The sequence below is a fragment of the Oncorhynchus keta genome, chromosome 7 (assembly GCF_023373465.1).
Source record: "Oncorhynchus keta strain PuntledgeMale-10-30-2019 chromosome 7, Oket_V2, whole genome shotgun sequence".
Classification (NCBI taxonomy): Eukaryota; Metazoa; Chordata; class Actinopteri; order Salmoniformes; family Salmonidae; genus Oncorhynchus; species Oncorhynchus keta.
The window spans coordinates 53,614,301-53,758,479 of NC_068427.1; the positions used below are offsets into that span (position 1 = coordinate 53,614,301).

The 144,179-nt window shown below is 44.3% G+C and overlaps 5 protein-coding genes and 2 long non-coding RNA genes across 62 annotated transcripts; 4 read left to right on the plus strand and 3 right to left on the minus strand.

Moving 5' to 3' along the window:
• The first annotated feature begins 16,503 nt into the window (after positions 1-16,503).
• Positions 16,504-47,780, plus strand: LOC118378542 (fer-1-like protein 6). Its single transcript, XM_052521823.1, has 11 exons — positions 16,504-16,733; positions 24,013-24,104; positions 24,944-25,064; positions 30,826-30,880; positions 31,470-31,601; positions 35,501-35,563; positions 35,686-35,764; positions 35,948-36,104; positions 40,061-40,247; positions 44,275-44,467; positions 47,563-47,780. Exons 1-11 carry the CDS (start codon positions 16,717-16,719, stop codon positions 47,778-47,780), a joined length of 1,314 nt encoding a protein of 437 aa, XP_052377783.1. The 5' UTR covers positions 16,504-16,716.
• Positions 47,745-103,049, plus strand: fer1l6 (fer-1 like family member 6). Of its 3 annotated transcripts, XM_052523163.1 has the most exons (32): positions 47,745-47,892; positions 48,177-48,279; positions 50,456-50,657; positions 50,923-51,043; positions 53,693-53,793; positions 55,791-55,881; positions 56,851-56,970; positions 57,162-57,314; positions 58,644-58,827; positions 59,942-60,066; positions 60,593-60,727; positions 61,118-61,267; positions 61,886-61,993; positions 62,154-62,315; positions 63,760-63,940; positions 65,258-65,394; positions 65,485-65,607; positions 67,319-67,364; positions 68,334-68,378; positions 72,941-73,026; positions 73,373-73,504; positions 73,946-74,083; positions 74,843-74,970; positions 75,438-75,608; positions 75,770-75,924; positions 77,871-78,013; positions 78,242-78,330; positions 85,776-85,874; positions 89,305-89,546; positions 97,402-97,559; positions 101,698-101,798; positions 102,046-103,049. In XM_052523163.1, exons 1-32 carry the CDS (start codon positions 47,869-47,871, stop codon positions 102,224-102,226), a joined length of 4,134 nt encoding a protein of 1,377 aa, XP_052379123.1. In that variant the 5' UTR covers positions 47,745-47,868; the 3' UTR covers positions 102,227-103,049. The 3 variants fall into 3 exon arrangements, with proteins under 3 accessions (XP_052379123.1, XP_052379124.1, XP_052379125.1); XM_052523164.1 differs by lacking the exon at positions 68,334-68,378; XM_052523165.1 differs by lacking the exon at positions 97,402-97,559 and having other exon boundaries at positions 102,046-102,191.
• si:ch211-67e16.4 (uncharacterized) lies at positions 102,814-110,139 on the minus strand. Of its 50 annotated transcripts, none has more exons than XM_052523181.1 (8): positions 109,243-110,139; positions 106,973-107,476; positions 105,761-106,757; positions 105,671-105,730; positions 105,191-105,250; positions 105,011-105,130; positions 104,708-104,980; positions 102,814-104,617 (listed from the first exon to the last, which is right to left on the minus strand). In XM_052523181.1, exons 1-3 carry the CDS (start codon positions 109,841-109,843, stop codon positions 106,141-106,143), a joined length of 1,722 nt encoding a protein of 573 aa, XP_052379141.1. In that variant the 5' UTR covers positions 109,844-110,139; the 3' UTR covers positions 102,814-104,617; positions 104,708-104,980; positions 105,011-105,130; positions 105,191-105,250; positions 105,671-105,730; positions 105,761-106,140. The 50 variants fall into 50 exon arrangements, with proteins under 50 accessions (XP_052379141.1, XP_052379140.1, XP_052379136.1 ...); XM_052523180.1 differs by having other exon boundaries at positions 105,641-105,730; XM_052523176.1 differs by adding an exon at positions 105,491-105,520 and having other exon boundaries at positions 105,011-105,250; positions 105,641-105,730.
• Positions 102,832-104,065, plus strand: LOC127931039 (dynein heavy chain-like; the record flags this gene model as incomplete). Its single annotated transcript, XM_052521824.1, has 1 exon — positions 102,832-104,065. A coding segment is annotated over one exon (1,233 nt), but the record flags the coding sequence as incomplete, so codon positions are not given.
• An 8,598-nt stretch (positions 110,140-118,737) lies between the features above and the next one.
• On the plus strand, positions 118,738-119,525 carry LOC127931221 (uncharacterized). 4 transcript variants are annotated; one of them, XR_008140409.1, is made up of 4 exons: positions 118,741-118,860; positions 118,896-119,070; positions 119,141-119,175; positions 119,211-119,525. It is a non-coding gene; the product is annotated as an uncharacterized LOC127931221 (long non-coding RNA). The 4 variants fall into 4 exon arrangements; XR_008140411.1 differs by having other exon boundaries at positions 118,738-119,070; positions 119,246-119,525; XR_008140410.1 differs by having other exon boundaries at positions 118,738-119,035.
• Positions 119,526-120,663: 1,138 nt separating this feature from the next.
• On the minus strand, positions 120,664-134,650 carry si:ch211-67e16.3 (uncharacterized). 2 transcript variants are annotated; one of them, XM_035765043.2, is made up of 7 exons: positions 134,149-134,650; positions 133,647-133,795; positions 132,464-132,653; positions 130,293-130,441; positions 129,997-130,047; positions 123,767-123,787; positions 120,664-121,209 (listed from the first exon to the last, which is right to left on the minus strand). In XM_035765043.2, exons 1-7 carry the CDS (start codon positions 134,207-134,209, stop codon positions 121,105-121,107), a joined length of 726 nt encoding a protein of 241 aa, XP_035620936.1. In that variant the 5' UTR covers positions 134,210-134,650; the 3' UTR covers positions 120,664-121,104. The 2 variants fall into 2 exon arrangements, with proteins under 2 accessions (XP_035620936.1, XP_035620935.1); XM_035765042.2 differs by having other exon boundaries at positions 130,293-130,444; positions 134,149-134,649.
• On the minus strand, positions 123,799-129,985 carry LOC127931222 (uncharacterized). Its single transcript, XR_008140413.1, has 3 exons — positions 129,148-129,985; positions 128,577-128,876; positions 123,799-128,251 (listed from the first exon to the last, which is right to left on the minus strand). It is a non-coding gene; the product is annotated as an uncharacterized LOC127931222 (long non-coding RNA).
• Positions 134,651-144,179: the final 9,529 nt, after the last annotated feature.

A 144,179-nucleotide genomic window follows, 5' to 3' on the forward strand; every position in this document is an offset into this window, starting at 1 on the left:
TCCACATTTAGCCACCCTGAGACCGGGTCTGGTATCTCCACAATTAGCCACCCTGAGACCGGGTCTGGTATCTCCACATTTAGCCACCCTGAGACCGGGTCTGGTATCTCCAAAATTAACCATCTCTGAGACCGGGTCTGGTATCTCCACAATTAGCCACCCTGAGACCGGGTCTGGTATCTCCATATTTAGCCATCCCTGAGACATGGTCTGGTATATCCATATTTAGCCACCTTGAGACGGGGTCTGGTATCTCCGCATTTAGCCACCCTGAGACCGGGTCTGGTATCTCCACATTTAGCCATCTCTGAGACTGGGTCTAGTATCTCCACATTTAACCACCCTGAGACTGGGTCTGGTATCTCCACATTTAACCACCCTGAGACCGTGTCTGGTATCTCCACATTTAACCACCCTGAGACCGGGTCTGGGATCTCCACATTTAGCTATCTCTGAGACTGGGTCTAGTATCTCCACATTTAACCACCCTGAGACTGGGTCTGGTATCTCCACATTTAACCACCCTGAGACCGCGTCTGGTATCTCCACATTTAACCACCCTGAGACCGGGTCTGGGATCTCCACATTTAGCTATCTCTGAGACCGGGTTTGGTATCTCCACATTTAGCCACCCTGAGACCGGGTCTGGTATCTCCACATTTCGCCATCTCTGAGACCGGGTCTGGTATCTCCACATTTAGCCACCCTGACACCGGGTCTGGTATCTCCACATTTAGCCACCCTGACACCGGGTCTGGTATCTCCACATTTAGCCACCCTGACACCGGGTCTGGTATCTCCACATTTAGCCACATTCTGAGACCGGGTCTGGTATCTCCACATTTAGCCACCCTGACACCGGGTCTGGTATCTCCACATTTAGCCACATTCTGAGACCGGGTCTGGTATCTCCACATTTAGTCGTCCTCTGAGACCGGGTCCGGTATCTCCACATTTAGCCACCCTGACACCGGGTCTGGTATCTCCACATTTAACCACCCTGAGATCGGGTCTGGTATCTCCACATTTAACCACCCTGAGACCGGGTCTGGTATCTCCACATTTAACCACCCTGAGATCGGGTCTGGTATCTCCACATTTAACCACCCTGAGACCGGGTCTGGTATCTCCACATTTAACCACCCTGAGACCGGGTCTGGTATCTCCACATTTAACCACCCTGAGATCGGGTCTGGTATCTCCACATTTAACCACCCTGACACCGGGTCTAGTATCTCCAAAATTAACCATCTCTGAGACCGGGTCTGGTATCTCCACATTTAGCCGTCTCTGCGACTGGATCTGGTAACTCCACATTTAGCCACCCTGAAACCGGGTCTGGTATCTCCACATTTAACCACCCTGAGATCGGGTCTGGTATCTCCACATTTAACCACCCTGACACCGGGTCTAGTATCTCCAAAATTAACCATCTCTGAGACCGGGTCTGGTATCTCCACATTTAGCCGTCTCTGCGACTGGATCTGGTAACTCCACATTTAGCCACCCTGAGACCGGGTTCGGTATCTCCACATTTTGCCGACTCTGAGACCGGGTCTGGTATCTCCACATTTAGCCACCCTGAGACCGGGTCTGGTATCTCCACATTTAGTCGTCTCTGAGACCGGGTCTGGTATCGCCACATTTAGCCACCCTGAGACCGGGTCTGGTATCTCCACATTTAGTCGCCTCTGAGACCGGGTCTGGTATCTCCACATTTAGTCGTCTCTGAGACCGGGTCTGGTATCTCCACAATTAGCCACCTTGAGACGGGGTCTGGTATCTCCACATTTAGCCACCCTGAGACCGGGTTCGGTATCTCCACATTTAGTCGTCTCTGAGACCGGGTCTGGTATCTCCACATTTAGCCACCCTGAGACCGGGTCTGGTATCTCCACATTTAGTTGTCTCTGAGACGGGGTCTGGTATCTCCACATTTAGCCACCCTGAGATACCGGGTCTGGTATCTCCACATTTAGCCACCCTGACACCGGGTCTGATATCTCCGAAATTTAGCCACCCTGAGACCGGGTCTGGTATCTCCACATTTAGCCACCCTGAGACCGGTTCTAGTATCTCCAAAATTAACCATCTCTGAGACCGGGTCTGGTATCTTCACATTTAGCCACACTGAGACTGGGTTTGGTATCTCCACATTTAGCCACCCTGAGACCGGGTTCGGTATCTCCACATTTAGCCACCCTGAGACCGGGTTCGGTATCTCCACATTTAGCCACCCTGAGACCGGGTCTGGTATCTCCACATTTCGCCATCTCTGAGACCGGGTCTGGTATCTCCACATTTAGCCACCCTGACACTGGGTCTGGTATCTCCACATTTAGCCACCCTGACACCGGGTCTGGTATCTCCACATTTAGCCACCCTGACACCGGGTCTGGTATCTCCACATTTAGCCACCCTGACACCGGGTCTGGTATCTCCACATTTAGCCACATTCTGAGACCGGGTCTGGTATCTCCACATTTAGCCACATTCTGAGACCGGGTCTGGTATCTCCACATTTAGCCACCCTGACACCGGGTCTGGTATCTCCACATTTAGCCACATTCTGAGACCGGGTCTGGTATCTCCACATTTAGTCGTCCTCTGAGACCGGGTCCGGTATCTCCACATTTAGCCACCCTGACACCGGGTCTGGTATCTCCACATTTAACCACCCTGAGATCGGGTCTGGTATCTCCACATTTAACCACCCTGAGACCGGGTCTGGTATCTCCACATTTAACCACCCTGAGATCGGGTCTGGTATCTCCACATTTAACCACCCTGAGACCGGGTCTGGTATCTCCACATTTAACCACCCTGAGACCGGGTCTGGTATCTCCACATTTAACCACCCTGAGATCGGGTCTGGTATCTCCACATTTAATCACCCTGAGACCGGGTCTGGTATCTCCACATTTAACCACCCTGAGATCGGGTCTGGTATCTCCACATTTAGCCACCCTGAGACCGGGTCTGGTATCTCCACAATTAGCCACCCTGAGACCGGGTCTGGTATCTCCACATTTAGCCACCCTGAGACCGGGTCTGGTATCTCCAAAATTAACCATCTCTGAGACCGGGTCTGGTATCTCCACAATTAGCCACCCTGAGACCGGGTCTGGTATCTCCATATTTAGCCATCCATTAGACATGGTCTGGTATATCCATATTTAGCCACCTTGAGACGGGGTCTGGTATCTCCGCATTTAGCCACCCTGAGACCGGGTCTGGTATCTCCACATTTAGCCATCTCTGAGACTGGGTCTAGTATCTCCACATTTAACCACCCTGAGACTGGGTCTGGTATCTCCACATTTAACCACCCTGAGACCGTCTGGTATCTCCACATTTAACCACCCTGAGACCGGGTCTGGGATCTCCACATTTAGCTATCTCTGAGACCGGGTCTGGGATCTCCACATTTAGCCACCCTGAGACCGGGTTCGGTATCTCCACATTTTGCCGACTCTGAGACCGGGTCTGGTATCTCCACATTTAGCCACCCTGAGACCGGGTCTGGTATCTCCACATTTAGTCGTCTCTGAGACCGGGTCTGGTATCGCCACATTTAGCCACCCTGAGACCGGGTCTGGTATCTCCACATTTAGCCACCCTGAGACCGGTTCTAGTATCTCCAAAATTAACCATCTCTGAGACCGGGTCTGGTATCTTCACATTTAGCCACACTGAGACTGGGTTTGGTATCTCCACATTTAGCCACCCTGAGACCAGGTTCGGTATCTCCACATTTAGCCACCCTGAGACCGGGTTCGGTATCTCCACATTTAGCCACCCTGAGACCGGGTCTGGTATCTCCACATTTAACCACCCCGAGACCGGGTCTGGTATCTCCACATTTAGCCACCCTGACACTGGGTCTGGTATCTCCACATTTAGCCACCCTGACACCGGGTCTGGTATCTCTCCACATTTAGCCACCCTGAGACCGGGTCTGGTATCTCCACATTTAGCCACCCTGACACCGGGTCTGGTATCTCCACATTTAGCCACATTCTGAGACCGGGTCTGGTATCTCCACATTTAGTCGTCCTCTGAGACCGGGTCCGGTATCTCCACATTTAGCCACCCTGACACCGGGTCTGGTATCTCCACATTTAACCACCCTGAGACCGGGTCTGGTATCTCCACATTTAACCACCCTGAGATCGGGTCTGGTATCTCCACATTTAACCACCCTGAGACCGGGTCTGGTATCTCCACATTTAACCACCCTGAGACCGGGTCTGGTATCTCCACATTTAACCACCCTGAGACCGGGTCTGGTATCTCCACATTTAATCACCCTGAGACCGGGTCTGGTATCTCCACATTTAACCACCCTGAGATCGGGTCTGGTATCTCCACATTTAGCCACCCTGAGACCGGGTCTGGTATCTCCACAATTAGCCACCCTGAGACCGGGTCTGGTATCTCCACATTTAGCCACCCTGAGACCGGGTCTGGTATCTCCAAAATTAACCATCTCTGAGACCGGGTCTGGTATCTCCACAATTAGCCACCCTGAGACCGGGTCTGGTATCTCCATATTTAGCCATCCCTGAGACATGGTCTGGTATATCCATATTTAGCCACCTTGAGACGGGGTCTGGTATCTCCGCATTTAGCCACCCTGAGACCGGGTCTGGTATCTCCACATTTAGCCATCTCTGAGACTGGGTCTAGTATCTCCACATTTAACCACCCTGAGACTGGGTCTGGTATCTCCACATTTAACCACCCTGAGACCGCGTCTAGTATCTCCACATTTAACCACCCTGAGACCGGGTCTGGTATCTCCACATTTAGCCACCCTGAGACCGGGTTCGGTATCTCCACATTTTGCCGACTCTGAGACCGGGTCTGGTATCTCCACATTTAGCCACCCTGAGACCGGGTCTGGTATCTCCACATTTAGTCGTCTCTGAGACCGGGTCTGGTATCGCCACATTTAGCCACCCTGAGACCGGGTCTGGTATCTCCACATTTAGTCGTCTCTGAGACCGGGTCTGGTATCTCCACATTTAGTCGTCTCTGAGACCGGGTCTGGTATCTCCACAATTAGCCACCTTGAGACGGGGTCTGGTATCTCCACATTTAGCCACCCTGAGACCGGGTTCGGTATCTCCACATTTAGTCGTCTCTGAGACCGGGTCTGGTATCTCCACATTTAGCCACCCTGAGACCGGGTCTGGTATCTCCACATTTAGTTGTCTCTGAGACGGGGTCTGGTATCTCCACATTTAGCCACCCTGAGATACCGGGTCTGGTATCTCCACATTTAGCCACCCTGACACCGGGTCTGATATCTCCAAAATTTAGCCACCCTGAGACCGGGTCTGGTATCTCCACATTTAGCCACCCTGAGACCGGTTCTAGTATCTCCAAAATTAACCATCTCTGAGACCGGGTCTGGTATCTTCACATTTAGCCACCCTGAGACTGGGTTTGGTATCTCCACATTTAGCCACCCTGAGACCGGGTTCGGTATCTCCACATTTAGCCACCCTGAGACCGGGTTCGGTATCTCCACATTTAGCCACCCTGAGACCGGGTCTGGTATCTCCACATTTCGCCATCTCTGAGACCGGGTCTGGTATCTCCACATTTAGCCACCCTGACACCGGGTCTGGTATCTCCACATTTAGCCACCCTGACACCGGGTCTGGTATCTCCACATTTAGCCACCCTGAGACCGGGTCTGGTATCTCCACATTTAACCACCCCGAGACCGGGTCTGGTATCTCCACATTTAACCACCCTGACACCGGGTCTGGTATCTCCACATTTAGCCACCCTGACACCGGGTCTGGTATCCCCACATTTAGCCACCCTGACACCGGGTCTGGTATCTCCACATTTAGCCACCCTGACACTGGGTCTGGTATCTCCACATTTAGCCACCCTGACACCGGGTCTGGTATCTCCACATTTAGCCACATTCTGAGACCGGGTCTGGTATCTCCACATTTAACCACCCTGACACCGGGTCTGGTATCTCCACATTTAGCCACCCTGACACCGGGTCTGGTATCTCCACATTTAGCCACATTCTGAGACCGGGTCTGGTATCTCCACATTTAGCCACCCTGACACCGGGTCTGGTATCTCCACATTTAACCATCCCGAGACCGGGTCTGGTATCTCCACATTTAACCACCCTGACACCGGGTCTGGTATCTCCACATTTAGCCACATTCTGAGACCGGGTCTGGTATCTCCACATTTAGCCACCCTGACACCGGGTCTGGTATCTCCACATTTAGCCACATTCTGAGACCGGGTCTGGTATCTCCACATTTAGTCGTCCTCTGAGACCGGGTCCGGTATCTCCACATTTAGCCACCCTGACACCGGGTCTGGTATCTCCACATTTAGCCACCCTGAGACCGGGTCTGGTATCTCCACATTTAACCACCCTGAGATCGGGTCTGGTATCTCCACATTTAACCACCCTGAGACCGGGTCTGGTATCTCCACATTTAGCCACCCTGACACCGGGTCTGGTATCTCCACATTTAGCCACATTCTGAGACCGGGTCTGGTATCTCCACATTTAGTCGTCCTCTGAGACCGGGTCTGGTATCTCCACATTTAACCACCCTGAGATCGGGTCTGGTATCTCCACATTTAACCACCCTGAGACCGGGTCTGGTATCTCCACATTTAACCACCCTGAGATCGGGTCTGGTATCTCCACATTTAACCACCCTGAGACCGGGTCTGGTATCTCCACATTTAACCACCCTGAGATCGGGTCTGGTATCTCCACATTTAACCACCCTGAGATCGGGTCTGGTATCTCCACATTTAACCACCCTGAGACCGGGTCTGGTATCTCCACATTTAACCACCCTGAGATCGGGTCTGGTATCTCCACATTTAACCACCCTGACACCGGGTCTAGTATCTCCAAAATTAACCATCTCTGAGACCGGGTCTGGTATCTCCACATTTAGCCGTCTCTGCGACTGGATCTGGTAACTCCACATTTAGCCACCCTGAAACCGGGTCTGGTATCTCCACATTTAGCTAACCTGAGACCGGGTCTGGTATCTCCACATTTAGCCGTCTCTGAGACTGGATCTGGTAACTCCACATTTAGCCACCCTGAAACCGGGTCTGGTATCTCCATATCTCGCCGTCGCTGTAACACTCAGCAGATCATCAAGCCCAAATCAAACTCTCAATAAAAACAGATGTTTCTTGATTAATTTTATGATTAAGTTTCACATACACAAATACAGTGAAATGCCTTTCTTGAAAACTCTGAACCCAAGAATACAGTAATTTATTAGGGATGTTGACTGTCCTTTAGGTAACCTTCTGTTATTGGTAAAGTCTAAGGCCATATTGTTGTCTTTGCATTAGCTTTGTACTACCTTTCCTAAGTATACTACAACAAATCTCATTGTAGTAGATGTGATGAAGGTTTTGTTATACGTAGATTAATATTCTGTTGAAGCACTGCAGCCTGACAAGGTCTCCGGAGCGTCTGGCTTCTTCTAATCAAGCTAATGTGGTCACTGAATAAAGTCCATGTTTAATCCACGGATGCTTTATGTTTTGTGATGTTGCCACCTGCTGTTCGAAGTGTGCTACTGCAGCTGAGTTCTGGAAGCCAACAAGACAGGCCTCTCAATCCTAGAGCGCCTTGGGAACTATAGCATGAAGGACAGGCCTCTCAATCCTAGAGCACCGAGGGAACTATAGCACGAAGGACAGGCCTCTCAATCCTAGAGCACCGAGGGAACTATAGCACGAAGGACAGGCCTCTCAATCCTAGAGCACCTAGGGAACTATAGCACGAAGGACAGGCCTCTCAATCCTAGGGCACCTAGGGAACTACAGCACGAAGGACAGGCCTCTCAATCCTAGAGCACCTCGGGAACTATAGCACGATGGACAGGCCTCTCAATCCGAGAGCACCTAGGGAACTATAGCACGAAGGACAGGCCTCTCAATCCTAGAGCACCTCGGGAACTATAGCACGAAGGACAGGCCTCTCAATCCTAGAGCACCTCGGGAACTATAGCACGATGGACAGGCCTCTCAATCCTAGAGCACCTCGGGAACTACAGCACGAAGGACAGGCCTCTCAATCCTAGAGCACCTCGGGAACTATAGCACGATGGACAGGCCTCTCAATCCTAGGGCACCTCGGGAACTATAGCACGATGGCCAGGCCTCTCAATCCTAGGGCACCTAGGGAACTATAGCACGATGGACAGGCCTCTCAATCCTAGGGCACCGAGGGAACTATAGCACGATGGCCAGGCCTCTCAATCCTAGGGCACCGAGGGAACTATAGCACGATGGCCAGGCCTCTCAATCCTAGGGCACCGAGGGAACTATAGCACGAAGGACAGGGAGCACCTCGGGAACTATAGCACGATGGCCAGGCCTCTCAATCCTAGGGCACCTAGGGAACTATAGCACGATGGCCAGGCCTCTCAATCCTAGGGCACCGAGGGAACTATAGCACGAAGGACAGGCCTCTCAATCCTAGGGCACCTAGGGAACTATAGCACGATGGACAGGCCTCTCAATCCTAGAGCACCTCGGGAACTATAGCACACCTGCATTGCTTGCTGTTTGGGGTTTTAGGCTGGGTTTCTGTACAGCACTTTGAGATATCAGCTGATGTAAGAAGGGCTATATAAATACATTTGATTTGATTTTGATTTCATGTAAGGTCACAGAGGATATCAGGGGTATATTTTAAGGTCACAGAGGATATCAGGGGTATATTTTAAGGTCAGAGAGGATATCAGGGGTTTAATGTCATGACTGGCCTGTTCCGGTCAGGTTACCGTGGACCACAATCCTACAGAGACCTCTCTCACACTTACCAATGGGGAAGAGATAGAGTGGTAGGGAGGTGGGGGTTTATGACACCTCACGCCATTGTAAATCTTAAAGCAGCAGACAAAATCCCTTTGTCCCCTCGGTGTGGAGGAATGGAATGCATGATGGGCCGATGGAGAACCTACCTCAGAACAGCAACATGCAATAAATGGACTTTGGGACAATGGGTTTAATCAGACAAAATGGTGGTAATGACGATAGATGGGAATGTGAAAATTAATGTTGTTTTTTGTTATGTTATTAAAAGTTAACTGACGAGGTTATAACGAAAACATTGTAACTTGAAGAGTTTTCATCATATGTACCTGACGTTTGCATACTGTGCTTTGTGTGGAAAGTGTCCAGATCAAATAGGATGTTTTTGTAAAGATGAAATGTGAAGTTAGTTGTCTAAATTGGATCAGCGTAAAATGCATACCTTGCATCGTAACTAGGGACGACCAGAGAACCATAAATACGGAAACGCCCCTTCGTGACCCAGGGGTATACAACATATCAAACAAGATGGCCGCCCGCTGCAGCCGAGATCGAGGAGTAGTCTCAACCCCAAAACGCAACACGAGGTTGAAGATGACAAAGGAACCTCTTCATCTATGCTACGGATGAGGAGCTGTGTGGTGGGAGGGTGAATTCAAGCAGGACCACCCGGTTACCACTCTCCAAAATATTGTGTGTCTACACTGCTTTCATTCCCACGCAGGAGCCCTGATCTACACGGCTGACCGTACTCAGGAGCCCTGATCTACACGGCTGACCGTACTCAGAAGACCCCCTTTTCAGAACAAAGGAGAGGTAACAGACCGCTAAGAGGAAGGACACTGACATCTTGTGGACAATCAGAGACTTACACCTGGTAACCAAAGAGGTGCTGACATCAGAGGAGAAGGTGAACTCGGTCCATGAAGAGACACCCCATCAGAGACCTTCCACAAGTAATGACATCATTATATGCTGACCCATAAGAGCGGCAGTTCGGGGCAAGGTGTTAAGGGTTGAACTAGGCATAGTTTACAAATGTATCCAAGTGTGCTTTACTCTTCTGCACTCTCTCTCTCTCTCTGTCTCTCTCTCTCTGTCTCTCTGTCTCTCTGTCTCTCTGTTTCTCTCTCTCTCTATCTCTCTGTCTCTCTGTCTCTCTGTCTCTCTCTCTCTGTCTCTCTGTCTCTGTCTCTGTCTCTCTCTCTCTGTCTCTGTCTCTCTGTCTCTCTGTCTCTGTCTCTCTGTCTCTGTCTCTCTCTCCCTCTCTCTCTGTGTCTCTCTGTCTCTCTCTCTCTCTGCCTCTGTCTCTCTCTCTCTCTCTTTCTCTCTGTCTCTCTGTCTCTCTCTCTCTGCCTCTGTCTCTCTCTCTTCTTTCATTGTAGTTCTCTGTCTCTCTGTCTCTCTCTCTCTGCCTCTCTGTCTCTCTCTGTCTTTGAGTTCATTTGGGGAATCTCTCTCTCTCTGTCTCTCTGTCACTTTTGGGTTAATTCCATGCCAATTGCGTAGCAAGATACTTATACACCAATAATAGCTACAGGCAGGATTATTGTTGATAGGGAGGGGCGTGTGTGTGACTTCCCTTTTTCACCCAGATACTGGTAGGGAGAGAACCAATCCTGTGTTGTATATGAATTTACTGAATGACACGAGCTAGGGGATTTATGTACCAGCCGATGCAAGCATTCTGAGAATAATACTAATTGGGCCCAACGTAGTGTTATTTCTGTCTATCGCTTTCAAGAGCTATTAGACTCGGTCATAACTAGAGCAGAGGACATATGAGCCCACCATTACGGAAATTTGAGTATATATATATTTGTTTGACCGAAGCGAAGTCATTATCTCTCTACAAACCTGTTCCCTTGTTGGAGGGAACTTTCCCTTGTGCTTGGAAGCGGAAATCCTGTACAAGTGAAGCTAAGCATTGCACCAGATGCTAAGCTAACAAAGGATGCTAAGCTAACAAAGGGATGCTAAGCTAACAAAGGGATGCTAAGCTAACAAAGGGATGCTAGGCTAACAAAGGGATGCTAGGCTAACAAAGGGGGAGCAGCCATTTTTGTTTTCCCTTTTGTTCAAAGTGAAATCCCACGCCGGGCGGGAATCCCGTGTGATTTCAGCTTGTGACCTCTGGTTAAGAATCATCAGTAATTGTATTTAAATAATTCAGATTACACGGTATGGTATTCAACAAATCTCAACTGATTGGATACTATTGTCTCCTTCAATTTAATACATTTCCATACTACCTTTCCAGGTCGTTTATTGGGATAATATACAAACTGATTTGTTCCAACCAATGAGACATTGTTAAACTTTTCCCCATTAACTTAAGATACAGTAACGCTTTCAGGTTAATTACAGTTTAATTACCAAATAGCCTATACAGGTTTGATTTATCATTCAAATTGATTAATCAATGAAATCTGTTTTTTTTGCAAGTTTATTAATAGCCCAACTTCCACATTACTGGCCCAGTCTTGATGATTTCATTGACTTTATAAACTGATTGAAATCGTTTTTGCAGCTTCCAACTCAAAACCCAAACTTCACAGAAATTGAAATAACTGATAATCATAATAATGAGCAAGCTATCAGCCCGCTAATAAAGTGAATCCTCGCCCACGGAGAGATTGATCGCTGACCTCAGCAGCAATGCAAATCCTAACTATGCCGAGGGGCTGAAAATGTTTGATTTTGATGCATTAAGTGGGGAAAAAATGCAGAAATTGCAACAGACGCTCTCCAAAATAGACCATCAGGCGCAGACGTTGAGAATATTCTCTCCAGTTTAACCCTAAACTATGCCCACCAGCAGAGATGGACAGTGGTCCAATACCTTAGTGCCCAGCAGAGGCACGAGCAGGAAGCTGTGGAGTTGAAGGGACAGGTGGAGAGAACCAGGAAGCTGGCGATAAAAGCTGAAAAAAGACAAACTGCTGCTAGCCGAGTAACTGCGTTTGAGAACAGATCAATTCAAAGATTTGACTAGCACTTATGACAAAGAGCTCAAACAAACTATTGACCAAGTCCATATTCTACAGGAACAACTCGTTTTAGCCCAAACTAAATACGATGAAGTACACGCAAAACTAGATGAATCTGACGAGCTAGCTAAAAACAGGGGCGAGCAACTCGATGCCCTGCAAACGGTTTTGAATTAAACCACTCAATGCAATAATGTTCTATTCCAAAAGCTAGAGATCAACCAATTTCAAAACAGCAGAACTCCTTGAAGTCGCTGATTTAATGAAGGATGAGAAAGACCAGGTGAGAAAAGTTGGAAAAACGTGACCTATCAGCACTGGATCTCTCGCTCCACACTCTCCCTGCAAACCATGACAGAGAAGTATGAGGCTGAGAGGAGCGAGTGAGACACCTACGTGTCTAAAATAAACACCTTCAAACTCCCAGGTTGTCTGCGATGCGTTAGGTATCATCTGGAGGAACTCCAGAACAGTCAGGCGCTGTCGCCAAGCAACCGTAGCTGAGGGTACGAGGTAATGTAGACGACAGATTTCAGACTCCACCTCTCTTTTAGGGGTCCCTCAGTGTCTTCCTGTTGGTCATTCGGCCCACAGTGACATGGCGCCTCCTCGCCAACACAAACAAAGCTTGGCTTTTCCTCTTGGTCTTTCGGGCCCACAAGACCCCACGGGACGGTGCAGATGCTCCCCGCTCACTCGGCGAGGAACGTCTTGACAAAATCGTAAAAAACGTTGGCCTCTTTGACACCATTCCAGGAAAGCTAACCGACACTGAGACGTTCTTAGCAGACATAGAGGACACCTAGGATGTCTACCGAAATGCTACGAATGCCGACAGGCTTTACCTATTGAAGCGAACATCCAACAGACATCCGCCTTCAAGAGCAACACGTGCAAAACGACTACGCTAAACTCGCCACGGTTTTGAAAATAGAATTCAGTGGTTCTGCGACTCGCAAACACGACAGCTCGTTGGTTAACAATATCAAACAAGCTCGAAATGAACACCCACAAGCCTACTATCATAGGCTTAGTTCAGTTTACTTTGGCATGCTCACTGAAACAGGAATGGAAGACCTATTACCATTCAAACAACTGATTCTGTTAAACATGACTCCCAACTTCATTAACTACTTGGGCTCTACTGTCGACACTCCGAGAGCTTGCGAGCACCACATTTGAAGCACCGAAAGCAAGCCCTAACCCTAACCCTAACTCTAACCCTAACCCTAACCGTAACCCTAACCTAACAGGTTCCATTGAGATCGACTAGGCTGCTACGTCTCTGCACCTAACCCTCACAAAGGGTCAGAACACAAGGGTAACAAAGTGTTCAACAAGATCTAAACGTGAAACAATATTGAAGCTCTGATAAGAGATGCAGCGGAAGAAATTTGAGAAAGAGGATAAGGATAAGTCATCATGACTAGGCGTAAAATTGTTGGAGACCGAGTCCGCCGAAATTCACACCATTCGCGAGGATGTCAACATTTCCATTAACCTTCGCACACACACTCAAATCCCTGTCCAGGGTCCGCTCTTTCTAGACAAAAGCCTACAGGTTTTGTCTAGAAGCCCTCCATTCCTCCAACCCACTCCACTTTGTTGGGGATATGACGAGAAAAACCAACTCGAACAGGTAATACCTTAAAGCACTCTTAGAGGACTGTTTGACCTGTGATGCTCTGATAGATTTGGGTTTTCTCTCATATCTCAAACTGGATGATTTGGGTTAGACTATTTCCCTCATATCTCAAACTGGATGATTTGGGTTAGACTATTTCCCTCATATCTCAAACTGGATGATTTGGGTCAGACTATTGTCCTCATATCTCAAACTGGATGATTTGGGGTAGACTATTGTCCTCATATCTCAAACTGGATGATTTGGGTTAGACTATTTCCCTCATATCTCAAACTGGATGATTTGGGGTAGACTATTTCCCTCATATCTCAAACTGGATGATTTGGGTTAGACTATTTCCCTCATATCTCAAACTGGATGATTTGGGGTAGACTATTTCCCTCATATCTCAAACTGGATGATTTGGGTTAGACTATTTCCCTCATATCTCAAACTGGATGATTTGGGTTAGACTATTTCCCTCATATCTCAAACTGGATGATTTGGGTCAGACTATTTCCCTCATATCTCAAACTGGATGATTTGGGTTAGACTATTTCCCTCATATCTCAAACTGGATGATTTGGGTCAGACTATTTCCCTCATATCTCAAACTGGATGAAATCAATGGGGCAGAAAAAACCGTTGGTTTAAAACGGAACGTTGCGACACTCATCTTCGAGGTTTCACTCAAGCCACCGCGCCCCTAACCAAGCATCTCCTACTTAAACGCAACTTCGAAAGCATGTCACTGATCCACCTTGTGTACGTGACTAGCATTGACACTGAACAAATTATGATTGGGATAGATTTAATTGACCATATGGTACCACTAATGGATTGGAAAAACCAGCCAAGTCTGGTCACAAATAACTATGCCAACTCCGTTGACCTCACCGCATTCTTCCAAGGCTACATAGCGAACATTGTGCAACGGCGTGCGTTCGATGTCAGCATCTGACGCAACCCCGGTGAACTTGGTCATGAGTCCACCATCGGTGGCAAATGACTCGGAACTTAACCGAACATGAGGTATTCCTGTGTGGCTTGGGTGGTTCACCAGCCGGCACTTATCGACCTCCTCCTTTGGCGTGTGCCAAAACGGCACTATGGTTGAGGATGCCATATTGGCTGGCCGGAAAAATCGGTAATCAGTTTGGAAATGTTTAACACAACTTAGAAAACGGCTAACTGCCATCCCCTTGTTCCGAAAAACGTTCGGACTTGCACTGGGAACGACTCCCCAGACGACACTCAACGCTATAGAGGTATGTGCGCTATCAATCCTACATTGGAGCCAAGGAAGTATCTCACTACCTACTGGTTGTCGCAGACCTCCCACATACAGTCTATGTGGGAGCGGACATTTTGGTAAGATTGGGTGTTAAACTCGATACCATACACCAAATTCTTTGGTCTTTGGCGCAGCCAGACCAATACACCTTCGTCTTTCGACCCGGTGCAAATGGCATCCGGGCAGACTATTCCTGAAGCTTGCAAGGTGAGAACTGAGTCCGCCATGGTGATTCTGGCAAGAACCACAAAGGTTTCTGTAAGACTGAACATTGCTCCTGGCTATCGGATGGAAGACACCCCTGCGTTCTACCAACCCTATTCAACTTAGGGATAACGATCAATGGTAAACCGCTGATGGAACTAAATGCTAGATCCACTTACCTCCATGTACAGAATCTGACTCAAGCGGATATTTACCATTCCTCGGCACACTCAGCTAGGAACATTGATTGATTACATATTCCCATGATTGTGAACTTGACTTTCAGAGAAACCCTAATACTAAAACAGGAAGCTTTTCAACATGCTGACACAGAAGGTGTGAAGATGGATCTGAAGATGTTGACACAGAAAGTGTGTGCCAATGAATCTGTAGATGGACAATTGATCTACGTTACAATTGATGAGTCTGTGGTCTCAAAAGGGCTCTCTGACATCAGTGCCGAAATTCGACCACAAAGAAGGCAGACACAGTAATATGTTTTTGTCTTGAAGATACTCTTTTCAAAAAGGTACACAGACCATTATAATTGGAACACAGTGGATACAGATACTCTTTTCAAAAAGCTACACAGACCATTATAATTGGAACACAGTGGATACAGATATCATTCTCCTCCTTACTGGGCTGTTCATCCATCCTAACAAAGATTATCCAACCATAAAGCTGTGGGTTGTTTTTTTGGTATCGAACAGGTTGTGACCTGGGCAAAAAGACAGTGTAGAAGTAATTTCCAGAGGTCATCGATTGTTTCTATGGCAGCTGAATCATTTTGACACCTCGATCTGAATTTGTCAATTTTTCACATTGCTTTGAGAGACACCTGTGCTCCTCTTTGACAAGACCAACCGACCCTCGATGCTATCAATGATCTGAGGAAGGATCTCTTCTCCAAGAGGTCATTCTCGGGGGAGGACCTCTCCACCCCCAACCTAAGCTGCACTGCTGCAACATTCATACCCCGAGCATGTCTACCAAACGAGCATTTGTTCAACAAGTCTAAAACCATCCAATCGGTATCTTCACCAACCGATTTTGGATGTTGCATGTTGTCTTTTATATTTGTGTTTTCAATATGTTTATTAAAATACTACAGACAATAAAGCTACATGTGATCACGTTACCAAAAAACAACCTCTCTGGCCCTCGTGTTAAGATGTCAGATATTCATTGAATGACACCTTTGTGTGCACTATGCAGATGGAGACTGTCAGGTCTGCATGTGAGAGGAGCTCTGTTTACCAAGGAGGTGTGTTCACCGCCAGTTTCTGGATCCTGTTCCCCACATTGTGTAAACATCTTCAGGTGAACTGCTGCCAATTGATATTCTATTGATATATAGAACACATACTGTAAGGCTGGTGATAGTTTCACAATGTCTTCTTGTAAACAACCAGATAGGAATACATTTACTGTAAATGCAAATTACACTTGGGGGGGATTGTTTTAAACAATTGGGAGTTTGAAAGTAAAGCTGTTCCCAGTGATAAAACCAGATCAGATTATGACATTATTCATGGGCAAACAATCATAAAGTCTGGGTCACCTCAAGCTACAGTCTGTCTGTTTTCTGTTCTCAGGAAAGAGCATGGCCCCAGCCAATAAAACTCCAGCTACGAGTCGCTCTCGACGCTGTTCTTCTCGCTCACATCGCCTCGTCTAACAACGATGTCTGTGTGCTTGAACGGTCCAATTCCCGACTGAGAGAGAAACTGCAACCCTTCCTAAAACCCATTCCAATGGAGGCCAAAGCCAAGTAAGTTGTTTGTTTTACCTTCTTCCAAACAAACGTACAACGTACAACGTACATGTATGTGTCAATATGAGGCATAGTTGTACACGTGTTTGTGGTGCAGCTTCCCGGGACACAGATTACATGCTTAGACTTGACCTGGACGAAAAAAATCATGTATGCTCAATGGAGAATCACTATTTAAATGTGCTTTTTTTTTTAGCGCAGGTTTAATCTGGACGCGGGAAACCGGCCCTCTATATAGACAATCCTATGTACATTTTGAAAATATTTACTGAATCTGATTATTTTGTCTACGTGTCAAGATCATTGTTCGACTTTCCAATAAAGAAACTGAATAGAGAAACTCAATAGAGAAACTGAATAGAGAGACTGAATAGAGAGACTGAATAGAGAAACTCAATAGAGAAACTCAATAGAGAAACTGAATAGAGAGACTGAATAGAGAGACTGAATAGAGAAACTCAATAGAGAGACTCAACAGAGAGACTCAATAGAGAGACTCAACAGAGAAACTCAATAGAGAAACTGAATAGAGAGACTGAATAGAGAAACTGAATAGAGAAACTCAATAGAGAGACTCAACAGAGAGACTCAATAGAGAGACTCAACAGAGAAACTCAATAGAGAGACTCACTAGAGAGACTCAATAGAGAAACTGAATAGAGAAACTCAATAGAGAGACTCAACAGAGAAACTCAATAGAGAGACTCAATAGAGAGACTCAATAGAGAAACTCAATAGAGAGACTCAACAGAGAAACTCAATAGAGAGACTCAATAGAGAGACTCAATAGAGAGACTCAACAGAGAAACTCAATAGAGAGACTCACTAGAGAGACTCAATAGAGAGACTCAATAGAGAGACTCAATAGAGAGACTCAATAGAGAGACTCAATAGAGAGACTCAATTGAGAGACTCAACAGAGAGACTCAATAGAGAGACTCAATAGAGAGACTCAATTGAGAGACTCAACAGAGAAACTCAATAGAGAGACTCACTAGAGAGACTCACTAGAGAGACTCAACAGAGAAACTCAATAGAGAGACTCAACAGAGAGACTCAATAGAAACTCAATAGAGAGACTCAACAGAGAAACTCAATAGAGAGACTCAACAGAGAAACTCAATAGAGACTCACTAGAGAGACTCAATAGAGAGACTCAATAGAGAAACTCAATAGAGAGACTCAACAGAGAAACTCAATAGAGACTCACTAGAGAGACTCAAGAGAGACTCAATAGAGAAACTCAATCAACAGAGAAACTCAATAGAAACTCAATAGAGACTCACTAGAGAGAGACTCAATAGAGAAACTCAATAGAGAGACTCAATAGAGAGACTCACTAGAGAGACTCACTAGAGAGACTCAACAGAGAAACTCAATAGAGAGACTCAACAGAGAGACTCAACAGAGAGACGATAAAAGCTATAGGATTCAACACTGTGCCATTGGTTCAGTCATTTACTCTATGTGAACTGGGGAGAGAGGGGCTCAAGTGGGAAAATATCAATATGCAGGGTAATATCAATAAGCAGGATAATTATGCAGCAAGGAAATTCAAACCACTGAAAGTCAAACAAGGGAGGATACAAGAGTGACTGATTGGCTGAGTGGACAGGAGGAACTGGAAGGTGTATTGTGAGACAGAGAGCAGGCAAACACTTTTGTTCAGACAGTGTATCAGAGAGTACTGTTTTAATACAACGTAGTGTTATTGGAAGCATTAGGATAGGAATCGGGATAGTGTGTTAATATCTCAGTTATCAGTGTGCCAGGGACTCCTGGGCATATTGTCCTGTCAAAATGGACAAGGATCCATCAGGTCACAGTGGCAGTCCAGCCACACACAGGTAAGATCTTAAAAATAACAACTTTCAACCTCTGCAAATTGCTATGTTAGTTCGAACAGTGTTTCTCAAATCCCGTTATGGTGTACCCCCAGGGATGTACAGGTTTATTCCATCCCAGTATGGGGTACCCCCAGGGATGTACAGGTTTATTCCAGCCCAGTATGGTGTACCCCCAGGGATGTACAGGTTTATTCCAGCCCAGTATGGTGTACCCCCAGGGATGTATAGGTTTATTCCAGCCCAGTATGGTGTACCCCCAGGGATGTACAGGTTTATTCCAGCCCAGTATGGTGTACCCCCAGGGATGTACAGGTTTATTCCAGCCCAGTACCCCAGGGTACAGGTCCAGCCCAGTATGGTGTCAGGGATGTATAGGTTTATTCCAGCCCAGTATGGGGTACCCCCAGGGATGTATAGGTTTATTCCAGCCCAGTAGTATGTATAGGTTTATTCCAGCCCAGGGTACCCCCAGGGATGTACAGGATTGTATGGTGTAGGGATGTTTATTCCAGCCCAGTATGGGGTACCCCCAGGGATGTACAGGTTTATTCCAGCCCAGTATGGTGTACCCCCAGGGATGTACAGGTTTATTCCAGCCCAGTATGGTGTACCCCAGGGATGTACAGGTTTATTCCAGCCCAGTATGGTGTACCCCCAGGGATGTACAGGTTTATTCCAGCCCAGTATGGGGTCCAGCCCCCCAGGGATGTACAGGTTTATTCCAGCCCAGTATGGGGTGCCCCCAGGGGATGTTTACAGGTTTATTCCAGCCCAGTATGGTGTACCCCAGGGATGTACAGGTTTATTCCAGCCCAGTATGGTGTACCCCCAGGGATGTATAGGTTTATTCCAGCCCAGTATGGGGTACCCCAGGGATGTATAGGTTTATTCCAGCCCAGTATGGGGTACCCCAGGGATGTACAGGTTTATTCCAGCCCAGTATGGGGTACCCCCAGGGATGTACAGGTTTATTCCATGGGGTACCCCCCCAGGTTTATTCCATGGCATGGGGTACCCCAGGGATGTACAGGTTTATTCCAGCCCAGTATGGGGTACCCCCAGGGATGTACAGGTTTATTCCAGCCCAGTATGGGGTACCCCCAGGGATGTACAGGTTTATTCCAGCCCAGTATGGGGTACCCCAGGGATGTACAGGTTTATTCCAGCCCAGTATGGGGTACCCCCAGGGATGTACAGGTTTATTCCAGCCCAGTATGGGGTACCCCCAGGGATGTACAGGTTTATTCCATCCCAGTATGGTGTACCCCAGGGATGTACAGGTTTATTCCAGCCCAGTATGGTGTACCCCCAGGGATGTACAGGTTTATTCCATCCCAGTATGGTGTACCCCCAGGGATGTACAGGTTTATTCCATCCCAGTATGGTGTACCCCCAGGGATGTATAGGTTTATTCCAGCCCAGTATGGTGTACCCCCAGGGATGTACAGGTTTATTCCAGCCCAGTATGGTGTACCCCCAGGGATGTACAGGTTTATTCCAGCCCAGTATGGTGTACCCCCAGGGATGTATAGGTTTATTCCAGCCCAGTATGGGGTACCCCCAGGGATGTATAGGTTTATTCCAGCCCAGTATGGTGTACCCCCAGGGATGTACAGGTTTATTCCAGCCCAGTATGGTGTACCCCCAGGGATGTATAGGTTTATTCCAGCCCAGTATGGTGTACCCCCAGGGATGTATAGGTTTATTCCAGCCCAGTATGGTGTACCCCCAGGGATGTATAGGTTTATTCCATCCCAGTATGGGGTACCCCCAGGGATGTACAGGTTTATTCCATCCCAGTATGGTGTACCCCCAGGGATGTACAGGTTTATTCCAGCCCAGTATGGTGTACCCCCAGGGATGTACAGGTTTATTCCAGCCCAGTATGGGGTACCCCCAGGGATGTATAGGTTTATTCCAGCCCAGTATGGTGTACCCCCAGGGATGTATAGGTTTATTCCATCCCAGTATGGTGTACCCCCAGGGATGTACAGGTTTATTCCATCCCAGTATGGTGTACCCCCAGGGATGTATAGGTTTATTCCATCCCAGCACTAGCACTTTTGATTCGACTACTCAACTCATCATCAAGCCCTTGATTAGTTGAACCAGGTGCGCTATTTAAAAGATCAGGTCCTGATCTTTTGAATCCCTGCTTTTTAAATCTGGCAGCTGATTTCATAGCTGAATGTAACGACTGTTGGTTGGAAGAAGGTGAGGACCAAGGTGCAGCGTGGTACGTGTTCGTCATTTATTAAATAGAACTGAACAATTAATACAAAGTAACAAAAGAACAACTGAAACAGCTCCACTAGGTGCAAAACACACGAAACAGAAAGCAACTACCTGCAAACACAGGTGGGAACAGGCTACCTAAGTGTGTGGTTCTCAATCAGAGACAACGATAGACAGCTGCCTCTGATTGGGAAACATACCAGGCCAAACAGATAGAAATACAAAACATAGAATGCCCACCCCATCTCACGCCCTGATCAAACCAAAATAGAGACGTAAAAAAGGAACTAAGGTCAGGACTTGACACTGAACCACTTTACATCTCTGTTCAATCTAGCCCTGGAATGTAATGAAATTCCAAAGATCTGGATATCGGCATTTGTCCTACCACTTTTAAAAGGGGGGGATCCAACTCTTTTAAATAATTATAGGCCAATCTCAAAGCTGTCACCCCTGGTGAAAATACTTGAAACCCTTGTAAGTGAATAATATAATATAATAATATATGCCATTTAGCAGACGCTTTTATCCAAAGCGACTTACAGTCATGTGTGCATACATTCTACGTATGGGTGGTCCCGGGGATCGAACCCACTACCCTGGCGTTACAAGCGCCATGCTCTACCAACTGAGCTACAGAAGGACCACTGAACAGCCCAATGGCCCCCCAATGGTGGAACAAACTCCCTCACGACGCCAGGACAGCGGAGTCAACCTTCCGGAGACACCTGAAACCCCACCTCTTTAAGGAATACCTAGGATAGGATAAGTAATCCTTCTCACCCCTAAAAGATTTAGATGCACTATTGTAAAGTGGCTGTTCCACTGGATGTCATAGGTGAATGCACCAATTTGTAAGTCGCTCTGGATAAGAGCGTCTGCTAAATGACTTAAATGTAAATGTAAATGTAAGCTAAGAGTTATTTATTTACTAGCTCTATTTTATCAATGTACCAATCGGGCTTCAGGAAGAAGCATAGCACAATTACCACAGCCATTAAGGTTTTAAACGATATCACTGCAGCCATTGACAAAAAAACACCACTGTGTCTCAGTTTTTCTTGATCTCTCTAAGGCTTTTGATACAGTTGATCATGCTATATACTAAGGCAGAGATTGTCGAGTGTAGGTCTTTCGGAGCATGAAGTTGCATGGTTTGCTAACTGTCTGATAGAACTCAGTGCACTCAATTTGATGGGCTTATGTCTGTTAAATTGTCTGTCCTTAATGGTGTGCCCCAAGGCGCTGTACTCGGTCCTCTCTGATTTAGACAAAAATGTCAAAAATGCACAACTTCATTTTTATGCTGATGATAATGTTATCTACTGTTGTGCCTCGTCTCTTACAAAAGCTTTCCAGAACATGCAAACTGCTTTTTCTACTGTTCAACATACCTTATCCTCAATACTGACAAAACTAAACTAATTGTGTTTTCTAATGTAAGAAATAGACCTCTGAACCTTTCGCCTATTACTACCTGTCAGGGCAAGGAGATTGAGGTTGTAACCTCATATAAATATCTTGGAATTTTAATTGATGACAGCCTCTCTTTTAAATTGCATATTCAACAACTTACAAAAGAATTGAAGCTGAAATTGGGATTTTATTTTAGGAATAAGGCCTGTTTTTCTTTTGAAGCCAGAAGGAGGCTAGTATCAGCTACATTTATGCCTTTACTAGACTATGGGGATATTTTATATATGAATGCTTCTGCTCAGTGTTTGAGATCAATTGACACTCTTTATCGTGGCACTTTGAGATTTATTTTAAACTGCAAAACCCTTATTCACCACTGCACTTTGTATACCAGGGTTGGCTGTCCTTCTCTAGTCACTCGTAGGCTCAGTCACTGGTATACTTTTATTTACAAAGACATTTTGGGTTTACTATCTTTTTATTTGTGCATTTTTATTGTTCAGAAATGTGGTGGGTCGTCTCTTCGTTCGCTGGACTTTATCCTGCTAACTGTTCCAAATGTCCGAAACTGAATTTGGTGAAAGGGCTTTTATGTCCTCTGCACCATCGTCTTGGAACACCTTACAAAATACTTTTAAACTGGAAGAACTTCTCCCAATTGGTGTTTTTAAATCACTGATGAAGGATTTTGAGGCTGATTCCCTGACCTGTCAATGTTTCTAATTTGCTGGTTTACACAATTTTTCATGTTGTCTGTCTGTAATCTTTTTGTAATGACTTAGTGCTGCCTATCTTGGCCAGGGCGCTCTTGAAAAAGAGACTTTAATCTCAATGAGCCCTTCTTGGTTAAATAAAGGTTAAATAAATCCAATTAATCAAATTTAGCTGAGTAAAAAATGTTGAGAATCACAGGATTTACAAACATCTTCCTGCTGTATTCCATCCTGTGAATTAGCCTTGTCTTCATGTATTCAGGTAACATCCTCTGTGTATGTGTGTTGGTATGTATTATGTGTGATTAAGGTGTACTGCTGTTCATGAGTGAGAGTGGGAAGGGTTCTAATGTCTAATGTTCTTTACAGGAAGGGGAAGGGTTCTAATGTCTAATGAGGTCTACAGGGAGGGGAAGGGTTCTAATGTCTAATGAGGTCTACAGGAAGGGGAAGGGTTCTAATGTCTAATGTTCTTTACAGGAAGGGGAAGGGTTCTAATGTCTAATGTTCTTTACAGGGAGGGGAAGGGTTCTAATGTCTAATGTTCTTTACAGGAAGGGGAAGGGTTCTAATGTCTAATGTTCTTTACAGGGAGGGGAAGGGTTCTAATGTCTAATGATCTTTACAGGAAGGGGAAGGGTTCTAATGTCTAATGAGGTCTACATGAAGGGGAAGGGTTCTAATGTCTAATGTGGTCTACAGGGAGGGGAAGGGTTCTAATGTCTAATGATCTTTACAGGAAGGGGAAGGGTTCTAATGTCTAATTAGGTCTACAGGAAGGGGAAGGGTTCTAATGTCTAATGTGGTCTACAGGGAGGGGAAGGGGTCTAATGTCTACTGTGGTCTACAGGGAGGGGAAGGGTTCTAATGTCTAATGAGGTCTACAGGGAGGGGAAGGGTTCTAATGTCTAATGTGGTCTACAGGGAGGGGAAGGGTTCTAATGTCTAATGTGGTCTACAGGGAGGGGAAGGGTTCTAATGTCTAATGTGGTCTACAGGGAGGGGAAGGGTTCTAATGTTGTCTACAGGAAGTGTAAGGGGTCTCATGTCTAATGTTTTCTACAGGAAGGGGAAGGGGATGTTCGGGCTGAAAGTGAAGAAGAGGAAGAAGACAGTCACCACATCTGATCTCGTCTTGGCCAATAAAGCAGCTCTAGGTACGGCCTTGAAAACAAACACTCTGTTGTAAACAGTAAGAGCAGATTGTGATTGGAGATATCTGCATACCAAATGGCTCACTATTCCCTATGTAGTGCACTAGTGTCGACCAGGGCCCATAGGGTAGTGCACTAGTTTAGACCGGGGCCCATAGGGTAGTGCACTAGTTTCGACCGGGACCCATAGGGTAGTGCACTAGTGTCGACCGAGGCCCATAGGGTAGTGCACTACTGTCGACCGGGGCCCATAGGGTAGTGCACTAGTGTCGACCAGGGCCCATAGGGTAGTGCACTACTGTCGACCGGGGCCCATAGGGTAGTGCACTAGTTTCGACCGGGGCCCATAGGGTAGTGCACTAGTTTCGACCAGGGCCCATAGGGTAGTGCACTACTGTCGACCGGGGCCCATTGAGGTAGTGCACTACTGTCGACCGGGGCCCGTTGGGGTAGTGCACTAGTGATCAAATAGTCACATCTGCGTACCAAATGGTTCACTATTCCCTACGTCGTGCACTAGTTTCGACCACACAGTCAGCTCCAGCTGATCAAACAGTCGTGTGCTTCTGTATTCATGGAGTATTTGCTGTAGGATTTGCTGTATGTCCTGTCGGCACATGTGATCATGTACCCTCCTGATATTTAAAACATCACGGGTCACTTACTTTTAAACATGCAGTGCCAGTTTACCAGCTACAGATCGAGCTCAGTCTAGTTATTTCAGATTGAACAGGTATGGCCAGAGAATGATGGTCCTCCCCCATCTTATTCTGCTTCCTCTCAATGTTTCGTCCTACTAGGGAATGTTTCCTTGTCAACGTTGTTGTGTCATGCCCTGACAGATGGTGCAGAGCCAGAGGGCAATGCTGAGGTCACTGGCCTGTTAGAAGGACAGTACCCCGACGATGGTCAGCCTGGCCCTTCGGGAACCACACCTGTCAGACAGCTACCCCAGACCAAGAGGTACATCATGTTTTTAATGTATTGTGTGTTGTGTTGTGTTGTGTTGTGTTGTGTTGTGTTGTGTTGTGTTGTATTGTATTGTGTTGTGTTGTGTTGTATTGTGTGTTGTATTGTATTGTGTGTTGTGTGTGTTGTGTTGTGTTGTGTTGTATTGTGTTGTGTTGTATTGTTGTATTGTGTGTTGTATTGTATTGTGTGTTGTATTGTATTGTGTGTTGTGTTGTATTGTGTGTTGTGTTGTATTGTGTTGTGTTGTGTTGTGTTGTGTTGTATTGTGTTATATTGTGTTGTATTGTGTTGTATTGTGTGTTGTATTGTGTTGTATTGTGTGTTGTGTTGTGTTGTACTGTGTTGTATTGTGTGTTGTGTTGTGTTGTGTTGTGTTGTATTGTGTGTTGTATTGTGTGTTGTATTGTGTTGTATTGTGTGTTGTGTTGTGTTGTATTGTGTTGTATTGTGTGTTGTATTGTGTTGTGTTGTGTGTTGTATTGTATTGTGTTGTGTTGTGTTTGTGTTGTATTGTATTGTGTTGTATTGTGTGTTGTGTGTGTTGTATTGTGTTGTGTTGTGTGTTGTATTGTATTGTATTGTGTTGTGTTGTATTGTATTGTGTTGTGTTGTGTGTTGTATTGTATTGTATTGTATTGTGTTGTGTTGTGTGTTGTATTGTGTTGTATTGTGTGTTGTATTGTGTTGTGTTGTGTGTTGTATTGTATTGTGTTGTGTTGTATTGTGTTGTATTGTGTTGTATTGTGTTGTTGTGTTGTATTGTGTTGTATTGTGTTGTATTGTGTTGTATTGTGTGTTGTGTTGTGTTGTGTTGTGTGTTGTGTTGTGTTGTATTGTGTTGTATTGTGTTGTATTGTGTTGTATTGTGTTGTGTTGTATTGTATTGTATTGTGTTGTGTTGTGTGTTGTGTTGTGTTGTTGTGTGTTGTGTTGTGTTGTGTTGTGTTGTGTTGTATTGTGTTGTATTGTTGTTGTGTTGTATTGTGTTGTGTTGTATTGTGTGTTGTGTTGTGTTGTATTGTATTGTATTGTGTTGTATTTGTGTTGTATTGTGTATTGTTGTGTTGTGTTGTGTTGTATTGTGTTGTATTGTGTGTTGTGTTGTGTTGTGTTGTATTGTGTTGTATTGTGTTGTGTTGTGTTGTGTTGTGTTGTGTTGTATTGTGTTGTATTGTGTTGTATTGTGTTGTATTGTGTTGTGTTGTGTTGTATTGTATTGTGTTGTGTTGTGTTGTATTGTGTTGTATTGTGTTGTGTTGTGTTGTGTTGTATTGTGTTGTGTTGTGTTGTATTGTGTTGTATTGTATTGTGTTGTATTGTGTTGTGTTGTGTATTGTGTTGTATTGTGTTGTGTTGTGTTGTGTTGTATTGTGTTGTGTTGTGTGTTGTATTGTGTTGTGTTGTGTTGTGTTGTATTGTGTTGTAATGTGTTGTGTTGTATTGTGTGTTGTGTGTGTTGTGTTGTATTGTATTGTATGTTGTGTTGTATTGTGTGTTGTATTGTGTGTTGTGTTGTATTGTATTGTGTTGTGTTGTATTGTGTGTTGTGTTGTATTGTGTTGTATTGTATTGTGTGTTGTATTGTGTGTTGTGTTGTGTTTATTGTTGTATTGTGTTGTGTTGTATTGTGTTGTAATTGTGTGTGTTGTGTTGTGTTGTATTGTATTGTATTGTATTGTGTTGTATTGTGTTGTGTTTGTGTTTGTATTGTTGTGTTGTGTTGTATTGTGTTGTATTGTGTGTTGTGTTGTGTTGTGTTGTATTGTATTGTATTGTGTTGTTGTATTGTATTTGTGTTGTGTTGTGTTGTGTTGTATTGTATTGTGTTGTATTGTGTTGTATTGTGTGTTGTGTTGTATTGTATTGTATGTTGTGTTGTATTGTGTTGTGTTGTGTGTTGTGTTGTGTTGTGTTTGTATTGTGTTGTGTTGTATTGTGTTGTGTGTTGTGTTGTATTGTGTTGTATTGTGTTGTGTTGTATTGTGTGTTGTGTTGTGTTGTGTTGTATTGTGTTGTGTTGTATTGTGTTGTATTGTGTGTTGTGTTGTATTGTGTTGTGTTGTGTTGTGTTGTGTTGTGTTGTATTGTGTTGTGTTGTATTGTGTGTTGTGTTGTATTGTATTGTGTTGTGTTGTATTGTTGTGTTGTGTTGTGTTGTGTTGTGTTGTGTTGTGTTGTGTTGTATTGTATTGTGTGTTGTGTTGTGTTGTGTTGTATTGTGTGTTGTGTTGTGTTGTGTTGTATTGTGTTGTGTTTGTATTGTGTGTTGTGTTGTGTTGTATTGTGTATTGTGTTGTGTTGTATTGTGTGTTGTGTTGTGTTGTGTTGTATTGTGTTGTATTGTGTGTTGTATTTGTATTGTGTTGTATTTGTGTTGTGTTGTATTGTGTTGTGTTGTATTGTGTTGTATTGTGTTGTGTTGTGTTGTATTGTATTGTATTGTGTTGTGTTGTATTGTATTGTGTTGTGTTGTGTTGTGTTGTGTTGTATTGTGTGTGTGTTGTATTGTGTGTTGTGTTGTATTGTGTTGTGTTGTGTTGTGTTGTGTTGTATTGTGTTGTGTTGTATTGTGTGTGTTGTGTTGTGTTGTGTTGTATTGTGTTGTATTGTGTTGTATTGTATTGTATTGTGTGTGTGTGTGTTGTGTTGTGTTGTGTTGTATTGTATTGTGTGTTGTATTGTGTGTTGTGTTGTGTTGTGTTGTGTTGTGTTGTGTGTTTTGTGTTGTGTTGTGTTGTGTTGTATTGTGTTGTGTTGTGTTGTATTGTGTTGTGTTGTATTGTGTTGTGTTGTGTTGTGTGTTGTATTGTGTGTTGTGTTGTGTTGTGTTGTGTTGTGTTGTATTGTTGTATTGTGTTGTATTGTGTTGTGTTGTATTGTGTTGTGTTGTGTTGTATTGTGTGTTGTGTTGTGTTGTGTTGTGTTGTGTTGTGTTGTATGTGTGTGTTGTGTTGTGTTGTGTTGTATTGTGTTGTATTGTGTTGTTGTGTTGTATTGTGTTTGTGTTGTGTTGTATTGTGTGTTGTGTTGTGTTGTATTGTGTTGTGTTGTATTGTGTGTTGTGTTGTATTGTGTGTTGTGTTGTATTGTGTGTTGTGTTGTGTGTTGTGTTGTGTTGTATTGTGTATTGTGTTGTATTGTGTTGTATTGTGTTGTATGTATTGTGTGTTGTGTTGTGTTGTGTTGTGTTGTGTTGTGTTGTGTTGTATTGTGTGTATTGTGTTGTGTTGTATTGTGTGTTGTGTTGTGTTGTGTTGTTGTATTGTGTGTTGTGTGTGTTGTGTTGTATTGTGTTGTGTTGTATTGTGTTGTTTGTTTGTGTTGTATTGTATTGTGTTGTGTTGTATTGTGTGTGTTGTATTGTGTTGTGTTGTGTGTTGTGTTGTGTTGTGTTGTATTGTGTTGTATTGTGTTGTGTTGTGTTGTGTTGTGTGTGTATTGTGTTGTGTTGTGTTGTGTATTGTGTTGTGTTGTGTTGTATTGTGTGTTGTATTGTGTTATATTGTGTTGTATGTGTGTGTTGTGTTGTGTTGTATTGTGTTGTGTTGTGTTGTGTTGTATTGTATTGTATTGTGTTGTATTGTATTGTGTTGTATTGTGTTGTATTGTGTTGTGTTGTGTTGTATTGTGTTGTATTGTGTTGTGTTGTGTTGTGTTGTATTGTGTTGATTATTGTGTGTTGTATTGTGTTATATTGTGTTGTATTGTATTGTATGTGTTGTATTGTATTGTGTTGTATTGTGTATTGTGTTGTGTTGTATGTGTGTTGTGTTGTTGTGTTGTGTTGTGTTGTTGTGTTGTGTTTGTGTTGTATTGTGTTGTATTGTGTTGTATTGTGTTGTATTGTGTGTTGTGTTGTATTGTATTGTGTTGTATTGTGTTGTATTGTATTGTATTGTATTGTGTTGTGTTGTGTTGTATTGTGTGTATTGTGTTGTGTTGTGTTGTGTTGTGTTGTATTGTATTGTATTTGTGTTATTGTGTTGTATTGTGTTGTGTTGTGTTGTGTTGTATTGTGTTGTTTTGTGTTGTGTTGTGTTGTATTGTGTTGTATTGTGTTGTGTTGTGTTGTGTTGTATTGTATTGTGTTGTGTTGTATTGTGTTGTATTGTGTGTGTGTTGTATTGTGTTGTGTTGTGTTGTATTGTGTTGTGTTATATTGTAATGTGTTGTATTGTGTTGTATTGTATTGTGTTGTGTTGTGTTGTGTTGTATTGTGTTGTATTGTGTTGTATTGTGTTGTATTGTGTTGTGTTATATTGTGTATTGTATTTTGTATTGTGTTGTATTGTGTTGTGTTGTATGTGTTGTATTGTGTTGTATTGTGTTGTGTTATATTGTATGTGTTGTATTGTGTTGTGTTGTGTTGTGTTGTGTTGTGTTGTGTTGTATTGTGTGTTGTGTTGTGTTGTATTGTAATTGTGTTGTATTGTGTTGTATTGTATTGTGTTGTGTTATATTTATTGTATTGTATTGTTGTATTGTGTTGTATTGTATTGTGTTGTGTTGTATTGTGTTGTATTGTGTTGTATTGTGTTGTATTGTATTGTATTGTGTTGTGTTGTATTGTGTTGTATTGTGTTGTGTTGTGTTGTATTGTGTTGTATTGTGTTGTATTGTGTTGTATTGTGTTTAAACAGTGACTACTTCCTGCTGACCTCTTGCGACGTCCCCCTTGAGTCTTTTCCTGGTTAAATAAATGTTAAATAAATACATTAAAGAAACATAAACATTTTAGGCTCTAAGGGGGCGCAAGTGTCAAAGAAACGTTTATTTTTTGCAATTTTGTCGTGTAAAAACTGTCGCACTGGCATTTTCCACCCCTTGTGTGTCCTTAAAAACATACGAAACAAAATGGCAATTTCAGTCGGTGCAACTAGTGATATCCAAGACGGACCAAAAGCTGCTCTTAGCGGTAACGCAATTGGTTATGGCATTGATTTTGCTAGCGGAGGTGCAAACAGGTGCCTTATCGGGTACATTACAATGTTTTATTTAATATCACGAGCAGCCACAAACAGTCAACAGACTTGACCCTTTTTATTCATATTGGACATTATTTTTGTCAAGATTCTGTGAAACGTTTTGGACTCATTGTGGTCGATGCCTATTTTGCATGAAAGGTGTCAGTGATTGTAGGAAACCTGTTTAGGAAAATCAAGTTATTTAAAAATGACAGTTTATTGTTTTTCGTTGTAAAAAAAAGTACTTTTTATGTCTATTTACATAACTGCAGGACTAAAATATCAGCATGTTACCCTTCTAATTTTGTCTCTCTTTACGTTGATTCTTCGCTGGAGATATTTTCAAACATTTGTGAAGCCTTTTAACCAATCAGGTTACCGGAAATTACTAATCTTTCTAATCTGTCTAAAGAGGATATCGCGATGTATGGACGAGCTAACGATATGCCTCGCTCAGGAAAACAAGCTTCTGACGGCTATTTGATTCAACGTGGAGAGTTTTAACATGAGAACAAGAACGACATTTATGGAATGTGTAGTTGACGGAGTTTGGTAAAATGATACAAATCAATAATTTGCATACAGTATAGCCGATTTATTTATTCATTAATTAATTATTTTTATTTATTTCTGATGTATTTGTACATTTTGTGAAAGTATCGAAGATATATTTGCAAAATATCCCAAAATCTGAAAATTGACCGATCAAAATGTTTGCCTGTGGTGCCAGGCCTCGTATAACTTATGCTGTATAACTATAATAATGTCAATTTAATAACTCCACACAGGTCTAAACTAAGACCAAAGATTCTGGACAGTGAGAAAAAGCCAGAGAGTTTCCAGGTAGGTTGACTGGTTCATATTGTATCTGTTACTCCTGTGTTGAGGGAATAGCCCTGATTGGTTCATATTGTATCTGGTACTCCTGTGTTGAGGGAATAGTCCTGATTGGTTCATATTGTATCTGGTACTCCTGTGTTGAGGGAATAGCCCTGATTGGTTCATATTGTATCTGGTACTCCTGTGTTGAGAGAATAGCCCTGATTGGTTCATATTGTATCTGGTACTCCTGTGTTGAGGGAATAGCCCTGATTGGTTCATATTGTATCTGGTACTCCTGTGTTGAGGGAATAGTCCTGATTGGTTCATATTGTATCTGGTACTCCTGTGTTGAGGGAATAGACACTGGATGTTTGGGACACATTGCCATCTAACTTCCAAAACTGCTGTCCTCATATGACGAAATCTGTGTAATCTGTATATTCTTAACTGTACATGTCCTCTCCTATCATGTGTAATTTGTCATGTATCCACCAGGTATATGCTGATAGTATATTATGTGTAGATTCCCCTGTCTATAGTCTGTCTGTCCGTTGCTGGCAAAACCATTTACCTTGGCGGATAAAGGTGACTTTGATTATCTTCCCTCCAGATTGCCATCAACATCACCGAGGCCAAACAGCTGGTGGGGGAGAACATTGACCCTAGTGTAATCATGGAGATCGGAGATGAGAAGAAACAGACCACTGTCAAAGAGGGCACCAACGCCCCTTTCATCAATGAGGTGAACCTTCTCCTCTGAGCCTGGTTCCTCTCTAGGTTTCTTCCTAGGATCCTGCCCTCTAGGGAGTCTTTACCCTCTGAGCCTGGTTCCTCTCTAGGTTTCTTCCTAGGATCCTGCCCTCTAGGGAGTCTGTCTCCTCTGAGCCTGGTTCCTCTCTAGGTTTCTTCCTAGGATCCTGCCCTCTAGGGAGTCTGTCCCCTCTGAGCCTGGTTCCTCTCTAGGTTTCTTCCTAGGATCCTGCCCTCTAGGGAGTCTGTCTCCTCTGAGCCTGGTTCCTCTCTAGGTTTCTTCCTAGGATCCTGCCCTCTAGGGAGTCTGTCCCCTCTGAGCCTGGTTCCTCTCTAGGTTTCTTCCTAGGATCCTGCCCTCTAGGGAGTCTTTCCCCCTGAGCCTGGTTCCTCTCTAGGTTTCTTCCTAGGATCTTGCCCTCTAGGGAGTCTTGAGCCTGGTTCCTCTCTAGGTTTCTTCCTAGGACCTTGACCTCTAGGGAGTCTTGAGCCTGGTTCCTCTCTAGGTTTCTTCCTAGCATCCTGCCCTCTAGGGAGTCTGTCTCCTCTGAGCCTGGTTCCTCTCTAGGTTTCTTCCTAGGATCTTGCCCTCTAGGGAGTCTGTCTCCTCTGAGCCTGGTTCCTCTCTAGGTTTCTTCCTAGGATCCTGCCCTCTAGGGAGTCTTTCCCCCCTGAGCCTGGTTCCTCTCTAGGTTTCTTCCTAGGATCTTGCCCTCTAGGGAGTCTTGAGCCTGGTTCCTCTCTAGGTTTCTTCCTAGGACCTTGACCTCTAGGGAGTCTTGAGCCTGGTTCCTCTCTAGGTTTCTTCCTAGCATCCTGCCCTCTAGGGAGTTGTTCCGAGCCACTGTGCTAATGCTTCTGTATTGCTTGCTGTTTGGGGTTGTACGATGGGTATCTCTATCTGTAAAGCATTACACTGTAACAAGTATTGTAGTTAACTGTAATAACTCATAGTAACTCATAGTGGTAATTGCACTCTGTAATCACAGAGGTATAATAACAAATGCTTGTTTACTAATGGACAAGTTTCTACTAAATTCACCAATTTAGTGTTTAGTTTGTTCTCAGCTGATTCGGTAATAATGGTCAGAATGTTGTAGTCTCTGGTGGCCAGATGCACTGGGTGTCTGAGATTACAACAGTTGGTGGCTCAAAAGGCTCTAATTACCTACCGGCAGTTGAATGCACTCTTCAAAATCTTCACTCAATGTTTTTGCTCGCACTTGCACCTAAACATTTTTTTTACTAAAAAAGGGGTTAAGTTGATTCTATATAATGACTTACTACTCGTTACCAAGTGAAGATACCTACAAAACATAAGATGAGCTTCTACTTTTGTCAACTTTATTGCAACATGTATAAAAAAATACCTTACATTTCAGACAAAATAATAAGGATTTTTATTGTTAGATTTACGATTTAATGAATTAGATTAAACAAACCCTACTCAATAACTTAAAAATCACCAATCTAGTGGTGACTCATATCCGTAGCCTATAGTAAGAGTAGCCTCAAGAGCTGGGATTGTCTTTCTTTATTCCCGTTTTTTACCATTAAATAATAACCATATAACAATATAAAAACCACAAAACTCTGACTCTGTCTTCGCCTGTTTCTTCTTTCTTGTTAATTTACATTTTCCCATCCCGGAGTCTGATTCACTTGTCGTGAATCTGTGGTAGAGAAAAAGAATAGATTACTATTTAGGATTGACACTCTACCTTGCCCCTAGTTATCATCGCCATGACAACTAGTTAAGGCACATAGCTAGCTAGGCCTTGCTAGCTACCAGTTGTTGCGTTATCCATTTAGCATTAATACTGCTTTGTTTTAATACTAATACTCTTAATAACTAATAACTGTTGTTTAATAAAGCACTACTGTGAAAACAAGGTTCAGGGATTACCATCAAGTCCAGCTAACGTTAGCTAGCGTGTAGCGACCGTAGCATATTCTGTCAGCTTTAGCTAGCTTTAGCTAGCTAGCCAAGGTTTAGAAAAATAGGATGCAATCGGAAACGTTAACATTTGTAACAAGCATGGTAGTAAAAATGTGTTACCCCTGTAATTACAGACTGCAACACCTGTAACACCCTTGTAATTACAGACTGTAACACCCCTGTAATTACAGACTGTAACACCTGTAATTACAGACTGTAACACCTGTAACACCCCTGTAATTACAGACTGTAACACCTGTAACACCCCTGTAATTACAGACTGTAACACCCCTGTAATTACAGACTGTAACACCTGTAACACCCCTGTAATTACAGACTGTAACACCCCTGTAATTACAGACTGTAACACCCCTGTAATTACAGACTGTAACACCCCTGTAATTACAGACTGCAACACCTGTAACACCCCTGTAATTACAGACTGCAACACCTGTAACACCCCTGTAATTACAGACTGCAACACCTGTAACACCCCTGTAATTACAGACTGTAACACCCCTGTAATTACAGACTGTAACACCCCTGTAATTACAGACTGTAACACCCCTGTAATTACAGACTGTAACACCCCTGTAATTACAGACTGTAACACCCCTGTAATTACAGACTGTAACACCCCTGTAATTACAGACTGTAACACCCCTGTAATTACAGACTGTAACACCCCTGTAATTACAGACTGTAACACCCCTGTAATTACAGACTGTAACACCCCTGTAATTACAGACTGTAACACCCCTGTAATTACAGACTGCAACACCTGTAACACCCCTGTAATTACAGACTGTAACACCCCTGTAATTACAGACTGTAACACCTGTAATTACAGACTGCAACACCTGTAATTACAGACTGTAACACCTGTAACACCCCTGTAATTACAGACTGTAACACCTGTAATTACAGACTGTAACACCCCTGTAATTACAGACTGCAACACCTGTAATTACAGACTGTAACACCCCTGTAATTACAGACTGTAACACCTGTAATTACAGACTGCAACACCTGTAACACCCCTGTAATTACAGACTGTAACACCTGTAATTACAGACTGTAACACCTGTACACCCCTGTAATTACAGACTGCAACACCCCTGTAATTACAGACTGTAACACCTGTAACACCCCTGTAATTACAGACTGCAACACCTGTAACACCCCTGTAATTACAGACTGTAACACCCCTGTAATTACAGACTGTAACACCTGTAACACCCCTGTAATTACAGACTGTAACACCCCTGTAATTACAGACTGTAACACCTGTAACACCCCTGTAATTACAGACTGTAACACCTGTAACACCCTGTAATTACAGACTGTAACACCCCTGTAATTACAGACTGTAACACCCCTGTAATTACAGACTGTAACACCCCTGTAATTACAGACTGCAACACCTGTAACACCCCTGTAATTACAGACTGCAACACCTGTAACACCCTGTAATTACAGACTGCAACACCTGTAACACCCTGTAATTACAGACTGCAACACCTGTAATTACAGACTGTAACACCTGTAACACCCCTGTAATTACAGACTGTAACACCTGTAATTACAGACTGTAACACCTGTAATTACAGACTGCAACACCTGTAACACCTGTAATTACAGACTGCAACACCTGTATATACCTGTAATTACAGACTGCAACACCTGTAACACCTGTAATTACAGACTGCAACACCTGTATATACCTGTAATTACAGACTGCAATTACCACCAATTACATGTTGTTATTCCAATGTAACTATGAATTATTACAATGTCTGTTACACTGTAATTACATATGTAATTACACTGTAACAAGAACCCTTAAAAATGAAGTGTTGCCAGATGGTTGGTATTGGAATGAGACTAATAATCATTGTCTTTCCTTGTTGCTCAAAGATTTGTAACAATCTTATCTCTGTTTTTTGAAACAGTACTTCGTGTTTGATTATTACGGTCATCAAGAGAGCTTTTTTGACAAAGTCATCAAACTATCAGTAAGCAAATACATCCATCTCATCCATAAAGATATTCAACCATATTTTCAAGAGTCGTGTAAAAAGCAAAAAAATAAAAAATAAAACCTCTTCAATATTTAGTTTGTCTGTTTCTTCTCCAGGTGATGCATACCAAGATCATGAAAGGCTTCTGTGTGGGCTCCTTCAAGATGGATGTGGGAACGGTCTATAGACAACCTGGTAAGAGAACGACATCCCCACATGCTTCAGCCCGGTGCTCCTTCATAACTGACTGGATTGCCGAAAAGCTAACTGAATGCTAATGCTAACTTTCTTGCTGTTTTTCAAATGTGAGTTCTGGAGATGTGCGATTGATTTGTTGTTCCAGCAGCAAATAATAAACTTGAACGTCCCCCGTCTCAGGTCACCAGTTCACCAATAAGTGGGCGGTGCTGACGGACCCGGCAGACATCAGGACCGGGGTCAAAGGTTACCTGAAGTGCGACATCAGCGTGATGGGGAAGGGAGACGCCATACAGCCCTCTCAGAAGACCAGCGATGCTGAGGAGCAGATAGACAAGTAAGACACACACACACTTCTCTCAGAAGACCAGCGATGCTGAGGAGCAGATAGACAAGTAAGACACACACACACTTCTCTCAGAAGACCAGCGATGCTGAGGAGCAGATAGACAAGTAAGACACACACACACTTCTCTCAGAAGACCAGCGATGCTGAGTAACAGACAAGTAAGACACACTCTTGTTTGACCTGCATGCAGACAGGTGTGTTTAAGCAGTAGCATGCAGACAGGTGTGTTTAAGCAGTAGCATGCAGACAGGTGTGTTTAAGCAGTAGCATGCAGACAAGGTGTGTTTAAGCAGTAGCATGCAGACAGGTGTGTTTAAGCAGTAGCATGCAGACAAGGTGTGTTTAAGACCAGTAGCATGCAGACAGGTGTGTTTAAAGTAAGCATGCAGACAAGGTGTGTTTAAGCAGTAGCATGCAGACAGGTGTGTTTATGCTGAGCATGCAGACAGGTGTGTTTACAAGTAGCATGCAGACAAGGTGTGTTTAACAGTAGCATGCAGACAGGTGTGTTTAAGTAGTAGCATGCAGACAAGGTGTGTTTAAGCAGTAGCATGCAGACAGGTGTGTTTAACAGTAGCATGCAGACAAGGTGTGTTTAAGAGTAGCATGCAGACAGGTGTGTTTAACAGTAGCATGCAGACAGGTGTGTTTAAGCCTAGCATGCAGACAGGTGTGTTTAAGCAGTAGCATGCAGACAGGTGTGTTTAAGCAGTAGCATGCAGACAGGTGTGTTTAAGCAGTAGCATGCAGACAGGTGTGTTTAAGCAGTAGCATGCAGACAAGGTGTGTTTAAGCAGTAGCATGCAGACAAGGTGTGTTTAAGCAGTAGCATGCAGACAGGTGTGTTTAAGCAGTAGCATGCAGACAGGTGTGTTTAAGCAGTAGCATGCAGACAAGGTGTGTTTAAGCAGTAGCATGCAGACAAGGTGTGTTTAAGCAGTAGCATGCAGACAGGTGTGTTTAAGCAGTAGCATGCAGACAGGTGTGTTTAAGCAGTAGCATGCAGACAAGGTGTGTTTAAGCAGTAGCATGCAGACAGGTGTGTTTAAGCAGTAGCATGCAGACAGGTGTGTTTAAGCAGTAGCATGCAGACAGGTGTGTTTAAGCAGTAGCATGCAGACAGGTGTGTTTAAGCAGTAGCATGCAGACAAGGTGTGTTTAAGCAGTAGCATGCAGACAAGGTGTGTTTAACCAGTAGCATGCAGACAGGTGTGTTTAAGCAGTAGCATGCAGACAAGGTGTGTTTAACCAGTAGCATGCAGACAGGTGTGTTTAAGCAGTAGCATGCAGACAGGTGTGTTTAAGCAGTAGCATGCAGACAAGGTGTGTTTAAATAGTGGGTCTATGAGCAATCTCACGCGCCGGCAATATAGCAACATAGCATAATATCATTATGGCAGCGTAGCCTAGTGGTTAGAGCGTTGGACTAGTAACCGGAAGGTTGTGAGTTCAAACCCCCGAGCTGACAAGGTACAAATCTGTCGTTCTGCCCCTGAACAGGCAGTTAACCCAATGTTCCTAGGCCGTCATTGAAAATAAGAATATGTTCTTAACTGACTTGTTAAATAAAGGTAAAATTAAAAAATTAAAAAAAATTATGCAGAGACACTCGTTTGGCTCTGTGAGATTAAATTATGAGTAATCCTTATCATCGACAAATAGAAAGTAAGAGGACAAAATGAACACACCGTTTGGCCAGAAGCCTGTTATCATGTAGGAAAGGAGGTTTCTCTGGCATGTTGATGTACAACTGTTTTCAGACCTATTGACTTTGTTACGTTACAGACTTGTTCTTAGATGGATTACAATAAAAAATTAAAAAATAAACATCCTCAGCAGTCTACACACAATACCCCATAATGACATCACAATACCCCATAATGACATCACAATACCCCATAATGACATCACAATACCCCATAATGATGAAGCAAAAACAGTTTTTTTTTTTTGAAAATGTATCAAAAATAACAATTTTTTTTTTTTTTTTTTTTTTTTGATACATTTGCACAATTTAAAAAGAAAAATAAACCTATTGACAGAATTATTCAGCCCCATTGGCTATGAGACTCGAAAATGAGCTCAGGTGCATCCTGTTTCCATTGATCATCCTTGAGATGTTTCTACAACGAGATTGGCGTCCAACTGTGGTAAATTCAATTGATTGGACATGATTTGGAAAGGGACCTGTCTATATAAGGTCATACAGTTGACAGTGCATGTCAGAGCAAAAACCAAGCCATGAAGTCGAAGAAATTGTCTGTAGAGCTCCAAGGCAGGATCATGTCGAGGCACAGATCTGGGGAAGGGTACCAAAACATTTCTGCAGCATTGAAGGTCCCCAAGAACACAGCGGCCTTCGTCATTCTTAAATGGAAGATGTTTGGAACCACCAGGACTCTTCCTAGAGCTGGCCACCCGGCCAAAGTGAGCAATCAAAAGACTAGGAGACTTGTCAGGATCAAGGCAGGGATGAAGAGCGCAAAGTACAGTGAGATCCTTGATGAAAACCTGCTCCAGAGCTTTCAGGACCTCAGACTGGGGCAAAGGTTCACCATCCAACAGGACAACAACCCTAAGCACACAGCCAAGACAACGCAGGACTGGCTTCGGGACAAGTCTCTGAATGTCCTTGATTGGCCCAGTCAGAGCCCGGACTTGAACCCGATCGAACATCTCTGGAGAGACCTGAAAATAGTTGTACAGCAACGCTTCCCATCCCACCTGACAGAGCTTGAGAGGATCTGCAGAGTAGAATGGGAGAAACTCCCCAAATACAGGTGTGCCAAGCTTGTAGCGTCATACCCAAGAAGACTGTAATTGCTGCCAATGGTGCTTCAACAAAGTACTGAGTAAAGGGTCTGAATACTTCTGAATATTTCAGGTTTTAATACATTAGCAAACATATCTAAGAAACTGTTTTTGCTTTGTCATTATGGGGTATTGTGTGTAGATTGATCAGGTAAAAAAAACAATATAATTCATTTTAGAATAAGGCTGTAACGTAACAAACTGGAAAAAATCAAGGGGTCTGAATACTTTCCTTTCACTGTATATGATTTTCATCAAACCCTCAGTCCTCAGCTATCCTCTGGGAATACAATGGACATCTGTCTGTATATGTTTTCATCAAACCCTCAGTCCTCAGCTATCCTCTGGGAATACAATGGACATCTGTCTGTATATGTTTTCATCAAACCCTCAGTCCTCAGCTATCCTCTGGGAATACAATGGACATCTGTCTGTATATGTTTTCATCAAACCCTCAGTCCTCAGCTATCCTCTGGGAATACAATGGACATCTGTCTGTATATGTTTTTACCCAAATTAATTAAATTAAATTCAAGCACAGCAATTAAGTTAAAAAGACAGCAAAAACAGTTCAAGAGGCTAGTCCAGGAGGCTAGTCCAGGTTAGTTCAGGAGGCTAGTTCAGGAGGCTAGTCCAAGAGGCTAGTTCAAGAGGCTAGTCCAGGAGGCTAGTCCAGGTTAGTTCAAGAGGCTAGTTCAGGAGGCTAGTCCAGGAGGCTAGTCCAAGAGGCTAGTTCAAGAGGCTAGTCCAGGAGGCTAGTCCAGGTTAGTTCAAGAGGCTAGTTCAGGAGGCTAGTCCAGGAGGCTAGTCCAAGAGGCTAGTTCAAGAGGCTAGTCCAGGAGGCTAGTCCAGGAGGCTAGTCAGGAGGCCAGTCCAGGAGGCCAGTCCAGGAGGCTAGTCCAGGAGGCTAGTCCAGGAGGCTAGTCCAGGGGGCTAGTCCAGGTTAGTTCAGGAGGCTAGTTCAAGAGGCTAGTTCAAGAGGCTAGTCCAGGAGGCTAGTCCAGGAGGCTAGTCCAGGAGGTTAGTTCAGGAGGCTTGTTCAGGAGGCTAGTCCAGGAGGCTAGTCCAGGAGGCTAGTCCATTCAGATGCCATTCTCTCTCAAAATGTTTTCACCCTCTGACCTTTGACCCAGGAACCTGTTGGTTCCCGAGGGGTTCCCTTCGGAGCGTCCCTGGGCCAGGTTCTATGTGAAGGTGTACAGAGCGGAGGGTCTGCCTCGTAACAACTCCTCCATCATGGCTAACGTCACCAAGGCCTTCATAGGGGACAACACAGCCCTCATAGACCCATACGTGGTGGTGTCCTTCTTCAAACAGATGGTAAGGTTATTGATAAGGAGAAAGTCACACTAGTACATGATTCTACAGTAAGGTTATTGGTAAGGAGACTGACACTAGTACATGATTCTACAGTAAGGTTATTGATAAGGAGACGGACACTAGTACATGATTCTACAGTAAGGTTATTGATAAGGAGACATACACACTAGTACATGATTCTACAGTAAGGTTATTGATAAGGAGACAGACACTAGTACATGATTCTACAGTAAGGTTATTGATAAGGAGACGGACACTAGTACATGATTCTACAGTAAGGTTATTGATAAGGAGACGGACACTAGTACATGATTCTACAGTAAGGTTATTGATAAGGAGACAGACACTAGTACATGATTCTACAGTGAGGTTATTGATAAGGAGACAGACACTAGTACATGATTCTACAGTAAGGTTATTGATAAGGAGACAGACACTAGTACATGATTCTACAGTAAGGTTATTGATAAGGAGACAGACACTAGTACATGATTCTACAGTAAGGTTATTGATAAGGAGACGGACACTAGTACATGATTCTACAGTAAGGTTATTGATAAGGAGGCAGACACTAGTACATGATTCTACAGTAAGGTTATTGATAAGGAGACGGACACTAGTACATGATTCTACAGTGAGGTTATTGATAAGGAGACATACACACTAGTACATGATTCTACAGTAAGGTTATTGATAAGGAGACATACACACTAGTACATGATTTTACAGTAAGGTTATTGATCAGGAGACGGACACTAGTACATGATTCTACAGTAAGGTTATTGATAAGGAGGCAGACACTAGTACATGATTCTACAGTGAGGTTATTGATAAGGAGACATACACACTAGTACATGATTCTACAGTAAGGTTATTGATAAGGAGACATACACACTAGTACATGATTCTACAGTAAGGTTATTGATAAGGAGACATACACACTAGTACATGATTTTACAGTAAGGTTATTGATAAGGAGACGGACACTAGTACATGATTCTACAGTGAGGTTATTGATAAGGAGACGGACACTAGTACATGATTCTACAGTAAGGTTATTGATAAGGAGACATACACACTAGTACATGATTCTACAGTAAGGTTATTGATAAGGAGACATACACACTAGTACATGATTCTACAGTAAGGTTATTGGTAAGGAGACTGACACTAGTACATGATTCTACAGTAAGGTTATTGATAAGGAGACGGACACTAGTACATGATTCTACAGTAAGGTTATTGATAAGGAGACATACACACTAGTACATGATTCTACAGTAAGGTTATTGATAAGGAGACAGACACTAGTACATGATTCTACAGTAAGGTTATTGATAAGGAGACGGACACTAGTACATGATTCTACAGTAAGGTTATTGATAAGGAGACGGACACTAGTACATGATTCTACAGTAAGGTTATTGATAAGGAGACAGACACTAGTACATGATTCTACAGTAAGGTTATTGATAAGGAGACGGACACTAGTACATGATTCTACAGTAAGGTTATTGATAAGGAGACAGACACTAGTACATGATTCTACAGTAAGGTTATTGATAAGGAGACGGACACTAGTACATGATTCTACAGTGAGGTTATTGATAAGGAGACATACACACTAGTACATGATTCTACAGTAAGGTTATTGATAAGGAGACTGACACTAGTACATGATTCTACAGTAAGGTTATTGATAAGGAGACAGACACTAGTACATGATTCTACAGTAAGGTTATTGATAAGGAGGCAGACACTAGTACATGATTCTACAGTGAGGTTATTGATAAGGAGACATACACACTAGTACATGATTCTACAGTAAGGTTATTGATAAGGAGACAAACACACTAGTACATGATTCTACAGTAAGGTTATTGATAAGGAGACATACACACTAGTACATGATTTTACAGTAAGGTTATTGATAAGGAGACGGACACTAGTACATGATTCTACAGTAAGGTTATTGATAAGGAGACGGACACTAGTCCATGATTCTACAGTAAGGTTATTGATAAGGAGACTGACACTAGTCCATGATTCTACAGTAAGGTTATTGATAAGGAGACATACACACTAGTACATGATTCTACAGTAAGGTTATTGATAAGGAGACAGACACTAGTACATGATTCTACAGTAAGGTTATTGATAAGGAGACGGACACTAGTACATGATTCTACAGTAAGGTTATTGATAAGGAGACGGACACTAGTACATGATTCTACAGTAAGGTTATTGATAAGGAGACAGACACTAGTACATGATTCTACAGTAAGGTTATTGATAAGGAGACGGACACTAGTACATGATTCTACAGTAAGGTTATTGATAAGGAGACGGACACTAGTACATGATTCTACAGTAAGGTTATTGATAAGGAGACAGACACTAGTACATGATTCTACAGTAAGGTTATTGATAAGGAGACGGACACTAGTACATGATTCTACAGTAAGGTTATTGATAAGGAGACAGACACTAGTACATGATTCTACAGTAAGGTTATTGATAAGGAGACGGACACTAGTACATGATTCTACAGTGAGGTTATTGATAAGGAGACATACACACTAGTACATGATTCTACAGTAAGGTTATTGATAAGGAGACATACACACTAGTACATGATTCTACAGTAAGGTTATTGATAAGGAGACATACACACTAGTACATGATTCTACAGTAAGGTTATTGATAAGGAGACATACACACTAGTACATGATTTTACAGTAAGGTTATTGATAAGGAGACGGACACTAGTACATGATTCTACAGTAAGGTTATTGATAAGGAGACAGACACTAGTACATGATTCTACAGTGAGGTTATTGATAAGGAGACGGACACTAGTACATGATTCTACAGTGAGGTTATTGATAAGGAGACATACACACTAGTACATGATTCTACAGTAAGGTTATTGATAAGGAGACATACACACTAGTACATGATTCTACAGTAAGGTTATTGATAAGGAGACATACACACTAGTACATGATTTTACAGTAAGGTTATTGATAAGGAGACGGACACTAGTACATGATTCTACAGTGAGGTTATTGATAAGGAGACGGACACTAGTACATGATTCTACAGTAAGGTTATTGATAAGGAGACATACACACTAGTACATGATTCTACAGTAAGGTTATTGATAAGGAGACATACACACTAGTACATGATTCTACAGTAAGGTTATTGATAAGGAGACATACACACTAGTACATGATTTTACAGTAAGGTTATTGATAAGGAGACGGACACTAGTACATGATTCTACAGTGAGGTTATTGATAAGGAGACGGACACTAGTACATGATTCTACAGTAAGGTTATTGATAAGGAGACATACACACTAGTACATGATTCTACAGTAAGGTTATTGATAAGGAGACATACACACTAGTACATGATTCTACAGTAAGGTTATTGATAAGGAGACATACACACTAGTACATGATTCTACAGTAAGGTTATTGATAAGGAGAAGGACACTAGTACATGATTCTACAGTAAGGTTATTGATAAGGAGACATACACACTAGTACATGATTCTACAGTAAGGTTATTGATAAGGAGACATACACACTAGTACATGATTCTACAGTAAGGTTATTGATAAGGAGACATACACACTAGTACATGATTTTACAGTAAGGTTATTGATAAGGAGACGGACACTAGTACATGATTCTACAGTGAGGTTATTGATAAGGAGACGGACACTAGTACATGATTCTACAGTAAGGTTATTGATAAGGAGACATACACACTAGTACATGATTTTACAGTAAGGTTATTGATAAGGAGAAGGACACTAGTACATGATTCTACAGTAAGGTTATTGATAAGGAGACAGACACTAGTACATGATTCTACAGTAAGGTTATTGATAAGGAGACAGACACTAGTACATGATTCTACAGTAAGGTTATTGATAAGGAGACTGACACTAGTACATGATTCTACAGTAAGTCTCTCTCTCTCTCTCTCTCTCTCTCATGTTTTGCTGTTTCAGGGCAGAACGGCCACCCAGAAAAGTACAGCAGACCCTGAGTGGAACGAGCAGATAATATTTACTGAGATGTTCCCTCCTCTGTGTCAGCGGCTGAAGATCCAGGTTTGGGACGAGGGCAGTATGAACGACGTAGCCATAGGAACACACTACATCGACCTGCAGAGGATCTCCAACAAACAGGACGGGGACAAAGGTCAGGAGTCATGACTGACTGTTGACTGACTGACTGACTGACTGACTGACTGTTGAATGACTGACTGACTCCTACTCATTTCAGACTGAATGACTGACTGTTGACTGACTGACTGACTGACTGACTGACTGTTGAATGACTGACTGACTGACTGACTGACTGTTGAATGACTGACTGACTCCTACTCATTTCAGACTGAATGACTGACTGTTGACTGACTGACTGACTGACTGACTGACTGTTGAATGACTGACTGACTCCTACTCATTTCAGACTGAATGACTGACTGTTGAATGACTGACTGACTGACTGACTGTTGACTGACTGACTGACTCCTACTCATTTCAGACTGAATGACTGACTGTTGAATGACTGACTGACTGACTGACTGACTGTTGAATGACTGACTGTTGACTGACTCCTACTCATTTCAGACTGACTGACTGACTGACTGTTGAATGACTGACTGTTGACTGACTCCTACTCATTTCAGACTGACTGACTGACTGTTGACTGACTGACTGACTGTTGAATGACTGACTGACTGTTGACTGACTGACTGAATGATTGATTGACTGACTGACTCCTACTCATTTCAGACTGACTGAATGATTGATTGACTGACTGACTCCTACTCATTTCAGACTGACTGACTGACTGTTGACTGACTGACTGACTGTTGACTGACTGACTGACTGACTGTTGATTGACTGACTGTTGATTGACTGACTGACTCCTACTCATTTCAGACTGACTGACTGACTGTTGACTGACTGACTGACTGACTGTTGATTGACTGACTGTTGATTGACTGACTGACTGTTGACTGACTGACTGACTGTTGACTGACTGACTGACTGTTGACTGACTGACTGACTGTTGACTGACTGACTGAATGATTGATTGACTGACTGACTCCTACTCATTTCAGACTGACTGAATGATTGATTGACTGACTGACTCCTACTCATTTCAGACTGACTGAATGATTGATTGACTGACTGACTCCTACTCATTTCAGACTGACTGACTGACTGTTGAATGACTGACTGACTGACTGACTGACTGTTGAATGACTGACTGTTGACTGACTCCTACTCATTTCAGACTGACTGACTGACTGACTGTTGAATGACTGACTGTTGACTGACTCCTACTCATTTCAGACTGACTGACTGACTGTTGACTGACTGACTGACTGTTGAATGACTGACTGACTGTTGACTGACTGACTGATTGATTGACTGACTGACTCCTACTCATTTCAGACTGACTGAATGATTGATTGACTGACTGACTCCTACTCATTTCAGACTGACTGACTGACTGTTGACTGACTGACTGACTGTTGACTGACTGACTGACTGTTGACTGACTGACTGAATGATTGATTGACTGACTGACTCCTACTCATTTCAGACTGACTGACTGACTGTTGACTGACTGACTGACTGTTGACTGACTGACTGACTGACTGTTGATTGACTGACTGTTGATTGACTGACTGACTCCTACTCATTTCAGACTGACTGACTGACTGTTGACTGACTGACTGACTGTTGACTGACTGACTGACTGTTGACTGACTGACTGAATGATTGATTGACTGACTGACTCCTACTCATTTCAGACTGACTGAATGATTGATTGACTGACTGACTCCTACTCATTTCAGACTGACTGACTGACTGTTGATTGACTGACTGACTGACTGACTGTTGATTGACTGACTGTTGATTGACTGACTGTTGATTGACTGACTGACTGTTGACTGACTGACTGACTGACTGACTGACTGACTGACTGACTGAATGATTGACTGACTGACTGACATCATGCTGTTATTGGAACCCTTTCCCTATATCTAATGCACTACTTTAGATCAGAACCCTTTCCCTATATCTAATGCACTACTTTAGATCAGAACCCTTTCCCTATATCTAATGCACTACTTTAGATCAGAACCCTTTCCCTATATCTAATGCACTACTTTAGATCAGAACCCTTTCCCTATATCTAATGCACTACTTTAGATCAGAACCCTTTCCCTATATCTAATGCACTACTTTAGATCAGAACCCTTTCCCTATATCTAATGCACTACTTTAGATCAGAACCCTTTCCCTATATCTAATGCACTACTTTAGATCAGAACCCTTTCCCTATATCTAATGCACTACTTTAGATCAGAACCCTATTCCCTATATCTAATGCACTACTTTAGATCAGAACCCTTTCCCTATATCTAATGCACTACTTTAGATCAGAACCCTTTCCCTATATCTAATGCACTACTTTAGATCAGAACTCTATTCCCTATATTGTACACTACTTCTGGCCAGAGCCCTATAGAACCCTATTCCCTATATAGTGCACTACTTTATACCAGAACCCTATGGAACTCTATTCCCTATATAGTGCACTACTTTATACCAGAACCCTATGGAACTCTATTCCCTATATAGTGCACTACTTTATACCAGAACCCTATGGAACTCTATTCCCTATATAGTGCACTACTTTATACCAGAACCCTATGGAACTCTATTCCCTATATAGTGCACTACTTTATACCAGAACTCTATTCCCTATATAGTGCACTACTTTATACCAGAACCCTATGGAACTCTATTCCCTATATAGTGCACTACTTTATACCAGAACCCTATGGAACTCTATTCCCTATATAGTGCACTACTTTATACCAGAACCCTATGGAACTCTATTCCCTATATAGTGCACTACTTTATACCAGAACCCTATGGAACTCTATTCCCTATATAGTGCACTACTTTATACCAGAACCCTATGGAACTCTATTCCCTATATAGTGCACTACTTTATACCAGAACCCTATGGAACTCTATTCCCTATATAGTGCACTACTTTATACCAGAACCCTATGGAACTCTATTCCCTATATAGTGCACTACTTCTGGCCAGAGCTTTATGAGGTAGTACCAAAAGTAGTGCCAAAAGTGGAGAACAAGGTGACCTTTTTTTGGGATGTTACCAAACAGTTGTCTAGAGTTCCAGTCTGTCCCCGTATGTTATTATAATGGTCATGTGTAGTAATCTCTACCCTCTGTCTCCAGGCTTCCTCCCTACGTTCGGACCGGCCTGGGTCAACATCTACGGTTCGGCCCGTAACTTCTCTATGGTTGATGACAACCCCGAACTGAACGAGGGGGTCAGGGAAGGGGTGTCGTGGAGGGGCAGGGTGTACCTGGAACTATCTGTAGAGATACTGTCAGGGGGGGGGGGGAGAGTCCAAGCTGTTAGTCAAACCTCTGAAGGACACCAAGGCAGGTAAAGCAACAGGAAAGGACCCTAAGGGGGCAGGAGGAGCAGGAGGAGGAGCAGGGGAGGAGGAGAAAGCCAAGGCCATCGGTGCGGAGGTGATGCCGGTGGAGGCTCCACCTCAGGTGAGGAGAGATACATATGCAGAGTGGGGTAATGATGGAAGCTTTGTTTTGTAATTATCCTGTAAAAACTGTTTGATTGATTACGATCCTCACTCGCTGACGCCATGACTACAGCTAATCTACTTGGAGTTTATACACACACAAAGACATTATAGACAGAACACTCCTACTCATTTCAGACATTATAGACAGAACACTCCTACTCATTTCAGACATTATAGACAGAACACTCCTACTCATTTCAGTGTTGCACCTATTCTGTCCCCGTCTTGTCCCCCCCTCAGCTCATTGACAAGGACAACTTTTTGCTGTTTGGAACGGTATTCGAGGCCACGATGATCGACAGAAAGATCGGAGACAAACCCATTAGCTTTGAGTTGTCTGTTGGTGAGCATTGATAAATCACTGACAGTCCGTCATCTACTCTACTCTATTATACTCTATTATACTCTATTCTACTCTATTCTACCCTATTATACACTACACTACTCTATTATACACTACACTACTCTATTATACACTACTACTCTGTTATACTCTACTCTACTCTATTATACACTATTCTACTCTATTATGCACTACTCTACTCTATTATACTCTATTCTACTCTATTATGCACTACTCTACTCTATTATACTCTATTCTACTCTATTATGCACTACTCTACTCTATTATACCCTACTCTACTCTACTATACACTACTCTACTCTATTATACTCTACTCTATTATACTCTATTCTACTCCATTATACTCTATTCTACTCTATTCTACTCTATTATACACTACTCTACTCTATTATACTCTACTCTACTCTATTATACTCTATTCTACTCTATTATGCACTACTCTACTCTATTATACACTACTCTACTCTATTATACACTATTCTACTCTATTCTACTCTATTATGCACTACTCTACTCTATTATACACTACTCTACTCTATTATTGCTGTGAATTTTATGAATAATGGTTAAACAATGTATACATTTAACTATAACTAAACAAATTGAAATCTACCCTGTTTTACTATATCTGATTTACAATGTTAGTTCATAAGAAAGAGGTTATGTATCATGGATAAGGGGTAATTGGAAAATGATAACCATTGTGTATTTAGGAAGGAATGTGTGTGTGTGTGTCTTAAGTACTCTATTATACACTACTCTGCACTGCTCTACTCTCTACTCTATTGTACACTGTTCTACTATATTATACACTACTCTATTATACACTACTCTAATCTATTATACCCTACTCTACTCTACTATACACTACTCTACTCTATTATACCCTACTCTACTCTACTATACACTACTCTACTCTATTATATTCTACTCCATTATACTCTATTCTACTCTATTATACACTACTCTACTCTATTATACTCTACTCTACTCTATTATACTCTATTCTACTCTATTATGCACTACTCTACTCTATTATACACTACTCTACTCTATTATACACTACTCTACTCTATTATACTCTATTCTACTCTATTCTACTCTATTATGCACTACTCTACTCTATTATACACTACTCTATTATACTCTATTCTACTCTATTATTGTTGTGAATTTTATGAATAATGGTTAAACAATGTATACATTTAACTATAACTAAACAAATTTAAATCTACCCTGTTTTACTATATCTGATTTACAATGTTAGTTCATAAGAAAGAGGTTATGGATCATGGATAAGGGGTAATTGGAAATGATAACCATTGTGTATTTAGGAAGGAATGTGTGTGTGTGTGTCTTAAGTACTCTAGTATACACTACTCTGCACTGCTCTACTCTCTACTCTATTGTACACTGTTCTACTATATTATACACTACTCTACTCTATTATACACTACTCTACTCTATTATACTCTACTCTATTATACACTACTCGACTCTACTCTATTATACTCTACTCTATTATACACTACTCTACTCTATTATACTCTACTATATTCTATTATACTCTACTATATTCTATTATACACTACTCTACTCTATTATACTCTACTATATTCTATTATACACTACTCTACTCTATTATACTCTACTATATTCTATTATACTCTACTATATTCTATTATACACTACTCTACTCTATTATACTCTACTATATTCTATTATACACTACTCTACTCTACTCTCTACTATATTCTATTATACACTACTCTGCACTGCTCTACTCTATTATATCGTATCATATTCTACTCTACTCTATGATATCGTATCATATTCTACTCTACTCTATTATATCGTATCATATTCTATTCTACTCTACTCTATTATATCGTATCATATTCTACTCTACTCTATTATATCGTATCATATTCTACTCTACTCTATTATATCGTATCATATTCTACTCTACTCTATTATATCGTATCATATTCTACTCTACTCTATTATATCGTATCATATTCTACTCTACTCTATTATATCGTATCATATTCTACTCTACTCTATTATATCGTATCATATTCTACTCTACTCTATTATATCGTATCATATTCTACTTTACTCTGTTCTATCCTTGTCTGTCTGTGTGTATGTGAAGGTAACTTTGGGAACGTCCAGGAGGGCTCTCCCCAGGTCAGCGGTAGGAGGAAGGTGGAGAAGCCAGTAGCAGAGAGGGTATGGGATGGTCAAGATCTCGACAGTACCCCCCTGATTGACTCCCAGGACCCCAAACCTGGGCTCTGGCAGTCTCCATGCCAGTCCACCACACCCCCAGAGAAACCCCTCACTGATGGAAACAGGTCCTTGTACCTTGTTGAATTGATCCTGATGTCACACAATGGCAGTTTCGCAGACACGGATGTTAAGTCCTGGACTAGAAAGCTTTTCCGATTAGAAATTCTCCATTAATCATTAGTCCAGGTAGAAGGTTCCAGAAAACTGTGCCTCAATGTCCAGAATTGGACTTTAAAATCTGTGTCTGATAAACCAACCTGTGGAGTCTAAATGCATCAACATCAAAATGATCACTTGCGTAGTAAACTTTGACTCTGTTTCCATCTCCAGGCATTACATGTACCTGCCCATCCAACATCAGAAGCCTTGTGTCCATGTGATGAGCTGCTGGGAGGATCGGACGTACCGTCTTCACAGCTCTAACTTCCTGGAGAACATCGCTGTCATGTTTGTACGTCATCTTTTCTACGTACCATTACATGGTTTGGACACGGTACAACATGGACTCTAGTAATACCATGTAATGGTTTAGACACGGTACAACATGGACTCTAGTAATACCATGTAATGGTTTAGACAGGGTATAAACATGGACTCTAGTAATACCATGTAATGGTTTAGACAGGGTATAAACATGGACTCTAGTAATACCATGTAATGGTTTAGACAGGGTATAAACATGGACTCTAGTAATACCATGTAATGGTTTAGACAGGGTATAAACAACATGGACTCTAGTAATACCATGTAATGGTTTAGACAGGGTACAACATGGACTCTAGTAATACCATGTAATGGTTTAGACAGGGTATAAACATGGACTCTAGTAATACCATGTAATGGTTTAGACAGGGTATAAACATGGACTCTAGTAATACCATGTAATCGTTTAGACAGGGTACACCATGGACTCTAGTAATACCATGTAATGGTTTAGACAGGGTATAAACATGGACTCTAGTAATACCATGTAATGGTTTAGACAGGGTATAAACATGGAATCTAGTAATACCATGTAATGGTTTAGACAGGGTATAAACATGTACTCTAGTAATACCATGTAATGGTTTAGACAGGGTATAAACATGGACTCTAGTAATACCATGTAATGGTTTAGACAGGGTACCACATGGACTCTAGTAATACCATGTAATGGTTTAGACAGGGTATAACATGGACTCTAGTAATACCATGTAATGGTTTAGACAGGGTATAACATGGACTCTAGTAATACCATGTAATGGTTTAGACACGGTACAACATGGACTCTAGTAATACCATGTAATGGTTTAGACAGGGTATAACATGGACTCTAGTAATACCATGTAATGGTTTAGACACGGTACAACATGGACTCTAGTAATACCATGTAATGGTTTAGACAGGGTACAACATGGACTCTAGTAATACCATGTAATGGTTTAGACAGGGTATAACATGGACTCTAGTAATACCATGTAATGGTTTAGACAGGGTATAAACATGGACTCTAGTAATACCATGTAATGGTTTAGACAGGGTACAACATGGACTCTAGTAATACCATGTAATGGTTTAGACAGGGTACAACATGGACTCTAGTAATACCATGTAATGGTTTAGACAGGGTATAAACAACATGGACTCTAGTAATACCATGTAATGGTTTAGACAGGGTACAACATGGACTCTAGTAATACCATGTAATGGTTTAGACAGGGTATAAACATGGACTCTAGTAATACCATGTAATGGCTTAGACAGGGTATAAACATGGACTCTAGTAATACCATGTAATGGCTTAGACAGGGTATAAACATGGACTCTAGTAATACCATGTAATGGTTTAGACAGGGTACCACATGGACTCTAGTAATACCATGTAATGGTTTAGACCGGGTATAACATGGACTCTAGTAATACCATGTAATGGTTTAGACACAGTACAACATGGACTCTAGTAATACAATGTAATGGTTTAGACAGGGTATAACATGGACTCTAGTAATACCATGTAATGGTTTAGACACGGTACAACATGGACTCTAGTAATACCATGTAATGGTTTAGACAGGGTACAACATGGACTCTAGTAATACCATGTAATGGTTTAGACAGGGTATAACATGGACTCTAGTAATACCATGTAATGGTTTAGACAGGGTATAAACATGGACTCTAGTAATACCATGTAATGGTTTAGACAGGGTATAAACATGGACTCTAGTAATACCATGTAATCGTTTAGACAGGGTACCACATGGACTCTAGTAATACCATGTAATGGTTTAGACAGGGTATAAACAACATGGACTCTAGTAATACCATGTAATGGTTTAGACAGGGTACAACATGGACTCTAGTAATACCATGTAATGGTTTAGACAGGGTATAAACATGGACTCTAGTAATACCATGTAATGGTTTAGACAGGGTACCACATGGACTCTAGTAATACCATGTAATGGTTTAGACAGGGTATAAACATGGACTCTAGTAATACCATGTAATCGTTTAGACAGGGTACCACATGGACTCTAGTAATACCATGTAATGGTTTAGACAGGGTATAAACAACATGGACTCTAGTAATACCATGTAATGGTTTAGACAGGGTACAACATGGACTCTAGTAATACCATGTAATGGTTTAGACAGGGTATAAACATGGACTCTAGTAATACCATGTAATGGTTTAGACAGGGTATAAACATGGACTCTAGTAATACCATGTAATGGTTTAGACAGGGTACCACATGGACTCTAGTAATACCATGTAATGGTTTAGACAGGGTATAAACAACATGGACTCTAGTAATACCATGTAATGGTTTAGACAGGGTACCACATGGACTCTAGTAATACCATGTAATGGTTTATACAGGGTATAACATGGACTCTAGTAATACCATGTAATGGTTTAGACACGGTACAACATGGACTCTAGTAATACCATGTAATGGTTTAGACAGGGTACAACATGGACTCTAGTAATACCATGTAATGGTTTAGACAGGGTATAAACATGGACTCTAGTAATACCATTGTAATGGTACGTCACGTGTTTGTACCCTATTTGAGTGGTGATGTCATTGTGGTGATGTCATCATATTCCACACAGGAAGAAGGCGTGGCCAAGACAGATGAACTGAACAAGTTGTCAGATCCAGGAACAGAAGCTCTCATGCGCCGAGTCTTTAAGGAGTTTATCATGGACGCCAGGTTGGTAACCTTAACGACACCATCTAACTGATAATAAAACTGGCAAACCGGTGGGGTGTTGGGTTGAGCGTGCAGAGGTTAACAACACAGAGACCGGAAGGTTCCAGTCCGCAAACACAACTTTCCTAGTCTGCAGAGGTTAACAACACAGAGACCGGAAGGTTCCAGTCCGCAAACACAACTTTCCTAGTCTGCAGAGGTTAACAACACAGAGACCGGAAGGTTCCAGTCAGCAAACACAACTTTCCTAGTCTGTAAAATAAATATAATCACGTAGGTTTGGCTCGGTCCTTCTTCTCAGCTTCGGCTCTGGGTCGGTCTCTCCCTGGTCTCTCCCACAGCGTGCCACAGTGCTCCCTTTTATGTGTCCTTCACAGCTGGTTGGTACTTTCCCCTAGTTACCTCCACAGCTGGTTGGTACTTTCCCCTAGTTACCTCCACGGCTGGTTGGTACTTTCCCCTAGTTTCCTCCACGGTTGGTTGGTACTTTCCCCTAGTTTCCTCCACGGGGAGCTCCGTGTCGGGGTGTCCAGCTCATGTACTCCCAGCAGAGGGAGCCAACGTCACATCACGTACCCCACCTCTATTATCTATTACAGGGGCAGACCTCCTGGGATAACACACAACACTGTTGACCATGGGGTGGAAACTGACAACACTGTTGACCACAGGGTGGAAACTGACAACACTGTTGACCACAGGGTGGAAACTGACAACACTGTTGACCACAGGGTGGAAACTGACAACACTGTTGACCACATGGTGGAAACTGACAACACTGTTGACCACAGGGTGGAAACTGACAACACTGTTGACCACATGGTGGAAACTGACAACACTGTTGACCACATGGTGGAAACTGACAACACTGTTGACCACATGGTGGAAACTGACAACACTGTTGACCACAGGGTGGAAACTGACAACACTGTTGACCACATGGTGGAAACTGACAACACTGTTGACCACATGGTGGAAACTGACAACACTGTTGACCACATGGTGGAAACTGACAACACTGTTGACCACATGGTGGAAACTGACAACACTGTTGACCACATGGTGGAAACTGACAACACTGTTGACCACAGGGTGGAAACTGACAACACTGTTGACCACGGGGTGGAAACTGACAACACTGTTGACCACATGGTGGAAACTGACAACACTGTTGACCACATGGTGGAAACTGACAACACTGTTGACCACATGGTGGAAACTGACAACACTGTTGACCACATGGTGGAAACTGACAACACTGTTGACCACAGGGTGGAAACTGACAACACTGTTGACCACATGGTGGAAACTGACAACACTGTTAACCACATGGTGGAAACTGACAACACTGTTGACCACATGGTGGAAACTGACAACACTGTTGACCACATGGTGGAAACTGACAACACTGTTGACCACAGGGTGGAAACTGACAACACTGTTGACCACAGGGTGGAAACTGACAACACTGTTGACCACAGGGTGGAAACTGACAACACTGTTGACCACAGGGTGGAAACTGACAACACTGTTGACCACAGGGTGGAAACTGACAACACTGTTGACCACAGGGTGGAAACTGACAACACTGTTGACCACAGGGTGGAAACTGACAACACTGTTGACCACATGGTGGAAACTGACAACACTGTTGACCACATGGTGGAAACTGACAACACTGTTGACCACATGGTGGAAACTGACAACACTGTTGACCATATGGTGGAAACTGACAACACTGTTGACCACATGGTGGAAACTGACAACACTGTTGACCACATGGTGGAAACTGACAACACTGTTGACCATATGGTGCATGTGTCCTGGTTACTAACTAGTAACTTAAACGTGTGTGTGTGTGTGTGTGTGTGTGTGTGTGTGTGTGTGTGTGTGTGTGTGTGTGTGTGTGTGTGTGTGTGTGTGTGTGTGTGTGTGTGTGTGTGTGTGTGTGTGTGTGTGTGTGTGTGTGTGTGTGTGCGCTATCCGTTCTGCTGCAGGAGATTCATAGCCTTTACAGAAGGGAAAGTGAGAATGAACCATCTGACCGTGTTGGATAAGAAACGCCTGACCATGTGTAAACAGGAGCTGGTTGGTGCCTCTAGACCCTACCATCTGAGAGACAGTATTGTTAAATTATGGTGGTGGTATTGGTGGATGGTGGTGATGATGGGGGTGGTGGTGGTGGTGATGATGATGATGGTGATGATGGTGGTGGTGGTGATGATGGTGGTGGTGATGATGGTGGTGATGATGATGATGGTGGTGATGGTGGTGATGATGATGGTGGTGATGGTGGTGGTGATGGTGGTGGTGATGATGGTGATGATGGTGGTGATGATGGTGGTGATGATGGTGATGATGGTGGTGGTGATGGTGGTGATGATGGTGGTGATGGTGGTGATGATGATGATGGTGGTGGTGGTGATGATGGTGGTGATGATGATGGTGGTGGTGGTGATGATGGTGGTGATGGTGATGATGGTGGTGATGATGATGATGGTGGTGATGATGGTGGTGATGATGGTGATGATGATGGTGGTGATGATGGTGGTGATGGTGGTGGTGATGGTGGTGGTGGTGATGATGGTGGTGATGGTGGTGATGATGATGGTGGTGATGATGGTGGTGATGATGGTGGTGGTGATGATGGTGGTGATGATGATGGTGGTGATGATGGTGATGGGGGTGGTGGTGGGGATAATGATGGTGGTGGTGATGATGGTGATGATGATGGTGGTGATGATGATGATGGGGGTGGTGGTGGTGATGATGATGGTGGTGATGATGATGATGGTGATGATGATGATGGTGATGGAGATGGTGGTGGTGATGATGATGATGGTGATGGTGGGGATGGTGGTGATGATGATGATGGTGGTGATGGTGGTGGTGATGATGGTGGTGGTGGTGGTGAAGATGAAGGTGATGATGATGATGGTGATGATGGTGGTGATGATGATGATGGTGGTGATGGGGATGATGATGGTGGTGATGGTGGTGATGATGATGATGGTGATGATGATGATGGTGATGAAGGTGATGATGTTCCCCCTACAGGAGAGTATGGTCGGAAAGGCAGAAACCATCTCAGAGGGGAAAAGGAAGGTTCGCAGTGTGAAGGAGATGTTGCAGGAGGCTCTAAAACTCACACAGAAACTGAGATTCCTAGTGGAAGAGGTGTGTGTGTGTGTGTGTGTGTGTGTGTGTGTGTGTGTGTGTGTGTGTGTGTGTGTGTGTGTGTGTGTGTGTGTGTGTGTGTGTGTGTGTGTGTGTGTGTGTGTGTGTACGCACGCACGCGAGTAGCATATTGACAGTGTGTATCCCAGAGATGACACCGAGCTGGTTTCTCTCCTATCTCTCTCTATTAGCCCCAGCATACCATCCCAGATGTGTTTGTGTGGATGCTGAGCAACAACAAGCGTGTGGCTTATGCCCGCATCTCTGCCCGTGACCTGATCTACTCTGCCAGCCCTGAGGAGAGAGGCAAAGACTGTGGCAAGATCCAGACTTTATTCTTGAAGGTAAAGAGACTCACAGCAGTCATGGCTGTTCTTGTTTCCAGCACCTCTCCAATTATTTTTGAGGATGTGCTTAAACTCATTATTTTGGGTTTGGACACACCTACTCAGGGTTTGGACACACCTACTCAGGGTTTGGACACACCTACTCAGGGTTTGGACACACCTACTCAGGGTTTGGACACACCTACTCAGGGTTTGGACACACCTACTCAGGGTTTGGACACACCTACTCAGGGTTTGGACACACCTACTCAGGGTTTGGACACACCTACTCAGGGTTTGGACACACCTACTCGGGGTTTGGACACACCTACTCAGGGTTTGGACACACCTACTCAGGGTTTGGACACACCTACTCATTCCAGGGTTTTTCTTTACATTTACTATAGAATAATAGTGAAGACATCAAAACTATGTTAAACAAATCAAAAATAGATTTTATATTTGCGATTTTTCAAAGTAGTCACCGTTTGCCTTGATGACAGCTTTGCACACTCTTGTCATTCTCTCAACCAGCTTCACGAGGTAGTCACTTGGAATGCATTGTGCCTTCTTAAAAGTTCATTTGTGGAATTTCTTTCCTTCTTAATGCATTTGAGCTAATCAGTTGTGTTGTGACAAGGTAGGGGTGGTATACAGAAGATAGCCCTATTTGCTAAAATACCAAGTCCATATTATAGCAAGAACAGCATTCCAGGTGAAGCTGGTTGAGAGAATGCCAAGAGTGCGCAAAGCTGTCATCATGGTGGCTATTTGAAGAATCTCAAATAAAAAATAGATTTTGATTTGTTTAAAACATGTTTGGTTACGACATGATTCCATATGTGTTATGTCATAGTTTTGATGTCTTCAATATTATTCTACAATGTATATATCCAAACTATTGACTGGTACTGTATACCAGTAGTGAGAGAAGTGATTTTCACAGGCACTACGAGGACCCCGGGAAAAGTAGTGTTCTGTATAGGGATTAGGGTGCACAGTTTGATGATGTCTTCTCCTTTACTACCCCAGCCCCCAGAGAAGACTGTAGCAGGCTGGTCAGTTCAGTCCAAATGTACCATACTATATAGTGAATAGAGTGCCATTCTTGTGATGTCCTCTCCTTTACTGCCCCAGCCCCCAGGGAAGCGTGTAGCAGGCTGGTCAATTCAGTCCAAATGTACCATACTATATAGTGAATAGAGTGCCATTCTTGTGATGTCCTCTCCTTTACTGCCCCAGCCCCCAGGGAAGCGTGTAGCAGGCTGGTCAATTCAGTCCAAATGTACCATACTATATAGTGAATAGAGTGCCATTCTTGTGATGTCCTCTCCTTTACTGCCCCAGTCCCCAGGGAAGCGTGTAGCAGGCTGGTCAGTTCAGGCCAAACTGGACGTGTACCTGTGGCTGGGCAGCTGCAGAGACTCCTCTCATGTGCTGGATAACCTGCCTGGAGGGTTTGAGCCCAAAGGGGGCGCCACTGAGGAGCAGCTTCTACCTGCCATCCTACCTGTACATCTGGCATATAGAGGTACGATGGATGGATGGCCGGACAGAGAGAGAGAGGGAGAGACAGACGGACAGAGAGAGGGAGAGACAGACGGACAGAGAGAGGGAGAGACAGACGGACAGAGAGAGGGAGAGACAGACGGACAGAGAGAGGGAGGGACAGACAGACAGAGAGAGGGAGGGACAGACAGACAGAGAGAGGGAGAGACAGACGGACAGACAGAGAGAGGGAGAGACAGACGGACAGAGAGAGAGAGGGAGAGACAGACGGACAAGGAGAGAGAGGGAGAGACAGACAGAGAGCGGGAAAGACAGACAGAGAGAGAGGGAGAGACAGACAGACGGACAGAGAGAGGGAGGGAGAGAGAGAGGGAGGGAGAGACAGACGGACAGAGAGGGGGAGGGAGAGACAGACGGACAGAGGGGGAGGGACAGACAGACGGACAGACAGAGAGGGAGAGACAGACTGACAGACAGAGGGAGAGACAGACTGACAGACAGAGAGGGAGAGACAGACTGACAGACAGAGAGGGAGAGACAGACAGACAGACAGAGAGAGGGAGAGACAGACAGACAGAGGGAGAGACAGACAGACGGACAGACGGAGGGAGAGAGAGAGGGAGAGAGAGAGGGAGAGAGAGAGGGAGAGAGAGAGGGAGAGAGGGAGAGACGGACAGAGAGAGGGAGAGACAGAGGGAGAGAGGGAGAGACGGACAGAGAGAGGGAGAGACAGACAGACAGAGGGAGAGAGAGAGGGAGAGACGGACAGACGGACAGAGAGAGGGAGAGACAGACAGACGGACAGAGAGAGAGAGGGAGGGAGGGACAGACAGACGGACAGAGAGAGAGAGGAGAGACAGACAGACGGACAGAGAGAGAGAGGGAGAGACAGACAGACGGACAGAGAGAGAGACAGACAGACAGACAGACAGACAGACAGACAGACAGACAGACAGTCGGACAGAGAGAGAGACACACAGACAGACAGAGAGAGGGACAGACAGACAGACAGACAGACAGACAGACAGACAGACAGAGGGAGAGACAGACAGATTGACAGAGAGAGGGAGAGACAGACAGGCAGACAGGCAGACAGACAGACAGACATTGGGAATAATAACCTGTTTCTCTTCCAGACGAGCACAAGTTCCAGATGCGCGCCCACATGTACCAGGCTCGAGGGCTGATAGCAGCAGACTCTACAGGACTCTCAGACCCCTTCGCCAGGGTCACCTTCCTGACACATAGCCACACCACGGCCGTAAGGTCCACTAACTCTCATAGGATGGGATCTAGCTACAGAGAAGGTCCCTAAGAAGAAAAGGGGCTTTTGAAGGGTGTAGTTCTAACCAGGGTTGGAGTTATCCATCTATTTTGATTCAAATAATTAGATGAGTTTCCAAGAGCTATTTACTTTGACGGTTTTTTCATTCCTGAATTGGACTTTCGATTCATTTCCTGACTTACTAACCCCATCCATGTTTCATAGTACTACATATGACCCAATCTGTGGCACTAAATTCTACCTCTGACCCAATCTGTGGGACTAAGTACTACCTATGACCCAATCTGTGGCACTAAATTCTACCTCTGACCCAATCTGTGGCACTAAATTCTACCTCTGACCCAATCTGTGGCACTAAATTCTACCTCTGACCCAATCTGTGGCACTAAATTCTACCTCTGACCCAATCTGTGGCACTAAATTCTACCTCTGACCCAATCTGTGGCACTAAATTCTACCTATGACCCCAGTCGTAGTTCTAAGTGCTCCCTGTGCCTCTTAGATCATCAACCAGACGTTAACCCCGACCTGGAACCAGATGCTGTTGATGACCCGGGTCACGCTGCATGGAGACCTAGCTCACCTGGAGCAGGAGCCACCGTGCATCGTCATCGAGGTGTATGATGACGATGCTCTGGTGAGCTAACAAACCAACCCCCTTCTCTCTCTGACGTTACGATATGCCTTCATTTCAACAGACACAGTGCCAGTCTGTTTCTGATCTGTCGTTGCTCACGTTGGAAAGAGATCGGAAATAGACTGGCGACCAGGATATCATTTCATCACTTAAAATGTCAAGTTTAAAGGTTAAATAAAAATTAACGGTGAAAATATATTGGTTTAAGTGAATTCCTTGACGACAGTGACCTTTACAGAATTGATTTATAATCCAGTTGGAGTGTCTGGTGTTGAGACAGACTATTAAAATTGCTATCCTGCTCCCATAAGGATTTGTCTCTGTTCTCTGAGATTTAAGCACATACTGTATTTATTCACCTGTATGTATCTTGTGCTTCTTTCCCCTCAGGGCAAGGCAGAGTACCTGGGCAGCACGGTGGCAGTGCCCGTGGTGAGGGTGTCAGAGCAGCCCTACTCTCCTCCCCAGCTCCAGTACAGTCCTCTGTTTTCTGGATTCCAGTCTGGGGGAGAACTGCTGGGGGCCTTTGAGCTCATACAGGTAGGGCCCTACTGGAGACTTGAGGCACAACATGAACCACTATTCCCTATGTAGTGCAATGGATATGTTTGTTTTAAATTCTGTCAAGCTGAGTCGAGGGGGAATTCAGAGTTTAGTAAAGCTGAGTCGAGGGGGAATTCAGAGTTTAGTAAAGCTTAGTCGAGGGGGAATTCAGAGTTGAGTAAAGCTGAATCGAGGGGGAATTCAGAGTTTGGTAAAGCTGAGTCGAGGGGGAATTCAGAGTTTGGTAAAGCTGAGTCGAGGGGGAATTCAGAGTTTGGTAAAGCTGAGTCGAGGGGGAATTCAGAGTTTGGTAAAGCTGAGTCGAGGGGGAATTCAGAGTTTGGTAAAGCTGAGTCGAGGGGGAATTCAGAGTTTGGTAAAGCTGAGTCGAGGGGGAATTCAGAGTTTGGTAAAGCTGAGTCGAGGGGGAATTCAGAGTTTGGTAAAGCTGAGTCGAGGGGGAATTCAGAGTTTAGTAAAGCTGAGTCGAGGGGGAATTCAGAGTTTGGTAAAGCTGAGTCGAGGGGGATTCATTATCTGTTCTTTTTCCTCTCGCTCCATGATTTTTCTCCCACTCTGTAAGTAGTGGTTGTTTCATTGTTATTCATCTCATAGATCCCAGAGTCAGGAGAAGAGTATCTGCCTGCGCTGGACGAACCAGACGGTCAGATCTACCCTGTACCTGGCAACATTAGACCTGTACTGAGCAGGTATCGATTAGAGGTGAGACGGAGATCAACCTGGAATGCAGTAACTCTGGAATAGGTGGCAGGGCATTATTCCACTGTGATATGTTTTGTGTATGTACTTTGTTTGGTAGTTCCTATGTGATATTAAAGGATTCTGTTCTGGGTGTTGTGACAGTGTTCTCTGTGTCGTCCAGGTGTTGTTCTGGGGCCTGAGGGAGCTGAAGAAGGTGCAGCTCCTGTCTGTGGACCGTCCCCAGGTGTTTATCGAGTGTGCTGGAAAAAGCATGCGCTCCTCTGTTATCCAGAGCTACAAGACCAACCCAAACTTCACCACGCTGGTGGATGCCTTCGACCTGGTAACTAACACGACCAACCCAAACCTCACCACTCTGGTGGTAACTAACACGACCAACCCAAACCTCACCATGCTGGTGGTAACTAACACGACCAACCCAAACCTCACCACGCTGGTGGTAACTAACACGACCAACCCAAACCTCACCACGCTGGTGGTAACTAACACGACCAACCCAAACCTCACCATGCTGGTGGTAACTAACACGACCAACCCAAACCTCACCATGCTGGTGGTAACTAACACGACCAACCCAAACCTCACCATGCTGGTGGTAACTAACACGACCAACCCAAACCTCACCATGCTGGTGGTAACTAACACGACCAACCCAAACCTCACCACGCTGGTGGTAACTAACACGACCAACCCAAACCTCACCATGCTGGTGGTAACTAACACGACCAACCCAAACCTCACCATGCTGGTGGTAACTAACACGACCAACCCAAACCTCACCATGCTGGTGGTAACTAACACGACCAACCCAAACCTCACCATGCTGGTGGTAACTAACACGACCAACCCAAACCTCACCGTGCTGGTGGTAACTAACACGACCAACCCAAACCTCACCATGCTGGTGGTAACTAACACGACCAACCCAAACCTCACCATGCTGGTGGTAACTAACACGACCAACCCAAACCTCACCATGCTGGTGGTAACTAACACGACCAACCCAAACCTCACCACGCTGGTGGTAACTAACACGACCAACCCAAACCTCACCATGCTGGTGGTAACTAACACGACCAACCCAAACCTCACCATGCTGGTGGTAACTAACACGACCAACCCAAACCTCACCACGCTGGTGGTAACTAACACGACCAACCCAAACCTCACCATGCTGGTGGTAACTAACACGACCAACCCAAACCTCACCACGCTGGTGGTAACTAACACGACCAACCCAAACCTCACCATGCTGGTGGTAACTAACACGACCAACCCAAACCTCACCACGCTGGTGGTAACTAACATGTAGAATAGTGGACAGGTGTTATCTGTTAACGAGGTAGAATAGTGGACAGGTGTTATCTGTTAACGAGGTAGAATAGTGGACAGGTGTTATCTGTTAACGAGGTAGAATAGTGGACAGGTGTTATCTGTTAACGAGGTAGAATAGTGGACAGGTGTTATCTGTTAACGAGGTAGAATAGTGGACAGGTGTTATCTGTTAACGAGGTAGAATAGTGCACAGGTGTCATCTGTTAACGAGGTAGAATAGTGGACAGGTGTTATCTGTTAACGAGGTAGAATAGTGGACAGGTGTTAGCTGCGTCCCACATGACACCTTATTCCTTATGTCCTTTAGTTCTCTGGTCAAAAGTAGTGCACTATAAAGGGAACCGGGTGCCATTTGGAATACAGGCAGAGATACATGCAGAGTTGACCTGACCTTCCATCTTGTTCTCCTCCCCGTCTGTCCCTTCCCACAGGAGCTGCCTGAGAATGAGAACCTTCACCCTCCCCTGAACATCAGTGTGGTGGACTGGCGAGCATTCGGACGCTCCACCGTGGTGGGAAACTACACCATCAACAACCTGAAGCCCTTCAAATACACCCCTCCTCCAGCGCTGTCCGCACCAACCTCACCACGGGGACCTGACAGCAGAGAGGGTAGAAGTCAAATCCTACAAATGGTTTCTTGTTGTAACAACGTCCTTTCAACCAGTTTTGTCCACTGGGATAGCGACTGTTGAACAGGACTTTCAGGTGGTGCTGTGTTACAGACTGTTGAACAGGACGTTCAGGTGGTGCTGTTTTACCGACTGTTGAACAGGACTTTCAGGCAGTGCTGTTTTACCGACTGTTGAACAGGACTTTCAGGTGGTGCTGTGTTACAGACTGTTGAACAGGACGTTCAGGTGGTGCTGTTTTACAGACTGTTGAACAGGACTTTCAGGTGGTGCTGTTTTACCGACTGTTGAACAGGACTTTCAGGTGGTGCTGTTTTACCGACTGTTGAACAGGACTTTCAGGCAGTGCTGTTTTACCGACTGTTGAACAGGACTTTCAGGTGGTGCTGTTTTACCGACTGTTGAACAGGACTTTCAGGTGGTGCTGTTTTACAGACTGTTGAACAAGACTTTCAGGCGGTGCTGTTTTACAGACTGTTGAACAGGACTTTCAGGTGGTGCTGTTTTACCTACTGTTGAACAGGACTTTCAGGTGGTGCTGTTTTACAGACTGTTGAACAGGACTTTCAGGCGGTGCTGTTTTACCGACTTTTGAACAGGACTTTCAGGCGGTGCTGTTTCACCGACTGTTGAACAGGACTTTCAGGTGGTGCTGTTTTACAGACTGTTGAACAGGACTTTCAGGCGGTGCTGTTTTACCGACTGTTGAACAGGACTTTCAGGTGGTGCTGTTTTACCGACTGTTGAACAGGACTTTCAGGTGGTGCTGTTTTACCGACTGTTGAACAGGACTTTCAGGTGGTGCTGTTTTACCGACTGTTGAACAGGACTTTCAGGCGGTGCTGTTTTACAGACTGTTGAACAGGACTTTCAGGCGGTGCTGTTTTACAGACTGTTGAACAGGACGTTCAGGCGGTGCTGTTTTACAGACTGTTGAACAGGACGTTCAGGCGGTGCTGTTTTACAGACTGTTGAACAGGACGTTCAGGCGGTGCTGTTTTACAGACTGTTGAACAGGACGTTCAGGCGGTGCTGTTTTACAGACTGTTGAACAGGACGTTCAGGCGGTGCTGTTTGACCGACTGTTGAACAGGACGTTCAGGCGGTGCTGTTTTACCGACTGTTGAACAGGACTTTCAGGCGGTGCTGTTTTACCGACTGTTGAACAGGACTTTCAGGCGGTGCTGTTTTACAGACTGTTGAACAGGACGTTCAGGCGGTGCTGTTTTACAGACTGTTGAACAGGACTTTGAGGCGGTGCTGTTTGACCACCCCGTGGTGTGCTTTGTGTTTTCAGATTTAGGTATGATGCCCCAGTCTAATGTAGACAATGTAATCCCTTTGTCATCTGAGGATGTCTCAATCAACATCTACCAGGAGATCTCTCCTACACCCCCACCACCACCTCCACCCGAACCAGACAAGAAGGAAAAGGTGAGAGGAAGAAGACACATACACACACATACACACGCACACACACACACACACACACACACATTAACAAGCATCCTCCGTATATAACAGGAATGGAGGAAGAGCTCTCGGAAGTCTACTAAGAGAAGGAAGCGTACCGTAGCAGATGAGTCTGGGGATAACGTCCTAGACTGGTGGTCCAAGTACTACGCCTCGGTAGACAAGAGACAGCAGGTAAAGGTATCCAAACACTATTGGTCCACGTGTTGGACTGTAGTTGGTCCACGCGTTGGGCTGTAGTTGGTCCACGCGTTGGGCTGTAGTTGGTCCACGTGTTGGACTGTAGTTGGTCCACGTGTTGGACTGTAGTTGGTCCACGTGTTGGACTGTAGTTGGTCCACGTGTTGGACTGTAGTTGGTCCACGTGTTGGACTGTAGTTGGTCCACGTGTTGGACTGTAGTTGGTCCACGTGTTGGACTGTAGTTGGTGTGTCCACGCTCGGTAGACAAGAGACAGTTGGTATCCAAACACTATTAGTTGGTCCACGTGTTGGACTGTAGTTGGTCCACGTTGTTGGACTGTAGTTGACTCTAGTTGGTCCACGTGTTGGACTGTAGTTGGTCCACGTGTTGGGCTGTAGTTGGTCCACGCGTTGGGCTGTAGTTGGTCCACGTGTTGGACTGTAGTTGGTCCACGTGTTGGACTGTAGTTGGTCCACGTGTTGGACTGTAGTTGGTCCATGTGTTGGACTGTAGTTGGTCCACGTGTTGGACTGTAGTTGGTCCACGTGTTGGACTGTAGTTGGTCCACGTGTTGGACTGTAGTTGGTCCACGCGTTGGGCTGTAGTTGGTCCACGTGTTGGACTGTAGTTGGTCCACGTGTTGGACTGTAGTTGGTCCACGTGTTGGACTGTAGTTGGTCCACGTGTTGGACTGTAGTTGGTCCACGTGTTGGACTGTAGTTGGTCCATGTGTTGGACTGTAGTTGGTCCGTGTTGGATGTGTTGGACGTGTTGGGCTGTAGTTGGTCCACGTGTTGGACTCTAGTTGGTCCACTGTAGTTGGTCCACGTGTTGGACTGTAGTTGGTCCATGTGTTGGACTGTAGTTGGTCCACGCGTTGGACTGTAGTTGGTCGCGTTGGACTGTAGTTGGTCCATGTGTTGGACTGTAGTTGGTCCACGTGTTGGACTCTAGTTGGTCCACGTGTTGGACTGTAGTTGGTCCACGTGTTGGACTGTAGTTGGTCCACGTGTTGGACTGTAGTTGGTCCATGTGTTGGACTGTAGTTGGTCCACGTGTTGGACTGTAGTTGGTCCACGTGTTGGACTGTAGTTGGTCCACGTGTTGGACGCGTTGGGCTGTAGTTGGTCCCACGCGTTGGGCTGTAGTTGGTCCACGCGTTGGGCTGTAGTTGGTCCACGTGTTGGGCGTGTTGGACGCGTTGGGCTGTAGTTGGTGTAGTTGGTCCATGTGTTGGGTCCACGTGTTGGGCTGTAGTTGGTCCACGTGTTGTTGGACTGTAGTTGGTCCACGTGTTGGACTGTAGTTGGTCCCGTTGGACTGTAGTTGGTCCACGTGTTGGACTGTAGTTGGTCCACGTGTTGGACTGTAGTTGGTCCACGTGTTGGACTGTAGTTGGTCCACGTGTTGGGCTGTAGTTGGTCCACGTGTTGGGCTGTAGTTGGTCCACGTGTTGGGCTGTAGTTGGTCCACGCGTTGGACTCTAGTTGGTCCATGTGTTGGACTCTAGTTGGTCCACGTGTTGGACTGTAGTTGGTCCATGTGTTGGACTGTAGTTGGTCCACGCGTTGGGCTGTAGTTGGTCCATGTGTTGGACTGTAGTTGGTCCACGTGTTGGACTGTAGTTTGTCCATAGAGATGGACCAGAGAGCACACCCTCTATGGTCATAAACTACACTGAGGACCTCTGTTATCTCTCCAGGCCAAGCAGAAGGAGGTACATCCCTTTCCATACATCTATGATAATGGTGAGTAAGAGCTTTAACACATTTTCCAGACAGGAAACTTTTTCAAACGACTGATTGACTGTTCAAATGAAATCAAAATAGTTTTCATCGTCACGTGCTTCATAAAACAACAGGTGTAGACTAACAGTGAAATGCTTCATAAACAACAGGTGTAGACTAACAGTGAAATGCTTCATAAACAACAGGTGTAGACTAACAGTGACATGCATGCTCACATGGCCCTTCACAACAACAGGTGGAGGAGACTAACAGTGAAATGCATGCTCACATGGCCCTTCACAACAACAGGTGGAGGAGACTAACAGTGAAATGCATGCTCACGGGGCCCTTCACAACAACAGGTGGAGACTAACAGTGAAATGCATGCTCACGGGGCCCTTCACAAAAATGAGACATTGGAAATATTCAAAAAATAATAACACAAGGAATAAATCTACAATGAGTAACGATAACTTGGCTTTATACACGGGGTACCAGGCTATATACACGGGTACCAGGCTATATACACGGGTACCAGGCTATATACATGGGGTACCAGGCTATATACACGGGTACCAGGCTATATACATGGGGTACCAGGCTATATACATGGGGTACCAGGCTATATACACGGGTACCAGGCTATATACACGGGTTCCAGGCTATATACACGGGGTACCAGGCTATATACACGGGTATTTCCATTCCAAACATTGCTGTCATTGCTGTGTATTACCGTATTTCCATTCCAAACCTTGCTGTCATTGTTGTGTATTACAGTATTTCCATTCCAAACCTTGCTGTCATTGTTGTGTATTACAGTATTTCCATTCCAAACCTTGCTGTCATTGTTGTGTATTACAGTATTTCCATTCCAAACCTTGCTGTCATTGTTGTGTATTACAGTATTTCCATTCCAAACCTTGCTGTCATTGTTGTGTATTACAGTATTTCCATTCCAAACTTTGCTGTCATTGTTGTGTATTACAGTATTTCCATTCCAAACTTTGCTCTCCGATGGAGTAGACTCCTTGGGTAAGGACATGCATAGCAAGACAGTAGTAATTTATCGCATGGTTCCTTGGGTAAGGATATGGCTAGCATAACAGTATAGTAATTCATCGCATGGTTCCTAACTTCCCTCCTTCTATCAATCATTTTTTGGTGGCAAGTATAGTCCATTGCACCCCAATAGAATAGTGGTTTGGGGGAAGGCTGTGAAATACAATGGTTGTGTGTGTGGGGGGGTCTATGGGTGTCACAAGGTCGGTATCTGTAGATGGTGTTTCACCTAGCAACCGATTTATCAATCATAGCCAACTGTAATTGTTTGCACCTGAGTTGCACCTTGGTTGCTTTGTGCTTAATCATTCAGTTATTTTCATTCATCTAACTGGACATCTAGATGTTTACTTTACTGTTGTTTATATATACAGTTGAAGTCGGAAGTTTACATACACCTTAGACAAAAAACATTTAAACTCAGTTTTTCACAATTCCTGACATTTAATCACAGTGAAAATTCCCTGCTTTAGGTCAGTTAGGATCACCACTGTCTTTTAAGAATGTGAAATGTCAGAATAATAGTAGAGATAATTACTTATTTCAGCTTTTTTTTTAGTTCTTTCATCACATTCCCAGTGGGTCAGAAGTTACACAATTGGTGTAACTGAGTCAGTTTTGTAGGCCTCCTTGCTCGCACACGCTATTTCAGTTCTGCCCACAAATTTTCTATAGGATTGAGGTCAGGGCTTTGTGATGACCACTCCAATACCTCCTGCAGCAAAGCAACGCCACAACATGATGCTGCCACCCCCGTGCCACAACATGATGCTGCCACCCCCGTGCTTCACGGTCCTTCGGCTTGCAAGCCTCCCCCTTTTTCCTCCAAACATAACGATAGTCATCATGGCCAAACAGTTCTATTTTTGTTCCATCAGACCAGAGGATATGGCTTCTTCCTTGCTGAGCGGCCTTTCAGGTTATGTCTATATAGGACTCGTTTTACTGTGGATATTGTGGTAAACCGTCCATCGCACCGTCTGGGGTAGTCGTGCCTTTGTTAAGTCTGTGAGGAGAGATGCTATTGCGGCAAAGTTAGGGTACAAATCGACTGTAGTACCCTGCTAACCCCAGGAAAGACTGCCTCTTGGGTCGGGGGACCGGCCGTCCCCTAATGGCAGCCATTTAAAAAAAAAATGTATCTTGGGGTTTCACATTTCCCCTCCTGATCTGATATCCCAGGTACCACCTCGGCGTAGCCCAGCTTGCAGCTTGCGGGGGTCAGACCTGCATCCCTTAGCGCATCAACCACTGCCCGTAGATGAAAAGACTCCCAACGGTCACTGTGTACAATTATGTCATCCCAAATAAGCAGTCACTCATGATGCAGTCCATGAGTCGCTGAACGGTCGCTGGTGCCCCCGTGGAGCCCGAAAGGAAGTACTCGGTAGTGGTATAGCCCCCCCGGGGTGAAGCCCCGAACTCCCGGGACCGCTGCCAGCGGTACCTGCCAGTACCCCTTCGTCAGGTCCAAGCGGTCGATTACCCTCCCCAAGCGGTCGATCAGTTCATCCATCCGGGGGTAGGCATCAAACTTACTGACCTCGTTCAGGCCCCGGAAGTCATTACAGAAGCAGACGGTTCCCGTCCGGTTTTGGAACCAGCACTATATGGCCAGACCACTCACTGTGGGACTCCGGTAGTACCCCCATCTCTAGCATTGTCGTCACTACCCGCTGGATCGCCACCCTCCGGGCTTCTGGTATCCGGATGTTTAAGTACATGATGTTCCACGAGATCCGTGCGCCCCGGTACTTCTGTGAACATGGCCGTATTCTGCTGGACCAACTCTCTGAGCTCTTGTCGTTGGGTCGGGCTGAGGTCTTCCCCCATTACAACTTCGACAGAGGGTGGGCTCTGCTGTGGCTGGGTCCACGTTATGCACAGCGCCTCTCGTGCATGCCATTTCTTCAGCAAGTTCTTAAAGCTGGAGGGGTTTACTCCGTCCTGCGAAGGGGGTGGTCGGCTGCTCTTCCCAGACCGCCTTGGCTAGGTCCAGCAGCCCACGTGGCCGACGAGGATCGTCAGCGTGGCTCAAAGAGCTGGAAGAGCTCTCGTGTGATACATTTTGCTGCCACCATGCGTAGCGGGATTGCCTCAAGATACCGGGTGGCGTAGTCCACGATTACCAGGATGTATTGGTGTCCCCTCTCGGTCTTCACCAATGGACCAAGGAACCAAATGGTTTCTATAATGTACCCTCTGAGCTGTGATCTGGCACTCCAGGAAACTACGGCAGTAGTCCTCCACGGCGCGCTTGACTCCGGGCCAGTGGAACCGGTTCCCGATCCGCTTCCTGGTTTTCTCCATCCCCAGGTGTGCCCCAAGCAGGTAGGTGTGGGCAAGCTGCAACAGTCCTAACATACTGGCTGAGTATGAGTAATAAGTCTTTTATCTCCCCATTGTGCTTTACTACCTGATATAATAAATTATGCTTGATGGCGAAGTGGGGGTAGCGCCGCTCACTGACCCCAGGTAGCAGCACACCATCCACACCTGGTTCTGGAAATTGGGGTCTTCAAACTGACCCGTGAGGATTCCCATGTTGGGAGGTCTGTCTAGGGCCTCCACCTCCATAAAGGGGAGCCTGAGGTCTTCCTCGCACGGTGGCTCGCTTGTCGGATCGGGGTTGTCTCCCTCCTCGGGGTCCGACTCAGGCCCAGTGGACACCTCTTGTGGCGGGGGTTGGGTTGCACAGGCCATCGTCCTTTTTCCTCTCCTTCCTACCTCCCGTGCTCGCCTCCCCTGGTCCCTCCTCCACAGTGCCTGGAAGAGAGGGCAGTCTCGACCGAGGAGAATGGACACGGGCAGGTTAGGAACAGCCCCCATGCGCATCTGGCACTCCCCCCTTGGGGTGGTTATCCTCACTGGCACCGTTGGGTACCTCTTCGTGTACACAGGACACTGTCACCTCCTTGTTCCACGGTTCCTCCTTCCCCTCTCGTGTGAGCCACTGCGGGTTGGCCAGGGTCACCATGCTGCCGGAGTCCAGCAGAGCGCTGGTGTCGATGCCATCGGTTCGTACAGAAACCATCGGAGGGGCCATCTCGGTGTGCACCTAACAGGTGGTGACATAACTTGCCATCCGGGTTACCCCAGCGCTGGGGTATGCGGAGGGCATGGTTGGGACAAAATCTTATTTACGATGACTGCCTAGGAACAGTGGGTTAACTGGGTTAGCTGCCTTGTTCAGAGACAGAACGGCATACTTTTACCATGTCAGCTCGGGGGTCGATCAAGCAACCTTTCGGTTACTGGCCCAACGCTCTAAACACTAGGCTACCTGCCGCCCCGGTAAACTGTGGGGTGTTCGGTTGAGCGTGCAGAGATTAACACAGAGACCGGGAGGTTTTAGTCCGCAAACACAACTTTACTAGGACATAAAATAAACATAACAAGAAAATCACGTAGGTTTGGCTCGGTCCTTCTTCTCAGCTTTGGCTCTGTGTCCGTCTCTCCCTGTTCTCTCCCGTGGTGTGCCACAGTGCTCCGTTTGTGTCCTCCACAGCTGGTTGGTACTTTCCCCTAGTTTCCTCCACGGCTGGTTGGTACTTTCCCCTAGTTTCCTCCGACACGGAGCTCCCCGTGTCGGGGTGTCCAGCTCATGTACTCCCAGCAGAGGGAGCCAACGTCACATCACGTACCTCCCCTCTATTATCTATTACAGGGTTAGACCTCCTGGGATACCACAATATAGATTATTTTGTACCTGTTTCCTCCAGCATCTTCACAAGGTCCTGTTGTTCAGGGATTGAATTGCACTTTTCGCACTAAAGCATTTTCATCTCTAGGGTACAGAACGCGTCTCCTTCCTGAGCGGTATGACGGCTGCGTGCCCCCATGGTGTTTATACTTGCGTACTATTGCTTGTACAGATGAACGTGGTACACTCAGGCATTTGGAACTTGCTCCCAAGGATGAACCAGACTTGTGGAGGTCTGCAATTTTTTTTCTGTGGTCTTGGCAGATTTCTTTTGATTTTCCCATGATGTCAATCAAAGAGGCACTGAGTTTGAAGGTAGGCCTTGAAATACATCCACAGGTACACCTCCAATTGACTCACATGATGTCAATTAGCCTATCAAAAGCTTCTAAAGTCATGACATCATTTTCTGGAATTTTCCAAGCTGTTTAAAGGCACAGTTAACTTAGTGTATGTAAACTTCTGACCCACTGGAATTGTGATGCAGTGAATTATAAGTGAAATAATCTGTCTGTAAACAATTGTTGGAAAAATGACTTGTGTCATGCACAAAGTAGATGTCCTAACCCGACTTGGCAACACTATAGTTTGTTAACAAGACATTTGTGGAGTGGTTGAAAAACACATTTTAATGACTCCAACCTAAGTGTATGTAAACTTCTGATTTCAACTGTATATATATATGTATGTATGTATGTATGTATGTGTGTGTGTGTGTGTGTGTGTGTGTGTGTGTGTGTGTGTGTGTGTGTGTGTGTGTGTGTGTGTGTGTGTGTGTGTGTGTGTGTGTGTGTGTGTGTGAATGTCAGTCATGTATTTTCTTTTGCCCCAGTCACTGGACAGCAGGATGGAGACAAGAAAAAGAAACCAATATTGAATGTCTCTCAGGAAGGTGTGTCCAAACTGGCAACTCTACAGGTAAAATCTGCTGCATGGTTCTGTCACAAGTTTTTTTTTTAAATGGAGGAGTCATTAAATGACCAACCAATCATATACAGTCATTAAATGACCCTTTTCAACCAATCATATACAGTCATTAAATGACCCTTTTCAACCAATCATATCAGTATACGTGTACATTAGTTATTTGAAGCTTTGCTGAGTATGAACATGTACAGGTTGTGTTTTTACCATGTTTCTGTGTATTGTAAGGTTATTAAAAGTGTAATATTGTCATGTTCTGATGAGATCACATTGTATAGCACTGTGTATTTGTTCTGTACCATACTGCTGAGTATGAACAATATTTAAATCCCCCTGTAAGCTCTATGACAAGGAGTTGGAGTCTGAGTTTGGTCCGTTTGATGACTGGGTCAACACCTTCGAGCTGTTCAGAGGGAAAGCCAATGACGAGGTGGGGCGTTCTAATGAGGAGAGGTTCGTTGGGAAGTTCAAGGTGATTTGTGGTTCTGTGATTTTTTTTTTGTTTGTCACAAATCTTGTTCTGGAGGCAACGCTGTAAAACGGTCACTCAGCTGGCACGGCCACAAAGTCATAAAATCAGATTTCAAACCTAAACGTAACCACACTGCTAACCCTAATGTCTAATCCTAACCTTAAATTAAGACCAAAAAGCAAACCATTTTGAGTTTGCAGCTGGTCTATCTAACTGGAGATCACTGGATTCTGCCTCCAGGACAAAACTCATGCCAATAAACATCCTCCTGCGGTTGTAGCCTGGTCCCAGATCTGTTCAACTCCTTGGCCTTGGCAAGACAACACAAACACATCTGGGACCAGGCTACAGCCATTCCAATATTATAATGTAATGTAACCACTATAAAAAAGAATGCGTTCGTTTGGGTCAGTGACGATCCAAACTCCTGTGTACATCTAGGGTCGTTTCTGCTTGTACAAGTTAACTGAGGAGGATGATGAGTGGGAGGAGAGTCCAAACTCAGGCCAGTTTAAGATCACCCGAGGGATCCCGCCCAACACCTCCGTCAAGGTTCTCATTAGGGTTTACATCGTATCGGTGAGTAGTGGTAGTTGACCCTTTGGGTTGACTGTGACCTTTAAGAGACATGTCACGTCATGTGTCATCATTGACCTGGGTCGTCATGTTCCCCGGGGCACACTGTAGCAAAACGTTTTGCAATGGAAGACAACAAACAAACAAACAAACCAAAATCTGTGTTATTTTCTTCCATTTGGTTCCAAATGAACACAACCCTGGCTATATCTATCTGTCTCTTCAGGCATCCAACCTCCACCCATTTGGTTCCAAATGAACACAACCCTGGCTATATCTATCTGTCTCTTCAGGCATCCAACCTCCACCCATTTGGTTCCAAATGAACACAACCCTGGCTATATCTGTCTGTCTCTTCAGGCATCCAACCTTCACCCACTTGGTTCCAAATGAACACAACCCTGGCTATATCTGTCTGTCTCTTCAGGCATCCAACCTCCACCCATTTGGTTACAAATGAACACAACCCTGGCTATATCTATCTGTCTCTTCAGGCATCCAACCTCCACCCATTTGGTTCCAAATGAACACAACCCTGGCTATATCTATCTGTCTCTTCAGGCATCCAACCTCCACCCATTTGGTTCCAAATGAACACAACCCTGGCTATATCTGTCTGTCTCTTCAGGCATCCAACCTCCACCCATTTGGTTCCAAATGAACACAACCCTGGCTATATCTATCTGTCTCTTCAGGCATCCAACCTCCACCCATTTGGTTCCAAATGAACACAACCCTGGCTATATCTGTCTGTCTCTTCAGGCATCCAACCTCCACCCAGCCGATACTGATGGGAAGTCTGACCCCTACATTGTTCTGAGGCTGGGGAAAACTGAGATAAAAGACAGAGACAACTACATCCCCAAGCAACTCAACCCAGTCTTTGGCAGGTGGGAGAATTAAGCAATAATGCCCGAGGAGGTGTGGTGTACGGCCATAACCCCCATAGGTGCCTTATTGCAATTATAAAATGGTTACCAACGTAGTGAACGTTGAAAAAATAAACGTTTTGTCATACCGGTGGAATACGGTCTAATATACCGCGGCTGTCAGCCAATCAGCATTCAGGCCTTGAACCACCCAGTTTATAATACATTTTTATACCATCCTTTAACAGAAGCTGTTTCCCTGGTTATATTTTAGTCAGATGAACAAGCAAACAGAATCCAGTTGGTGTTGGTGGGTGTCAGTGCAGAAAGAAGCTCCTTGTTTAACATCATATCCATTGGATTACATACTATTTTTTTAACCAGCGATTTTGAAGTTTAGTCAGCTGAACAAAAGCATAATGTACTTGGTATGTTGGCAGAGACGAAAAAACGTAACTTCAAATCCTTTTGTCCTGTGTCCCCAACAGGTCCTTTGAGATCCAGGCTACGTTTCCTAAAGATTCCCTGCTGACTACTCTGATCTATGACCACGACACCATCGGGACTGACGATCTGATCGGGGAGACGTGCATAGATCTGGAGAACCGCTTCTACAGCCGACACCGGGCCACCTGCGGCCTACCCACTGAGTACAGCATGTGAGGAAACACCTTCTTCTTCTTCTTCTTCACCACCCGGGGTTTGGGTCTCTTCTTTCTGCCTTACTCTTATGTCATGTTCATAACCACTAAGACGTTCGTTATGTCATGTTTATAACCATGTCATGATGCTGTTATAACATGTTATCCACCTGTCTTAGTGACGGTTATAACGCCTGGAGAGACTCCACCAAGCCATCTGAGCTGTTGACTACGCTGTGTAAGGAGAACAGGCTAGATGGACCCTACTTCAGACCTGGAAAAATCACCATCGGGGGCAATGTCTTTGCTGGGAAAACACTGTTTATGGATGAAGGTATTTAACTTAGTTTATACAGTGTGTATAAACCAATTAAAATAATGACCTGAAAATGAAGGCTACGACAGCATCTAGTCACAGTGACAGGCAACGACAGCATCGAGTCACAGTGACAGGCAACGACTGCATCGAGTCACAGTGACAGGCAACGACAGCATCTAGTCACAGTGACAGGCAACGACAGCATCACATCACAGTGACAGGCAACGACTGCATCGAGTCACAGTGACAGGCAACGACTGCATCGAGTCACAGTGACAGGCAATGACTGCATCGAGTCACAGTGACAGGCAACGACAGCATCGAGTCACAGTGACAGGCAACGACAGCATCGAGTCACAGTGACAGGCAACGACAGCATCGAGTCACAGTGACAGGCAAAGACTGTATCACATCACAGTGACAGGCAACGACAGCATCGAGTCACAGTGACAGGCAACGACAGCATCGAGTCACAGTGACAGGCAAAGACTGTATCACATCACAGTGACAGGCAAAGACTGTATCACATCACAGTGACAGGCAACGACAGCATCGAGTCACAGTGACAGGCAAAGACTGTATCACATCACAGTGACAGGCAACGACAGCATCTAGTCAGTGACAGGCAACGACAGGATCTAGTCACAGTGACAGGCAACGACAGCATCGAGTCACAGTGACAGGCAAAGACTGTATCACATCACAGTGACAGGCAACGACAGCATCTAGTCACAGTGACAGGCAACGACAGCATCTAGTCACAGTGACAGGCAAAGACTGTATCACATCACAGTGACAGGCAACGACTGTATCACATCACAGTGACAGGCAAAGACTGTATCACATCACAGTGACAGGCAACGACAGCATCTAGTCACAGTGACAGGCAAAGACTGTATCACATCACAGTGACAGGCAAAGACTGTATCACATCACAGTGACAGACAATGACAGCATCTAGTCACAGTGACAGGCAAAGACTGTATTGAGTCACAGTGACAGGCAACGACAGCATCTAGTCACAGTGACAGGCAAACACAGTATCGAGTCACAGTGACAGGCAAAGATTGTATCGAGTCACAGTGACAGGCAACGACTGTATTGAGTCACAGTGACAGGCAACGACAGCATCTAGTCACAGTGACAGGCAAACACAGTATCGAGTCACAGTGACAGGCAACGACTGTATTGAGTCACAGTGACAGGCAACGACAGCATCTAGTCACAGTGACAGGCAAAGACTGTATCACATCACAGTGACAGACAGTGACAGGCAAAGACTGCATCACATCACAGTGACAGGCAACGACAGCATCTAGTCACAGTGACAGGCAACGACAGCATCTAGTCACAGTGACAGGCAACGACAGCATCTAGTCACAGTGACAGGCAATGACAGCATCTAGTCACAGTGACAGGCAACGACAGCATCTAGTCACAGTGACAGGCAACGACAGCATCTAGTCACAGTGACAGGCAATGACAGCATCTAGTCACAGTGACAGGCAATGACTGCATCGAGTCACAGTGACAGGCAACGACTGTATCACATCACAGTGACAGGCAACGACAGCATCTAGTCACAGTGACAGGCAACGACAGCATCTAGTCACAGTGACAGGCAAAGACTGTATCACATCACAGTGACAGGCAACGACAGCATCGAGTCACAGTGACAGGCAAAGACTGCATCGAGTCACAGTGACAGGCAACGACAGCATCGAGTCACAGTGACAGGCAAAGACTGCATCGAGTCACAGTGACAGGCAACGACTGCATCGAGTCACAGTGACAGGCAAAGACTGTATTGAGTCACAGTGACAGGCAACGACAGCATCTAGTCACAGTGACAGGCAACGACAGCATCGAGTCACAGTGACAGGCAACGACAGCATCGAGTCACAGTGACTTGTGTAATTCCATCCAATAAGGTACTGATTATGATTTTCTGCTGTGTACAGAGCAGACGGTGGAATCCTACGAACATCTGGCTCTGAAGATCCTTCACAGATGGACTGAGATTCCAGGGGTGGGGTGTAGACTTGTCCCAGAGCACATCGAGACACGGACTCTGTACAACAAGGCCAGGCCTGGCATGGACCAGGTAATAACACATCTCTTCTATCAAAATAACCACTTGACTTAAAAAATATATATATATTATGCAATTTGTTCATCTTCACAAGTGTATGTGTGTGTGTGTGTGTGTGTGTGTGTGTGTGTGTGTGTGTGTGTGTGTGTGTGTGTGTGTGTGTGTGTGTGTGTGTGTGTGTGTGTGTGTGTGTGTGTGTGTGTGTGTGTGTGTGTGTGTGTGTGTGTGTGTGTGGTTTAGGGCCAGCTCCAGATGTGGGTGGACATGTTCCCCATGGATATGCCCCACCCATTACCCTCTGTAGACATCTCCCCTCGTAAACCTAAAGGGTAAGGCTTCGTCACTCTGTATCACTAGGTCAGCTATATGCCAGATAGGCCCCAATACAAGACCAATATACCCCAGGCCAGTTCAATATACACCAGGCCAGTTCAATATACACCAGGCCAGTTCAATACAAGACCAATATACCCCAGGCCAGTTCAATATACACCAGGCCAGTTCAATATACACCAGGCCAGTTCAATACAAGACCAATATACCCCAGGCCAGTTCAATACAAGACCAATATACCCCTGGCCAGTTCAATACAAGACCAATATACACCAGGCCAGTTCAATGCAAGACCAATATACACCAGGCCAGTTCAATACCAGACCAATATACACCAGGCCAGTTCAATACAAGACCAATATACACCAGGCCAGTTCAACACAAGACCAATATACACCAGGCCAGTTCAATACAAGACCAATATACACCAGGCCAGTTCAACACAAGACCAATATACACCAGGCCAGTTCAATACAAGACCAATATACACCAGGCCAGTTCAATACAAGACCAATATACACCAGGCCAGTTCAACACAAGACCAATATACACCAGGCCAGTTCAATACAAGACCAATATACACCAGGCCAGTTCAATACAAGACCAATATACACCAGGCCAGTTCAACACAAGACCAATATACACCAGGCCAGTTCAATACAAGACCAATATACACCAGGCCAGTTCAATACAAGACCAATATACACCAGGCCAGTTCAATACAAGACCAATATACACCAGGCCAGTTCAATACAAGACCAATATACACCAGGCCAGTTCAATACAAGACCAATATACACCAGGCCAGTTCAATACAAGACCAATATACACCAGGCCAGTTCAATACAAGACCAGTATACACCAGGCCATACAAGACCAATATACACCAGGCCAGTTCAATACAAGACCAATATACACCAGGCCAGTTCAATACAAGACCAATATACACCAGGCCAGTTCAATACAAGACCAATATACCCCAGGCCAGTTCAATACAAGACCAATATACACCAGGCCAGTTCAATACAAGACCAATATACACCAGGCCAGTTCAATACAAGACCAATATACACCAGGCCAGTTCAATACAAGACCAATATACACCAGGCCAGTTCAATACAAGACCAATATACACCAGGCCAGTTCAATACAAGACCAATATACACCAGGCCAGTTCAATACAAGACCAATATACACCAGGCCAGTTCAATACCAGACCAATATACACCAGGCCAGTTCAATACAAGACCAATATACACCAGGCCAGTTCAATACAAGACCAATATACACCAGGCCAGTTCAATACAAGACCAATATACACCAGGCCAGTTCAATACAAGACCAATATACACCAGGCCAGTTCAATACAAGACCAATATACACCAGGCCAGTTCAATACAAGACCAACACAAGACCAATATACACCAGGCCAGTTCAATACAAGACCAATATACACCAGGCCAGTTCAATACAAGACCAATATACACCAGGCCAGTTCAATACAAGACCAATATACACCAGGCCAGTTCAACACAAGACCAATATACACCAGGCCAGTTCAATACAAGACCAATATACACCAGGCCAGTTCAATACAAGACCAATATACACCAGGCCAGTTCAATACAAGACCAATATACACCAGGCCAGTTCAATACAAGACCAATATACACCAGGCCAGTTCAATATACACCAGGCCAGTTCAATACAAGACCAATATACACCAGGCCAGTTCAATACAAGACCAATATACACCAGGCCAGTTCAATACAAGACCAATATACACCAGGCCAGTTCAATACAAGACCAATATACACCAGGCCAGTTCAATACAAGACCAATATACACCAGGCCAGTTCAATACAAGACCAATATACACCAGGCCAGTTCAATACAAGACCAATATACACCAGGCCAGTTCAATACAAGACCAATATACACCAGGCCAGTTCAATACAAGACCAATATACACCAGGCCAGTTCAGGCCAGTTACAAGACCAATATACACCAGGCCAGTTCAATACAAGACCAATATACACCAGGCCAGTTCAATACAAGACCAATATACACCAGGCCAGTTCAATACAAGACCAATATACACCAGGCCAGTTCAATACAAGACCAATATACACCAGGCCAGTTCAACCACAAGACCAATATACAAGACCAATATACACCAGGCCAGTTCAATACACCAGGCCACAAGACCAATATAGGCCAGTTCCAGGCCAGTTCAATACAAGACCAATATACACCAGGCCAGTTCAATACAAGACCAGGCCAGTTACAAGACCACCAGGCCAGTTCAATACAAGACCAATATACACCAGGCCAGTTCAATACAAGACCAATATACACCAGGCCAGTTCAATACAAGACCAATATACACCAGGCCAGTTCAATACAAGACCAGGCCATATACACCAGGCCAGTTCAATACAAGACCAATATACACCAGGCCAGTTCAATACAAGACCAATATACACCAGGCCAGTTCAATACAAGACCAATATACACCAGGCCAGTTCAATACAAGACCAATATACACCAGGCCAGTTCAATACAAGACCAATATACACCAGGCCAGTTATACAAGACCAATATACCAGGCCAGTTCAATACAAGACCAATATACACCAGGCCAGTTCAATACAAGACCAATATACACCAGGCCAGTTCAATACAAGACCAATATACACCAGGCCAGTTCAATACAAGACCAATATACACCAGGCCAGTTCAATACAAGACCAATATACACCAGGCCAGTTCAATACAAGACCAGGCCATATATACACCAGGCCAGTTCAATACAAGACCAATATACACCAGGCCAGTTCAATACAAGACCAATATACACCAGGCCAGTTCAATACAAGACCAATATACACCAGGCCAGTTCAATACAAGACCAATATACACCAGGCCAGTTCAATACAAGACCAATATACACCAGGCCAGTTCAATACAAGACCAATATACACCAGGCCAGTTCAATACAAGACCAATATACACCAGGCCAGTTCAATACAAGACCAATATACACCAGGCCAGTTCAATACAAGACCAATATACACCAGGCCAGTTCAACACAAGACCAATATACACCAGGCCAGTTCAATACAAGACCAATATACACCAGGCCAGTTCAATACAAGACCAATATACACCAGGCCAGTTCAATACAAGACCAATATACACCAGGCCAGTTCAATACAAGACCAATATACACCAGGCCAGTTCAATACAAGACCAATATACACCAGGCCAGTTCAATACAAGCCAGTTCAGGCCAGTACAAGACCAATATACACCAGGCCAGTTCAATACAAGACCAATATACACCAGGCCAGTTCAATACAAGACCAATATACACCAGGCCAGTTCAATACAAGACCAATATACACCAGGCCAGTTCAATACAAGACCAATATACACCAGGCCAGTTCAATACAAGACCAATATACACCAGGCCAGTTCAATACAAGACCAATATACACCAGGCCAGTTCAATACAAGACCAATATACACCAGGCCAGTTCAATACAAGACCAATATACCCCAGGCCAGTTCAATACAAGACCAATATACACCAGGCCAGTTCAATACAAGACCAATATACACCAGGCCAGTTCAATACAAGACCAATATACACCAGGCCAGTTCAATACAAGACCAATATACCCCAGGCCAGTTCAACACAAGACCAATATACACCAGGCCAGTTCAATACAAGACCAATATACACCAGGCCAGTTCAAAGACCAATATACACCAGGCCAGTTACAAGACCAATATACACCAGGCCAGTTCAATACAAGACCAATATACACCAGGCCAGTTCAATACAAGACCAATATACACCAGGCCAGTTCAATACAAGACCAATATACACCAGGCCAGTTCAATACAAGACCAATATACAATACAAGACCAATAACACCAGGCCAGTTCAATACAAGACCAATATACACCAGGCCAGTTCAACACAAGACCAATATACCCCAGGCCAGTTCAATACAAGACCAATATACCCCAGGCCAGTTCAATACAAGACCAATATACACCAGGCCAGTTCAATACAAGACCAATATACACCAGGCCAGTTCAATACAAGACCAATATACACCAGGCCAGTTCAATACAAGACCAATATACACCAGGCCAGTTCAATACAAGACCAATATACACCAGGCCAGTTCAATATACCCCTGGCCAGTTCAATACAAGACCAATATACACCAGGCCAGTTCAATACAAGACCAATATACCCCAGGCCAGTTCAATACAAGACCAATATACACCAGGCCAGTTCAATACAAGACCAATATACACCAGGCCAGTTCAATACACCACAAGCCAACCCCAGGCAAGACCAATATACACCAGGCCAGTTCAATACAAGACCAATATACACCAGGCCAGTTCAATACAAGACCAATATACACCAGGCCAGTTCAATACAAGACCAATATACACCAGGCCAGTTCAACACAAGACCAATATACACCAGGCCAGTTCAACACAAGACCAATATACACCAGGCCAGTTCAATACAAGACCAATATACACCAGGCCAGTTCAATACAAGACCAATATACACCAGGCCAGTTCAACACAAGACCAATATACCCAGGCCAGTTCAAACACAAGACCAATATACACCAGGCCAGTTCAATACAAGACCAATATACACCAGGCCAGTTCAATACAAGACCAATATACACCAGGCCAGTTCAACACAAGACCAATATACACCAGGCCAGTTCAATACAAGACCATATACACCAGGCCAGTTCAATACAAGACCAATATACACCAGGCCAGTTCAATACAAGACCAATATACACCAGGCCAGTTCAATACCAAGACAAGACCAATATACACCAGGCCAGTTCAATACAAGACCAATATACACCAGGCCAGTTCAATACAAGACCAATATACACCAGGCCAGTTCAATACAAGACCAATATACACCAGGCCAGTTCAGGCCAGTTCAATACAAGACCATATATACCCCAGGCCAGTTCAATACAAGACCAATATACACCAGGCCAGTTCAATACAAGACCAATATACCCCAGGCCAGTTCAATACAAGACCAATATACACCAGGCCAGTTCAATACAAGACCAATATACACCAGGCCAGTTCAATACAAGACCAATATACACCAGGCCAGTTCAATACAAGACCAATATACCCCAGGCCAGTTCAACACAAGACCAATATACACCAGGCCAGTTCAATACAAGACCAATATACACCAGGCCAGTTCAATACAAGACCAATATACCCCAGGCCAGTTCAATACAAGACCAATATACACCAGGCCAGTTCAATACAAGACCAATATACACCAGGCCAGTTCAATACAAGACCAGGCCAGTTCAATACAAGACCAATATACACCAGGCCAGTTCAATACAAGACCAATATACACCAGGCCAGTTCAATACAAGACCAATATACACCAGGCCAGTTCAATACAAGACCAATATACACCAGGCCAGTTCAATACAAGACCAATATACACCAGGCCAGTTCAATACAAGACCAATATACACCAGGCCAGTTCAATACAAGACCAATATACACCAGGCCAGTTCAATACAAGACCAATATACACCAGGCCAGTTCAATACAAGACCAATATACACCAGGCCAGTTCAATACAAGACCAATATACACCAGGCCAGTTCAATACAAGACCAATATACACCAGGCCAGTTCAATACAAGACCAATATACACCAGGCCAGTTCAACACAAGACCAATATACACCAGGCCAGTTCAATACAAGACCAATATACCTCAAACCAGGCCAGTTCAATACAAGACCAATATACACCAGGCCAGTTCAATACAAGACCAATATACACCAGGCCAGTTCAATACAAGACCAATATACACCAGGCCAGTTCAATAGTTCAATACAAGACCAATATACACCAGGCCAGTTCAATACAAGACCAATATACACCAGGCCAGTTCAATACAAGACCAATATACACCAGGCCAGTTCAATACAAGACCAATATACACCAGGCCAGTTCAATACAAGACCAATATACACCAGGCCAGTTCAATACAAGACCAATATACACCAGGCCAGTTCAATACAAGACCAATATACACCAGGCCAGTTCAATACAAGACCAATATACACCAGGCCAGTTCAATACAAGACCAATATACACCAGGCCAGTTCAACACAAGACCAATATACACCAGGCCAGTTCAATACAAGACCAATATACACCAGGCCAGTTCAATACAAGACCAATATACACCAGGCCAGTTCAATACAAGACCAATATACACCAGGCCAGTTCAACACAAGACCAATATACACCAGGCCAGTTCAACACAAGACCAATATACACCAGGCCAGTTCAATACAAGACCAATATACACCAGGCCAGTTCAATACAAGACCAATATACACCAGGCCAGTTCAATACAAGACCAATATACACCAGGCCAGTTCAATACAAGACCAATATACACCAGGCCAGTTCAATACAAGACCAATATACACCAGGCCAGTTCAATACAAGACCAATATACACCAGGCCAGTTCAATACAAGACCAATATACACCAGGCCAGTTCAACACAAGACCAATATACACCAGGCCAGTTCAACACAAGACCAATATACACCAGGCCAGTTCAATACAAGACCAATATACACCAGGCCAGTTCAATACAAGACCAATATACACCAGGCCAGTTCAATACAAGACCAATATACACCAGGCCAGTTCAATACAAGACCAATATACACCAGGCCAGTTCAATACAAGACCAATATACCCCAGGCCAGTTCAATACAAGACCAATATACACCAGGCCAGTTCAATACAAGACCAATATACACCAGGCCAGTTCAACACAAGACCAATATACCCCAGGCCAGTTCAATACAAGACCAATATACACCAGGCCAGTTCAATACAAGACCAATATACACCAGGCCAGTTCAAGACCAATATACACCAGGCCAGTTCAACACAAGACCAATATACCCCAGGCCAGTTCAATACAAGACCAATATACACCAGGCCAGTTCAATACAAGACCAATATACACCAGGCCAGTTCAATACAAGACCAATATACACCAGGCCAGTTCAATACAAGACCAATATACACCAGGCCAGTTCAATACAAGACCAATATACACCAGGCCAGTTCAACACAAGACCAATATACACCAGGCCAGTTCAATGAAATTGTTGGTCCTGTGAAGGTATGAATTGATTGATTGATTGTTAATCATTTGAAGGTATGAATTGATTGATTCATTGATTATTGATCCTGTGAAGGTATGAGTTGATTCATTGATTGTTGATCCTGTGAAGGTATGAGTTGATTCATTGATTGTTGATCCTGTGAAGGTATGAGTTGATTCATTGATTATTGATCCTGTGAAGGTTTGAGTTGAGAATCATCATCTGGAACACCGAAGATGTGATTCTGGAGGACACTAACATCCTCACAGGAACACAGTCTAGTGACATCTACGTCAAAGGGTGAGTGGAGTGACAGTGGGGGGTTTCAAAACCAATCCAATATAAAGACAGACATTGATGATTATAGATTACATTCAGCTCATCCCTGAAGATCGGGCTTCTGAAAAGGACCTTGATGGACCTAAGGGCACACAGGTCTAGGGGCACACAGGTCTAGGGGCACACAGGTCTAGGGGCACACAGGTCTAGGGGCACACAGGTCTAGGGGCACACAGGTCAAGGGTGTCAGCACAGGTCTAGGAGCACACAGGTCTAGGGGCACACAGGTCTAGGGGCACACAGGTCTAGGGTGTCAGCAGAGGTCTAGGGGCACACAGGTCTAGGGGCACACAGGTCTAGGGGCACACAGGTCTAGGGGCACACAGGTCTAGGGGCACACAGGTCTAGGGTGTCAGCACAGGTCTAGGGGCACACAGGTCTAGGGGCACACAGGTCTAGGGGCACACAGGTCTAGGGCACACAGGTCTAGGGCACACAGGTCTAGGGGCACACAGGTCTAGGGTGTCAGCACAGGTCTAGGGGCACACAGGTCTAGGGGCACACAGGTCTAGGGCACACAGGTCTAGGGTGTCAGCACAGGTCTAGGGGCACACAGGTCTAGGGGCACACAGGTCTAGGGGCACACAGGTCTAGGGGCACACAGGTCTAGGGGCACACAGGTCTAGGGTGTCAACAAAGGTCTAGGGGCACAAAGGTCTAGGGGCACACAGGTCTAGGGGCACACAGGTCTAGGGTGTCAACACAGGTCTAGGGGCACACAGGTCTAGGGGCACACAGGTCTAGGGGCTCACAGGTCTAGGGTGTCAGCACAGGTCTAGGGGCACACGGGTCTAGGGCACACAGGTCTAGGGGCACACAGGTCTAGGGTGTCAGCACAGGTCTAGGGGCACACAGGTCTAGGGGCACACAGGTCTAGGGTGTCAGCACAGGTCTAGTGGCACACAGGTCTAGGGTACACAGGTCTAGGGCACACAGGTCTAGGGGCTCAGCACAGGTCTAGGGGCTCACAGGTCTAGGGGCACACAGGTCTAGGGGCACACAGGTCTAGGGTGTCAGCACAGGTCTAGGGTGTCAACACAGGTCTAGGGGCACAAAGGTCTAGGGGCACACAGGTCTAGGGTGTCAACACAGGTCTAGGGGCACACAGGTCTAGGGTGTCAACACAGGTCTAGGGGCACACAGGTCTAGGATGTCGAACAAAGGTCTAGGGGCACACAGGTCTAGGGTGTCAACACAGGTCTAGGGGCACACAGGTCTAGGGTGTCAACACAGGTCTAGGGGCACACAGGTCTAGGGTGTCAACACAGGTCTAGTGGCACACAGGTCTAGGGGCACAGGTCTAGGGGCACACAGGTCTAGGGTGTCAGCACAGGTCTAGTGGCACACAGGTCTAGCGGCACACAGGTCTAGGGGCACACAGGTCTAGGGCACACAGGTCTATAGGGTGTCACACAGGTCTAGGGGCACACAGGTCTAGGGGCACACAGGTCTAGGGTGTCAGCACAGGTCTAGGGGCACACAGGTCTAGGGGCACACAGGTCTAGGGTATCAGCACAGGTCTAGGAGCACACAGGTCTAGGGTATCAGCACAGGTCTAGGGCACACAGGTCTAGGGCACACAGGTCTAGGAGCACACAGGTCTAGGGTGTCAGCATAGGTCGAATCCGGCCTACTTTCACCACTGTCATCCTCTATATATTTCTCTACTGTCATCCTCTATCTTTCTCTACTGTCATCCTCTATATCTTTCTCTACTGTCATCCTCTATAGCTTTCTCCACTGTCATCCTCTATATATTTCTCTACTGTCATCCTCTATATATTTCTACTGTCATCCTCTATATCTTCCGCTACTGTCATCCTCTATATATCTTTCGCTACTGTCATCCTCTATATATCTTTCTCTACTGTCATCCTATATATATCTTTCTCTACTGTCATCCTCTATATATCTTTCTCTACTGTCATCCTCTATATATTTCTCTACTGTCATCCTCTATATCTTTCTCTACTGTCATCCTCTATATCTTCCGCTACTGTCATCCTCTATATATCTTTCGCTACTGTCATCATCTATATATCTTTCTCTACTGTCATCCTCTATATATCTTTCTCTACTGTCATCCTCTATATATCTTCTCGCTACTGTCATCATCTATATATCTTTCTCTACTGTCATTGTCTATATATATTTCTCTACTGTCATCCTCTATCTTTCTCCACTGTCATCCCCCTATCTTTCTCCACTGTCATCCTCTCTATCTTTCTCCACTGTCATCCTCTCTATCTTTCTCAACTGTCATCCTCTATATATTTCTCTCCTGTCATCCTCTATATATTACTCTACTGTCATCCTCTATATCTTTCTCTACTGCCATCCTCTATATTTCTCTACTGTCATCCTCTCTATCTTTCTCTACTGTCATCCTCTCTATCTTTCTCCACTGTCATCCTCTATATATTTCTCTACTGTCATCCTCTCTATCTTTCTCCACTGTCATCCTCTCTATCTTTCTCCACTGTCATCCTCTCTATCTTTCTCTACTGTCATCCTCTCTATCTTTCTCTACTGTCATCCTCTCTATCTTTCTCCACTGTCATCCTCTCTATATTTCTCTACTGCCATCCTCTATCTTTCTGTACTGTCATCCTCTACTGTCATCCTCTCTATCTTTCTCCACTGTCATCCTCTATATATTTCTCCACTGTCATCCTCTCTATCTTTCTCCACTGTCATCCTCTCTATCTGTCTACTGTCATCCTCTCTATCTTTCTCTACTGTCATCCTCTCTATCTTTCTCTACTGTCATCCTCTCTATCTTTCTCCACTGTCATCCTATCTTTCTCTACTGTCATCCTCTCTATCTGTCTACTGTCATCCTCTCTATCTTTCTCCACTGTCATCCTCTATATCTTTCTCTACTGTCATCCTCTCTATCTTTCTCTACTGTCATCCTCTCTATCTGTCTACTGTCATCCTCTATCTTTCTCCACTGTCATCCTCTCTATATTTCTCTACTGCCATCCTCTATCTTTCTGTACTGTCATCCTCTACTGTCATCCTCTCTATCTTTCTCCACTGTCATCCTCTCTATCTTTCTCTACTGTCATCCTCTCTATCTTTCTCCACTGTCATCCTCTCTATCTTTCTCCACTGTCATCCTCTCTATCTTTCTCCACTGTCATCCTCTCTATCTTTCTCCACTGTCATCCTCTATATATTTCTCTACTGTCATCCTCTCTATCTTTCTCCACTGTCATCCTCTACTGTCATCCTCTCTATCTTTCTCTACTGTCATCCTCTCTATCTTTCTCTACTGTCATCCTCTCTATCTTTCTCTACTGTCATCCTCTCTATTTTTTTCCACTGTCATCCTCTCTCACTCAATACGCTGAAAATGATATTTGTATAATTGTATACTTTTTTTCAGGTGGCTTAAGGGCTTTGAGGACGATCGGCAGGAGACTGATGTTCACTACAACTCTCTGACTGGGGAGGGAAACTTCAACTGGCGCCTGGTGTTCCCCTTTACCTACCTGCCTGCCGAGAAGGTGGTGGTAGTCAGTAAGAGGGGCAGCATCTTCTCCCTGGACAAGACAGAGCAGAAGCTACCGGCCATGTTGGTGATGCAGGTCTGGGACTTTGACAGGCTGTCGTCTGATGATTTCTTGGGTAAGAGAGAGAGAAAGAGACTCTGGTTTGACTCCTTTCCCTGGGCCGTAAAGGCAGTAGTCAATGGGAGGAAGGGGGACAGGTTTATTTCAATGATCACGATCAGGTATTGCTGATTAATCAGGGAAATCACATCCCAACCCCGTTAACACTGTACGAGTGAAACGAGAGTTAAGATGGACGTTTCTCTGTTCTCATACTTCCTGTACGAGTGAAACGAGAGTTAAGATGGACGTTTCTCTGTTCTCATACTTCCTGTACGAGTGAAACGAGGGTTAAGATGGACGTTTCTCCAATCTCATACTTCCTGTACGAGTGAAACGAGAGTTAAGATGGACGTTTCTCCAATCTCATACTTCCTGTACGAGTGAAACGAGAGTTAAGATGGACGTTTCTCTGTTCTCATACTTCCTGTACGAGTGAAACGAGGGTTAAGATGGACGTTTCTCCAATCTCATACTTCCTGTACGAGTGAAACGAGAGTTAAGATGGACGTTTCTCCAATCTCATACTTCCTGTACGAGTGAAACGAGAGTTAAGATGGACGTTTCTCCAATCTCATACTTCCTGTACGAGTGAAACGAGAGTTAAGATGGACGTTTCTCCAATCTCATACTTCCTGTACGAGTGAAACGAGGGTTAAGATGGACGTTTCTCCTATCTCATACTTCCTGTACTTCTGAGTGAAACGAGAGTTAAGATGGACGTTTCTCCAATCTCATACTTCCTGTACGAGTGAAACGAGGGTTAAGATGGACGTTTCTCCAATCTCATACTTCCTGTACGAGTGAAACGAGAGTTAAGATGGACGTTTCTCCAATCTCATACTTCCTGTACGAGTGAAACGAGAGTTAAGATGGACGTTTCTCCAATCTCATACTTCCTGTACGAGTGAAACGAGAGTTAAGATGGACGTTTCTCCTATCTCATACTTCCTGTACGAGTGAAACGAGAGTTAAGATGGACGTTTCTCTGTTCTCATACTTCCTGTACGAGTGAAACGAGAGTTAAGATGGACGTTTCTCCTATCTCATACTTCCTGTACGAGTGAAACGAGAGTTAAGATGGACGTGTCTCTGTTCTCATACTTCCTGTACGAGTGAAACGAGAGTTAAGATGGACGTTTCTCCAATCTCATACTTCCTGTACGAGTGAAACGAGAGTTAAGATGGACGTTTCTCCTATCTCATACTTCCGGTACGAGTGAAACGAGAGTTAAGATGGACGTTTCTCCTATCTCATACTTCCTGTACGAGTGAAACGAGAGTTAAGATGGACGTTTCTCCTATCTCATACTTCCTGTACGAGTGAAACGAGAGTTAAGATGGACGTTTCTCCAATCTCATACTTCCTGTACGAGTGAAACGAGAGTTAAGATGAACGTTTCTCCTATCTCATACTTCCTGTACGAGTGAAACGAGAGTTAAGATGGACGTTTCTCCAATCTCATACTTCCTGTACGAGTGAAACGAGAGTTAAGATGGACGTTTCTCCTATCTCAATACTTCCTGTACGAGTGAAACGAGAGTTAAGATGGACGTGTCTCTGTTCTCATACTTCCTGTACGAGTGAAACGAGAGTTAAGATGGACGTTTCTCCAATCTCATACTTCCTGTACGAGTGAAACGAGGGTTAAGATGGACGTTTCTCCTATCTCAATACTTCCTGTACGAGTGAAATGAGAGTTAAGATGGACGTTTCTCCAATCTCATACTTCCTGTACGAGTGAAACGAGAGTTAAGATGGACGTTTCTCCTATCTCATACTTCCGGTACGAGTGAAACGAGAGTTAAGATGGACGTTTCTCCTATCTCATACTTCCTGTACGAGTGAAACGAGAGTTAAGATGGACGTTTCTCCTATCTCATACTTCCTGTACGAGTGAAACGAGAGTTAAGATGGACGTTTCTCCAATCTCATACTTCCTGTACGAGTGAAACGAGAGTTAAGATGAACGTTTCTCCTATCTCATACTTCCTGTACGAGTGAAACGAGAGTTAAGATGGACGTTTCTCCAATCTCATACTTCCTGTACGAGTGAAACGAGAGTTAAGATGGACGTTTCTCCTATCTCAATACTTCCTGTACGAGTGAAACGAGAGTTAAGATGGACGTTTCTCCAATCTCATACTTCCTGTACGAGTGAAACGAGAGTTAAGATGGACGTTTCTCCAATCTCATACTTCCTGTACGAGTGAAACGAGAGTTAAGATGGACGTTTCTCCTATCTCATACTTCCGGTACGAGTGAAACGAGAGTTAAGATGGACGTTTCTCCTATCTCATACTTCCTGTACGAGTGAAACGAGAGTTAAGATGGACGTTTCTCCAATCTCATACTTCCTGTACGAGTGAAACGAGAGTTAAGATGAACGTTTCTCCTATCTCATACTTCCTGTACGAGTGAAACGAGAGTTAAGATGGACGTTTCTCCAATCTCATACTTCCTGTACGAGTGAAACGAGAGTTAAGATGGACGTTTCTCCAATCTCATACTTCCTGTACGAGTGAAACGAGAGTTAAGATGGACGTTTCTCCTATCTCATACTTCCTGTACGAGTGAAACGAGAGTTAAGATGGACGTTTCTCCTATCTCATACTTCCTGTACGAGTGAAACGAGAGTTAAGATGGACGTTTCTCTGTTCTCATACTTCCTGTACGAGTGAAACGAGAGTTAAGATGGACGTTTCTCCTATCTCATACTTCCGGTACGAGTGAAACGAGAGTTAAGATGGACGTGTCTCTGTTCTCATACTTCCTGTACGAGTGAAACGAGAGTTAAGATGGACGTGTCTCTGTTCTCATACTTCCTGTACGAGTGAAACGAGAGTTAAGATGGACGTGTCTCTGTTCTCATACTTCCTGTACGAGTGAAACGAGAGTTAAGATGGATGTTTCTCCAATGTCATACTTCCTGTACGAGTGAAACGAGAGTTAAGATGGACGTGTCTCTGTTCTCATACTTCCTGTACGAGTGAAACGAGAGTTAAGATGGACGTGTCTCTGTTCTCATACTTCCTGTACGAGTGAAACGAGAGTTAAGATGAACGTTTCTCCAATCTCATACTTCCTGTACGAGTGAAACGAGAGTTAAGATGGACGTTTCTCCAATCTCATACTTCCTGTACGAGTGAAACGAGAGTTAAGATGGACGTTTCTCCAATCTCAATACTTCCTGTACGAGTGAAACGAGAGTTAAGATGGACGTTTCTCCAATCTCATACTTCCTGTACGAGTGAAACGAGAGTTAAGATGGATGTTTCTCCAATGTCATACTTCCTGTACGAGTGAAACGAGAGTTAAGATGGACGTGTCTCTGTTCTCATACTTCCTGTACGAGTGAAACGAGAGTTAAGATGGACGTGTCTCTGTTCTCATACTTCCTGTACGAGTGAAACGAGAGTTAAGATGGACGTTTCTCCAATCTCATACTTCCTGTACGAGTGAAACGAGAGTTAAGATGGACGTTTCTCCTATCTCAATACTTCCTGTACGAGTGAAACGAGAGTTAAGATGGACGTTTCTCCAATCTCATACTTCCTGTACGAGTGAAACGAGAGTTAAGATGGACGTTTCTCCAATCTCATACTTCCTGTACGAGTGAAACGAGAGTTAAGATGGACGTTTCTCCTATCTCATACTTCCTGTACGAGTGAAACGAGAGTTAAGATGGACGTTTCTCCTATCTCATACTTCCTGTACGAGTGAAACGAGAGTTAAGATGGACGTTTCTCCAATCTCATACTTCCTGTACGAGTGAAACGAGAGTTAAGATGAACGTTTCTCCTATCTCATACTTCCTGTACGAGTGAAACGAGAGTTAAGATGGACGTTTCTCCAATCTCATACTTCCTGTACGAGTGAAACGAGAGTTAAGATGGACGTTTCTCCAATCTCATACTTCCTGTACGAGTGAAACGAGAGTTAAGATGGACGTTTCTCCTATCTCATACTTCCTGTACGAGTGAAACGAGAGTTAAGATGGACGTTTCTCTGTTCTCATACTTCCTGTACGAGTGAAACGAGAGTTAAGATGGACGTTTCTCCTATCTCATACTTCCGATGCGAGTGAAACGAGAGTTAAGATGGACGTGTCTCTGTTCTCATACTTCCTGTACGAGTGAAACGAGAGTTAAGATGGACGTGTCTCTGTTCTCATACTTCCTGTACGAGTGAAACGAGAGTTAAGATGGACGTGTCTCTGTTCTCATACTTCCTGTACGAGTGAAACGAGAGTTAAGATGGATGTTTCTCCAATGTCATACTTCCTGTACGAGTGAAACGAGAGTTAAGATGGACGTGTCTCTGTTCTCATACTTCCTGTACGAGTGAAACGAGAGTTAAGATGGACGTGTCTCTGTTCTCATACTTCCTGTACGAGTGAAACGAGAGTTAAGATGGACGTTTCTCCTATCTCATACTTCCTGTACGAGTGAAACGAGAGTTAAGATGGACGTTTCTCCAATCTCATACTTCCTGTACGAGTGAAACGAGAGTTAAGATGGACGTTTCTCCTATCTCAATACTTCCTGTACGAGTGAAACGAGAGTTAAGATGGACGTTTCTCTGTTCTCATACTTCCTGTACGAGTGAAACGAGAGTTAAGATGGACGTTTCTCCTATCTCATACTTCCGGTACGAGTGAAACGAGAGTTAAGATGGACGTGTCTCTGTTCTCATACTTCCTGTACGAGTGAAACGAGAGTTAAGATGGACGTGTCTCTGTTCTCATACTTCCTGTACGAGTGAAACGAGAGTTAAGATGGACGTGTCTCTGTTCTCATACTTCCTGTACGAGTGAAACGAGAGTTAAGATGGACGTTTCTCCAATCTAATACTTCCTGTACGAGTGAAACGAGAGTTAAGATGGACGTTTCTCTGTTCTCATACTTCCTGTACGAGTGAAACGAGAGTTAAGATGGACGTTTCTCTGTTCTCATACTTCCTGTACGAGTGAAACGAGAGTTAAGATGGACGTTTCTCCTATCTCATACTTCCTGTACGAGTGAAACGAGAGTTAAGATGGACGTTTCTCCAATCTCATACTTCCTGTACGAGTGAAACGAGAGTTAAGATGGACGTTTCTCCTATCTCATACTTCCTGTACGAGTGAAACGAGAGTTAAGATGGACGTTTCTCCAATCTCATACTTCCTGTACGAGTGAAACGAGAGTTAAGATGGACGTTTCTCCTATCTCATACTTCCGTACGAGTGAAACGAGAGTTAAGATGGACGTTTCTCCTATCTCATACTTCCTGTACGAGTGAAACGAGAGTTAAGATGGACGTTTCTCCAATCTCATACTTCCTGTACGAGTGAAACGAGAGTTAAGATGAACGTTTCTCCTATCTCATACTTCCTGTACGAGTGAAACGAGAGTTAAGATGGACGTTTCTCTGTTCTCATACTTCCTGTACGAGTGAAACGAGAGTTAAGATGGACGTTTCTCCTATCTCATACTTCCGGTACGAGTGAAACGAGAGTTAAGATGGACGTGTCTCTGTTCTCATACTTCCTGTACGAGTGAAACGAGAGTTAAGATGGACGTGTCTCTGTTCTCATACTTCCTGTACGAGTGAAACGAGAGTTAAGATGGACGTGTCTCTGTTCTCATACTTCCTGTACGAGTGAAACGAGAGTTAAGATGGATGTTTCTCCAATGTCATACTTCCTGTACGAGTGAAACGAGAGTTAAGATGGACGTGTCTCTGTTCTCATACTTCCTGTACGAGTGAAACGAGAGTTAAGATGGACGTGTCTCTGTTCTCATACTTCCTGTACGAGTGAAACGAGAGTTAAGATGAACGTTTCTCCTATCTCATACTTCCTGTACGAGTGAAACGAGAGTTAAGATGGACGTTTCTCCAATCTCATACTTCCTGTACGAGTGAAACGAGAGTTAAGATGGACGTTTCTCCTATCTCAATACTTCCTGTACGAGTGAAACGAGAGTTAAGATGGACGTTTCTCCAATCTCATACTTCCTGTACGAGTGAAACGAGAGTTAAGATGGACGTTTCTCCAATCTCATACTTCCTGTACGAGTGAAACGAGAGTTAAGATGGACGTTTCTCCTATCTCATACTTCCGATGTACGAGTGAAACGAGAGTTAAGATGGACGTTTCTCCTATCTCATACTTCCTGTACGAGTGAAACGAGAGTTAAGATGGACGTTTCTCCAATCTCATACTTCCTGTACGAGTGAAACGAGAGTTAAGATGAACGTTTCTCCTATCTCATACTTCCTGTACGAGTGAAACGAGAGTTAAGATGGACGTTTCTCCAATCTCATACTTCCTGTACGAGTGAAACGAGAGTTAAGATGGACGTTTCTCCTATCTCATACTTCCTGTACGAGTGAAACGAGAGTTAAGATGGACGTTTCTCCTATCTCATACTTCCGGTACGAGTGAAACGAGAGTTAAGATGGACGTGTCTCTGTTCTCATACTTCCTGTACGAGTGAAACGAGAGTTAAGATGGACGTGTCTCTGTTCTCATACTTCCTGTACGAGTGAAACGAGAGTTAAGATGGACGTGTCTCTGTTCTCATACTTCCTGTACGAGTGAAACGAGAGTTAAGATGGACGTTTCTCTGTTCTCATACTTCCTGTACGAGTGAAACGAGAGTTAAGATGGATGTTTCTCCAATGTCATACTTCCTGTACGAGTGAAACGAGAGTTAAGATGGACGTGTCTCTGTTCTCATACTTCCTGTACGAGTGAAACGAGAGTTAAGATGGACGTGTCTCTGTTCTCATACTTCCTGTACGAGTGAAACGAGAGTTAAGATGGACGTTTCTCCTATCTCATACTTCCTGTACGAGTGAAACGAGAGTTAAGATGGACGTTTCTCCAATCTCATACTTCCTGTACGAGTGAAACGAGAGTTAAGATGGACGTTTCTCCTATCTCAATACTTCCTGTACGAGTGAAACGAGAGTTAAGATGGACGTTTCTCCAATCTCATACTTCCTGTACGAGTGAAACGAGAGTTAAGATGGACGTTTCTCCAATCTCATACTTCCTGTACGAGTGAAACGAGAGTTAAGATGGACGTTTCTCCTATCTCATACTTCCGGTACGAGTGAAACGAGAGTTAAGATGGACGTTTCTCCTATCTCATACTTCCTGTACGAGTGAAACGAGAGTTAAGATGGACGTTTCTCCAATCTCATACTTCCTGTACGAGTGAAACGAGAGTTAAGATGAACGTTTCTCCTATCTCATACTTCCTGTACGAGTGAAACGAGAGTTAAGATGGACGTTTCTCCAATCTCATACTTCCTGTACGAGTGAAACGAGAGTTAAGATGGACGTTTCTCTGTTCTCATACTTCCTGTACGAGTGAAACGAGAGTTAAGATGGACGTTTCTCCTATCTCATACTTCCTGTACGAGTGAAACGAGAGTTAAGATGGACGTTTCTCCTATCTCATACTTCCTGTACGAGTGAAACGAGAGTTAAGATGGACGTGTCTCTGTTCTCATACTTCCTGTACGAGTGAAACGAGAGTTAAGATGGACGTTTCTCCTATCTCATACTTCCTGTACGAGTGAAACGAGAGTTAAGATGGACGTGTCTCTGTTCTCATACTTCCTGTACGAGTGAAACGAGAGTTAAGATGGACGTTTCTCTGTTCTCATACTTCCTGTACGAGTGAAACGAGAGTTAAGATGGACGTGTCTCTGTTCTCATACTTCCTGTACGAGTGAAACGAGAGTTAAGATGGACGTTTCTCCGATCTCATACTTCCTGTACGAGTGAAACGAGAGTTAAGATGGACGTGTCTCTGTTCTCATACTTCCTGTACGAGTGAAACGAGGGTTAAGATGGACGTGTCTCTGTTCTCAGGTACAGTAGAGCTGAACTTACATGGGTTTCCTCGCGGGGCCAAGTCAGCCAAGGCCTGCAAGATGGACATGCTGATGGACAGCATTGAGACGATCTCCATCTTCCAACAGAAGAGGTCCAGGGGCTGGTGGCCCTTTGTCAAGGCCGGGGAACTCACGGTACCAATACCATTCAACACCGTTACTCTGATGGCAACGAGGCTGCTTGCCCTAATGGCTACCCTATTATATAGTGCACCACATTTTGACCAGAACCCAATGGGGTCTAGTATGTGTCGTGTGGGACGCAGACAAACTCACAAATCAACCTGTAGCCCCCCTTTAACCCCCCTCCCTAATATGATGACAATTTCACCTAGCAAAGGACAAGACAAGAGCTTCCACCAAATTGCTTACAACTATCCAACTAACTAAAATGTGTGTCTACTGTCTAGGAGGTAGGGGCTAGGGGTTGTCTACTGTCTAGGGGCTAGGGGTTGTCTACTGTCTAGGAGGAAGGGGCTAGGGGTTGTCTACTGTCTAGGAGGAAGGGGCTAGGGGTTGTCTACTGTCTAGGAGGAAGGGGCTAGGGGTTGTCTACTGTCTAGGAGGAAGGGGCTAGGGGTTGTGTCTACTGTCTAGGAGGAAGGGGCTAGGGGTTGTCTACTGTCTAGGAGGAAGGGGCTAGGGGTTGTCTACTGTCTAGGAGGAAGGGGCTAGGGGTTGTGTCTACTGTCTAGGAGGAAGGGGCTAGGGGTTGTGTCTACTGTCTAGGAGGAAGGGGCTAGGGGTTGTCTACTGTCTAGGAGGAAGGGGCTAGGGGTTGTGTCTACTGTCTAGGAGGAAGGGGCTAGGGGTTGTGTCTGTCTAGGAGGAAGGGGCTAGGGGTTGTCTACTGTCTAGGAGGTACGGGCTAGGGGTTGTGTCTGTCTAGGAGGAAGGGGCTAGGGGTTGTCTACTGTCTAGGAGGAAGGGGCTAGGGGTTGTCTACTGTCTAGGAGGAAGGGGCTAGGGGTTGTGTCTACTGTCTAGGAGGAAGGGGCTAGGGGTTGTGTCTACTGTCTAGGAGGAAGGGGCTAGGGGTTGTGTCTACTGTCTAGGAGGAAGGGGCTAGGGGTTGTGTCTACTGTCTAGGAGGAAGGGGCTAGGGGTTGTGTCTACTGTCTATGAGGAAGGGGCTAGGGGTTGTCTACTGTCTAGGAGGAAGTGGCTAGGGGTTGTGTCTGTCTAGGAGGAAGGGGCTAGGGGTTGTCTACTGTCTAGGAGGTAGGGGCTAGGGGTTGTCTACTGTCTAGGAGGTAGGGGCTAGGAGTTGTGTCTGTCTAGGAGGAAGGGGCTAGGGGTTGTCTACTGTCTAGGAGGTAGGGGCTAGGGGTTGTCTACTGTCTAGGAGGTAGGGGCTAGGAGTTGTGTCTGTCTAGGAGGAAGGGGCTAGGGGTTGTGTCTGTCTAGGAGGAAGGGGCTAGGGGTTGTCTACTGTCTAGGAGGTAGGGGCTAGTGGTTGTGTCTACTGTCTAGGAGGTAGGGGCTAGGTTGTGTCTAGGAGGAAGGGGCTAGGGGTTGTCTACTGTCTAGGAGGTAGGGGCTAGGGGTTGTCTACTGTCTAGGGGCTAGGGGTTGTCTGCTGTCTAGGAGGAAGGGGCTAGGGGTTGTCTACTGTCTAGGAGGAAGGGGCTAGGGGTTGTGTCTACTGTCTAGGAGGAAGGGGCTAGGGGTTGTGTCTGCTGTCTAGGAGGAAGGGGCTAGGGGTTGTCTACTGTCTAGGAGGAAGGGGCTAGGGGTTGTGTCTACTGTCTAGGAGGTAGGGGCTAGGTTGTGTCTAGGAGGAAGGGGCTAGGGGTTGTCTACTGTCTAGGAGGAAGGGGCTAGGGGTTGTCTACTGTCTAGGAGGTAGGGGCTAGTGGTTGTGTCTACTGTCTAGGAGGTAGGGGCTAGGTTGTGTCTAGGAGGAGGGGAAGGGGCTGTCTAGGAGGAAGGGGTTGTGTCTACTGTCTAGGAGGAAGGGGCTAGGGGTTGTCTACTGTCTAGGAGGAAGGGGCTAGGGGTTGTCTACTGTCTAGGAGGAAGGGGCTAGGGGTTGTCTACTGTCTAGGAGGAAGGGGCTAGGGGTTGTCTACTGTCTAGGAGGAAGGGGCTAGGGGTTGTCTACTGTCTAGGAGGAAGGGGCTAGGGGTTGTGTCTACTGTCTAGGAGGAAGGGGCTAGGGGTTGTGTCTACTGTCTAGGAGGAAGGGGCTAGGGGTTGTGTCTACTGTCTAGGAGGAAGGGGCTAGGGGTTGTCTACTGTCTAGGAGGAAGGGGCTAGGGGTTGTGTCTACTGTCTAGGAGGAAGGGGCTAGGGGTTGTCTACTGTCTAGGAGGAAGGGGCTAGGGGTTGTCTACTGTCTAGGAGGAAGTGGCTAGGGGTTGTGTCTGTCTAGGAGGAAGGGGCTAGGGGTTGTCTACTGTCTAGGAGGTAGGGGCTAGGGGTTGTCTACTGTCTAGGAGGTAGGGGCTAGGAGTTGTGTCTGTCTAGGAGGAAGGGCCTAGGGGTTGTCTACTGTCTAGGAGGAAGGGGCTAGGGGTTGTGTCTACTGTCTAGGAGGAAGGGGCTAGGGGTTGTCTACTGTCTAGGAGGAAGGGGCTAGGGGTTGTGTCTACTGTCTAGGAGGAAGGGGCTTAGGGGTTGTGTCTACTGTCTAGGAGGAAGGGGCTAGGGGTTGTGTCTACTGTCTAGGAGGAAGGGGCTAGGGGTTATCTACTGTCTAGGAGGTAGGGGCTAGGGGTTGTCTACTGTCTAGGAGGTAGGGGCTAGGGGTTGTGTCTACTGTCTAGGAGGTAGGGGCTCGGTTGTGTCTAGGAGGAAGGGGCTAGGGGTTGTGTCTGTCTAGGAGGAAGGGGCTAGGGGTTGTCTACTGTCTAGAAGGTAGGGGCTAGTGGTTGTGTCTACTGTCTAGGAGGTAGGGGCTAGGTTGTGTCTAGGAGGAAGGGGCTAGGGGTTGTGTCTACTGTCTAGGAGGAAGGGGCTAGGGGTTGTCTACTGTCTAGGAGGAAGGGGCTAGGGTTTGTCTACTGTCTAGGAGGAAGGGGCTAGGGGTTGTGTCTACTGTCTAGGAGGTAGGGGCTAGGGGTTGTCTACTGTCTAGGAGGTAGGGGCTAGGAGTTGTGTCTGTCTAGGAGGAAGGGGCTAGGGCTTGTCTACTGTCTAGGAGGTAGGGGCTAGGAGTTGTGTCTGTCTAGGAGGAAGGGGCTAGGGGTTGTGTCTGTCTAGGAAGAAGGGGCTAGGGGTTGTCTACTGTCTAGGAGGTAGGGGCTAGTGGTTGTGTCTACTGTCTAGGAGGTAGGGGCTAGGTTGTGTCTAGGAGGAAGGGGCTAGGGGTTGTGTCTACTGTCTAGGAGGAAGGGGCTAGGGGTTGTCTACTGTCTAGGAGGAAGGGGCTAGGGGTTGTGTCTACTGTCTAGGAGGAAGGGGCTTAGGGGTTGTGTCTACTGTCTAGGAGGAAGGGGCTAGGGGTTGTGTCTACTGTTTAGGAGGAAGGGGCTAGGGGTTATCTACTGTCTAGGAGGTAGGGGCTAGGGGTTGTCTACTGTCTAGGAGGTAGGGGCTAGGGGTTGTGCCTACTGTCTAGGAGGTAGGGGCTCGGTTGTGTCTAGGAGGTAGGGGCTAGGTTGTGTCTAGGAGGAAGGGGCTAGGGGTTGTCTACTGTCTAGGAGGTAGGGGCTAGTGGTTGTGTCTACTGTCTAGGAGGTAGGGGCTAGGTTGTGTCTAGGAGGAAGGGGCTAGGGGTTGTCTACTGTCTAGGAGGAAGGGGCTATGGGTTGTCTACTGTCTAGGAGGTAGGGGCTATGGGTTGTCTACTGTCTAGGGGCTAGGGGTTGTGTCTGCTGTCTAGGAGGAAGGGGCTAGGGGTTGTCTACTGTTTAGGAGGAAGGGGCTAGGGGTTGTGTCTGCTGTCTAGGAGGAAGGGGCTAGGGGTTGTCTACTGTCTAGGAGGAAGGGGCTAGGGGTTGTGTCTACTGTCTAGGAGGAAGGGGCTAGGGGTTGTGTCTACTGTCTAGGAGGAAGGGGCTAGGGTTGTCTACTGTCTAGGAGGAAGGGGCTAGGGGTTGTCTACTGTCTAGGAGGAAGGGGCTAGGGGTTGTCTACTGTCTAGGAGGAAGGGGCTAGGGGTTGTCTACTGTCTAGGAGGAAGGGGCTAGGGGTTGTCTACTGTCTAGGAGGAAGGGGCTAGGGGTTGTCTACTGTCTAGGAGGAAGGGGCTAGGGGTTGTCTACTGTCTAGGAGGAAGGGGGTGATTTGAGATTCAGGGGCGGTAACATATTTTGGTTGTTGTCTCCAGGGGAAAGTAGAGGCGGAGTTCCACCTGGTGACATCAGAGGAGGCAGAGAAGAATCCGGTTGGTCGAGCCCGCAAGGAGCCTGAACCCCTGGAAAAACCCAAGTATGATCTGCATTTTTTTATTGGCTAATTACAAAAGGATTCTATCAACTCTATTCTTCTCTCTAGCCGTCCATACAAGTCCTCCTCCTGCTTCACGAACCCATTTAACTGCAGATCTAGGACCAGTTTTATAATTTAGCTCATAGTAAATAGGATTACATAGAGAGCGGGAGACCTGATCCTAGATTAGCAGCTCTACTCTGAGCCCTGTTTAAAGTGTTTTTCTCTCTCTCTCTCCCCTCTCTAGCCGGCCAGACACGTCATTCTCGTGGTTTGTGAACCCTTTTAAGTGCTTCTTCCACCTGATCTGGAGGAACTATAAGAAGTACATCATCATCGCTCTGGTCCTGCTCATCACAGCTCTGTTCATCGCCCTGCTGCTCTACACCCTGCCAGCAGCCATCTCACAGAAGATAGTCAATGGTTAACAAACTGCACTACCACAGCTGACTGACTAGCTGGCTGACTGACTGACTAGCTGGCTGACTAGCTGGCTGACTGACGAGCTGGCTGACTGACTGACTAGCTGACTGACTAGCTGGCTGACTGACTAGCTGGCTGACTAGCTGACTGACTGACTAGCTAAATGACTAGCTAAATGACTGACTAGCTGGCTGACTGACTAGCTGGCTGACTAGCTAAATGACTGACTAGCTGGCTGACTGACTAGCTGACTGACTGACTAGCTGGCTGACTAGCTGGCTGACTGACTAGCTAAATGACTAGCTAAATGACTGACTAGCTGGCTGACTGACTAGCCGGCTGACTGGCTGACTAGCTGGCTGACTGACTGACAGGTCGGCTGACTGGCTGACTAGCAGGCTGGCTGGCTCACTAGCTGGCTGACTGACTAGCTGTCTGGCTGACGAGCTAGCTGACTGACCAGCTGACTGACAGCTGGATCAAAATCAACCTACAGTCACTTCGATAATCTATCAAGCAGGGTCGGGACTGAATCTATAGAAATAGTCAGACGACTAACTCAGGAATTCATAATGATGTTGCAATATCAGAATAGCATATTATATATTAACATTTATTTAAATACAGTTGCAGAAAGAGTATAAATAACATTTTAGATTCAACAATATTGACAAAGTTTGCCCAAGGGGAAAAAAAAATTCAGTACAGTACCCTCCATGTTATTCAGTACAGTACCCTCCATGTTATTCAGTACAGTACCCTCCATGTTAATCAGTACAGTACCCTCCATGTTAATCAGTACAGTACCCTCCATGTTATTCAGTACAGTACCCTCCATGTTATTCAGTACAGTATCCTCCATGTTAATCAGTACAGTACCCTCCATGTTAATCAGTACAGTACCCTCCATGTTATTCAGTACAGTATCCTCCATGTTAATCAGTACAGTACCCTCCATGTTAATCAGTACAGTACCCTCCATGTTAATCAGTACAGTACCCTCCATGTTATTCAGTACAGTATCCTCCATGTTATTCAGTACAGTACCCTCCATGTTATTCAGTACAGTATCCTCCATGTTATTCAGTACAGTATCCTCCATGTTAATCAGTACAGTATCCTCCATGTTAATCAGTACAGTACCCTCCATGTTATTCAGTACAGTACCCTCCATGTTATTCAGTACAGTATCCTCCATGTTATTCAGTACAGTACCCTCCATGTTATTCAGTACAGTATCCTCCATGTTATTCAGTACAGTACCCTCCATGTTATTCAGTACAGTATCCTCCATGTTAATCAGTACAGTACCCTCCATGTTAATCAGTACAGTACCCTCCATGTTATTCAGTACAGTACCCTCCATGTTATTCAGTACAGTACCCTCCATGTTAATCAGTACAGTACCCTCCATGTTATTCAGTACAGTACCCTCCATGTTATTCAGTACAGTACCCTCCATGTTATTCAGTACAGTATCCTCCATGTTATTCAGTACAGTATCCTCCATGTTATTCAGTACAGTACCCTCCATGTTATTCAGTACAGTATCCTCCATGTTAATCAGTACAGTACCCTCCATGTTATTCAGTACAGTACCCTCCATGTTATTCAGTACAGTACCCTCCATGTTATTCAGTACAGTACCCTCCATGTTAATCAGTACAGTATCCTCCATGTTATTCAGTACAGTACCCTCCATGTTAATCAGTACAGTACCCTCCATGTTATTCAGTACAGTACCCTCCATGTTAATCAGTACAGTATCCTCCATGTTATTCAGTACAGTACCCTCCATGTTAATCAGTACATTACCCTCCATGTTATTCCATGTTATTCATAGACATGTAAGGATGGTCACTGTCTCTAGTTTAACATAAATAATGTACTTTAATAAAGAATTGTTGTACAAAAAAAAAACATTTTGGGGTTATTTTTTTGTTAGCAATTAAATAATTATTAAGCTGTTATACTGAAATAAAAGCACATTTAAATAGATTTGTCTTAGACAGTTAGATAATTATGTGTTCACACAATTCCATGTGAAATATCTCATGTTATTAAGCCAGAGGTCGTGTCCCATAAGTCAAAGTATTCCCTAGGAATAAGGACGGCAAAAAGGCCCTTGTCCAAAGTAGAGCACCACATAGATGCCTTACAATACTCAACAAAACAAGTGTCCTCTGATTGGATCTCCTGGTACTGGTAGAGTAGACCTGGTACCGTTGTTCTCCAGTAGAGTAGACCTGGTACCGTTGTTCTCCTGTAGAGTAGACCTGGTACTGTTGTTCTCCAGTAGAGTAGACCTGGTACCGTTGTTCTCCTGTAGAGTAGACCTGGTACCGTTGTTCTCCTGTAGAGTAGACCTGGTACCGTTGTTCTCCTGTAGAGTAGACCTGGTACCGTTGTTCTCCAGTAGAGTAGACCTGGTACTGTTGTTCTCCTGTAGAGTAGACCTGGTACCGTTGTTCTCCAGTAGAGTAGACCTGGTACTGTTGTTCTCCTGTAGAGTAGACCTGGTACCGTTGTTCTCCAGTAGAGTAGACCTGGTACTGTTGTTCTCCTGTAGAGTAGACCTGGTACTGTTGTTCTCCAGTAGAGTAGACCTGGTACTGTTGTTCTCCTGTAGAGTAGACCTGGTACTGTTGTTCTCCTGTAGAGTAGACCTGGTACCGTTATTGTCCTCCAGTAGAGTAGACCTGGTACCGTTGTTCTCCTGTAGAGTAGACCTGGTACTGTTGTTCTCCAGTAGAGTAGACCTGGTATCGTTGTTCTCCTGTAGAGTAGACCTGGTACTGTTGTTCTCCTGTAGAGTAGACCTGGTACTGTTGTTCTCCTGTAGAGTAGACCTGGTACTGTTGTTCTCCTGTAGAGTAGACCTGGTACTGTTGTTCTCCTGTAGAGTAGACCTGGTACTGTTGTTCTCCTGTAGAGTAGACCTGGTACCGTTGTTCTCCTGTAGAGTAGACCTGGTACTGTTGTTCTCCTGTAGAGTAGACCTGGTACCGTTGTTCTCCAGTAGAGTAGACCTGGCACTGTTGTTCTCCTGTAGAGTAGACCTGGTACTGTTGTTCTCCAGTAGAGTAGACCTGGTACTGTTGTTCTCCTGTAGAGTAGACCTGGTACTGTTGTTCTCCTGTAGAGTAGACCTGGTACTGTTGTTCTCCTGTAGAGTAGACCTGGTACCGTTGTTCTCCTGTAGAGTAGACCTGGTACTGTTGTTCTCCTGTAGAGTAGACCTGGTACTGTTGTTCTCCTGTAGAGTAGACCTGGTACTGTTGTTCTCCTGTAGAGTAGACCTGGTACTGTTGTTCTCCTGTAGAGTAGACCTGGTACCGTTGTTCTCCAGTAGAGTAGACCTGGTACTGTTGTTCTCCTGTAGAGTAGACCTGGTACTGTTGTTCTCCAGTAGAGTAGACCTGGTACTGTTGTTCTCCTGTAGAGTAGACCTGGTACTGTTGTTCTCCTGTAGAGTAGACCTGGTACTGTTGATCTCCTGTAGAGTAGACCTGGTATCGTTGTTCTCCTGTAGAGTAGACCTGGTACTGTTGTTCTCCTGTAGAGTAGACCTGGTACTGTTGTTCTCCTGTAGAGTAGACCTGGTACTGTTGTTCTCCTGTAGAGTAGACCTGGTACCGTTGTTCTCCTGTAGAGTAGACCTGGTACTGTTGTTCTCCTGTAGAGTAGACCTGGTACTGTTGTTCTCCTGTAGAGTAGACCTGGTACTGTTGTTCTCCTGTAGAGTAGACCTGGTACTGTTGTTCTCCTGTAGAGTAGACCTGGTACTGTTGTTCTCCTGTAGAGTAGACCTGGTACTGTTGTTCTCTTGTAGAGTAGACCTGGTACTGTTGTTCTCCTGTAGAGTAGACCTGGTACTGTTGTTCTCCTGTAGAGTAGACCTGGTACTGTTGATCTCCTGTTACTGGTAGAGCTCTGAGTCAGTCAGTGAGAGGCCCTGCTGTGAGGATGATATCATGACAGGCTCCACCATATTGTGTCCTCCATGTTGTCCCAGCATTAGAGAGGAGGAGTTGAACTGGTGAGGAGGGTAGTTAACGTTACCAGCCCCAGTCTCACAGTGACTTCTGTTGTACAAAAAACTGTTATTGTACTGCGATTGAGAGAGGGCAACACGGTTCCTCTGCGGAGTCTGAGTGGGGCCTGTGGTTTTGTGCTGTGTGTGTTGGCTAATCGGGCTATGATTCGCCAGCCCACTGTTCCCCTGACCCAGACCAGGTCCAGCCTGGTGTTGTGTCTGGCTCATCTGAGTCAGTTGGCAGGCCTGCAGCTTCCTCTTGGCTCTCCAGCGGGCCACTCTGAGCCGGGTCTTCTCCCGTCTCTCCTTCACCAGGTCAGCTAATAGAGGCTGGGGAAGGTTCTTCTCCATCTCCCTCCGACGGGTCTGGCTCCTCCTCCTCAGCTCAGTTCGTCTCATTTTAAACTCCTCGTACAGACTCAGGTCTTTGGGCCACGGACGGACCATCGGCCTGGGAGCAACTCCTCGTGCCATGGACATCACTGGCTGGGACAGCCCATCTTGAGAATGAAGGGGACAGACGACAAGTCATTAGTTCAGCTGTATAATATGTAGCCTGGTTCCAGATCTGTTTGTGCTGTCTGGCCAAGTCCTCTGGTAATACGATCATAGGACTTGGCTATACAACACAAAGAGATCTGGGACCAGGCTAGGTAACATTCCTACTGAACTGACACACAGTAACAACAACACAGCAGAACGTTACTCTACTCACATGTACAAGGGCTGGCTGAGCTGAACACTGTGTGCTCTGTTAATGTCCTCTGGCTCTGTGAGGAAAGGGAAGCTGTCCTCTCTCTCTGGCCCTGTGAGGGTACTGTCCTCTCTCTCTGGCCCTGTGAGGGTACTGTCCTGGGACAGTCCAGGAGGCTCCCCTGAGTGTGCCTGTCTAAAAGGTTGCCCTGGGAGTTGAGGACCTCAGCAGCCAGGTTGAACAGCAAACTCTCAACGTCCTCCGGTTCCTGCTTGATACAGATGATCTCCACCTCGGCCTCCTCCTCTTTCACCTGGAGCTGAGGCTGGGCACTCCCAGCAGCCATGGTGGCAAAGCAATCTGCTCCGTCAGTCCCGGGTGGGGAGAGGACCAGCTGGTCCCCAGGGTCTGTGCTGGTCTCTGGTGGCTGTGTAATGATGGTCCACTCAGCCTGACACTCTTCTTCCTCCTCCCTCCTCTGGCCCTCATCAGACACCTCGGGGTCCAGGGGGGCTGGGGGCTCCTCTGGGGGGGATAGAGAGGTAACATGGTGGTCAACCAACACAGGGAGAATATAGAGGGATATACTACGTCTCAGTCACTAGGACCGTACTGGGTCAGTCACTAGGGCCGTACTGGGTCAGTCACTAGGGCCGTACTGGGTCAGTCACTAGGGCCGTACTACGGGTCAGTCACTAGGGCCGTACTGGGTCAGTCACTAGGGCCGTACTGGGTCTCTCAGTCACTAGGGTCAGTCACTAGGGCCGTACTGGGTCTCAGTCACTAGGGTCACTCCGTCTCAGTCACTAGGGCAGCACTGGGTCAGTCACTACACCGTCACTCACCTCCCTGCTCAGTCACTAGGGTTAACTGGGTCAGTCACTATTAACGTACTGGGTCAGTCACATATTTAGGGTAATAATTATTAGTCACTATGGTGGATGAGCGCTGGGTCAGTCACTAGGGCCGTCCATCTCTGTACGTCTCAGTCACTAGGACCCGAGCTGGGTCAGTCACTAGGGCCTGTCCCAAATGGTCATTAATGCAGTATGGGCATATTGGGATACTGGGTCAGTAGTCACTGTAATGTTGTAAATATTATGTTGTCTAGTCACTAACCGTACTGGGTCAGTTGCACTGGGTCAGTCATCCTTTAGGTTTAGTTCATGGAAAATGGGTTTGTCACTAGGGTTACTGGATTAATCACCAGGGTTAATTGTACTGGGTCAGTCACTAGGGCCGTACTGGGTCAGTCACTAGGGCCGTTACTGGATTGTCAGTCATAGGGCAGCATTGGCTGTCAGTCACGTCAGTGAGGGCCGTACTGGGTCTCAGTCACTAGGGTAAATAAACACCTTTGCTCAGTCACTAGGGCCGTATCTTTTCAGTCACTAGGGCCAGTTTAGCCTTCTCAGTCACTAGGCCGTACTGGGTCTCAGTCACTAGGGCCGTACTACGTCTCAGTCACTAGGGCCGTACTACGTCTCAGTCACTAGGGCCGTACTGGGTCTCAGTCACTAGGGCCGTACTGGGTCTCAGTCACTAGGGCCGTACTGGGTCTCAGTCACTAGGGCCGTACTGGGTCAGTCACTAGGGCCGTACTGGGTCAGTCACTAGGGCCGTACTGGGTGTCTGTCACTAGGGCCGTACTGGGTCAGTCACTAGGGCCGTACTGGGTCAGTCACTAGGGCCGTACTACGTCTGTCACTAGGGCCGTACTGGGTCTGTCACTAGGGCCGTACTGGGTCAGTCACTAGGGCCGTACTGGGTCAGTCACTAGGGCCGTACTGGATCTCAGTCAATAGGGCCGTACTGGGTCTCAGTCACTAGGGCCGTACTGGGTCTCAGTCACTAGGGCCGTACTGGGTCTCAGTCACTAGGGCCGTACTGGGTCTCAGTCACTAGGGCCGTACTGGGTCTCAGTCACTAGGGCCGTACTGGGTCTCAGTCACTAGGGCCGTACTGGGTCTCAGTCACTAGGGCCGTACTGGGTCTCAGTCACTAGGGCCGTACTGGGTCTCAGTCACTAGGGCCGTACTGGGTCTCAGTCACTAGGGCCGTACTGGGTCTCAGTCACTAGGGCCGTACTGGGTCTCAGTCACTAGGGCCGTACTGGGTCTCAGTCACTAGGGCCGTACTGGGTCTCAGTCACTAGGGCCGTACTGGGTCTCAGTCAATAGGGCCGTACTGGGTCTCAGTCAATAGGGCCGTACTGGGTCTCAGTCAATAGGGCCGTACTGGGTACACTGATAAATACCCATACATACTCAACAAAGCATATTTTATTTTACCTTTCAGGTGCTCTGATGAACTGTTTATTGCAGAGACAGGGGTGATCAATGATGGGCTCTCCAGAGCTTGTGAGACAGTGGCAGTCAGGTCATCGTGGCTGTCAAACGATGAAGGTTGGGAGGATCTGGCCAAGTTATCAGAGGGTAGAGCGATAGTGATTTGATTCCTTGACTGTACGTTTCCATTTGTAATGGCAACGTGGGTGTTGGTAACCGTCCTTCTCTGTGGTTGTGATAAACCAGAGGACTGTGCTGCCTCGGATGCAGCCGCTGAGGAACAGTGAGGTCTTTGCGGATCCGAATGACCGAATGCTGTACTCTGGTTGGTCTGGTAAGTGGCAGAGTGCTCCTGTTGCCTGGCGCCCAGAGCGTTCATGTACTTCCGCATTGTCTTCATCTGAGATCGGGATATGTCCAGCATCTGTCGGATGCTCTCGGTCTCTTTTTCTTTTGCTGCGACCTCCCTCTTCAGCTCGTCGAATTTAATACCGACCACCTTCAGCATCTCCCCTAACACCGTCTCAACAGCGGCACTCACCGCTCTCTCTATCACGGTACCCATCTGGCCCTGCATTAGGGAAACTGTTAGACTGATATCCATTTTTTTTTCTTTATTTTTATAAATATTTTAATATCTTAATAACATCGGAGGTCAAATATCATAGTCAGTCGTCCTCCGTGAGCTGTTTAGCTAGCGACTGATTGTTGCTACCGTCGTAGCAAGCTGACACCATCAACATGCTCCAAAGATTTAACTAAACAAGACAATTTGATCGTTTTTCATTGTTTGCAAAGTGATTCGACAAGAACGTGCCTAGATTATTTCTAAACTAATCAAATTGAAGCGTTTCCTGCTTCTTCGGACCCATGTAAACAAAGATATTCTTCATTTGATATTTCCTGTGTTTCATCAAATGCGTCCGTCATCTCTGGTGGTTTAAGTTCCGGGAAGGAACAATGCATATTTGATGACCAACACAAACTGGTTGAATCATAATTGTTTCAACGTAATTTGTCGACGTATTGTGATGTGGAATCTATGTGAATTATACTTTGGACTGTTGTTTTGATGGTGAAATTACAATCACAGTATTATATCAATGGTAACCAATTTTCAATATAGTATCAACATAGTATTTCAACCTTGTATAAAATATGTTGAATTTGTACCAACATCAGATCTTCAACATTATATCCACTACCAAAAAAAAAACAAATAGGCTGGGCAGCACCTCCTACTCTACAACTATCTATTTGGTCTCCCATCCAGGGTTTTAACCAAACCAAACCCTATCTAACTATCTATTTGGTCTATCTATCTAACTATCTATTTGGTCTCCCATCCAGGGTTTTAACCAAACCAAACCCTGCTTAACTGGGCTATTTGGTCTATCTATCTAACTATCTATTTGGTCTCCCATCCAGGGTTTTAACCAAACCAAACCCTGCTTAACTGGGCTATTTGGTCTATCTATCTAACTATCTATTTGGTCTCCCATCCAGGGTTTTAACCAAACCAAACCCTGCTTAACTGGGCTATTTGGTCTATCTATCTAACTATCTATTTGGTCTCCCATCCAGGGTTTTAACCAAACCAAACCCTGCTTAACTGGGCTATTTGGTCTATCTATCTAACTATCTATTTGGTCTCCCATCCAGGGTTTTAACCAAACCAAACCCTGCTTAACTGGGCTATTTGGTATATCTATCTAACTATCTATTTGGTCTATCTATCTAACTATCTATTTGGTCTCCCATCCAGGGTTTTAACCAAACCAAACCCTATCTAACTATCTATTTGGTCTCCCATCCAGGGTTTTAACCAAACCAAACCCTGCTTAACTGGGCTATTTGGTCTATCTATCTAACTATCTATTTGGTCTCCCATCCAGGGTTTTAACTAAACCAAACCCTGCTTAACTGGGCTATTTGGTCTATCTATCTAACTATCTATTTGGTCTATCTATCTAACTATCTATTTGGTCTCCCATCCAGGGTTTTAACCAAACCAAACCCTATCTAACTGATCTATTTGGTCTCCCATCCAGGGTTTTAACCAAACCAAACCCTGCTTAACTGGGCTATTTGGTCTATCTATCTAACTATCTATTTGGTCTCCCATCCAGGGTTTTAACCAAACCAAACCCTGCTTAACTGGGGTGTTGGTCACTGACTACTGTCAATGTGTTATCTTTAAAAATAATTATTGAGAGATCTCTTGATAACTCAAAATATTCACTATTGTTATCAAGGTCAATCCAAAGGGTAGACGTAACAGATCAAATTAAATGTACAGTAAACCATACTTTATATATAACCAATTCAACTATTTAGGCCTATATTGCATTAGGGAAGTCATCAACAGCTACTGTTTCAATTCAACACAGTGTCCAACTAAAAATAGACTAGCTTTGGCTGATTTGAAATTGGATATTCAAGTTAATAATTAATATGTTGGATTCATATCTCTATCTCAACCGAATATCAATGTTAAAGAATAGGACTAAATTCAACTTTAAAGTGTATTTTGTAGTCCTAATCTTCAAATTAGATGTTTGGTTGAGATGGATATGTGAATCTAACGTATCAATTCTTAGTTTGTAGTACAAACTGGATATTAAATAGTCTTTGGTTGTCAACATGCATAGTTCCATCTGAGACACTGATTTAGTTTGGCTTTAATTCCAGTTTGTCTACAAATTCATAATTGATTTTTTAGATTCATGTCTCCATCTCAACTTAAAAATCACAGTTAAAGACTAAATTAAACTCCTATTCTTTCATTTAGATATTTGGTTGCGTTGACAACTAAACAAAAAAAATCTATATTACTTTTGTAATACAGTTAATAGACTAAAGTTAAGACTATTTTACAAACTAATGTAACAGTATTTATTCAACCTTAAAGTGAGTATCATCCATGGCCATATTTGGAAGTTCCTGTCACTAGGTCTGTGGAGATCTTCACAATTACTGTCATAGTCTGTGCAGAATCTCCAACAGCATTTACCAATTACTGTCATAGTCTGTGCAGAATCTCCAACAGCATTTACCAATTACTGTCATAGTCTGTGCAGAATCTCCAACAGCATTTACCAATTACTGTCATAGTCTGTGCAGAATCTCCAACAGCATTTACCAATTACTGTCATAGTCTGTGCAGAATCTCCAACAGCATTTACCAATTACTGTCATAGTCTGTGCAGAATCTCCAACAGCACAGCATATTTACCAATTACTGTCATAGTCTGTGCAGAATCTCCAACAGCATTTACCAATTACTGTCATAGTCTGTGCAGAATCTCCAACAGCATTTACCAATTACTGTCATAGTCTGTGCAGAATCTCCAACAGCATTTACCAATTACTGTCATAGTCTGTGCAGAATCTCCAACAGCATTTACCAATTACTGTCATAGTCTGTGCAGAATCTCCAACAGCATTTACCAATTACTGTCATAGTCTGTGCAGAATCTCCAACAGCATTTACCAATTACTGTCATAGTCTGTGCAGAATCTCCAACAGCATTTACCAATTACTGTCATAGTCTGTGCAGAATCTCCAACAGCATTTACCAATTACTGTCATAGTCTGTGCAGAATCTCCAACAGCATTTACCAATTACTGTCATAGTCTGTGCAGAATCTCCAACAGCATTTACCAATTACTGTCATAGTCTGTGCAGAATCTCCAACAGCATTTACCAATTACTGTCATAGTCTGTGCAGAATCTCCAACAGCATTTACCAATTACTGTCATAGTCTGTGCAGAATCTCCAACAGCATTTACCAATTACTGTCATAGTCTGTGCAGAATCTCCAACAGCATTTACCAATTACTGTCATAGTCTGTGCAGAATCTCCAACAGCATTTACCAATTACTGTCATAGTCTGTGCAGAATCTCCAACAGCATTTACCAATTACTGTCATAGTCTGTGCAGAATCTCCAACAGCATTTACCAATTACTGTCATAGTCTGTGCAGAATCTCCAACAGCATTTACCAATTACTGTCATAGTCTGTGCAGAATCTCCAACAGCATTTACCAATTACTGTCATAGTCTGTGCAGAATCTCCAACAGCATTTACCAATTACTGTCATAGTCTGTGCAGAATCTCCAACAGCATTTACCAATTACTGTCATAGTCTGTGCAGAATCTCCAACAGCATTTACCAATTACTGTCATAGTCTGTGCAGAATCTCCAACAGCATTTACCAATTACTGTCATAGTCTGTGCAGAATCTCCAACAGCATTTACCAATTACTGTCATAGTCTGTGCAGAATCTCCAACAGCATTTACCAATTACTGTCATAGTCTGTGCAGAATCTCCAACAGCATTTACCAATTACTGTCATAGTCTGTGCAGAATCTCCAACAGCATTTACCAATTACTGTCATAGTCTGTGCAGAATCTCCAACAGCATTTACCAATTACTGTCATAGTCTGTGCAGAATCTCCAACAGCATTTACCATTTGCAGTATGTACTTGAAATGTAATCTCAACTCTAATCCAGTTCATTTGGTTGTGCTGTTATATGAAGCACAGTTCATTTGTTGTATAAATACAAAATATCTGACCATTTATTCCCACTTAGAAACTTGGTTGTGCTTTTAAATGGTTGAAAGCGTAGTGATATAACACATTTTGGGAATTCAACAGGCTTTTTGAGTGGGTGAAAATAGGTTAAAATCTCCATTGATCAACGCCAAATATTACACACGTTTCCAAGTTGGAATGATGTGGTGTGCCTACTGGGTAAACCGGTTTGCTGTGCAAATTCTGGATTTATTAGGCTTAATATAATGTTGTTTGCTAAAAATGTGAATTTAAAGTTGCATTTAGTCACATAGGAGTAATTGACTTTAAAGCATAGTGATATACTATGCTTAGTGATATACTTTGCTCTCTTTGCTCTCATAGTGATATACTTTGGTCTCTTTGCTCTCATAGTGATATACTTTGCTCTCAGTGGAAGTAGGTAGGCCCTCTTTGCTCTCATAGTGATATACTTTGCTCTCAGTGGAAGTAGGTAGGCCCTCTTTGCTCTCATAGTGATATACTTTGGTCTCTTTGCTCTCATAGTGATATACTTTGCTCTCAGTGGAAGTAGGTAGGCCCTCTTTGCTCTCATAGTGATATACTTTGCTCTCAGTGGAAGTAGGTAGGCCCTCTTTGCTCTCATAGTGATATACTTTGCTCTCAGTGGAAGTAGGTAGGCCCTCTTTGCTCTCATAGTGATATACTTTGCTCTCAGTGGAAGTAGGTAGGCCCTCTTTGCTCTCATAGTGATATACTTTGCTCTCAGTGGAAGTAGGTAGGCCCTCTTTGCTCTCATAGTGATATACTTTGCTCTCAGTGGAAGTAGGTAGGCCCTCTTTGCTCTCATAGTGATATACTTTGCTCTCAGTGGAAGTAGGTAGGCCCTCTTTGCTCTCATAGTGATATACTTTGCCCTCTTTGCTCTCATAGTGATATACTTTGGTCTCTTTGCTCTCATAGTGATATACTTTGCTCTCAGTGGAAGTAGGTAGGCCCTCTTTGCTCTCATAGTGATATACTTTGCTCTCAGTGGAAGTAGGTAGGCCTATACCCTGACACATGACTGTTGACTCCTATATGGCTTTCGAGAGTTACACACAAACAACAACACAGAGTTACACACGGACAAATTAGGCTTGTAGATCTAATGTTATTGCTGTTTTCAGCAGTTCGTCACAACCAGATGAGTGCGGACGTGATGTTGTGGCGATGCTGTGGCCTGTTTGATGATGAAAGAACCAGTAATCGTGTCTGAGTGACTCACACACCCAGGTAGTTTTCCGTTGACTGGGAAAGTTTTGAGAAACAAAGATAGATCAGTGTGGTGCGATGTTGTTGACGAGGTGGAGTGGTGAGTAGGATCTCAAACGTTACCTTTATTTAACCAGGCAAGTCAGTTAAGAACAAATTCTTATTTATAATGAGGGCCTACCTCGGCCAATTGTGTGCCGCCCTATGGGACTCCCAATCACCACCGTTTGTGATTCAGTCTGGATTTGAACCAGGGACTGTAGTGACACCTCTTCTTTATTTAACTAGGCAAGTCAGTTAAGAACAAATTCTTATTTACAATGACGGCCTACCTCGGCCAATTGTGTGCCGCCCTATGGGACTCCCAATCACCACCGTTTGTGATTCAGCCTGGATTTGAACCAGGGACTGTAGTGACACCTCTTGCACTGAGATGCAGTGCCTCCACTGGGAGGGGTGTAGGGGATAGATGTTACGATGTTGAGGAAATGTTAACTTCGACATACAGTTCTAAATACAAAGCTTCCATATTCACAAAAGCCAATATTTACAAAGCGTCTCAGAGTTAGAGTGCTGGATCTAGGATCAGTTTGACCTTTTAGGCCTAAATCACAATGAATAACCTGATCCTAGATCAGAACTCCTGTTCTGAGGCTTTTGAATAGGCTCTTAATTCTCAGATGTTTATAACCTGATCCTAGATCAGCACTCCTGTTCTGAGGCTCTTAATTCTCAGATGTTTATAACCTGATCCTAGATCAGCCCTCCTGTTCTGAGGCTCTTAATTCTCAGATGTTTATAACCTGATCCTAGATCAGCACTCCTGTTCTGAGGCTTTTGAATAGGCTCTTAATCCTCAGATGTTTATAACCTGATCCTAGATCAGCCCTCCTGTTCTGAGGCTCTTAATTCTCAGATGTTTATAACCTGATCCTAGATCAGAACTCCTGTTCTGAGGCTCTTAATTCTCAGATGTTTATAACCTGATCCTAGATCAGCACTCCTGTTCTGAGGCTCTGAATCCTCAGATGTTTAGTGATTAACTAACCCAGCGTGCGTATGAGTGGTTACTAAAGGAATCATAATATATATATATACGTTCTCTATGCCTATACGCATAAAGGAATGATAATATATATGTTCTCTATGCATATATACATAAAGGAAGGGATAAGAAGCCAACCATGCTACTAAATACACCATGCTAGCTTACTTAGCTAATTGACACTCTTAGCCGCTGACATAAACAATATTACCGGCTTACTAAAGTCTGAGGGAGATATGGTGTGCTAACTTAAAGCTGTACAGGATTAATACAATGTAAACAATGTCATGTCACATCTGCAGTGAGAACCATGGCACTGTGCAGGAAGTGATGTCACAAATACAGTGAGAACCATGGCACTGTGCAGGAAGTGATGTCACAACTACAGTGAGAACCATGACACTGTGCAGGAAGTGATGTCACAACTACAGTGAGAACCATGACACTGTGCAGGAAGTGATGTCACAACTACAGTGAGAACCATGGCAGTGTGCAGGAAGTGATGTCACAACTACAGTGAGAACCATGACACTGTGCAGGAAGTGATGTCACAACTACAGTGAGAACAGGTCGAAAGAGGCAGCTTTTCGTACAACTTCTGAACTCTACTGCAGTGGTTCTCAAAGTGAGGTTCTGACTTTGTTTTAAAGGTACAAATTCAACATATTTTATCCAATATCTTTGTTGACATTTGGTTACCATAATGACAATTCTGTGGTTATAATTTCACCCTCAAAACAACAGTTTACGGTGATTACTTTTTAAAAATCCAAAGCATTTTCCACATCACCATACGTTGACAAATTACGTTGAAACAACGTTGATTTAATCTGTTTGGATCAGATGGAAAGCATACTCTGTCCAACCAGTGGAACTATTATATTATCCATATAAAATACAGTTCAGAAATCTACTACGGAGGCATCTTTGCCAGAGCCATAACCCGGCGATTTGATTGATCATGTTCATGTTTCAGATAAGCCTAGTTTGAGTGGCTACTGGCTATATGTATAAAGATAAACGGCTGTAACATAGTACTGCCTTCAATATTATGGGATGAAGATGGAACATATTCTGGTATATGTTGTGGGGGGAAAGGGGCTACCTAGTTAGCGACTAGCATTCTGCAGGCAGGCTGCCCTTCAAAGTGATCGTGTTCAGTGCAGACAGACCAGCCTGGTCTCATAGATTCGACGGAACATAGTAAACGTAAATCCAGCACACTCAATTTAGTATGATATGTATTCATTTATGGTGCTTGACGCCTCAAGCACTGAGATGCATTAGAGCGCTGCGCCACACCGGGATCCCATGTTATGAGTACAGGAGGGGATTGTGGGGCCCCAGTGTTGAGGATCAGGGAATAACTACACTGTTTGTATTCGGCCATATTCCCACGTTTGAATGCGTTGGTTTGCGCTTTCAAATTTTGCGCGAATACTGCCATCTATCCATGGTTTCTGGTTAAGAGTAGGTTTTAATAGTCACAGTGGGTACAACATGTCCTATACACTTCCTGATAAACTCAGGAGGAGTATATGACTTTTTGAGTTTATGAGTATATGTTACGAATGGCAATTCATACAATATGTTACAAATTTCAAAACATATGTGTTACGAAATCCAATTTGTTGTGGCTGATGTTTGCTATGTGGCTGATGTTTGCTATGTGGCTAATGTTTGCTATGTGGCTAATGTTTGCTATGTGGCTAATGTTTGCTATGTGGCTAATGTTTGCTATGTGGCTAATGCTAATGTTAGCCAGGTTAGGAAACAGGGATACCTAATCAGTTGTACAACTAAAATTAAATATGTGTCTTCCGCATTTAACCTAACCCCTCTGAATCAGAGAGGTGCGGGGGGGGCAGCCTTAATCGACATCGGCGCATGGGGAACAGTGGGTTAACTGCCTTGCTCAGGGGCAGAACCACATATTCTTGCGTTGGGGATACTATCCAGCAACCTTTTCGGCCACTGGCCCAACACTGATAGAGGAATTCTAAATTCCTTTATGTTTTATTGCCAAAACCAATTCGCACTCATTTCTAATTCATTAATGAATTGTAAGTTCATTAATTATGCATGAAGTAGATTGAGACCAGTCTTAAAAGCCAAAAGTAACAGCGTTTATTACAAGAGAGTACTGAATGCTTACACACATTTCCACAGGTTATAAACTGAAAATGACGTCAGCGTTTTCCAAACGTTCCATTTCACAAACAGAGGGGCCCCTCTAGCTCTCGAGCCCTCGCGTTATCAGCACGAAGTCAAGGCCAGTCAGCATAAATCAACATTCCCACCACCTGGAGATTTGTACAACTGAATGAACTAAGGAACAGACCTTCATTGTTACTAACTCCTGACTACATTATATACAATTGGGAAAGGGAGGAAGAGAGAAAATTCACATGTACAGTACATTATAGCATTTGGACTAGTCAGTTCTGATTGGAATGTATACATAATTAGTCATTTCAACCATATTTTCCTCTATCAAACACTCATACACGTCATAGGGTTAATGTTTAAGGTTATGGTTAGGGTTAAGGTTATGGTTAGGGTTAAGGTTAGGAGTTAGGAGTTAGTTTAGGGCTAACATGCTTAGAAGTTGCAAAGTAGCAAGTAGTTGCAAAATTGCTCAAATGTTATAGTTGTCCTTGATGAGATTCAAACATGTAACCTTTGGGTTGCTAGATGTTTGCGTTATTTGCCCACCAATCCACAACCATCCATCCAAACAACAACCAAATCCTGCAACCCAGGGTCCATACAGGTCGTATGAAATCCTGCAACCCAGGGTCCATACAGGTCGTATGAAATCCTGCAACCCAGGGTCCATACAGATCGTATGAAATCCTGCAACCCAGGGTCCATACAGGTCGTATGAAATCCTGCAACCCAGGGTCCATACAGATCGTATGAAATCCTGCAACCCAGGGTCCATACAGGTCGTATGAAATCCTGCAACCCAGGGTCCATACAGGTCGTATGAAATCCTGCAACCCCAGGTCCATACAGATCGTATGAAATCCTGCAACCCCGGGTCCATACAGATCGTATGAAATCCTGCAACCCAGGGTCCATACAGGTCGTATGAAATCCTGCAACCCCGGGTCCATACAGATCGTATGAAATCCTGCAACCCAGGATCCATACAGATCGTATGAAATCCTGCAACCCAGGGTCCATACAGATCGTATGAAATCCTGCAACCCAGGGTCCATACAGATCGTATGATTCTGTTTGTTTTGCACTCCAGAGAAGATATGATATCTCCAGTTGATATTTGCTGCTAACATGAATGACTTTCAGCTAAAAAAAAATCCAGGTGTTAAACACAGTTTATTGTTGTATCTTGCATTTTGAAAATGCATGGCTGTAGTGACCAGTCATTCACATGTACACTAGACGACCGACAGGGCTCTGTTTTGAAGCCACTGCGCCTCCATCTTAGCACTCCTCCATCATTGTAAAAAATATTTTTTAGAAGCTATAAAAAATGCATTTATTATTAATGTTTATTCACATTTATTAATGTCTACGTTTGTTTTTTGCCAGGTTTATTCTATTACAGACAATTGAAAGCCTACTTTCAAGTTATATTATGTGAGCTAAACATATGTATATTTTTTATAAAATGCATAAAAACATTTTCCGTCAAGTATACTTTTTTTTGAAAGTATACTGTCCTCAAAACAACAACAAAATACTTTAATACATGTCATTGTGTCCTTGAAACATCTCATTGAAATACAGTGGAATTCCATCCATTCCTATGGAGGACTCCTTCTGGGGAGTACCAATATGGCCGACCTGTGGCTTCAAACCCTCTCACTGGCAAATACATGGCATCGGCCATCCAGGGTTTATATACATCATTGGAGTGTCACAATCTTGAACCAACGGTCCCGAGTCAAATAGCTTGAGAACCGCTGCTTTACTGTACTATACTATCATGTACAAACTTGTGAAACATAGACACCTACGATTGGTTCAGATTAGATCCGGTCCAAACCAATCAAATTTGGTATAGCCAGTGTGAAGAATAACACCCAAATATGCAAAGGAGAGTAAATTTGCATATTTCTACCTTTGTGTATCTATTTCAGGATACGTCACCATGACGAGAATGACATCCGTATTCAGAATGATGCATTTCTGTGTAGTACAGATCAGGGAACCATGATGAAATTCTGTTACCCAGATGTAAATCCACCTCACGTACGATATAGTTCAATAACCAAAATAAAAACGGTCAGACTCAACGTGTGATGTCACAGCTGACACGTCGTTCTTTTCTTCAGACGTCTTTGAATCTTCATTCGGAGAAGAAATTTAAAAGGAGAGTTTTGATAAAACGTGGTCGCCGGAGGGAAATTTTACCGTAATTCTGTTATCAAACTTTGCATCTTCACAGTTCTTCTAGTAAATGTGTTTTTGGGACATACCCTGTGTATATTGTTCAAAGTAGTCCTTGTGCATAGAGTTAGATGGTTTGTTAAACTCTGAAATCATTGTTGTTGGTCTGCTTAATTCCTTTAGCTGGTGATTTCCCATATCACTCTGCTCTCTCCAATATACATCATACGTTTAGTACAATCACATTTGAATATAACAAGCAGCACTTGTTTCTACATTCATTGTGACGAGTCGGGAAAGTCTCACCTAGGCACTTCTATCAAACACACTCTAGACTAGTAAGCAGCATCTCACTTGGCAACAAAAAAAAACGCACCCTTGTTTTGACATAATTTCAAACCTTTTTTTCCTCTCAGTGTGATGATGCTAAATCAACGTGCAAAATGTCATCAACGTAAAGAAATCATTGTTTTCACCCAACTTGCAACATTTAAAAAAAAAAAAAGAAAGCCTCCTATACATTCTTATAACTAATAAATAACTAATAAAGCATTGGGCCTGTAATAAGTTTGACCAGCTCTTTCATACAGTAGGCTTCAATAGGAATGGTTCTGAATCTAATTGATTAATCTGATCAGTTGAAGGTCTCTGTACTTGGTCATACAATGAGTCGGGAATTGTGGTTGATGGATCGTGAGCCTCTCACTCCAACTGGCACCTTCCTCATATCCATGTAGGTTGAGTTAATGTTCCCTCTTCCCGTCTGAAATACAGAAAATATTAACTGTGTCAACTTGAACCTCTTAGCATTTACCCTTTTAGCATTTATCTTTTTAGCGTTTACCCTTTACCCTTTTAGCATTTACCCTTTACCCTTTTAGCATTTATCCTTTTAGCATTTACCCTTTACCCTTTTAGCATTTATCCTTTTAGCGTTTACCCTTTTAGCATTTACCCTTTTAGCATTTACCCTTTTAGCATTTATCCTTTTAGCATTTACCCTTTTAGCATTTACCCTTTTAGCATTTATCTTTTTAGCGTTTACCCTTTTAGCATTTACCCTTTTAGCATTTACCCTTTTAGCATTTATCCTTTTAGCATTTATCCTTTTAGCGTTTACCCTTTACCCTTTTAGCATTTATCCTTTTAGCATTTATCTTTTAGCGTTTACCCTTTACCCTTTTAGCATTTACCCTTTTAGCATTTATCTTTTAGCGTTTACCCTTTACCCTTTTAGCATTTATCTTTTAGCGTTTACCCTTTTAGCGTTTACCCTTTTAGCGTTGACCCTTTTAGCATTTATCCTTTTAGCATTTATCTTTTAGCGTTTACCCTTTACCCTTTTAGCATTTATCTTTTAGCGTTTACCCTTTTAGCGTTTACCCTTTTAGCATTTACCCTTTTAGCATTTACCCTTTACCCTTTTAGCATTTATCTTTTTAGCGTTTACCCTTTTAGCGTTTACCCTTTTAGCATTTATCCTTTTAGCGTTTACCCTTTTAGCATTTACCCTTTTAGCGTTTACCCTTTTAGCATTTACCCTTTTAGCATTTAACCTTTTAGCATTTACCCTTTTAGCATTTATCCTTTTAGCATTTACCCTTTTAGCATTTACCCTTTTAGCATTTATCTTTTTAGCGTTTACCCTTTTAGCATTTACCCTTTTAGCATTTACCCTTTTAGCATTTATCCTTTTAGCATTTACCCTTTTAGCATTTACCCTTTTAGCATTTACCCTTTTAGCATTTACCCTTTTAGCATTTACCCTTTTACCATTTACCCTTTTACCATTTACCCTTTTAGCATTTACCCTTTACCCTTTTAGCGTTGACCCTTTACCATTTACCCTTTTAGCATTTACCCTTTACCATTGACCTTTTTAGAATTTACCCTTTTAGCATTTACCCTTTTAGCATTTACCCTTTTAGCATTTACCCTTTTAGCATTTACCCTTTTAGCATTTACCCTTTTAGCATTTATCCTTTTAGCATTTATCCTTTTAGCATTTACCCTTTTAGCATTTACCCTTTTAGCATTTACCCTTTAGCATTTATCCTTTAGCATTTACCCTTTTAGCATTTACCCTTTTAGCATTTACCCTTTACCCTTTTAGCATTTACCCTTTAGCATTTATCCTTTTAGCATTTACCCTTTTAGCATTTACCCTTTTAGCATTTATCCTTTTAACATTTACCCTTTTAGCATTTACCCTTTTAGCATTTACCCTTTTAGCATTTACCCTTTTAGCATTTATCCTTTTAGCATTTATCCTTTTAGCATTTACCCTTTTAGCATTTATCCTTTTAGCATTTACCCTTTACCCTTTTAGCATTTATCCTTTTAGCATTTACCCTTTACCCTTTTAGCATTTATCCTTTTAGCATTTACCCTTTTAGCATTTACCCTTTTAGCATTTACCCTTTTAGCATTTACCCTTTTAGCATTTACCCTTTTAGCATTTACCCTTTTAGCATTTACCCTTTTAGCATTTACCCTTTTACCATTTACCCTTTTACCATTTACCCTTTTAGCATTTACCCTTTACCCTTTTAGCGTTGACCCTTTACCATTTAACCTTTTAGCATTTACCCTTTACCATTGACCTTTTTAGCATTTACCCTTTTAGCATTTACCCTTTTAGCATGTACCCTTTTAGCATTTATCCTTTTAGCATTTACCCTTTTAGCATTTACCCTTTTAGCATTTACCCTTTTAACATTTACCCTTTTAGCATTTACCCTTTTAGCATTTACCCTTTTAGCATTTACCCTTTTAGCATTTACCCTTTTAGCATTTACCCTTTTAGCATTTATCCTTTTAGCATTTACCCTTTACCCTTTTAGCATTTATCCTTTTAGCATTTACCCTTTACCCTTTTAGCATTTATCTTTTTAGCATTTACCCTTTTAGCATTTACCCTTTTAGCATTTATCCTTTTAGCATTTACCCTTTTAGCATTTACCCTTTTACCATTTACCCTTTTAGCATTTACCCTTTTAGCATTTACCCTTTTAGCATTTACCCTTTTAGCATTTACCCTTTACCCTTTTAGCGTTGACCCTTTACCATTTACCCTTTTAGCATTTACCCTTTTAGCATTTACCCTTTTAGCATTTACCCTTTTAGCATTTACCCTCTTAGCATTTACCCTTTTAGCATTTACCCTTTTAGCATTTACCCTTTTACCCTTTTAGCATTGACCCTTTACCCTTTTAGCATTTACAACGTTGGAAGCATGTGAACTACTGTTGAGACAACGTGGGAAGCATGTGAACTACTGTTGAGACAACGTTGGAAGCCTGTGTATTGAATATTCTCACCGTAGGTTGGGTCTGATTAGGCTGAGGAAACAAATTAAAACAGAAATATTATTATTTTAACATTTTCATTATTTCTTTTTGAAGATTATGTACAGAATTGTCCAAAATATTGGCTTCAATTATATGCTTTTATAACAGTCTTGTTAGGTTACAGCCCGATGCTAAAATGGATTAAATTGTTACTTTTCCTCATCAATCTACACACAATGCCCCATAACAACGTATCAAAAACAGTTTTTTTGAATTTTTGCTAAAATACAGAAATCTCACATTTACATAGGTATTCAGACCCTTTACTCAGTACTTTGTTGAAGCATCTTTGGCAGTATTTACAGCCTTGAGTCTTCTTGGGTATGACACTACAATCGTGGCACACCTGTATTTGGGGAGTTTATCCCATTCTTCTCTGCAGATCCTCTCAAGCTCTGTCAGGTTGGATGGAGAGCATCGCTGCACAGCTACTTTCAAGACTCTAGAGATGTTCGATCAGGTACAAGTCCGGGCTCTGGCTGGGCCAGTCAAGGACATTCAGAGACTTGTCCCGAAGCCACTCCTGCGTTGTCTTGGCTGTGTTCTTAGGGTCGTTGTCCTGTTGGAAGATGAAAGTTCGCCCCAGTCTGATGTCCTGAAAGCTCTGGAGCAGGTTTTCATCAATGATCTCTCTGTACTTTGCTCCATTCATCTTTGCCTCAATCCTGACTAGTCTCCCGGGTCCCTGCCACTGAAAAACATACCAACAGCATGATGCTGCCACCACCATGCTTCACCGTAGGGATGGTGCCAGGTTTCTTCCAGACGTGACGCTTGGCATTCAGGCCAAAGAGTTCAATCTTGGTTTCATCAGACCAGAGAATCTTGTTTCTTATGGTCTGAGAGTCCTTTAGGTGCCTTTTTGGCAAACTCCAAGCGGGCTGTCATGTGCCTTTTACTGAGGAGTTGCTACTGTCTGGCCACTCTACCATAAAGGCCTGATTGGTGGAGTGCTGCAAGGTTCTGGAAGGTTCTCCCAGGTTCTTGGTCACCTCCCTGCCCAAGGCCCTTCTCCCCCGATTGCTCAGTTTAGCCGGGCGGCCAGCTCTTGGAAAAGTCTTGGTGGTTCCCAAACTTCTTCCATTTAATAATGATGGAGGCCTCTGTATTCTTGGGACCTTCAATGCTGCAGACATTTTTTTGGTACCCTTTCCCAGATCAGTGCCTTGACACAATCCTGTCTCGGAGCTCTACAGAATTTTGTATTATTATTTAACTACGCAAGTCAGTTAAGAACAAATTCTGATTTACAATGATGGCCTACCGGGGAACAGTGGGTTAACTGGTCTAGGAACACTGGGTTAACTGCCTTGTTCAGGGGCAGAACGACAGATTTTTACCTTGTCAGCTCGGGGATTCGATTTAGCAATCTTTTGGTTACTAGTCCAATGCTCTAACCACTAGGCTACCTGCCTCCTCTAACCACTAGGCTACCTGCCTCCTCTAACCACTAGGCTACCTGCCTCCTCTAACCACTAGGCTACCTGCCTCCTCTAACCACTAGGCTACCTGCCTCCTCTAACCACTAGGCTACCTCCCTCCTCTAACCACTAGGCTACCTGCCTCCTCTAACCACTAGGCTACCTCCTCTAACCACTAGGCTACCTGCCTCCTCTAACCACTAGGCTACCTGCCTCCTCTAACCACTAGGCTACCTGCCTCCTCTAACCACTAGGCTGGCTACCTCCTCTAACCACTAGGCTACCTGCCTCCTCTAACCACTAGGCTCCCTGCCTCCTCTAACCACTAGGCTACCTGCCTCCTCTAACCACTAGGCTACCTGCCTCCTCTAACCACTAGGCTACCTGCCTCCTCTAACCACTAGGCTACCTGCCTCCTCTAACCACTAGGCTACCTGCCTCTTCTAACCACTAGACTACATGCCTCCTCTAACCACTAGGCTACCTGCCTCCTCTAACCACTAGGCTACCTGCCTCCTCTAACCACTAGGCTACCTGCCTCCTCTAACCACTAGGCTACCTGCCTCCTTTAACCACTAGGCTACCTCCCTCCTCTAACCACTAGGCTACATGCCTCCTCTAACCACTAGGCTACCTGCCTCCTCTAACCACTAGGCTACCTGCCTCCTCTAACCACTAGGCTACCTGCCTCCTCTAACCACTAGGCTACCTGCCTCCTCTAACAACTAGGCTACCTGCCTCCTCTCACCACTAGGTCACCTGCCTCCTCTAACCACTAGGCTACCTGCCTCCTCTAACCACTAGGCTACCTGCCTCCTCTAACCACTAGGCTACCTGCCTCCTCTAACCACTAGGCTACCTGCCTCCTCTAACCACTAGGCTACCTGCCTCCTCTAACCACTAGGCTACCTGCCTCCTCTAACCACTAGGTCACCTGCCTCCTCTAACCACTAGGCTACCTGCCTCCTCTAACCACTAGACTACCTGCCTCCTCTAACCACTAGGCTACCTGCCTCCTCTAACCACTAGGCTACCTGCCTCCTCTAACCACTAGGCTACCTGCCTCCTCTAACCACTAGGCTACCTGCCTCCTCTCACCACTAGGTCACCTGCCTCCTCTAACCACTAGGCTACCTGCCTCCTCTAACCACTAGGCTACCTGCCTCCTCTAACCACTAGGCTACCTGCCTCCTCTAACCACTAGGCTACCTGCCTCCTCTAACCACTAGGCTACCTGCCTCCTCTAACCACTAGGCTACCTGCCTCCTCTCACCACTAGGTCACCTGCCTCCTCTAACCACGAGGCTACCTGACTCATCTAACCACAAGGCTACCTGCCTCCTCTAACCACTAGGCTACCTGCCTCCTTTAACCACTAGGCTACCTGCCTCCTCTAACCACTAGGCTACCTGCCTCCTCTAACCACTAGGCTACCTGCCTCCTCTAACCACTAGGCTACCTCCCTCCTCTAACCACTAGGCTACCTGCCTCCTCTAACCACTAGGCTACCTGCCTCCTCTAACCACTAGGCTACCTGCCTCCTCTAACCACTAGGCTACCTGCCTCCTCTAACCACTAGGCTACCTGCCTCCTCTAACCACTAGGCTACCTGCCTCCTCTAACCACTAGGCTACCTGCCTCCTCTAACCACTAGGCTACCTGCCTCCTCTAACCACTAGGCTACCTGCCTCCTCTCACCACTAGGTCACCTGCCTCCTCTAACCACTAGGCTACCTGCCTCCTCTAACCACTAGGCTACCTGCCTCCTCTAACCACTAGGCTACCTGCCTCCTCTAACCACTAGGCTACCTGCCTCCTCTAACCACTAGGCTACCTGCCTCCTCTAACCACTAGGCTACCTGCCTCCTCTCACCACTAGGTCACCTGCCTCCTCTAACCACGAGGCTACCTGACTCATCTAACCACAAGGCTACCTGCCTCCTCTAACCACTAGGCTACCTGCCTCCTTTAACCACTAGGCTACCTGCCTCCTCTAACCACTAGGCTACCTGCCTCCTCTAACCACTAGGCTACCTGCCTCCTCTAACCACTAGGCTACCTGCCTCCTCTAACCACTAGGCTACCTCCCTCCTCTAATCACTAGGCTACCTGCCTCCTCTAACCACTAGGCTACCTGCCTCCTCTAACCACTAGGCTACCTGCCTCCTCTCACCACTAGGTCACCTGCCTCCTCTAACCACTAGGTCACCTGCCTCCTCTAACCACTAGGCTACCTGCCTCCTCTAACCACTAGGCTACCTGCCCCCTCTAACCACTAGGCTACCTGCCCCCTCTAACCACTAGGCTACCTGCCTCCTCTTACCACTAGGCTACCTGCCTCCTCTCACCACTAGGTCACCTGCCTCCTCTAACCACTAGGCTACCTGCCTCCTCTAACCACTAGGCTACCTGCCTCCTATAACCACTAGGCTACCTGCCTCCTCTAACCACTAGGCTACCTGCCTCCTCTTACCACGAGGCTACCTGACTCATCTAACCACAAGGCTACCTGCCTCCTCTAACCACTAGGCTACCTGCCTCCTCTAACCACTAGGCTACCTGCCTCCTCTAACCACTAGGCTACCTGCCTCCTCTAACCACTAGGCTACCTGCCTCCTCTAACCACTAGGCTACCTGCCTCCTCTAAACACTAGGCTACCTGCCTCCTCTAACCACTAGGCTACCTGCCTCCTCTAACCACTAGGCTACCTGCCTCCTCTAACCACTAGGCTACCTGCCTCCTCTAACCACTAGTCTACCTGCCTCCTCTAACCACTAGGCTACCTGCCTCCTCTAACCACTAGGCTACCTGCCTCCTCTAACCACTAGGCTACCTGCCTCCTCTAACCACTAGGCTACCTGCCTCCTCTCACCACTAGGTCACCTGCCTCCTCTAACCACTAGGCTACCTGCCTCCTCTAACCACTAGGCTACCTGCCTCCTCTAACCACTAGGCTACCTGCCTCCTCTAACCACTAGGCTACCTGCCTCCTCTAACCACTAGGCTACCTGCCTCCTCTAACCACTAGGCTACCTGCCTCCTCTCACCACTAGGTCACCTGCCTCCTCTAACCACGAGGCTACCTGACTCATCTAACCACAAGGCTACCTGCCTCCTCTAACCACTAGGCTACCTGCCTCCTTTAACCACTAGGCTACCTGCCTCCTCTAACCACTAGGCTACCTGCCTCCTCTAACCACTAGGCTACCTGCCTCCTCTAACCACTAGGCTACCTGCCTCCTCTAACCACTAGGCTACCTCCCTCCTCTAATCACTAGGCTACCTGCCTCCTCTAACCACTAGGCTACCTGCCTCCTCTAACCACTAGGCTACCTGCCTCCTCTTACCACTAGGCTACCTGCCTCCTCTCACCACTAGGTCACCTGCCTCCTCTAACCACTAGGCTACCTGCCTCCTCTAACCACTAGGCTACCTGCCTCCTATAACCACTAGGCTACCTGCCTCCTCTAACCACTAGGCTACCTGACTCCTCTAACCACTAGGCTACCTGACTCATCTAACCACAAGGCTACCTGCCTCCTCTAACCACTAGGCTACCTGCCTCCTCTAACCACTAGGCTACCTGCCTCCTCTAAGCACTAGGCTACCTGCCTCCTCTAACCACTAGGCTACCTGCCTCCACTAACCACTAGGCTACCTCCCTCCTCTAACCACTAGGCTACCTCCCTCCTCTAACCACTAGGCTACCTGCCTCCTCTAACCACTAGGCTACCTGCCTCCTCTAACCACTAGGCTACCTGCCTCCTCTAACCACTAGGCTACCTGCCTCCTCTAACCACTAGGCTACCTCCCTCCTCTAACCACTAGGCTACCTGCCTCCTCTAACCACTAGGCTACCTCCTCTAACCACTAGGCTACCTGCCTCCTCTAACCACTAGGCTACCTGCCTCCTCTAACCACTAGGCTACCTCCCTCCTCTAACCACTAGGCTACCTGCCTCCTCTAACCACTAGGCTACCTGCCTCCTCTAACCACTAGGCTACCTGCCTCCTCTAACCACTAGGCTACCTGCCTCCTCTAACCACTAGGCTACCTGCCTCCTCTAACCACTAGGCTACCTCCCTCCTCTAACCACTAGGCTACCTGCCTCCTCTAACCACTAGGCTACCTGCCTCCTCTAACCACTAGGCTACCTGCCTCCTCTAACCACTAGGCTACCTGCCTCCTCTAACCACTAGGCTACCTCCCTCCTCTAACCACTAGGCTACCTGCCTCCTCTAACCACTAGGCTACCTCCTCTAACCACTAGGCTACCTGCCACCCCCATGAATCATGTCCAATCAATTGAATTTACTACAAGTGGACTCCAATGAAGTAGCAGAAACATCTCAATGATGATCAATGGAAACAGGATGCACCTGAGCTCAATTTCAAGTCTCATAGCAAAGGGTCTGAATACTTATGTAAATAAGGTATTTCTGTTTTACAGTTTTTTATAAATCTGTTTTCGCTTTGTCATTATGTCATTATGGGGTTTTGTGTCGATTTTAGAATAAGGTTGTAACGTAACAAAATGTGGAAAAAGTCAGAGGGTCTGAATACTTTCTGAAGGCTCCGTACATAGTTATGTTTCTCACTGCAACAACTTGAACTCAGTGTAAGAGCTTTAGGTTGTGCAGAACGAGCACTTCAAACATTAATGGACCGTTTCCCGGGCACAGATTGAGCCTAGTCCAAGACGTCATCTGTTTCCTGGAAACCAGTCCAGTATTAGTTGGGCTCAAATCTGATCTCTCATAAAAATAAAGGATCCAAACCTGCATGGGGACGTATGTCAGCGAATCATACAGCTCCTCAGATCGAAGAACCTGGAAAAAAAATGACCCCAAAACATCAGAGATCAGAGAAGGAAGCAAAAGAAAAGTCCGGTGTTTGGCAATGAATAACATTAAGGAAGAGAAACTCCAATCTTCACAAACATAGCTTGAAATAATGATGGCTTTGACATGAATATTATATAAAGTAACTAACACAAGTTGTACTTGAAGCCTGTTTTCTCTGACATTTAAATCAGCCAATCAGCTGTAACGGTGTATATTATAATGAGCCTGACCCTCAGCCTGATATAGAAGAAGGTGATGGTGAAGCTGTAGAAGCAGAGGAACACAGACAGGCCAATCACAATCCACTTCAGTTGGTCAATCGGCTCAGCCTCAGGAGACTCAGGTAGAGGGGAAGGACACACGAGGACACGAGCATCTCCTGCTAGTCCCGGGAACAGACAGTTAAAAACGTGGAATATTTTAAACACAACCTTTTCTGGGAAAACAGGAAGTATAGCAAACACAACAGAGGAGGAAATGGAGTTTAGACATGATAAAATACATTATCATAATACATTATGAAGTACTTCATGGAACATCTAGAAACTACCATTATCATAGTACATTATTATTTAAATATATATATATATATATTTCCCCTTTATTTAAATATGCCATCGTGGCAAAATAATCACAATTTAGCATTAACACTGGAGTGACAGATGTGTAGATGATGATGTGCAAGTAGAGATACTGGGGTGCAAAAGAGCAAAATAAATAAATAACTATATGGGGATGAGGTAGTTGGTTGTGCTATTTACAGATGGGCTATTTACAGATGGGCTGTGTACAGGTGCAGTGATCGGCAAACTACTCTGACAGCTGATGCTTAAAGTTAGAGAGGGAGATATAAGTCTCCAGCTTCAGTGATTTTTGCAATTCGTTCCAGTCATTGGCAGCAGAGAACTGGAAGGAAAGGCGGCCAGAGGAGGTGTTGGCTTTGGGGATGACCAGTGAAATATACCTGCTGGAGCACGTGCTACGTGTGGGTGCTGCTATGGTGACCACCAGCTCATGGTGAGCTGAGATAAGGCGGAGCTTTACCTAGCAAAGACTTATAGATGATCTGGAGCCAGTGGGTTTGGTGACGAATATGTAGCGAGGGCCAGCCGACGAGGGCATACAGTACAGGTCGCAGTGGTCGGTAGTATATGGGGCTTTGGTGACAAAACGGATTGCACTGTGATAGACTGCATCCAATTTGCTGAGTAGAGTGTTGGAGGCTATTTTGTAAATGACATCGCCGAAGTCAAGGATCGGTCAGTTTTACGAGGGTATGTTTGGCAGCATGAGGGAAGGATGCTTTGTTTGCGAAATAGGAAACCCGACTCCAGATTTAATTTTGGATTGGAGATGTTTAATGTGAGTCTGGAAGGGGAGTTTACAATCTAACCAGACACCTAGGTATTTGTAGTTGTCCACATATTTACGTCAGAGTCGTCCAGAGTAGTGATGCTGGACGGGCGAGCAGGTGGGGCTGCGATTGGTTGAAGAGCATGCATTTAGTTTTACTAGCATTTAAGAGCAGTTAGAGGCCACGGAAGGAGTGTTGTATGGCATTGAAGCTCTTTATGAAGTACTTTGTGGAATATATAGAAACTACCATATGCCAGTCAGACACTGCAGTAATTCCTGGTGGATTTGTATTGATAAATTATGTAATCACTATCGAATGCGATGTTTAGTTACATACTGTACCCTACTGTACATCACAATGTTTAGTTACATACTGTACCCTACTGTACATCACAATGTTTAGTTACATACTGTACCCTACTGTACATCACAATGTTTAGTTACATACTGTACCCTACTGTACATCACAATGTTTAGTTACATACTGTACCCTACTGTACATCACAATGTTTAGTTACATACTGTACCCTACTGTACATCACAATGTTTAGTTACATCCCTACTGTACATCACAATGTTTAGTTACATACTGTACCCTACTGTACATCACAATGTTTAGTTACATACTGTACCCTACTGTACATCACAATGTTTAGTTACATACTGTACCCTACTGTACATCACAATGTTTAGTTACATACTGTACCCTACTGTACATCACAATGTTTAGTTACATACTGTACCCTACTGTACATCACAATGTTTAGTTACATACTGTACCCTACTGTACATCACAATGTTTAGTTACATACTGTACCCTACTGTACATCACAATGTTTAGTTACATACTGTACATCACATGCATCATTTGACCTTTCTGAACATAAAACACAGGTAATCAATCTAAGACTGTGTCCCAAGTGGAATCCTATAGTGTATGGTGCACTAATTTAGACCAGATCCCTGGTCAAAAGTAGTGCACCCTAATAGGTATTACAGCATTTTGGGACACAACCTAAATGTACAAGGCCAATGTTCCACTAACCTGGCAGCAGTTTGGTGGCGTGTTTCCCCGTTACAGTCTGGATGGGTTCCATGGTAACAGCAGATGACAAGGAGAACTCGCACTGGAACAGACTACCGATGTCCTCAGCCTTTAAGTTGTGTAATGTGAACTTGTACTGGTTCCATGTCACCTTCATGTAGGTGCAGTCAGCCACGTGACTGTTATTCACCTAATAATAATAATAATAATAATAATAATAACAATAATAATAATAATAATAATAATAATGATAATAATAATAATAATAATAATGATACTAATGATAATAATAATAATAATAATAATAATGATAATAATGATAATAATAATGATAATAACAATAATAATAATAATAATAATAATAACAATAATAATAATAATAATAATAATAATAATGATAATAATAATAATAATAATAATAATAACACATTTCATTTACAGAAGAATCTCAAGAAACGAAACAACAAACAAAGAAACAAACACTAAAGACAAACAAAATACAAAGTTGTAAAGTAATAAAATCACAGTCCTAAATTAATAAAGTTAGAAAGTCATAAAGTTATGATGTCATAAATTTATAAAGTTATAAAGTTATGATGTCATAAATTAATAAAGTTATAAAGTCATAAATTAATTCAGTTAAAGTTATGATGTCATAAATGTATAAAGTTATAAAGTTGTGAAGTTATGATGTCATAAATTAATAAAGTTATAAAGTTATGAAGTTATGAAGTTATAAAGTTATGATGTTATAAAGTCATAAAGTTATGATGTTATAAAGTCATAAATTAATTAAGTTATAAAGTCATGAATTAATAAAGTTATAAAGTCATAATGTCATGATGTTATACAGTCATAAATTAATAAAGTCATAAATTAATAAAGTTATGAAGTTATGGAGTTATAAAGTCATAAATTCCTAAAGTTATGTATTCATAAAGTTGAATTAAATTAAATTGAATTAAAGAATCAAGGCAGTTAAAAAAACAAGGCTAAAAGACTTTTGATTGGTTGGTCTGTAGATGGATAAGAGTTTTGATTGGTTGGTCTGTGGAGCGTCTTTCAGATGGTCAGGGAGAGGAGAAAGAGAGCAGAGTGCTCGGTCCCCCCATGGTCTGGACACCTGTCATGGGGACCTGAAGCAGTGGGGAGTGGCTGGAGCGGAGTGTGTGAGGTCACTCACCTGACAGACCATGGTAACATCTGCGTTATTGAGTCTGTTCAGCCTGGCGTCAATGACAAAGAGCTCATCTGTGTCTATGTAACTACAGGTGATGGAGACAGTACCGTCCGGGTTAAGTGTCCGGTTCTCAGGCTGCATCACCTGAACCTCTGGGAGGGGAGAGACAGTCAGAGTGAAACAAGAAGAGAGAAGATAACATACTGTAGAATCTTAACGGAAAGTCATCTGTGTGAGGAAACGTCACATTTATTTCCTCACAAATAAAAAATAAAAAATGAATCCATGGAAAACAATTTTCATTTTAGACAGTCACATTTCTTATGGCCTTTTATCCCAGACAGGTCAAAGAGGATAAACTTATATACATTTCCATTACTTTTAGTTATTATGTGGCAGGTGGATATAAATAAATACAAATCTCCATTTTCCAAAAAATGAATGACTTTACTAACATGATATATATATATATTGTATATAATGAAGCAGAAGGCAGATATCTCACCGTGGCTGGGGCAGAGAAGGATAAAGAGCCAGGCAGCCACAGAGAAGAGTCTGATTCTCATTTCAACTCTTCTTCTTATTTGGTTTGAACCTTTAGCTGAGTCTAACTCTGACAGACGCCAAATGAACAGTGATGACTAGGGGAAATCTCTCCTCTTAACTCTCTCGCTCTCCTCCTATCACAGGGCTTCAATTGGTATACTTGTCTGTCATTGGGGAGTGTCACAGACACCAAGTGGTAAAGTGGTTTAAAGTGTAGGATGGATTCCGACATGATTGATTTAAATGTAATTTGGAAAATAATTTTAAAAGATGTTTAAACATATGAAACCGATGTCCCCACCCCGTTCACATTCATTTTAATATCTCATGTCTATTATCATATGAATATGAAAGACCATTTCATACGCTAAAATGGATAGGAACTGTATATGGTTTGTGTACGGTTAAAATGCAGACAGAGGACTTGTTCATGGTAAAAAAAAAACTACTTCTGACCACACAGGACAATCTTTCTAGTTTTGATTTAGTAGATATGGACATAAGGAGGCATTCCCATAAGAATAGAGGGAGTTAGCTTTACCCATTCCTTACCAGTGGCACGCTTGTGTTTTGCTGTTGTTATAGCAGACTAATAGGCTCCTCTAAACACGTTAATTACAGCGCAATAACTTGTTAGTTATTAAATGCACACATTTGATCCTTTTCTCCATTGACCTTCGATGTAATTTTATAGGCCGTGTAAATCCGCTGTGCCAGCATGTTTAACGGATATCTTCTGCTATCAGAAAAAAGGAAAAACCCTTTGATTTCTAACGAGGTGAGCAGAATCGGTGGTTGGTGTTAAATGCCACATCCTGTTGTGTTGACTGTTTCTCTGACGTCTGTCACCAGGAACTAGACCTGAAGTCAGTCAGCAGTAAAGAGGCTAAGTCCCAAATGGCATCCTATTCCCTACATAGGATGCCATAGGACTCTGGTCTAAAGTAGTGCACTATGTAGGGAATAGGGTTCTATCGGGCACTATATAGTGCACTACTTTAGACCAGAGCCCTATAGAACTCTATTCACTATTCACTGTAAAAGGTGCGGTAGTCTCTAGAAGAAGAGGCCTCCTGTAGGGCACGCCTGGGTTCAACTACTATTTGAAATCTTTCAAATACTTTTAAGTGTTAGCTCTAGCCTGCCTGGAGTAGCAGGTGGATGGGGTTAGCGCGTATAGGATCTTCCTGCTGTTTCCGTTGTAACTGTCAAGTGGCCAATCGAGCCCGGCTAAAGCATTTGAAGTGATTTCAAATAGTGCTTGAACCCAGAGCTGCGTGGGGCCCGATCCTGACATCCTGTTATTAAGCTGTAAAAGCGCACACTGGAAACCGTGTCCCAAATGGCACCTTATTCACTACCAAAGTGTCCTATGGGCCCTGGTTAGAAGCAGTGCACTATATAGGGAATATGGTGTCAGTGGGGAAACTGCCAGATAGGGAGATGGAAGGATAATGTGAGTTCAAATCCTCTGAGCTGACAAGGTGACAACCCACTGTTCCCAGGCCGTCATTGAAAATAAGAATCAAACCTCCAAAGAAGAGCTTTGGAGGTTTGATCCACTTTTCTTTCTTATTATTACTATAGTAACAAGAATAGAGGACTATTTTTAAGAAAAAGTTGTTGTGGGGGTCAACGGTCAGAGTTCTTGACACCTGGTAATCTACAATGCCTTCCGAAACTATTTTATACTCCTCAAATGATTCCACTAGTTGTTGTGCTACAAGCTCATTTTTTTTATTTTTTTTATTTATTTGACCTTTATTTAACCAGGCAAGTCAGTTAAGAACACATTCTTATTTTCAATGACGGCCTGGGAACAGTGGGTTAACTGCCTGTTCAGGGGCAGAACGACAGATTTGTACCTTGTCAGCTCGGGGGTTTGAACTCGCAACCTTCCGGTTACTAGTCCAACGCTCTAACCACTAGGCTACGCTGCCGCCCCTGAAACCAATTTACTTCATAATGAAAAAGTAAAAATATGTTTATAGAAATGTTTGCTAATTTTATTGAAATTTTTTTTTTTTTTTTAACAAAAAATAAGTATTCACACCCTTGAGTCAACACATGTTAGATTCATCGTTGGCTGCGATTACAGCTGTGGGTATTTCTGAGTATCGAAGAGCTTTACTCATCTCATTACAGCTGTGGGTATTTCTGAGTATCGAAGAGCTTTACTCATCTCATTACAGCTGTGAGTATTTCTGAGTATCGAAGAGCTTTACTCATCTCATTACAGCTGTGAGTATTTCTGAGTATCGAAGAGCTTTACTCATCTCATTACAGCTGTGAGTATTTCTGAGTATCGAAGAGCTTTACTCATCTCATTACAGCTGTGGGTATTTCTGAGTATCGAAGAGCTTTACTCATCTCATTACAGCTGTGAGTATTTCTGAGTATCGAAGAGCTTTACTCATCTCATTACAGCTGTGAGTATTTCTGAGTATCGAAGAGCTTTACTCAGAATCTGGTCAAAAGGAGTGTACTACAGAGTCCTATAGACCCTGGTCAAAAGGAGTGCACTACAGAGTCCTATAGACCCTGGTCAAAAGGAGTGCACTACAGAGCCCTATAGACCCTGGTCAAAAGGAGTGCACTACAGAGTCCTATAGACCCTGGTCAAAAGGAGTGCACTACAGAGTCCTATAGACCCTGGTCAAAAGGAGTGCACTACAGAGTCCTATAGACCCTGGTCAAAAGGAGTGTACTACAGAGCCCTATAGAATCTGGTCAAAAGGAGTGCACTACAAAGCCCTATAGACCCTGGTCAAAAGGAGTGCACTACAGAGCCCTATAGACCCTGGTCAAAAGGAGTGCACTACAGAGTCCTATAGTCCCTGGTCAAAAGGAGTGCACTACAGAGTCCTATAGACCCTGGTCAAAAGGAGTGCACTACAGAGTCCTATAGACCCTGGTCAAAAGGAGTGCACTACAGAGTCCTATAGTCCCTGGTCAAAAGGAGTGTACTACAGAGCCCTATAGACCCTGGTCAAAAGGAGTGCACTACAGAGTCCTATAGACCCTGGTCAAAAGGAGTGCACTACAGAGCCCTATAGACCCTGGTCAAAAGGAGTGCACTACAGAGTCCTATAGTCCCTGGTCAAAAGGAGTGCACTACAGAGTCCTATAGACCCTGGTCAAAAGGAGTGCACTACAGAGTCCTATAGACCCTGGTCAAAAGGAGTGCACTACAGAGTCCTATAGTCCCTGGTCAAAAGGAGTGCGCTACAGAGTCCTATAGTCCCTGGTCAAAAGGAGTGCACTACAGAGGGAAGAACCTCTGGTTAGGGACTGAGTCCTACCGAGTCACAATAAAGAACCTCTGGTTCGGGCCCAACACGAGGTTGTGAAGTTAAACTCAAACATTAACATTCTCCATCCTTTATTTCTGCAACACACAAACAGCTTCATACAGTCTGATAATGTTTGATCATGTCTGATAATGTTTGATCATGTTTGATCATGTCTGATAATGTTTGATCATGTTTGATCATGTTTGATCATGTCTGATAATGTTTGATCATGTTTGATCATGTCTGATAATGTTTGATCATGTCTGATAATGTTTGATAATGTTTTATCGTTTTTGTGGCTCATGACTATCAGTGGCATCAACCTGTAATATGCAACTTGACATTATAAAAAATCATGACTATAATCTATAATATAAAATCAGAATTTATATGATATAATCTGTATTATAAACCTGGTAGTTTGGGTCCTGGATGGTTGATTAGCTGAAACAACATTTAATCTGTTTGTATATCAGACAATAAACCATAGGTATGACACAAAAATACTAGTTTAATGTTCTTTATGCTGGTAACCAGTCTATTTTAGCAATAAAGCACCGCGGGGCGGTTGTGGTATATGGCCAATATATCACGGCTAAGGACTGTAACCAGGCACTAGGCTCCGTGTTGTATAAAATGCTGTAGTTAAGACTATACCAGGTGTACTCCATATACCCACTTATTTTTCAGTGGCCAATTGTATTTACTCACTTCTAAATCCCCAGGATGAGTATCAAAGTAGTGTAGTGGAGGTTCACGCTGTGTTCGGTTGATGGAACAGACCAGAACGTTTAGTTTAAACATGTTGATCAACTACTATTTCTTCACAGGCGCAGCAGCGTGCTCACGGTGGAAGGCCAACGAGGGAATGTTACTAAACGCAGTTAGCAGGAAGACACGGTTCTAAAATGCACAACTCCACATGCGAGCGGTTTCATGTTGAAAGGGGGAGATCTGAAGATGCAACAACTATCATGGGTTGTTAATATGATTGGGATAATGACTAGGGATAATGACTAGGGATACTGACTAATGGGTTGTTAATATGACTGTGATAATGACTGGGATAATGGGTTGCTAATATGACTGGGATAATGGGCTGCTAATATGACTGGGATAATGGGTTGCTAATATGACTGGGATCATGGGTTGCTAATAGGACTGGGTTAATGACTAGGATAATGACTGAGATAATGTGCTGTTAATATGGCTGGGATAATGACTGGGATAATGGGTTGTTAATATGATGGGGATAATGGGTTGTTAATGTGACTGGGATAATGACTTGGATAATGACTGGAATAATGGGTTGTTAATATCACTGGGATAACGAATGGGATAATGAGTTGTTAATATCACTGGGATAATGACTGGAATAATGGGTTGTTAATATGACTGGGATAATGGGTTGTTAATATGACTAGGATAATGGGTTGTTAATATGACTTGGATAATGGGTTGCTAATATGACTGGGATAATGGGGTGTTAATATGACTGGGATAATGGGTGGTTAATATGGCTGGGATAATGGGTTGCTAATATGACTGGGATAATGACTAGGATAATGACTGAGATAATGTGCTGTTAATATGGCTGGGATAATGACTGGGATAATGGGTTGTTAATATGACGGGGATAATGGGTTGTTAATGCGACTGGGATAATGACTTGGATAATGACTGGGATAATGGGGTGTTAATATGACCGGGATAATGACTGGGATAATGGGTTGGTAATATCACTGGGATAATGACTGGGATAATGGGTTGTTAATATGACTGGGATAATGACTGGGATAATGGGTTGTTAATATCACTGGGATAATGACTGGGATAATGGGTTGTTAATATCACTGGGATAATGACTAGAATTATGGGTTGTTAATATGACTGGGATAATGGGTGGTTAATTTGACTAGAATAATGACTAGGATAATGACTGGGATAATGGGTAGTTATTATAACTAAGATAATGGGTTGTTAATTAATATGACTGGGATAATGGGTTGTTAATATGACTTGGATAATGGGTTGCTAATATGACTGGGATAAAGGGTTGTTAATATGACTGGGATAATGGGTTGCTAATATGACTGGGATAATGGGCTGCTAATATGACTGGGATAATGGGTTGTTAATATGACTGGGATAATGGGTTGTTCATATGACTGGGATAATGACTAGGATAATGACTGAGATAATGTGCTGTTAATATGGCTGGGATAATGGGTTGTTAATATGACGGGGATAATGGGTTGTTAATGTGACTGGGATAATGACTTGGATAATGACTGGGATAATGGGGGTGTTAATATCACTGGGATAACGACTGGGATAATGGGTTGTTAATATGACTAGGATAATGGGTTGTTAATATGACTTGGATAATGGGTTGCTAATATGACTGGGATAATGGGCTGTTAATGACTGGATACTGTGAACCATCAGATCCTCCTCTCCACCCTCTCCGAGTTGGGCATCTCCGGCGCGGCCCACGCTTGGATTGCGTCCTACCTGACAGGTCGCTCCTACCAGGTGGCGTGGCGAGAATCTGTCTCCTCACCACGCGCTCTCACCACTGGTGTCCCCCAGGGCTCTGTTCTAGGCCCTCTCCTATTCTCGCTATACACCAAGTCACTTGGCTCTGTCATAACCTCACATGGTCTCTCCTATCATTGCTATGCAGACGACACACAATTAATCTTCTCCTTTCCCCCTTCTGATGACCAGGTGGCGAATCGCATCTCTGCATGTCTGGCAGACATATCAGTGTGGATGACGGATCACCACCTCAAGCTGAACCTCGGCAAGACGGAGCTGCTCTTCCTTCCGGGGAAGGACTGCCCGTTCCATGATCTCGCCATCACGGTTGACAACTCCATTGTGTCCTCCTCCCAGAGCGCTAAGAACCTTGGCGTGATCCTGGACAACACCCTGTCGTTCTCAACTAACATCAAGGCGGTGGCCCGTTCCTGTAGGTTCATGCTCTACAACATCCGCAGAGTACGACCCTGCCTCACACAGGAAGCGGCGCAGGTCCTAATCCAGGCACTTGTCATCTCCCGTCTGGATTACTGCAACTCGCTGTTGGCTGGGCTCCCTGCCTGTGCCATTAAACCCCTACAACTCATCCAGAACGCCGCAGCCCGTCTGGTGTTCAACCTTCCCAAGTTCTCTCACGTCACCCCGCTCCTCCGCTCTCTCCACTGGCTTCCAGTTGAAGCTCGCATCCGCTACAAGACCATGGTGCTTGCCTACGGAGCTGTGAGGGGAACGGCACCTCAGTACCTCCAGGCTCTGATCAGGCCCTACACCCAAACAAGGGCACTGCGTTCATCCACCTCTGGCCTGCTCGCCTCCCTACCACTGAGGAAGTACAGTTCCCGCTCAGCCCAGTCAAAACTGTTCGCTGCTCTGGCTCCCCAATGGTGGAACAAACTCCCTCACGACGCCAGGACAGCGGAGTCAATCACCACCTTCCGGAGACACCTGAAACCCCACCTCTTTAAGGAATACCTAGGATAGGGTAAGTAATCCTTCTCACCCCCCTTAAAAGATTTAGATGCACTATTGTAAAGTGGCTGTTCCACTGGATGTCATAAGGTGAATGCACCAATTTGTAAGTCGCTCTGGATAAGAGCGTCTGCTAAATGACTTAAATGTAATGTGATGTAATGACTGGGATAATGGGTGGTTAATATGACTGGGATAATGACTAGGATAATGACTGGGATAATGGGTTGTTAATATGACTGGGATAATGACTGGGATAATGGGTTGTTAATATGACGGGGATAATGGGTTGTTAATGTGACTGGGATAATGACTTTGATAATGACTGGGATAATGGGGTGTTAATATGACTGGGATAATGACTGGGATAATGACTGGGATAATGGGTTGTTAATATGACTGGGATAATGACTGGGATAATGGGTTGGTAATATCACTGGGATAATGACTGGGATAATGGGTTGTTAATATCACTGGGATAATGACTGGAATAATGGGTTGCTAATATGACTGGGATAATGGGTTGTTAATGTGACTGGGATAATGACTTTGATAATGACTGGGATAATGGGGTGTTAATATGACTGGGATAATGACTGGGAGAATGACTGGGATAATGGGTTGTTAATATGACTGGGATAATGACTGGGATAATGGGTTGGTAATATCACTGGGATAATGACTGGGATAATGGGTTGTTAATATCACTGGGATAATGACTGGAATAATGGGTTGTTAATATGACTGGGATAATGGGTGGTTAATTTGACTAGAATAATGACTAGGATAATGACTGGGATAATGGGTAGTTATTATAACTAAGATAATGGGTTGTTAATATGACTGGGATAATGGGTTGTTAATAATATGACTTGGATAATGGGTTGCTAATATGACTGGGATAAAGGGTTGTTAATATGACTGGGATAATGGGTTGTTAATATGACTGGGATAATGGGTTGTTCATATGACTGGGATAATGACTAGGATAATGACTGAGATAATGTGCTGTTAATATGGCTGGGATAATGGGTTGTTAATATGACGGGGATAATGGGTTGTTAATGTGACTGGGATAATGACTTGGATAATGACTGGGATAATGGGGGTGTTAATATCACTGGGATAACGACTGGGATAATGGGTTGTTAATATGACTAGGATAATGGGTTGTTAATATGACTTGGATAATGGGTTGCTAATATGACTGGGATAATGGGCTGTTAATGACTGGATACTGTGAACCATCAGATCCTCCTCTCCACCCTCTCCGAGTTGGGCATCTCCGGCGCGGCCCACGCTTGGATTGCGTCCTACCTGACAGGTCGCTCCTACCAGGTGGCGTGGCGAGAATCTGTCTCCTCACCACGCGCTCTCACCACTGGTGTCCCCCAGGGCTCTGTTCTAGGCCCTCTCCTATTCTCGCTATACACCAAGTCACTTGGCTCTGTCATAACCTCACATGGTCTCTCCTATCATTGCTATGCAGACGACACACAATTAATCTTCTCCTTTCCCCCTTCTGATGACCAGGTGGCAAATCGCATCTCTGCATGTCTGGCAGACATATCAGTGTGGATGACGGATCACCACCTCAAGCTGAACCTCGGCAAGACGGAGCTGCTCTTCCTTCCGGGGAAGGACTGCCCGTTCCATGATCTCGCCATCACGGTTGACAACTCCATTGTGTCCTCCTCCCAGAGCGCTAAGAACCTTGGCGTGATCCTGGACAACACCCTGTCGTTCTCAACTAACATCAAGGCGGTGGCCCGTTCCTGTAGGTTCATGCTCTACAACATCCGCAGAGTACGACCCTGCCTCACACAGGAAGCGGCGCAGGTCCTAATCCAGGCACTTGTCATCTCCCGTCTGGATTACTGCAACTCGCTGTTGGCTGGGCTCCCTGCCTGTGCCATTAAACCCCTACAACTCATCCAGAACGCCGCAGCCCGTCTGGTGTTCAACCTTCCCAAGTTCTCTCACGTCACCCCGCTCCTCCGCTCTCTCCACTGGCTTCCAGTTGAAGCTCGCATCCGCTACAAGACCATGGTGCTTGCCTACGGAGCTGTGAGGGGAACGGCACCTCAGTACCTCCAGGCTCTGATCAGGCCCTACACCCAAACAAGGGCACTGCGTTCATCCACCTCTGGCCTGCTCGCCTCCCTACCACTGAGGAAGTACAGTTCCCGCTCAGCCCAGTCAAAACTGTTCGCTGCTCTGGCTCCCCAATGGTGGAACAAACTCCCTCACGACGCCAGGACAGCGGAGTCAATCACCACCTTCCGGAGACACCTGAAACCCCACCTCTTTAAGGAATACCTAGGATAGGGTAAGTAATCCTTCTCACCCCCCCCCCCTTAAAAGATTTAGATGCACTATTGTAAAGTGGCTGTTCCACTGGATGTCATAAGGTGAATGCACCAATTTGTAAGTCGCTCTGGATAAGAGCGTCTGCTAAATGACTTAAATGTAATGTAATGTAATGACTGGGATAATGGGTGGTTATTATGACTGGGATAATGACTAGGATAATGACTGGGATAATGGGTTGTTAATATGACTGGGATAATGACTGGGATAATGGGTTGTTAATATGACGGGGATAATGGGTTGTTAATGTGACTGGGATAATGACTTTGACAATGACTGGGATAATGGGGTGTTAATATGACTGGGATAATGACTGGGATAATGACTGGGATAATGGGTTGTTAATATGACTGGGATAATGACTGGGATAATGGGTTGGTAATATCACTGGGATAATGACTGGGATAATGGGTTGTTAATATCACTGGGATAATGACTGGAATAATGGGTTGCTAATATGACTGGGATAATGGGTTGTTAATGTGACTGGGATAATGACTTTGATAATGACTGGGATAATGGGGTGTTAATATGACTGGGATGATGACTGGGATAATGACTGGGATAATGGGTTGTTAATATGACTGGGATAATGACTGGGATAATGGGTTGGTAATATCACTGGGATAATGACTGGGATAATGGGTTGTTAATATCACTGGGATAATGACTGGAATAATGGGTTGTTAATATGACTGGGATAATGGGTGGTTAATTTGACTAGAATAATGACTAGGATAATGACTGGGATAATGGGTAGTTATTATAACTAAGATAATGGGTTGTTAATATGACTGGGATAATGGGTTGTTAA

Bases quoted from the DNA above. Each gene is read 5' to 3' on its own strand.
- si:ch211-67e16.4 (XM_052523215.1), bottom strand. From the start codon at position 109,843: ATGGATATCAGTCTAACAGTTTCCCTAATGCAGGGCCAGATGGGTACC. The intron at 107,477-109,242 runs GTAAAATAAAAT...TATCCCCCCCAG, and splicing joins TTCATCAGAGCACCTGAAAG to AGGAGCCCCCAGCCCCCCTG. The intron at 106,758-106,972 runs GTGAGTAGAGTA...TTCATTCTCAAG, and splicing joins CTCAGCCAGCCCTTGTACAT to ATGGGCTGTCCCAGCCAGTG.
- si:ch211-67e16.3 (XM_035765042.2), bottom strand. From the start codon at position 134,209: ATGAGAATCAGACTCTTCTCTGTGGCTGCCTGGCTCTTTATCCTTCTC. The intron at 123,788-129,996 runs GTTTGGATCCTT...TTGTTTCCTCAG, and splicing joins TGACATACGTCCCCATGCAG to CCTAATCAGACCCAACCTAC. The intron at 121,210-123,766 runs GTGAGAATATTC...TCTGTATTTCAG, and splicing joins CTAATCAGACCCAACCTACG to ACGGGAAGAGGGAACATTAA.
- LOC118378542 (XM_052521823.1), top strand. The intron at 25,065-30,825 runs GTACATCATGTT...AACTCCACACAG, and splicing joins CAGCTACCCCAGACCAAGAG to GTCTAAACTAAGACCAAAGA. The intron at 30,881-31,469 runs GTAGGTTGACTG...TCTTCCCTCCAG, and splicing joins AAAAGCCAGAGAGTTTCCAG to ATTGCCATCAACATCACCGA.
- fer1l6 (XM_052523163.1), top strand. From the start codon at position 47,869: ATGCCGGTGGAGGCTCCACCTCAG. The intron at 51,044-53,692 runs GTACGTCATCTT...TATTCCACACAG, and splicing joins AGAACATCGCTGTCATGTTT to GAAGAAGGCGTGGCCAAGAC. The intron at 73,505-73,945 runs GTGATTTGTGGT...GTGTACATCTAG, and splicing joins GGTTCGTTGGGAAGTTCAAG to GGTCGTTTCTGCTTGTACAA.